Genomic DNA, 114,245 nt, shown 5'->3' on the forward strand with positions numbered 1-114,245 from the left:
ATTTTTAGAATTTTGAGAGTTTCTAGTGTTATCTCTCCCTTTTGTTCTATAACAAGTGCATCACATTTGAAAACAAATCCATGTTCCTTTCTTCAAGTTTCATAATTAAATAGACTTTTTTTTTTTAATACTCATAGACAACTTTTTATTAGGAGCAGAATTATTAAGAACTACTATCAAAAATTTCCAACTATCAGGTAAGGTGCCAAGGAGAATACAAGCCTGCAACTCATCTGTCAATGAAACTTAGATTATTCAATCTATTCATAATATCTTTCAAGTCATTATCTGCTCAGTTATATTATTTTCTGAATAAATTTGTTAATAAGAAAATTTTATTCTGTAAGATTTTTCTCTCATAAAATTTGTTAATTTTATCTAGAAAAAATAGGTATTTATTTCTTGAGATACATGATGGAATACATTATTATCAATTTATTGTCTGATCAAATTAATAATTTTTTTATTCATTTGTTTTCACTCTTTATCTGTTTTGTCACTTGATTTGCCTTCGTATGATTATACAAATCTTTACAAAATAAGATATCCTCTATTTGATTCATACCAGACCAATCCTAAGAACCTCGTTCTAATACCACTTTGTTGATAAAAGATTAGATATGGAGGTATGAATATGTGAAAGCGACAAATATCAAAATATATTTTTTCCTCATTATGTGAATAAGATAAGATATAATTTAATATTAAATATATTATAAAATAATTTAATAGTATATACCAATAAAATTAGTGATAGAATACTAAGCAAATCATGAGATAAATTTTACGTGAAAAAACCCTTCAATGTGAAAAAAAAAAAAATCATAGACAAACTACATCAATCTTGTAATATAAAATAATAGAATTACAACGTCACTCTCTCCATATTTAACTAGAGTATATCAATATCATATAAAAACCACATTTAAATGAGTTTAAAAAAATCAAGAAGAAAAATTGAGTAGAAAAAAAATTCAAAGATATACACCGTATCAATTTAGAGAGCATACACTAGAAAATCATAAGAATTGAATCTTTAATGAAATTTTTTTTTCATCCCCTTTTAGGTTTTTGATCTAACTTATATAAGATTAAGATTAAAATTTTTAATTAACCCTCATCATTCTCACCACCCAACATGTTTCTTAGCAATCAATCAAGCATAATTTTTCTCTTTGGACATATATAAGATATTTAATAGCTCGTGTGGTTGGTGGAGTTTGAGTCGTGTATTATCTTCTTTCATTAGTAATTATTCAAATAATTATCTATATATCTATATCATGGTATTAAAGCATATCATGAGTTTTGATCTTGCATCTATCTTTTTTTTTTCCCAATATTTGATAATAAAAAAATTGTATAATATCCATTCTACATTTGTGTTTTGTGTACTTGTACATAAAAGACTAGACTTTTTCTTTTGCGTTTGGTTTCTTTTGATGGACTTGAAAAGAAATCCAAACCAAATCTCCATGGTCTTCAAGAACAAAGTAAAGAAAAATAGTTGAGTCTTGTATTGGTTTCTTGATCATGAACCACTTGCTATGTGCTTGAGCTCAAGCCTCTTGCTTCAGATCCCTTCATTATCCTCATCCTCTTGCATGAAGAGATGAACATCCTACAGATCACAAGTGGAAAGAGTTTTTAGCCTATGCAGGATACACATATAAAACGGATCAGGAATCCATCCACAAGCTAAAGAGCAACAAAATACTCACTCCCATGGAACATCTCCAACCAACATCCAATCTCCATCTTTATCTTCATATGTGATTGCATAACCAGACTCTTCATGTCCTTCTGCACCACCTATTATAAGCACAGATCAAAGTCTATTCTTTCTCTGTATCTTCTCATAACAAGTACAGAGAGGATGTCTTCCTCCTTACCTAAAGAAAAACATTTGAACATGTCATTCAAGGCCTCCATGAGCTCCTTATAGCCCGTGTAAACCCTAAGATCCACTTTTCTTAGGTAAGGGGCTCCATCCATGCCGACCTTCACGTAGATTCCCGTGTTGTCTTCTGCCTCCATCTTTCTTATCCTGATGCTGTTCATCCTGTAAGATCTCAGAGGTGGCCATCCCACGACCTGTTTCCTGCCATGCCAACCCACAAAGAGATGATCAAACTGAAGAACTTAAACACCTTGGTACCATCTGGCTTAGCTGCTTGCATGGCGAAACTTACTTGGCTACAGGCAAACAGCACTCCTCGTTGGCCCGCTTGTTAGCCCCAGTGGTGCTGGCCGGCGATGGCTTCTCCGGGGCGTCGGTGCCAGGGAGACCAAGTGTCAACTCGGTTGCCTTGAGGTTGTCGAGATCTTCCATGTCTCCCCAAGATAGATCGAGCCACTCCACACGATTTCTGAGTCGTCCTTCTCCGGCGAGGTAAAGCTGAGGAGGAGGAGGAGGAGGAGTGGTTGCGTTATATCGTGATAAGCTGTGTGTAAAAGACAGAGAGAGGAGAGAGAGAGAGAGAGGTTGTCTCTGTCAAGGTAATGGGCAAGTGAGCGGGTCGGGGAGATGGGGAACAGGGTTGAACACAGTGCCGGGAAAGTCCACGACATGGGGACGGAGGTCGGTCGGCCGCCTCTTTGGACGGTCGGGCCGGCTCCACCGAAGACGGGGTCCAGCAGACGGGGGATGCCGCCCATGTGGGTGGCCAAGGGAAGGTGGGCCACGTGATGCCCGGCGCCAACGCGGGTATCGGGGTGGCAGAGAAAGAGAGCGATCTTTCAATAGGGTGGCAGCCTATGACTTGTTTATTTATTGTTATAATAATAGTTATTACTATTTTTATAATAATAATAATAATAATAATTATTATTGTTGTTCTTTCTGTGCCCATGGAGAGATGGATCTTGAAGCTCTGTTCCATATGCTTGGTTTATTTTTATTTTTACAAGGGAGAACTGATGCTTGGTTGGGTACATTTTGTAATTGTGAGCACATTTGGCTCCAATCACATGGAAATACTGTAATTTTAAACAAAATGATAAGTATCATGAGGAAGTATAAACAAGTAATTTTTGGTGTGTGGATACAACTCAATTGCAAGCTATTTATCCTTTGCTAAAAAAAATGAGAACTTAAAAGTAGAGAAAACTAATTGGATGACAAACTATGTTATGTAAATAATAATAATAATAAAAAAGGTTTGGACCATCTTTGGAGTTACAAATAAATCAATGAGTTATGAGTCACTAGAGATTGCACAAACATAATATGTTTTGTGATATAGTTGTCATACTTTTGCTTACAATTGCATCTCAAATTGAAAATTTTGCATGATCCAAGACAAGATCTGACCATAGATTTATACGTTTGTTTACATAAGTACAGTCAAGATCTAATGGCTTGGGACCTACTCAATTATTCTGCATTAGTCAATGAGACACTAGGCCTCCTAATGTTGCAATTGGCACCATTAATTGCCTTTTTCTTGTTCTTGGATCACACAACATCTCAAGGTATTTTATGCAGAACCCAAAGAGGCTACTAGTGTTCAAGTGCTCAATAATTTGTATAATCTTCCTCAAATTGGATTATACTTTCGAAGCAAGAAATCAGTAAACAGATAGAGGCAGTCTCAGTAAACTACTCAATAATACCTGTGGAGCAACTTTAAGTAAACCATAGTCACAAGTTCATTATCTAGGAAAGATTCAATCAGCATGAAGCAAAAAGTTCATGAATCAAAATATTATATTTTGGGGTTAATTTAAATAGATAGTTTCTTAAAAAAATACAGAAAAGATAGAGATTTAAATATATTTCATAGTCTTGTGCAAAAAAAAAATTTGCATGGAAGGAAAGTTAGATGAAAATAGAAAAAGAATATAAATCTTATGATTGTTGTTGTACATGATAGCTTCTTAAAACATTGTTGGACCATTCACTAATATATTTCAAATTTAAGAATGGACATTTTAATACAGTTTTTGATAAATTCAATTACAGAAAACATCTGACGAAGAATTCTTCGAGTAAAAACTTGAAAATAATTGAGAAATGTTCAGTTATTTCTAGAACATTATTCCTGTGAATAAAACCACTACGAGGTGAATAAGGTGGCAAAACGAGTCCAACTGTCCTCCCTCATCTTTAATATCTCAAGCACTGATTGCACTAAGAGATGTAATTACAAGCATGAAAACAGAGCAATCTCAAGTGAATATTTTCTTGTAAAAGTAACAGCAATAAGGCAAAAGAATTCCACAAGCCAACTCATGCAATCAGGTATCAAACAACAAGTTTATGGCAACAAGACAACTGTTACATGAAGATCTAGCTGATAGGATTAGGAGTATTCATATTCCTTTGGAACCCAATGATGACAAGAGATTGGGTCTCTCTAACCTTTGAAGGGCAAGAACATCATCCATTTAAGGATCATAATTTATGATAAGTAATTGTAAGAAGAAAGAAATAGTTTCCAAGACATCGCAACTAAGAAATACTTGCATCAAAGATATTTCACGCCTTTAGATTTGAATATATGTATTAACAAAAATAGGAAATATCTGTATTGTCAAAACATCAGCACCGGTGATGTATAGCACTCGTCAATAACAATACTATACAATACTGAAAGTTTCACATTTTTTTCAAAGCTATACTTGTCTTCCAGAAGACTTCATAATGCAAGGAGGAAGTGGAGCATTGAAACCTGCTGTAATCTGCTCCTCTTGGCCTAACATGAGATGAACTGTCTTCTAGTAGGCTTGAAGATACTTGTATTTATTGTAGCATACTTGTCATGCTACACATGACTTGTTATGATGGCTGCTACACCATGCTATGGGTGGATGTACATTGAGCTCCAACATGTTGCATTTGAAAGTTATTGCTCTCAGGTCCACAACTTGTCTCTCTTATCCATTGTCCACCACACATTTCAATCTCCCAGTTATTACTGGGAACTACTTCCTACTCGTCTTTAAGTTGCTCAAGATTGTCTTCAATATTTGGGCATGTAGGACCCAATGCTCTATCCCAAATTTCCAGTTGTGGAATCTCTTCATTAGTCTCAATCTAATTCATTCAAACATACCTAAAATAGCTGACTTCTAGTCTCCAATATCATACAACCACTAGGTTGTGACTCTTTAGATCACTGGGAGTAGAGAATTTTATTGAAGTACTGCAATAACCTTTAATCCATAAACAAATTCTATTTTCTTCCTAAATTTCCTTAGAATTGTGGCAAAAGCAAATGTCGTGGACTGGAAAAATCGTTTATAGCACACAAGTGCTTGCAAGAAAAAGGCAACATCAATCACTTTTCAATGCCAACTCTAGAAGAATTCATCAAACATGTTAATGCTAGCTCAAGGATTCTTCCTATAGCTTCTCCAAATTGTGGATGGATCAAGTCTACGTGTCCTTTGTTTCTTGGTAATCAACAATAAATGTGATTGGATAGGTATTGTCATTCTCATCCTTATTGATTTTTCGCCTACACATTTCATTGCAACTATAATAATTCCAATTATCAACTGGTTTCATATATGGCATTGTGTTTTGCTATTCAGGAAATTTCTGATGATGTATCATCGCTTATATCTTTTTTTCGTTTGTCTTTCATGAATTGTTCTTGATTGTTCAAAGCAGACCATACCATATAATTTTATTGTCATTTTATATTTTCACCATCGTTGAATATTTTCTTCCTCGGCGTTCTTAAATAATATTTGTTGGTTGATTTCATTCTGCTCCTTGAGAAAAAAATTAAAATTCTCTGCTTGAAATTGTCCACTAGAAATAATCTTTTGGACACTTGATTGTCATGATAAAAGTTGGAATCCTGTTCCATATATGACACTGTGATGTGCTTATTAAGTTATACCTGATGGATAATTATCATTTTTCTGCTCTTATTTAATTGTCTATAATAACTAAAAAAACTATTCTATGTAAACTTCACAATAGTTTTATAATTTTACCTTCCTCCAATATTTTCGTACTGAAGATTGCTTTTAGTTTGTGTCCACCTGTAATATTACATTTTGCTCACAAACAAATTTCTAAAATTGGTTTCCCTTATTTCAGGAGAGATATCTCAGTGGTTAAGGCACAATATGCATAGTCAAAAGGTCAAGAATTTGAGTCCTGTAGGTATTAAGTAGTAAATTTTAAAAAAATGACTTCATTCTAAAAAAATTTGCACTTCTTTTCCTATTCGTTCTTAAGGAAAAGTGATCAAGCTTTGTTCTAATATCAGATGATATAACCCTATTACTTTGATCAGAGGCAAAAGCCATTACCAGGCAAAACATAAGCAAGATATGAGACTTAGTCTTCTGTCCAGATTTTCCAGCAAGCTTTTTCATGGAGAAAAAAAATCCGGAGGCATTTGACATAAAAATGGAATCTTCAAAATGAAATAGATGATTTATAAAGATTACATAACAAGTTTTAGCACCAAAATCCAAGAAGGCAGAAGCCAATAAAAGAAAGAGAGATGAAATCTACGAGCAAGAAATTGGATGAGAAGAGAGAAGCGAGACTTGCACAGGAGAGCCAGAGAGAGAATGACTTCAATTTTTATTCCTTCAACACTAACATTTGCATGTCTATGGAAACTCATATCTATATATGAAACTCAAACAAAAATAGACTCTGTCCTTCACTTTATATGATTTTTTAAAATGTTTTCACTGTTATATTTCCTTCACTGAACACCATCCTGTGGTCCACAACTTAGGTTAAGTGATGATGTGGAATCCCACTCTCAAACATTTGGGCTCTTAATTTACTCCAGATCTTCTAATCTCAACCATGGATCATTTGATCTCATTGAAATAACATAAGAAAAGCTAAAATAACTGCTCCTAAATTGACATTCAATTTATCATTTAGTTGCAGGTTGTAGATACACTTCAGATCCCAACTGCTGACTTAATGACCTTCTAGCTATCAAGGAGTGAAGCATGCGACGGAGGAAGGCATACAATGAATTGTGATAGAATCAGATACAAAGGCATTGATTCAAATTCTTGATAGAAGGGAATAGCTTCCATAGTTTGCTATGGACAGTATCGAGTCTCTTCCTAGTCTTTTTGAATCTTTTGTTGAATATAGAATTTCCCATATTTACACAGAGGGAAATAGAAACGCTAACTAGCTTGCATTGTGTGCCAAAATCAATAGGATTCATCATTTGTGGAGGTGTCATTAGGCTCTAGAATTGTCCTCTTTTTTATGCTCCAAGGAGCATGGTGAATTTTGTACTAGAATGTTAAGTTAATCCAATCCTTTTTGCTTTTTGAAAAAAAAAATTATATCATTCAGTTGCTCCGAGATGAAGATCTGATCCTTTCATGTCATGCAGGCGCATCACCATTATTAGTAGTCAGGTCATTTTCAGAGTAGTGTATTACATATCCATCCTATTGATAAGAGTAAACCACAATGTGCATCTCTCAAATCTTTGTTATTTTGGTACTTGTAAAATTTTCATAAGTAAATAAAATCTCACCTTTGGGTAGATTATATATTCTTCTAGTCGAGCTCCCTACATCTATCTATCTCCCACACTTCTCCTTCACCCTCTCAATCCATTCTTTTTCATAATCTCCACCTCAACTTGTAATCTGCCAAAAACTAAATTCCAAAGTCTCTCCATCGTCCTAAATTGTTGTTGGAAACAATTAGAAGATCCTCCTGGAACATGCTAAGAATGAAAACTATACACCACTTACCATCAATTTTTTTCAGTCCATAGCAATCAAAAAGTGGAGAACTTATTTCAGTACACTTAATATCACAACGATAGGCCATCAAAGATTCATATGTCACAACCAAAAGCAACAAAGTTGGTACGACAACATATTAATCATGAAGAGAAAAGTCACATCTTTTACAGTGGAACAAAACCCGGACCTAGATACGAGTTGGGGTTTCATATAAGTTTGAAAGGGAGGGGCCAGGGGGTAGACCTGGGGACCTCGACGCGGTCCTTGATGCGCTGGATCATCTTCTTCCGTTTACCCCGCGAGTTGCCGAACGACCCCTTGAATCGCTTCCCCCGTTTCGTCTTTTTGTCCCCGCGACCGCACGGCACCACGGAACCAATCGCCGCCGACGCCTCCGAAAACGCAGAAGGCAACATGGAGGAGAATGAGCGCACCGCCGGCTGCTCCGGCAGTAACTGCATCGCCGTCCTCGCCAGCCACCGCATCGCCATTGGAGCCGCCTTCCTGAAGAATCGGGACGGCAGGCGTTTAGAGACGGCGTTCGATAACCCTTCTCTTTCGAGTTAGTGAGCGAACACAAAGCTATGTCGGGTTGGTTTCAGTTGGATTCGCGTTTAAACCGGGCATCATCTTAACAGAAGGAGATCCGATTGGACAACGGGTTGTTATACACCGACGAAGATCCGATTGAATAACGGGTCGAGAGTTAGACCAGGTTCCTACATTCAATCTAGTTGAACAGAGTCAATTTAGACTTGGAATGATATATATATATATATGATGAATAAAAATTAATCTAACAGAATGAATGGCATGTTGTAGGTTATACAATAAAGATGTTTGGGAACTATATTTATTATTATAATTATTTTGCAAAATATTTGGATTATTATTATTATTATACGATTGATAGTTGCCAGAATGTTATGAAATATAAATATATTTACGTCCATGATCAATGTTTGTACCTATTATTCAATATTGAGCATACATGGTTCATGCTCATATGCTCTACTAACCTAGGATTTAGTTTAGGCGAATGAAAGAGATCACCTTCTTAGCGGACAAGCTGAAGTGAGAGAAACTGAAACAGATGATGATATATAGCAACATGATAATTAATTCGGTGAACCTATATTTCAACTAGTCTAAGATGATAATTTTTATTGATGAAAAACATTAATTATTTTATGATAGTCTATATGAGTAGGATCACTTGTCTAATGTTTCTTGAAAGTACTTTTATTTTTATTTTTTTTTATTTGGTGCTTCTACTTCATATAATGCTTGTAATGATACTTATTGTTATTTGACAACCTTGACAGATAGGTAGCCATTCTCTCGTCTCCCCTAGCCTTCTACTTTTTACTATTTTTACTTACCTTTATTTTATACGTCTATCATCTTATGATAATAATAAAATCATCATTTTACTACAAGGTGACGATGATTGTGACAGAGATGGAGGTCATGAGGGCTGTAACCGATAACAAGTATGTAGGAGGAGAAGGAGGACACAAAGGTTGTGACCATAGGAGGAGATCACGAGGGTTGTGACAGAGATGGAAGTCATGAGGACTATGTTAGAGCTAGTCCCAGGAAATTTACCACAAGGTAATTTTGGCAACACAACAAAGACAATAAAACAAAAAAATAAAACCGACAAAAACACCATATTTACGTGGTTCAATCAATTAACTTTGACCTACATCCACGGACGAAAGAGAAGCAAATCACTACTATGAAAAGGGACTATTACAAATGCCTTAGGAAGATGTTCCTATGCCATAAAACACCCGAAAATACTAAACAAGAAAAACCCAAAGTATAAGTCCAAACTATTTAACTAAGTGTGGACTTAAACCAAAGTAAATACTTAGGTTTTCTTGTGGTGCATCTGACTTCAAAGCCCAGGCCCCTATTTATAGTTCCAATAGGAGATAACAAGCCTAATTTTCCCGATGTGGGACTATGGGACTTGCCAAACTAACAAATCTCCACCTTGGCATGTCCCAACAAAACTTGCTCCACCTTCTTCATAACAGCCCCAACGGGCAATCACCAACAATGAACACCAACCAAGTCCAAGCACTGCTTGAACTTGTAAACCGGAAGATGCTTCGTAAACATATCAACTGGATTGTCCTTCGTATGAATTTTATGAACAAGGACTTTTCCCTCAGCAATGATATCCCGAATAAAATGAAACTTCACATCGATGTGTTTTGTCCTCTCATGATACATCTGGTCTTTAGTCAAATGAATAGCACTTTGACTATCACAGTAAATTGTAGTAACACTTTGATGCAGACATAATTCGCTGAACAATCCTCTTAACCATAAAATTTCTTTGATCGCCTCTGTCACTGCCATATATTCTGCCTCTGTAGTAGATAAAGCTACGACAGGTTGTAAGGAAGCTTTCCAACTAACTGCACAACCGCCAACGCAAAATACATAGCCTGTCAAAAATCTTCGTTTATCAAGATCCACAGCATAATCAGAGTCAACGTAACCAACCAAAGTGTCACGATTTTTCCCAAATTCCAAACAAGCATCTGAAGTCCCTTACAAGTATATGAGAATCCACTTCACAGCCTGCCAATGTGATTTACTCGGGCGAGACATATATCTACTAACCACACTGACTGCTTGTGAAATATCTTGACGAGTACAAACCATTGCATACATAATACTGCCGATGGCACTAGAATATAGAACTTTCACTATATATTCTTCCTCTTCAACTGACTATGGTGACTGAGCAGCACATATCCGAAAATGGCTAGCAAGAGGAGTACTAATTGGCTTAGCATTTTTCATGCCAAACCTCTCCAAGACTTTCTTGAGGTAATTTTTCTGAGTCAGAAATAATTTTCCAACTCCTTGATCTCTTTTGATCTCCATGCTAAGAATTTTCTTAGCTGCTCCCAAATCTTTCATTTCAAATTCACTACTCAGCTGCATTTTCAAAGTGTGAATTTCTGACAAATTCTTAGCTGCAATAAGCATGTCATCAACATAAAGCAACAAATACACAAAAGAGCCATCAGTTAACTTCCGGAAGTAAACACAACTATCATACATGCTCCTCGTGTAACCATGACCTAACATAAAAGAGTCAAACCTCTTATACCACTGTCTTGGAGACTGCTTCAATCCATACAAGGATTTCTTTAACAAGCAAACATGGTCTTCCTTACCATCAACTTCAAATCCATGAGGTTGCTCCATATAAATTTGTTCTTCAAGTTCACCATATAAGAAAGTTGTCTTGACATCAAGTTGCTCCAATTCCAAATCATACATGGAAACTAAAGCAAGCAAAACACGAATAGAGCTATGTTTAACAACAGGTGAGAATAAGTCATTAAAATCAACACCATGTACCTGACTATAGCCCTTTGCAACCAATCGTGCTTTGTACCTTGCATCTTCAACCCTTGGAATACCTTCCTTCCTTTTGAAGACCCATTTGCATCCAATAATTTTCTTACCAGAAGGCGACTTCACAAGATCCCAAGTTCTGTTCCGATGGAGAGACTCAATTTCTTCATTCATTGCAATCAACCACTTAGCGGAATTATCACAAGAAACTGCATCTGAGTAGGAAGTAGGCTCACCAACTTCACTTGTCTCTTCTGCAACAGACAAAGCATATGCAACTAAATTTGCATATCTTTGTGGTGGTCGAATTTCTCTCCGTGGTCTATCCTTGGCTATGGAATATTGCTCTTCCTCTGGATCATCTGCGTCAGTAGACTTGGGACCACCTACTAGCATTCTTTGAGTAGAAGAGTTTGACTGAAAATAATCTGAACTACCAATCTCAAGCTCCACCTGCTTTTGCGCACTATCATTTGTACAACTAGTAGAATCCTCTTTGGAAGATAACATAAATAATTCATCAAAAGTAACATCTCTACTGATTATAAATTTTGGGGATTTGAGATCAGAATACCATAATCTGTATCCTTTCACCCCAGAAGCATACCCAAGGAAAATCCACTTTTTAGCCCGAGGCTCTAATTTTCCTTCGTTTACATGCATGTATGTTGGACACCCAAAAATTTTAAAATCAGAATAATCAGCAGGAGTACCTGACCAAACTTCCTCTGGAGTTTTAAACTCAAGTGCTGCAGAAGGAGCACGGTTGACTATAAGTCATAGGTGCCCAACAAGCCAATCACGTGAGTGATGGCACGTGTGACTTGATACAGAATCTTTTTGCTTATTATATTTTGGTGTATATCACTTTATAAATATTGCATAAATGTATACATATATTGTGATGTCCTTGGATTTGTGCAATGGGAATCGGATCGTGATGAGATCACGATAATGAGATCGATTCACCTTTAAACACATATCCTAAATAATCCCGGTCATAGGTTACTCGAGAGGGATATCGTGATAACTGGATAGACTGGTGTGCTGTATACCCGTCCATATGATGGATGCAACTGGTCTCATAGCTGCTTATGTAGGGACACTAGGGATACAATACATGTGCTCATTGGAGAATGAGTTCACTGATTGATCCGCTTATGGAATGCTGGATGGTTGATGATGCCTTATTGTCAGACAGCGATTCCGTAGTCCTAATGGTGTATCTGGTCCTTAGACTTGAGACACCAAGGATGTCCTGTATGAGTGCTCAACTCTTTGATACCAGACTTATAGGTTTGACTGTCCCAGATCTAGTATAGCTAGTCATTGGGAGTGGTAGTCGACCTTACGAGGGCTATTGAGTGTCGATAGAGGATCATCCACTCTCGGCGTCATAAGAGGAATATCTCATGTGTTCTTGCTCAGACAAATCCTTGGCCAGGGTCATTCGGGTTGAGAGAGAAAGAGTTCTCCGGGAGAATCCGATTAGAGCGAGACTCGAGTAGAAACCGTATGGGTCTGACAACACCATGCTCGATATACGGTCTTTGGGATATTAGATGGATGAGGGATTATAGGTACACGGTAACTGAGGACAGACATGTCCAATGGATTGTATTCCCTTGTATCGTCTAGGGACTACGGCGTAGTGGCCTAGTACGTCCGTAGTCGATGAGTCGAGTGAATTATTACAGAGATAATAATTCATTGAGTTAGAAGGAGTTCTGACAGGTATGACTCACGGCCAGCTCGATATTGGGCCTAGAGAGTCACACACATATGGTAGGCATTGCGATGAGTAGAGGTTCGGATATGAGATATCCGACAGAGCCCTTGTCTTATTGGATGCAGATCCAATACCCACTAGGGGAGAACCCATTAGGGTTTGACAGTGGACCTCTATAAATAGGAGGGATTCAGAGCCCCATAGGCTATAGAGCTTTTGCTTGCCTTTCCTATTCTCCTCTCCCTCTCCATCTCAGAGCAGGCCTGGAGTTTTGAGGAGCGTCGTCGTAACCCTGCTGTGTAGATCACCGCTAGAGAGGAGGACGTTTGACCTCCTTCACCCTCTCCTAAGGATCTGCAAGGAAACAGGGATATACGATCTCCCTAGGTAACACAATCTATTCTATACGCAGTTTCATGTTTCGCGGATTTTTGCGTACCAATCTTCGCACGACGACAAACATCTCTTTGGGAATCGGGGATTTTGTTTTTCTTGTTCTTCCGCTGCGCATGTGATGTCGCCCCCATGATTTCCCAACATTGACAACGTAACATGTCATATTAATCGCCTCTGCCCAAAAGTCCTTTGTCAACCCTGCATTTGAGATCATACACCTCGCTCTCTCTAAGAATGTTCTGTTCATACGTTCGGCCACACCATTTTGCTGAGGCGTCATCCTAACAGTGCGATGTCGAACGATTCCTTCATTTTTGCAGAATTCTTCAAAGTCACCTTCACAAAATTTCATGCCATTATTTGTTCGAAACCGCTTAATCTGTTTACCTGTTTGCTTCTCAATCAAAGCCTTCCATTGTTTAAAGGTTAGAAAAACATCGTTTTTATGCTTCAGAAAATAAACCCAAACTTTCTTGGAATAATCGTCAATGAAAGTCAACATATACCTGGCACCACCCTTAGATTAAACATGAGCTGGACCCCAAAGGTCTGAATGAATATAGTCAAGAGTACCTTTCGTTTTGTGAACTGTCGGAGAAGTGAAGCTGACTCTTTTCTGCTTTCCAAAAATGCAGTGTTCACAAAAGTCCAGTGGCCCAGTACTCTGTCCGCAAAGTAGACCTCTTTTGCTCAATATGCTCAAACCTTTTTCGCTCATATGACCCAAACGCATATGCCATAATTTGGTGATGTCAGAATCAGATAATGATGATGACGAAACTGCAACCGAACCTGTGACAGTAGTTCCTTGCAGAATATACAAGCTACCAGACCTACAAACTTTCATAACAACAATAGCACTTCTAGAAACTTTCATAACACCACCTTCAGTTGTGTATTTACACCTAAGGGCCTCTAGGGTGCATAAAGAGATGAGATTCTTTTTTAAATCAGGAACATGTCTAACATTAGTGAGCGTCCTCACAATACCATCATGCATTTTAATTTGGATTGTTCCTCTACCAATAACATCACACGCGACATTATTGCCCATCAAAACAATTCCATCATTACAAGATTCATATGTGGAAAACAAATCCCTATTGGGACACATATGATAAGAACAATCCGAATCTAAAATCCATTCATTTTTAGATCTCGTCCCGTCATCAATAGCAGAGAAAATATTTCCAACATTCTCATTAGTTGCTACACTAACTTCAGCAGATTTAATAGTTTTCTCAACAAAATTTTCCTTTTGCTTTAATTTATTTTTTAATTTAAAGCAATCAGATTTAATGTGCCCCATTTTATGACAATATCTGCATTCCAAATTTCTATGTCTGGATTTAGATCTAGATTTAGATCTACTATTGTCAAATTCTCTTTTATCCATTCTCCCCTTAACAACCAGACCCTCAGCCTGATTCTCTCTACTTTCCCCAGTGATATTCTTGTCTATCTGCTCTTGATACGAAACTGTTTCTTTTCCATAAATCAAAGTATCACGGAAATGCTTAAAAGATTGGGGAAGAGAACACAAGAGTAACAAAGCCTTATCCTCATCATCAATTTTTGCATATATATTCTCCAAATCCATAACCAATGAATCAAACTTATCAAGATGTGAGAGTATAGATGTACCTTCAGTCATCCGAAGCATATATAGATTCTGCTTCAAGTAGAGACGATTCTCCACTGTCCTCTTCATGTACAATGCTTTAAGCTTATCCCATATGCTCTTAGCCGTAGTCTCCGTAGCTACCTCCCGTAAAACCTCGTCAGAGAGATTTAGAATGATGCTTGATCGGGCCTTCTTATCCATACCCGCAAGCTCTTCTTTTGACATATCATCTGGAATGTTTTCGGCTCCCTGTAGTACCAAATCAACTCCGTCTTGAATCAGAATGGCCTCCATCTTGAGTTGTCATATGCCAAAGTTGACATTTTTATCGAATTTCTTGACAACAATATTTGTTATTGTCATTGTTGCCAAAAGATCCTAGAACCAAGCTCTGATACTAGTTTGTTAGAGCTAGCCCCAGAAAATTTACCACAAGGGGATTTGGGATTAGAATATCATAATCTGTATCCTTTCACCCCAGAAGCATACCCAAGGAAAATACATTTTTTAGCTCGAGGCTCTAATTTTTCTTCATTTACATGCATGTATGCTAGACACCCAAAAATTTTTAAATCAGAATAATCAGTAGAGATGTTACTTTTGATGAATTGTTTATGTTATCTTCCAAAGAGGATTCTACTAGTTGTACAAATGATAGTGCGCAGAAGCAGGTGGAGCTTGAGATTGGTAGTTCAGATTCTTTTAAGTCGAACTCTTCTACTCAAAGAATGCCAGTAGGTGGTCCCGAGTCTACTGATGCAGATGATCCAAAGGAAGAGCAATATTCCATAGCCAAGGATAGACCACGGAGAGAAATTTGACCACCACAAAGATATGCAAATTTGGTTGCATATGCTTTGTCTATTGCAGAAGAGACAAGTGAAGTTGGTGAGCCTACTTTCTACTCAGATGCAGTTTCTTATGATAATTCCGCTAAGTGGTTGATTGTAATGAATAAAGAAATTGAGTCTCTCCATCGGAATAGAACTTGGGATCTTGTGAAGTCGCCTTCTGGTAAGAAAATTGTTGGATGCAAATGGGTCTTCAAAAGGAAGGAAGGTATTCCAGGGGTTGAAGATGCAAGGTACAAAGCACGATTGGTTGCAAAGGGCTATAGTCAGGTACATGGTGTTGATTTTAATGACGTATTCTCACCTGTTGTTAAACATAGCTCTATTCGTGTTTTGCTTGCTTTAGTTGCCATGTATGATTTAGAATTGGAGCAACTTGATGTCAAGACAGCTTTCTTACATGGTGAACTTGAAGAACAAATTTATATAGAGCAACCTCATGGATTTGAAGTTGATGGTAAGGAAGACCATGTTTGCTTGTTAAAGAAATCATTGTATGGATTGAAGTAGTCTCCAAGACAGTGGTATAAGAGGTTTGACTCTTTTATGTTAGGTCATGGTTACACGAGGAGCATGTATGATAGTTGTGTTTACTTTCGGAAGTTAACTGATGGCTCTTTTGTGTATTTGTTGCTTTATGTTGATGACATGCTTATTGCAGCTAAGAATTTGTCAGAAATTCACACTTTGAAAATGCAGCTGAGTAGTGAATTTGAAATGAAAGATTTTGGAGCAGCTAAGAAAATTCTTAGCATGGAGATCAAAAGAGATCAAGGAGTTGGAAAATTATTTCTGACTCAAAAAAATTACCTCAAGAAAGTCTTGGAGAGGTTTGGCATGAAAAATGCTAAGCCAGTTAGTACTCCTCTTGCTAGCCATTTTCAGCTATGTGCTGCTAAGTCACCACAGTCAGTTGAAGAGGAAGAATATATGGTAAAAGTTCCATATTCTAGTGTCATCGGCAGTATTATGTATGCAATGGTTTGTACTCGTCCAGATATTTCACAAGCAGTCAGTGTGGTTAGTAGATATATGTCTCACCCGAGTAAATCACATTGGGAGGCTGTGAAGTGGATTCTCAGATACTTGTAAGGGACTTCAGATGCTTGTTTGGAATTTGGGAAAAATTGTGACACTTTGGTTGGTTACGTTGACTCTGATTATGCTGCGGATCTTGATAAACGAAGATCTTTGACAGGCTATGTATTTTATGTTGGCGGTTGTGCAGTTAGTTGGAAAGCTTCCTTATAACCTGTCGTAAATTTATCTACTACAGAGGTAGAATATATGGTAGTGATAGAGGCGATCAAAGAAATTTTATGGTTAAGAGGATTGTTTAGCGAATTATGTCTGCATTAAAGTGTTACTACAATTTACTGTGATAGTTAAAGTGCTATTCATTTGACTAAAGACCAGATGTATCATGAGAGGACAAAACACATCGATGTGAAGTTTAATTTTATTCGAGATATCATTGTTGAGGGAAAAGTTCTTGTTCAGAAAATTCATACGAAGGACAATCCAACTGATTTGTTTACGAAGCCTCTTTCGGTTTACAAGTTCAAGCAGTGCTTGGACTTGGTTGATGTTCATTGTTGGTGATTGCCCGTTGGGGTTGTTATAAAGAAGGTGAAGCAAGTTTTATTGGGACATGCCAAGGTGGAGATTTGTTAGTTTGGCAAGTCCCATAGTCCCACATCGGGAAAATCATGCTTGTTATCTCCTATTGGAACTATAAATAAGGGCCTGGGCTTTGAAGTCAGATGCACCACAAGAAAACCTAAGTATTTATTTTGGGTTTAAGTCCACACTCAGTTAAATAGTTTGGACTTATACTTTGGGTTTTTCTTGTTTAGTATTTTCGGTTGTTTTATGGCCTTCTTCCTAAAGCATTTGTAATTGTCCCTTTTTCATAGTAGTGATTTGCTCCTCTTTCGTCCGTGGATGTAGGTCAAAGTTAATTGACCGAACCACGTAAATCAGGTATTCTTGTCGCTTTTATCTTTTCACTTTATTATCTTTGTTGTGTTGCCAAAATTACCTTGTGGTAAATATCGTGAGGCTAGCTCGTTTGTTAGAGCTAGCCCTAGGAAATTTACCACAAGGTAATTTTGGCAACACAACAAAGACAATAAAATGAAAAAATAAAACCGACAAAAACATCAGATTTACGTGGTTCAGTCAATTAACTTTGACCTACATCCACGGACGAAAGAGGAGCAAATCACTACTATGAAAAGTGACTATTACAAATGCCTTAGGAAGATGTTCCTAGGCAATAAAACACCCGAAAATACTAAACAAGAAAAACCCAAAGTATAAGTCCAAACTATTTAACTGAGTGTGGACTTAAACCAAAGTAAATACTTGGGTTTTCTTGTGGTGCATCTGACTTCAAAGCCCAAGCCCTTATTTATAGTTCTAATAGGAGATAACAAGCCTGATTTTCCCGATGTGGGACTATGAGACTTGTCAAACTAACAAACAATAACGAATAACAAGTATATAGGAGGTGGAGGATATAAGGGCTAACAAGTATATAGGATGAGAAGGATATAAGGGCTATGACGAATGTGATGCAAAGTTGCTTAACGAGGGCCACAGGAGAGAGGCTTTCCATGGTGAAGGTGGTGGTGACGATACTCAAAGGAGCAAAGTGGTGGGTGGATTTGCACCAGTGGCGATCGATATTGGGAGTGGAGTTGGGTGAGAGTAGTGGGCAAGGATTATAGGGAATCACATGGAGTTGAGGTGGACCAAAGTGATGGTGGAGTCAAGGGCTATATGAAGACAACATGAAATGATGATGCATGGGGAGGACGTGATGATTGACGTTGTGGAAGGTGATAAAGCCTCATTGTCATAAATGACCATCGCATGCCCGAAACACCTTTGTCAATGGATTGTTCATCACTTTTCTTTACTTATACATTCATTAGACAATATGTTTTGTCTTATTTTTTAATAATTTTACTTAAAAAATATATGCAAAAACTACTTGTAAAGTGACTGCTCACCGTAATAGGCAAAATTACTCCAAAATGATTCAGTTTTTATGACATAACCTATTTTCTGCATTTTGCGATACAGAGCAAAACGTTGGTCATCTTAATATCTTGAAGCCCCGTGGATGACATAAGATTAGGTAAGAGTTTCGGATAATGTTAAGTGTTGATTAGATTCACAAGTTTACACATAAAGCTTACAAGAACTTGTCAATATGCTCGACACCCGGTGAGCAATTGTTCGTGGACTTATGAATATTCATTTTTCTTCTAAAGTTTTTATTTTTTCTTTATCTTTTTTCTCTCTTGCACATAATGTATTTGTTGAATTACTTATAAAGTTACCATTTTTCATGAGATGTTAGGACTTGTTTATCGCATTTAAGCTAATCAACTTTCTTTTTACAAGTCCTCTAGGCCCTATTTGAGGTTGCCTTTAGGTTGATCCTTTGCAAATGGATAATGTAAGAATAGTTCGTAATTGAGGCAATTCTAGCTAAGTATCAAAACGAGCAAGTAATTTGGATAAATAATAAAAGTTCACAATCTCACCATGGCAAAGCACTATGACTAATTATACAAGACAGGACAAGTCAGGCCATTATCCCAAGCAATCATAGATGGACTGCAAGTACAAACTCATTCTTAAACTATTAGATACACTCAAGATAAGCATGAGGAATTGTAAGTTATAAGTTTTCTATTCTTCATGAACAGAGGAACTGTAATCTACTGCACCAATTAAAAAGGCACAAGAGTCATAGGGAGAGACTTACTATTGCATAAACCCACCTCAATATTCTCGAAGTTAGCTTAGAGGAATTTTATCAAGACTAACGAAGGCTCCTTGGGGTAGAGAATTTATAAGATGAGATAGAATATTAGATTGACAAGGTTAAGTCTTGAGTTCATCAATTGACAGAAGACAACCATGAGTTTGTGCAACACTTATATAATGTTTTAACGGATCTCATGACAAAGATTATCCTGCTAATGAGGGCTCTTCATGTAGGAGGGAACAAGACCCACATTGCTCCATCACAAAACTTGAAGACACCCAAGCAGCATTAATATGATGGTGCTAGGGATATGAAGAAGCTCGAGAACTTTCTATTCAACATTAAGCAATACTTCTGAGCAATGAAGCTTGACTAAGAAGAAACTAGAGTTTTAATAGCAACCACATATCTAAATAGGATGCAAAAGTTTAGTGGATGACTTGATTGGAAGAGATCCAATAAAGTCAGTGCAGGATGGACACATGAAAGGATTTGAAGCAAGAGTTGAGAACTCAGTCTACTTGAGAATACTAAGTTCATGGCATAAAGAAAATTGAGACAACTATGCTAGGGAATTTCTATATAAGACTCTATGAAGCAGTTCTCAACACTGAACATTCAAGATATGTTTAAGAAGGACAAGTTGTTTAGCTTTTTCGATAGCCTAAAGTCATGGACGCAATAGGAATTGCATCAATATAAGGTCATTGATTTGGTTGGGTTAATCATAGTTGCTAAAAGGTCTACTGACTTTGTTTCCTCGAAAGACTTGGAGAAAAAGAAATAATCTTCAAGTAATTGCATGTCTATGGATTCCAAGGGAAGAAGTCCACAATTGAGTAAAATAAGAAGAATTCTTATAAGGGGCTAAGTTCAAAATGCAAAGTCCTGAAGCCCGATGGAGGCTTTTTGTGTGGAGGACCATATATAGTAAGGGAGTGCCTACAAAAACAAATACTCAATATGCTAACAACATCAATCTATCTCCTAAGACCACATAAGGGAAAGATCATCGTAGTTAATTTGAATAAGTTCTGAATCTAGAAATTATGATAAAGACTTGCAAATACCCTAGAGGGGAGTAATGTATTTGTTAAATACATTACAGGGTCAAATGGGGGGAACCTACGAAGACAAAGTAATACAAATTAGGGAGCAACGAGCTAATGTAAGTGGATGTCAAGCTCAATATCCAAACATCTCATGTAATAATAGACACGGGCACTATCACAACTTTATTATCAATCATAGAGTAAGGCGACTAGGGCTAAATTTAAAGAAGAACCCAAATCAAATGAAGGTGGTGAACTTTAGAAGCAAAGCAAATCTTTGGGTTGGCAAAAGAGGTCCCTATCAAAATTGGAAAGTGGATTAGAAGCAAAAACATAATAGTGGTGTCATTAGATGACTTTCAAATGATTATTGGAATAGAGTTCATGCACATAGCCAAGAGAGTGTCATTGCCACTCCTAAACTCTTTATATCTGATTGGAGCCAATAGCCCCTATGTGATTCCAATTTCTCAGGAGAAACCAAAGACTTGTAACAACTATTGACATTACAATTAAAGAAAGGTATGTGAAAAGATAAATTAACTTTTGTGGCTATAGTGAAACTAAAGCTACTTGATATAGAGTTTGCTTAAGAACTTATTGTGATGGCAAATATTTTGAAAGAATTCACGAATATTATGCCACCCGAGTTGCCAAAAACTTTGACTCAATATAGAGATATGGATTATCGCATCGAACTAGAGCCGAGAGAGAAACCTCTAACGAGGTCACTTTACTAGATGACTCTCCTTGAGTTGATAGAGCCAAGAAAGAAGTTGGATGAACTATTAAGTGATGGTCCCATCAATAGTTTTAAAGCATCATTCAAAGCTATAGTTCTCTTCTAGAATAAACAAGATGAGAGCTTTTGATCATGTGTCGATTATCAGGCCTTAAACAAAATAATAATAAAGAATAAATATCTCATCCTGCTTATCGTTGGACTTGTTCACTAAATTGGGTAAGGGAAAGTACTTCTTCAAACTCGACCTTGATGAAGCAAAGACAACTTGTGTAACTAGGTGTAAAGCATTTGAATTCTTAGTGATGCCTTTCAGCTTAACTAATACTTCAGTCATATTTTGCACTCTCATAAATTAACTATCAATAAGTATTTGGACAAGTTCATAGTCATTTACTTAGATGACATTATCATCTACATCCGAACACTCAAAAAGCATATCAAGCACCTTTGAACAATCATCAAGATTCTCAAGGAGAACACTTTATTCGTAAAAAAAGAGAAGTACTACTTTGCTCAAATGAAGATTTTATTCTTGGACACCGAGTTGACAGAGGATTAATTCAAATGGATAAATCGAAAGTGTAGGTTACGGTGGAGAGGTGAACACCAAAGAAGGTACTGGAGTTGAGATCATTTATTAGTTTCATTAACTATTATCAACATTTCATATCGGGGTACTCAAAATATGTAGCTCAATTAACAAAGTTGCTGAAGGAGCAACCTTAGTGGTAGTTCAAAAAATATGAAGTGACATTCTAAAACCTAAAGGTCATTGTGTTAGAGGTATATTGCTCAAATTGATAAATTATGAGAAACCATTCAAAGTCTATACAAATGCTTCTGACTTTGTTATTGGAGGAGTACTTATGCAAGAAGACTACCTAATAGCCTACAAAAGCTATAAGCTCAATGGGATAGAGACACAATATACGAGTAAACGAGAAAATGATGACAACAATTATCCACTATTTATGAGTGTGGCGACACTGTTTTATTAGAATGTGATTTGTGCTAACAACTAATAATATCACACAAAGTTTCTTCCAAACTCAAAAGAAACTCTTTCCAAAGTAAGCCTGATGGTAAAATTTTCTTGCTAAATTTGATATGATAATTGAATACGAGCCCAAAAAGAGCAAATGTGGTGACTGATACCTTGAGCAAAAAAGTCAACTTAGATGAATGTGATATCATTGGAAGATGGAAGCCAAGCAAGTCAATTACATTTCAACTTTCTCTCATGAATCAAAAATAGATTGTACAATGATCCTAGAGCAATAATCTTATTTAATTAATAAAAAAAGATAAGACATGATAATTTTGGGTTCAAGAGAGACTTATCTATACCAAAGAAAATAAAGTTTATATTCCTGGAGTAGACACTTTAAGACATGAGCTCTCAAGGGAGTGTCATAATTCTCTTTGGGCAAGATATCATGAAACTTTGGTTCTCGTGGAGAAGGCCTTGAATTGCTAAAAATGAGGATTGATGTAGAAAAATATGTTCGGATGTACTTTACTTACCAATAAGATAAGGTGAAGTAGTGGAAGCCGATGGATCTTTTAGAGCCATTGCTCATACCAAAAAGACCGTAAGAGAGCATTTCCTTATACTTCATATCAAGTTTGTCGATGATAGAGAAACTTGGATCGATACTCATGGTAGTCAATCAGTTCTCAATGTATACAATATACATTGTTGCACCTTTACACTGCTCAATGATGAGACAAACAAGTTGATGATAAAGAATATAATGAAGTTTTGGAAAGTTCCACACAATATTATTAACGATTGGGATGCATGGTTCTTGTGGCGATTTTGGACTGAGTGGCTTAAATTATTAAGATCCAACTTATACTTCTTTATAAGTTTCCAACCCCAGATAGATAGCCAAAATAAAATGGATAAATTCACTTCTTAAGCAATATCTTTAGTACCACGTGAGTGTCAACCAACAAAATTATGTGAAACTGTTAGACATAGCCCAATCCTCCTACAACTATAGCAAAACTTTGCATCCAATAAGAGCCCCTTTTAGATTATTACATGACAATAATCGTTAGCTTCTCATACTTCAATGATCGATTATACTGAAAGTAGCTCGTCAATATATCACTTTACAAAGCAATGACAATATATTGTCTGGGTATACTTGAAAAAGATGACTAAAAAGATGAAGAAAGTAGACAGATCTAGAAAAAAAACCACAGAAGTTCAAAGTTAACTAGGTGTCACTCTAATTCTTTAGGCATAAGAGATTGATGCACAAATATGAGGGATCCTTCCAAATTATTAGCATGATAGATAATATCTCTTACAAGTTACAATTACTAATATGGCTCAAAATTTATAATATATTATATGACTAAATTAAAAGCCGATCACTTAGATTTACGAGATGCTTCAAAAAATTATTTCAACTCAACTATCACCCACCAAAGCTTCTTATTAAAAACGAGTTGAAGTTATTTTAGCAAATTATAAGATGAAGTTATCTAATAGAGCAAAGCAAATCAAGTACTTGGTGAAGTAGCGAAAACTTCTCATAATAGAAGCTTGCTGAGAGGTCGAAAATGCCTTGCAACATGAAGTAGTCATCAAAGTCTACTAGTAAATATCGAGAGAACATCAATAATTTAGGTGGGGGAGAATGTCATAAACAGTCATCGTGTGCCTACAATACCTTTGTCAATAGATAGTTCGTCACCTTTGTTTACTTATACATTTGTTTCGCAGTATATTTCACTTTGTGTTTTAATTACAAACTATAAGTAGGAATAATTTACATAGCTGTAGAGTAATCGCTCACCAAAATAGGTAAAACTATTCTAAAAGGGCTTAGTTTTTGCATATCATGATCTATTTTTTATAGGTTATGTTACGGAATAAAACAATAACCATGTCAACAGCTTGGAACCTTCTAGATGGCACAGGGCTAGATGAGGGTTTAAGGTAGTGTTGGACATTGATTAGATTCACAAGTTTGCATATAAAGTCTATAGGAACTTTTTAATATGCTTAACGCTCGGTGAACAATCGTTTGTAGACTTACTATTGTTATTATGAAATCCTTATTTTTTTTTGCTCTCACATACCAAGTATTTGTTGTTAAAGCTATCCTCTTTCACTAGATGTATTCGTTTTGTCTATCGTTTATTCAATTAAATTAATCAATTTTTTTTTTATATATCCTTTGAACTTATACAAGATTATTTCTAGATTGACCTTTTGTAGATAAATAATATAAATATACCTTATAATTTAGATAATTCTAGCTAAGTCATGATGGGAGAAAGATGACAAGAGACATTATGACTATTACCTAAAATAGGAGAAAAAAAAATAAAATATGATACCTTTCTAAGGAAACTCAAAAAAGGTTTCTTCCAACAAAATGATATATATATATATATATAATTAATTAATTTTAAAAATATTATTTTAGAAAGAACTCTACGGAGTGCTACTTAGTTTGCGTTCAAATGTGGCCCCATTCCCAGACCCAGAGATCTGATCATTAATCCATCCTGTTTATCATAAATCTACACGATCAAACGCCCACAGAAGCCCCAATTCCTCGATCGTCTCCTCTCGCTTCTCGGCTTCCTGGTACGCAACAAGAAACGGAAAAAGAGCCAAATCGGAAGGGGAACAAACCGAGGGGAGGGCGGTGGCGATGGCGACTGATGTGCCGGAGGGGTCGGTGCGGAACATCTTAGAGCAGGAGACGCTGAAGTGGGTGTTCGTGGGTGGGAAGGGCGGCGTGGGGAAGACGACCTGCAGCTCCATCCTCTCCATCCTCCTCGCGCAGGTCCGCCAGTCCGTCCTCGTCATCTCCACCGACCCCGCTCACAACCTCAGCGACGCGTTCCAGCAGCGCTTCACCAAGATCCCCACCCTCGTCAATGGCTTCTCCAACCTCTATGCCATGGTATTACTAACACTCATTCTCTCTCACGTATCCCATCTCCGATCTGAGCCATCTTTTATCAATCCTATTGCCGATTGTTCCTCTTTTTTCTGCTTTGTGATCGTGGAATTTTAACCAATTCTTCCGTCGACTGCAGGAGGTCGATCCGAAGGTGGAGGGCGACGATTTGTCTGACGAGGGACTCGATGGGTTCCTTTCGGAGCTAACGAATGCGATCCCTGGAGTCGATGAGGCCATGAGCTTCGCTGAAATGCTGAAGTAAGTTTTCTCTCGTTCCATTTGCATTCTCTTTGGAGAGGGCATATAGAAAAAATTACTGTTGATGTGTAATAACATAACTGTTGGGCTGGGCCTCCCTTTATGCTGATGATTTAGCTGATGTTTGTATTACTTGGATTATTATATCAGGTTTAAACCCTTCATCAAATATGCACTAAGTTTTTATTCTTCGCGAGAAATATTACTAAAATGGAGGTTTTTGGTATCCTAGAGCAATCCTTAACTAGGCATTTGTATGGGAGAGATGAAAACAGATCGTTGCTGCGGTATGATATTATCGACATGGTTCGTTAACTAACAAGTCTGGATCTTCCCACAGTATTAACTGTCTGCAATTTGATAAGTTTTAGGAGTTCTCTCAAAATTATAAAAAAAGCTTAAACTTGGATAAAACCAAGTTCTCAGTTATTTAAATACAGTGCATTTACTCTTGATTGTTTAGCTCCTGGATGTTGGTTTAACACTTTGAGATGTCAATTGTTGTCTTAAAGAGTACTGTGAACAACCAAATACGATGCCAATAAACTATACATACATACATACATACATACATACATACATACATATATATAACTTTAGCATGAAACAAAAATTAATTTTTTTACATCAAATATGTTTTTTTTCCTATAGTAATAAATAATTAAAATATTGCTACAGTATAGGGTTATGAGGAAATGTGGGATTATGTTCATTATTGATATAGTGTTTGAATAACACCAAGGTGGAAGAGCATATTTAAAGTATTGATCATTTCTAACTTTTTTCTGTTCTCATCTTAGAACCAAGAAAAATACATATAGATCCTTTAACGTATTTCAATATTTATCTCGTCAATTGAAAATGGCCAACAATTGGAAAGTTCACAAACTGACAAAGTCTTAACAATTCATATTTGTCATAATCCATTAACTTGTGTTACCAAGTCTAAATTGTCAGAAAATCCTAGCAAAAATCTTCTTTCTTGGATGAAGAATGAGCCGACCGACCAAGATTGTCCGACGAGAAGAAAAGGAACTGTGCTAAAACAGAAGATGATTGGGGAGATATGCTTGATTGAAGATGCTTTAAAAGAAAGAAATAAATCTAAATTAAATATCTTGATAATAAGAAAGATCGTCTTTTGAAGCAAAAAAATGAAAGTGAAGATTCTCTAGAGTTGGTAAATGAGATGATTGATTCCTTGTTATAAGAAATAAGAATGCTTTTATTTGTATTTTGTTTTTCATGTACTTGGACGGCTGATATCTTCATTAACTGCTTTATTTTTGTTAGATCTTTTATTGTCTGTGTTCCTTGTCAGATCTTTTGTTTTTTTATCGATCCTATGATGTTATACTGATTTGTGCAGCTATTACTTCAATAAATGTTTGAACTTTGACCGATGATAATTATCAGTTACTGATGTCGTCTTGCCTGTTTAGCAACCTGTTCAATGCTTTTGGATATTGTGTATGCGGCAGCATATTTATGATTCTGAATCCAGAGGCTAGTCATGTTAATTTAATGTTTATTTAGTAATCTCCTTGAGATGCTTGAAACTTCTGTATGACAGTATGTTTATGATTTCTGGATTCTGATGCTTGTCATTAAACATAGTATTTATTTTCTTATCTGGAACTGCTAGTTATCTTACTCCATTTCTACTTTTGAAGACAAAAAGTCCCCTAAAAGCCATCCTTTATTTTTTACTGCAGATTAGTCCAAACAAGTTACCCAGTTATAGTGTTTGATATTTCTGTATCATAGTATATTTTTGATTTCTGAATTCTGATGCTTGTCGTTAAACAAAATATTTAATTTTATATCTGAAACTGCTAGTTATCTTAATTCATTTCTTATTTTGAAGACAAAAAACCGCTAAAACCCATCTTTTATTTTTTACTGCAGATTAGTCCAAACAATGGATTACTCAGTTATAGTGTTTGATACTGCTCCAACTGGTCATACTCTACGATTGTTGCAATTCCCATCAACTTTAGAGAAGGGGCTGGAGAAAGTTATGGCCTTGAAAAACAAATTTGGTGGCATTATGAACCAGGTACTTGCACTATTCTTAGGCAATTCATCTGACTTTATAGTTCTGTAAGTTGTAATGTTGTATAGGGGACTGATTTATGGAACAAAGTTATATCCAGTAATGATGTCCCAAGAAGGCTGCTGAATAGGGCCGATGCAACGAGCAGTCAAAGTTGATTCATTGTCCTCTTGAAGTGGTCTCATATATATATATATATATATATATATATATATATATATGTGTGTGTGTGTGTGTGTGTGTGTGTGTGTGTATTTATTAACTTAGATTGTCTTTAGCTGCTAATTCAATAGCTCGAGCAACATTTTTCTTTTACAATATCTGGTGAAGATCTTGGCTTCACCGTTGGATTGTCTCTCATCTACAACTATGTTTTGATTGTTGAAACAGCATGACCTGTCGACCAACAAAAGTTATGGTCCACCATCCTCATTCTTTATGGAAGTTGTTTTGAGCCTAATGTCGCCATAGAGGATTTGAAGGTGATTGGTTGTACTAGTACTCTTTGGTGTACTCTATTGGATATAAGCTACCTCTGTAGATTCAAAATCTTGTCCAATTCTTTTGGGCTTACAATGAGCAATAAAGATTTTCTGAGACCTTATATGGTCAAGAATGCTGATAGTATAGTGGGATAGTCTGTGGTGGTGTTTGGATCATCGACAATCCCTTGGCTGTATATGTAGTCACTATAGTAGTGACAATGCCTACTTGATTTTCGATATTGACCATTCACTTCAGATGGGTTATCTAGCCAACAAGTGGTCTACATAGATTTTTGATTCCCACAGCAAGGTTGTCCATCGCGAGAAGTTAGCCATGTAGACATATCAGATATGCTGATAGATAATCCACCATGTGATAACTATCATGGTTATAGTCAATTTTCAAGTTATCATAGTAGCTTGCAGCAATAGATGGTGGCATATAGTTGATATCCATTAGTGGTCATGGAAGATGATTGATATAGTCTAGAATGTCGTAGGAATTGGCATAGTGCGTGGAGTAACTTGCTTTACTTCCAAATTATTAAAATGTGTTGCCCTGCATTATTACCAAATCGTAGCTTGCTTTCATTATTTTTGACATGTTGATAGTCTGCTAATGCTTGTCTTGATTGCCAGCTGATGGCCAGCTGCATCTTTCCATAATTGCTGATCTGTTGGTCACATCATGACTGGAAAGGTGTGTGAATATTAAGCAGAAAGTAACTAATAGGACTAAAAAAAAAGGAGGTCATGCTTATGAATGGTAAGCACCATCCACATATAATGTGTTTTTTAGAGGTTTACCGAGAGACAGCTGCCTACATGCTAGCCCAAGCATCAGTGTAGTGCCATTACCTGCTGTGGTTGGTATGTGTATTCCTAGATTTAACTCAGTTTCTTGAACTAAAAGATAGCCTCAAGTAGGCAACTAAGAAGCCTGAGCACAAATTTAATTGTCAAAACTCAGAAGGTTCTAAAGTACTACCATAGTTGCACTAATAGTTTTTCCTCCACGCATTTGATGAGAGAAAAAAAGATGAGGATCAGTTGACAATCAAAAGTGACATCATATTAACCATGTGCTACATTAAATTTGATTTACAACAAATCTGTTAGGTACTTGAGTTTTGGTTTTGGCTTTTGGCAAAACGTTTGAGATAAAGAACTTCCCTTCACTTGTGAATATTGGCATCCTCTTTATTGGAGCTAATCTACAGACTTACTGATAGAACTGGAGTTTCCGTTTTGTAAACAAAGATAAACCTAATAAATGTAAATTAGATGTTCATTGGTTTTCTGGTCTCATTCAAATTGAAAAGGTAAAATACGATTGAAAACAGAGGTCAGTTTTTACATCATAGGTGCTTGCTGAAATCTGGTGTAGCAGTGTCTTACATTTGGTCACCGGTATTGCGTTGATCCTTGTTGTCCATAGTATGGTCTTTGCTTCTAGTGGTTATATAGGTCAGTAGCTATAATATATATCAAGGTTTTTAATTTCGTATCGTACCAGTATACCGAGCTTTGTTCGGTACGGTATGGTATTAGTGTACCGAACGGTACTAAATATATATAAAAAATATAATTAATATATAAAAAAGATATAAATATATATTTTTATATAAAAAAGATAAAAATCAATATATAAAGATATAAAAAGATATAAAGAAGATACAGGGCGTACTGAGCGGTAGCCTCGTGTTAGAACCCTTGCAGATTCTAAACTTGGGATTGATCTCTTTAGGGGATCGGCCTCCTTGGAACTTTATAGGGGTTCCTCCCTCCAAGTTGCTGCTCAAAGGCTGCAGAAAAGATTCATCTATTGCTTAAGAAAAGAGAAGGAATACATGGCTATTTATAGGGCTTCTAAACCCTAACTCCTAATAGGACTCCTACTTAATACTTTTACTTCTAACCAACTCCTAATAGGACTCCTACTCAAGACTCCTATTCCCTTACAACTCCTAATTCTTCTCTAAGAAAAAACCTCCTACGTGAATGCCCCTCTCAATTAGGACTCTCCTAGCTAGAGTCCTAACATTTTTACATGAATGTCCCTCTCAATTAGGACTCTTCAAGCTAGAGTCCTAACAGACCCGCCCTCTTCAAATCAGCCTTGTCCTCGAGGCTGATGATTCATGAATTCTGGGAATTTGATATTCAAGTCGTCATAGTTCTCCCAAGTGGCATCTTCTTTTGGTAGGTTCGCCCACTGTATCAGTACTTCATTAGTGGGTCGTCGTCGTCGAGTCACGATCCGTCGATCAATAATGGCACTTGGCTGGGTCTGGAGTTCTCTTTGGGTAGTCATATTTAGTGGGTGGCTTTGGGCTGTCTCCAAGCACCTGTTTAAAACTTCCGGTTGGCTGTTGGTTTGTGGGTGATATGTCGTACTCCTTTTCAATTTAGTACCCTGCATATAGAATAACTTTGTCCAAAATCTGCCATTGAAGATGCAAGTAGAATTTGTCATAAGCACAATGCGTCCCTTATAGTGTAATTCTTTTGAGTCCCAATTGTAATGAGCCATGGGGCTTGGTGCTTCCTCCAATTTTTTTATAATCTTACTAGTATCTGAATCTTCCTGCCATTCCATCTTAATATCCTCAAGGAAGTCGCTGGTCGGAAGTGAAACGGTCGAAACTTCAACTTGCTCGGGTAGCTGCGAAAGCGCATCTGCAAGAACATTCTCTTTCCCCTTTTTGTAAGTTATTTCAAAATCAAATCCAAGAAGTTTTGTTACCCATTTTTACTGCTCGGGGGAAGATATCTTCTGCTCCAAGAGATATTTTAGGCTTTTATGGTCGGTCTTGATTTGAAAGTATCGCCTGATCAAGTACAATCTCCACCTCGTTGATGCGCGCACAATGGCGAGCATCTCCTTATCATATGTTGACATATTTTGATCGGAGGGAGATAATGCCTTGCTAGTGTATGCGAGTGGTCGACCATCTTGCATGAGAATGGCTCCAATTCTGACTCCAGATGTGTCGGCCTCAATAATGAAGGGTCGGTTGAAATCTGGTAGTGTTAGCACCGGCGTCGTCGTCATGGCTGCCTTAAGTTTGTCGAAGGCAGCGGAGGCTCTGTCCAACCATTGGAAGACATCTTTTTCTAGTAAGGAAGTAAGTGGTGCACTGATCTTTCCATAGTTTTTCACGAACTTGCGGTAGTAGCCTGTTAAACCCAGAAAGCCATGTAGCAATTTTATGTTTCTCGAGGTCGGCCAGTTTTGCATTGCTCCCATTTTGAAGGGGTCCACTGCCACACCTTCCTCTGATATGATATGCCCAAGATATTCCACCTTTTGTTGAAGAAAGCAAAAATTCGTGGTTGTTGTGTGTTCAAAAGGTGGTTTTCCGTATGTCTTCTTCGTATGCTCGTATTTGATGATACCCGGATCAAAGGTCCAGCTTTGTAAAGATTTGTGCTCCCTTTCATCTAGCAATTCATCTACTATTGGAATAAAGTATTTGTCCTTGATGATTATGCCATTGAGAGCTCGGTAATCAACACATATTCGCCTTGTTCCGTCCTTCTTGCGTACAAGTAGCACCGGCGAAGAGTAGAGGTTGCAACTTGGCCGAATAACTCCTGTTTCGAGCATCTCTTTTATAATCCTTTCTATTTCATCCTTCTGGAGATGTGGATACTGATATGGCTGAGCATTTGCTGAAGATTTGCCTGGAAGAATCATTATACAATGATCATGCCGACAGGTAAGAGGTAGGTTGCGCGGTTCGTCAAATATATTTGAAAATTCAGCAAGCAAAGGAAGTAGATTTGGATCTTTAAATTCTGTTGGCTCTCCCTTAGTTTGCTGCTCAAGTTGTACCAAAAAGCCGCTGCATGCTTTATGCAAAACATTCTCCATTTGTTGTGTGCAAATCGTTGTTATGTCGCCCCCACGTTTCCCGTGCAATGTCACCCGTTTCTCTTTACTGTAAAATTTCATAATTAGTTTCATAAAATTCCAAGAAATATCACCTAATATCGTCAACCATTTAATTCTGAGCATGGCCTCATGATCGTTAAGAGGGAGAAGGAAGAAATATGCAATTATCTCTTGGTCCTGCAGCAATAGTTTCTCCTGCAAGCGCCTATGATCACAATTCAAAATCCGTCCGTCGGTGACCTTAACATCAAACCTGCAGCGATTCTCGATAGGTAATGATATCCGAACAGCAAGCTTACTATTTAGGAAGTTAGTAGTACTGCCCGTGTCGATGAGAACAGTGATTGGTTGTTGTTTGAAAAGGCCTCCAATTTTCATCGTTTGCGGGTTTGAGTAGCTAGCTAGTGTATGTACCGTAACTTCGGTCGGTTGTGGCTCTTCTTCTGCATCTTCTTCTTCATGTTCAAGGCTCTCTTTTGGATGTTCAATGACCTCTTCTTCTATCGGTTCAATCATAAGAAGTCCCCCTTTACTACAGCGATGCTCACGGCTCCACGGCTCGTCACAATGCCAACATAACCCCTTCGCATATCGCTCCCGAAGCTCTTCTCCTGTTAACCTCTTTGGTGCAGGGACTTGGTCGATGGTAGGGGGGGCTGAGGGCTTCAATATTACTGGTTGAGGAGCGACCCTAGTCCTCCGAGCTTCATGGTTCAATTGCTCCTCTTGATGTCGTGCGAAAGAGATAGCTGCCATAAGCGTGTACGGTTGTCGCGCTTTTAACTTCTCCTCGGATCTCCGGCTTCAAGCCCTCAATGAATGTCCTCAATAGCTGTTTTTGAGACCAATCATGATTTTGATTAGATAACCTTTCAAACCTGGTTTGGTACTCCTGAATGGTGGAGGTTTGTCGGATCTTTGCCAGTTGTTCGTCAATATTCTCGTAATCGGTTGGTCTGAAGCGGATCATCAGTCCTTCTTTGAATTGTTGCCATGAAAGGACTCCATAAGTATGTTCAAACTGTTTAAACCACTGTATAGCATCCCCTTCAAGATGTATAGCTGCAATTTTCACCATAGATGCATCTGCGATTTTGTGGTGCCGAAAATATCGCTCTGCGCGTGAGATCCAACCAATCGGGTCTCCTTCTTCCCATCTAGGGAAGTCCACTCTCATGCATGGATAGTTGGGGTCGGTCATAGAGCCTCCCCTCCCTTGGAAGTCATCTCTTTGGGCTTGGTGTGATTGGGCAAAGCTCTCTCCTTGATATGATTTCTTCGGGCTTAGTGGTCGGCCCAATCTGAGTTCGGTAAAGAGCATCCGAATCTTATCCTCCATTCGCGCCTCCAAGGCTTCGAATTTAGCATTGATTGCCGCCTTAGATGCCATAGTATATGGCCCAAAATCTATGATGTTAAGATCTCTCTTTTGTTGTTGGGTTAAGGGCATGTATAGGTTGAGAGAAGTGATGGTTGAAAGGGTTGGTGGATTGGTGGATGTAGGCTGCGGTTTAGGCTTGTTTTGTGGCTGTTTTAGGTGCAGTTTGAGGGTGTGGTTTGGCAGAGTTTTAGGGTTGTGGATGAAAGTTTTGGATCTGTGGTAGATGGTAGCAAAGGTTTGACAGAAATCCGTGGAAGTTGCAGCAAGTATGTGCTGTCTTGTAAGAGTAGAATTATCGTCGAAGAAACAACGGTTTCTGGACGTAATTTCCACCAAAAACTTGAGAGAATTGAGGAGGGAATTGATAGCAAAATCACAGTTTATATGACAGCAAGGATATCTAATTTAATCAAGAAAATTTCGGCAGTATAACAGCAAGGAAATTGGTGCAAGTTGTAATTGCAGAATTGTCGTCGAAAAATTTCAGCGGGTTACGATGAAAATTTGCAGCAACATAAAATCGTTTTTAGAGATGAATTTCTTAATAGATCAATCTTAGATGGAAGCCAAGATGATCAATGAAGTGTATAAGAAATTTCATTCAAAAAAGGATTGCAAATAGATGGGTTAAGGCAACGATATGCAGCTGAAATTTTCTGCAGCATAGATTTTCAAGTGCAGCAGATTGGAAATAAAAGATCAGTAGTTTATATTGAGAATTTTTCGATGAAACCAAAGGTAAATCCACTGTTAGGAAGTGTCAAAGATGTCATAAAAAATTTGTAGAAATTTGGATAGAAAAAGCACAGTAGCAAGATCAAACAGATGGTGCTATGCGGCTTGAATTCTGCAATTCAAGTGCAGCAGATTGTTCATAAAAGATCAGTAGTTTAGATTGAGAATTTTTTGATGAAACCAAAGGGAAATCCACTGTTAGGAAGTGTCAAAGATGTCATAAAAATTTCGTAGAAATTTGGATAGAAAAAGCACAGTAGCAAGATCAAACAGATGGTGCTATACGGCTGGAATTTTGCAATGTATCTTTCGTCGTAGAGATGAAAACTTTGTGACGAAAAGTTTATGCAGCAATATAGGAACAATTTTTTTTTTTTTTTGGATTTTCGAATAAGGATAACTAAATTGCAGCAGCAGTAAGGTAGGAAACCAAAACCTGTTGCAATTCACGGGGAGATCAAAGGATGATCCGCGGTGGTGGAGATGATGGCGGAATTCGGTGATGATCTTTTAAGCAATTGTGGTAATTGCTTTGGATGGCTGTGGAAGGGCAGCGAGATGCCAAGAACGCTGCTCTGATACCAGGTGTTAGAACCCTTGCAGATTCTAAACTTGGGGTTGATCTCTTTAGGGGATCGGCCTCCTTGGAACTCTATAGGGGTTCCTCCCTCCAAGTTGCTGCTCAAAGGCTGCAGAAAAGATTCATCTATTGCTTAAGAAAAGAGAAGGAATACATGACTATTTATAGGGCTTCTAAACCCTAACTCCTAATAGGACTCCTACTTAAGACTCTTACTTCTAACCAACTCCTAATAGGACTCCTACTCAAGACTCATATTCCCTTACAACTCCTAATTCTTCTCTAAGAAAAAACCTCCTACATGAATGCCCCTCACAATTAAGACTCTCCTAGCTAGAGTCCTAACAGAATGTCCCTCTCAATTAGGACTCTCCTAGCTAGAGTCCTAACATTTTTACATGAATGTCCCTCTCAATTAGGACTCTTCAAGCTAGAGTCCTAACACCTCGTCATTGTCGCCTCGTCTACGGCCTTCAATGTCAAGGAGGTGGGGAGAAGAAAGACGACATCAGAAAGTTCCCCGTGCGGCGGTAGTGTACGAAGGAGACCGTTTGGAGATGAAGAAGGCCGAGGTCTTCGTCGCCTTCCTTGTGGCCGCCGCTTCCATTGCTCTCGCCGCTGCCTCCCTTGATCCCTGCACCTCCAGCTCCTTCTCCAAAGAGGCACGACTCTCCCCGCCGTTACCGCCTGGATCGGGATCATTGAGGGAGGGCGACGCCGGATCGGGATTGAGAAAGGGCATGGAAGATAAGTTTGCGCCGAGGTTCGACGGGCTCAAGTTCATCGAGACGCTGGTGACAACGCATCGGTGACTTTGTGGTCCTCTTTCTTGACTCTTCTCCCTCTTCCTCGATGCTTCTCCCTCTTCTTCGAATGCCCTCTTCTTCCTCGCCTCGCCTTGGCACAGCCAGGCTGATACCACTCGGTAGCGAACAGTCCATATGTCGGTCATCTAGCGGATCGATACGTACCGCCCATACCAAGCAGTATGGAACGATATTAAAAACCCTGATATATATACGAAATAAGGGCTGCACTTACCCTAATATTTCTTCTCTTTGTGATATTTATTTGAAAATTTTACATATTTATCTTAGCTTTTTCAGCAAGAGAAATTGGAGAAAATATATACCAACTTTCTGTCCATTAAGTTTGAGTTGTCAAAAGACTAGCAAGGCCTAAAATCTGCGTTAGTACAAATTTTTAAAGTGGAATTTCACATAAGAATTACACATTTGTTGGCGAACGAACTCCCAAGTTTCACATAAGAATTATCACAACAAACATTTTTTATATATGATCTTGAAACATGTGCTTATTATTCTTTCATCAAGTACTCTTTCTTATAACTGAATGCTGTGTCCACATTACATGTCTCTATTGAAGTACTAGTTTTTTTTCACCAACTCACGTTGATATTAAATTCTGCTGACAGGCTACTCGTCTTTTCGGTCTTGGTGATGAGTTCAGTACTGATGCTATGCTAGGAAAGCTGGAAGGTATGAAGGATGTGATTGAGCAAGTAAACAGACAATTTAAGGATCCAGTAAGATCACAATCCTTTCAGATGTGCTTATCGGTTGGGTAGCATCAGAAAGTTTTTCTGTTAAATGCTACTTACATGTGAATATTTGATAAACTCTTTTAGGAATTGACTTGCTACTAGCTATTCATATTTTGAATATTTTGAATATTTATTTAACATATGATTTTTCTCAGAGGTGCTTCCTGTTTACTTCTGGTTTTGGGGGGTATGTTCATTCAAAATCATAAGAATTGAGCTTATGGATTTGTGACCTGATCATGGTAGATCCTTAGAGTGTTGGCCATGACAGTAGTAATTGCTCCTGTAATTGTAATAGTTGTTTGGAATTACCTGAGGAAAATAATTATACATACATATATAGTTTGTTTTCCTTTCCAAATTTGTTTCTTTCATTTATTCTTATAATTTTGTTCCTTCTATATGGAGGTGTTGTACAGTAGGTGTTCCTAATCTGATGGCATGCTGTTGATTATATGATTATGATGCCAGGACTTGACAAAATGATCCAAGCTAATGATACAGATAACTGTAAGGATTTAGTTTCTCACATGTTGCTTCTTTCCCTTTGCCTGTGTTCTAGAAATCAGCCTAATTACCTTTAGTTGAAGAAAAGCATCCTACCTCTTCTATTGCAGTGTGCTAATTGATGTCCATTTATGCTGTCACAACTGATTTAACTACTGAACCTCATCAGTGATGCATGTAGAGTCACATCACTCGATGACAGGAACCAAATTCTTGAGGTGATGGGCTTTGATCATCGTATTTTGGTATATAAGTGTATGATACAGTTTCATGTTATAAATGTGATGTTACATGATTTGCTAGATAGGCAACAAGAGGAGAGGTAGATCATGCTAGGAATAGAGAGTCAAGAAGCTGGTAGAAATTTTACTCTAGGGAGAAGAAGATACATACATAACCCAACAAAACACAAGTCTTACTGTTATTATTTTTTTGTCATGATCATGGTACAATCACTCCATCTAGAATATAATTAAAATTTAGATGTAAAATCTTAAAAATAAAACAAATGATTATTTTACATAACCAACTTCATAATTAAACCCTTTGAATTGGATTGCATCAGTTCATTTACATTGCGTAGAGCTTGTTTTTGAGGTGATCTGTGTAAAGTCACATTGGTCTTGATCTTTGTATTTGTTTTGGCTTCATGTTCAACATAGATTTCATTACAAAAGAATATCCTAATTTAACCTCTAAAACCGTACCAATGTTCCATGTCCTAATATAGAGAATGCTTAACGTTTAGAAGAGTAAAGATAGTAGGATGAAAAGGTGGAAGACCTACAGTCGCCTTCAAGGGATAAAAAGAACCAAAAAGGTAGAAAAAGACAGGTAGAATTTTTTTTCTAGGCTTTATAATTTTGTTCTGATCTCACTAGATGCAAGCAAATAAACCCCTCTCTCTCAGATATATGAATCTAATGCTTATAATGGTCAGCTTTCATTATAGTATGTAAGGCTACAGTGTAATGTTATAAAAATAGATGATGTACTAGATAGCTAGTGAAAGAAGGTGGTGGAAAGGGGACTACAGTAAGAGGTGGTTAGAATTTAGAGGTGAATACAAAGGGAGAAGAATATAACTAGATATTTTGTGAATATAACAACATTTGCAAGGTTTTAAACATTGGAATCGAGCATCCTTGAATTGTTATGAAGTGGGTCATATAACTTATGAGAAAAAGCTCGTAGGGTTAGACAAACATAAATAGGGGGATTTTATTGATAAAAAATCAATTAAAACCTTTAGAAGATGAGAAAAATATATACAATTCAAAGAATAGAAAAATCTGAAAATAAATTAAATTAGAAAATTTTAAATTGGATAAGGAAAATACCATTCTATTCAATAACAACAACAAAACCGTAAGTCCCTACTATTTGGGGTTGACTACATAAATCTTTTATCACCGTTGAGATATGAAAAAAGTCATATGTTTAGTTAAGTTTAGTATTTAAATAGTTTAATATTTATTTATAGTTTCTATTAAAGTCTTTTTAGGTTTTCCTCTATCTCTTTTCGTCAAGGATATTAATTTTGAATGAGGTACGGGCGGTACGTATCAGTTCGCCAACAGATCGGTACGCGAACCGCTCGCTATCGGGTAATACCGTCGATTGGGGCTATTTCCTCCTCGTTACCGCCCCAAGTCGGTCGTTAACGGTCGATTTTGACTGTCGTCGCCTGCTACCCGACAGTATGAGCTAAGGGATAAGGAAGAAGAGGGAGAAGAAAAGGGAGAACCTGGAGATTCGGCGCTACTCTCCCTTGACGATCTCGATCCGTTGTCATCCTCTACAGATGAGATGTTGCCTACTCCTCGTCGTCGGCGACGAGGCCTCAGCGTCGTCGGTGACTTCTCCTTATCCGCGCGGGAAGAAGAAGCCTCGGTGGGGAGAAGAAACCGTACCCCACGCGGGGAGAAGAAACGAGGCGACGTCGTCTCCTTTTTTTATTTTTTAACACACACACACACACACACACACACATATATATATATATATATATATCGAAACTCTGGTATGATACGAAATTGCAATCCTTACTTTTCGTACCATTAACATTAATCATTTTACCTCTTTTGACTACCATATCCGAATGTCTCTTATCCGAAGGTCTCCTCTATTGAAGCAATACCTAGTTGTTCAAGAGTAAAGGTATTTTTTTCCTACCTTTCCTAGTAACTCTACACATTCATCTCGATATTCTCATCTCGACTCTATAAAGCATTGGTGGTCTCACAATTGTTTTATAAAATTTTTCTTTTGATCTCAAAGGTATCCGATGATTATATAAGACTTCTAATGCCCTTCATCATTTTAACTATCCTATTTTATTATATAAATAATATCTTCATCGATCTCTCCATCTTGTTAAATAATTAATCCAAGATACCTAAAGCTTTTACTTAAAGAGACTTCTTATCTATTTTTAGAATCATTAAAATTGTATTTGATATATCTAGTTCTTAGTCTTACTTAATCTAAAACCTTTAGTTTCTAAGACTTGCCTTTATAGCTCAAGTTTATAATTAATTCCTCCATAGCTCTCATCAACTAAAATAATATCATCAGCAAATAACATATACCATAGAGGTTTATCATATAAGTAACTAGTAAGTTCATCCATTATCAATGTGAAAAGGTAGGGACTTAATGTAGATCCTTGATATAATCCTATGCTAATAAGAAACTCACTAGACACACTTCCTATAGTTCTAACACTAGTAGCTACATTATTATGCATATCTTTACATCAATATAATTAGTGGATACAGTTTTATTTTCTAAGACCCACTGTAATAAATCTCTCGGAACCCTTTCATAGGCTTTTTCAAAGTCAATAAAAACCATATGTAATTTTTTTTTTCTCCCTATACTTTTTCATTAATCGTCTTAATAAATAAATAACTTTTATGGTAGATCTTTCAAGCATAACATCAAAATAATTTTCAGAGATATTTGTTTCAAGCCTTATCCTACTTTCGATAACTCTTTCTCAAAGTTTCACACTATGACTCATGATTTTAATTCCTCTATAAATTGAATAATTTTGTATGTGATCTTTATTTTTATAAATTGTCACTAAAAAACTCTTTCTGCATTCATTAGTCATCCTTTTAAATCTTTTTTCTTAATCTCATTATCGTTAATGAGTATTCTTTGATCTTCGTCTTTAATTCATTAAATATTACCTAAATCTTTATACTGTCGTTTCCTACCTTTAGCAATTCGATATATATCTTTTTGACTATCTATAGTATCTAATTTAGTTTAAAAAGTATCATAAGCTTTATATATTATCATGCTAACCACTTTTTTAGATTCTTTATATCTTTTAAATTTTTTCTCATTTTTATAATTTTGCTAATATTTAAAACATGAAATTTTAGTAAAAATTACTTTTTAAATTTCATCGTACCACCAGTAACTCTCGTTTACGGTTACACTTCTACCTTTAGTTTCACCAAGAATCTCTTTTATTAAGCTCATAATCTCATTAGCCATCGTAACCCAAATAATATTAATGTTATCCTTATCTAAGTTTTAAGTCGTCTCCCTTTCCATTATATTCTTTAGAGTGTTTGCAGTATCATTTTTAAAATTCCATCGTCTGGTCCTAGTAAAATTTTCTACTATCTTTTTTTTCTTTTCATTTTCTACAGTAAATATCTAAACCATCAATCTATATTGAATTGTCAAACTTTCGTCTGGTATAATTTTACAATTCTTACAAATAACTTTATCTACCTTTTTAGTGAGAAAAAAATTTATTTGACCACAGTTGTAATCACTATTATAAGTAATCAAATATTCATCTCTCTTCTTAAAGTGAATATTTACAATTATAAGATCGTACAAAGTTGCAAAATCCCAAATCATACCATTATCTTTATTTTTCTCCCCATAACCAAAGCTTCCATCCACCCCTTTATATTCATTATATGTTTTCCCTACATGACCATTCAAATGTCCTCTAATTATAAGTTTTTGGGTTATAGGCATTTCTTGAATGATATCATCTAAGCTTTTCCAAAATTCTTTTTTGGTTTGATCCATCAATCTGACTTGAGGGGCATAATACTAATGACATTCAAAACATCTTGTCCTTTTATAAATTTAAAACTATGGTTCTATCTTCAAATTTTTTACATCTATAACATTATTCATAAGATTCTTATCAACAACAATTCTTATACCATTTCTGTGTTTATCTTTTCCATTATATCATATTTTAAATCCAGTACTATCAATCTCTTTAAATTTTTCCCTACTCAGTCTCTTGTAAGCAAAAAATCGTTATTCTTCTTCTAATCGTAATGTCTATCAATTTTAATCCCTTCATTGAAAGTGTTCCTATATTCCAAGTTGCTAACCTAACTTTCTGTTCTTGAACTAACTTTTTTACTCTCATTGGTCCAAAACAATGAGAGAACTCTTGCTTGCTTAGCACCACATCCGGGTGCCGATGTGATGGGCCGTTTTTGGGTGATCTCCTAGCCTACTATTTATAATTTGGACACCTAGGTTAGTGTAGGTGCCTCGCGTCACTTTTAGGTGACGACCTAGCTCTATATTGTAGTCGGTTAAGATCCATGCTCATGAGATCTGACATAGTTTTATGCTGGTTGTTAGTAATCTAATGCAATTCTCCATCTTTTTTGTCCGGGCTTGGGATCGATATTGACGGTGTCATGTGATCATCAGAAAACAATGCTTAAAAAAAGATTTGGAATCTGTACTGTTTTCTTCTCCTGTAATGCCTTTTGCTGACACAGCCAAGTATAAATTAATTTTGCAATGGTTATACACAAGGAAACATCAGAAACAGATAAAAACATATCATTAGAATTCAAGTGTCAGAGACTTACGATAAGGGACTATGACGCAAATCCACCCAATCATCAGACACTTGTCCATTGATGGCAAGGTCAAATAAAAGACCCTAGATGTCAGAGAGATAAGCATCATATCTTTTTTTGTTTCATACACCACTTCTAGATATGTTTTCTTCTCCATCTTCGTTATTCCTGGTCATCTCATCCATCTCTTTTTTATTTTCTTTTCTTTCAGATGTGGCACAGGAAATGGGGTCTTATTGTTTTGCCATTTTATTTTAGTATTGCCAATCTGGATCGGGATTGGCTAATTTTAATAACCTTGATCATTTATCATGCATAAGTTGGCATGGGCTTTTATGTTATCCCAATCAAAACTTTACAGTGTGTTTATTATCATACCGGAGTCTATAGTCCTTTTTATTGGTGTGCCTTATGGTTCTTACAAATACCTTATGGTTCATGTATATATATAGGGCTTGCCTTGTCTTCTTACAAATGCCTCCTAGTTTTATCATGAGATTGACCTTTTTTGTTGTTGTGCTACAGATGCAACGTCTGAGCACAAATGTTCACTGAGATAACTGCTTTCTTGACCTTGTAAACTTTCTATGACAGGATTTGACAACGTTTGTCTGCATTTGCATTCCAGAGTTTCTTTCTCTCTATGAAACAGAGAGGTTGGTGCAAGAACTAACAAAATTTGAGATAGATGCTCATAATATCATTATTAATCAAGTACTTTTTGATGATGAAGGTGCGTAAAATATAACAGCAAGATATATTTGGAAGTGTCATAATGTCCACTTTGGATTTTCTAAAATTTATCCTACTTCAAATCACTCATTTTCATTCTTGTAGCTGTTGAATCCAAATTACTCAAAGCACGGATAAAGATGCAACAAAAATACATTGACCAGTTCTACATGCTTTATGATGATTTCCATATCACCAAATTGCCATTACTGCCAGAGGAGGTAAAAATTTGTGCTAATTGAAAAGACAGCTTTTTAGAATTTACATGGGAATGTGTGTATATATTCCAGTCACTGTGATGTGTGTTTTGTAGGTTTGTGGAGTTCAAGCTCTTAGAAAGTTCTCTCAACACTATGTTTCACCATATAAGCCGGATCTCACCAGGGGCACTCTGGAGGAAGTGCAGATGAGAATATCTACTTTGAAATTACAGCTTGAAGAAGCAAAGTTAGAGCTAGAGACACTGCAAAAGGGCAAACAAGATGCCTGATGGTGCTTCAAAGCTAGTGAGGCTTCAGATGTTGGAATTCTTTTTCCAAGATCAATAAAAAGGTCGAGAAATCTTTCTCAAATCCACTGCAAGCTAATTCCTCCTTGTTAGACTCAGGTAATTCCATCAGAGCCAGCCGAGAATTTTCTCCTCCTCATTTTTCCTTTAGTGGATTTCTCTAATTTCATCGCAGGTGCTTGTTGCCTCGATGGCCTTCAATTTTTTATGAGAACCTTAATTACAATTATCTGCAAATGGTTTGATGTGACCATTGTGATATTTTGGTAAGTTCGTTTTCTGTTTGAACATGGGGGTCTTCCCAGTTGTCAATTGTTTTGGCATCATATCTATTACATTATAGTTTTCTTCTTTCATGACATTATTTGTGCTAGTTCTAGTTTATAATGGGATAAATAGCATGCTGGCTGTGTCAATAACTCAACATTACTATTATTGTTCATATCGTAATGCAAGGGTACATCACCAGTGAACATTCATCCCTGCAAATTACTTCCACGAAGTTTAGGGTTTAGGATTTAGCCTCATTTTCTTCTAATAAGCATGGCTTCTTCTCACTGCCTGAATACGATCCATGTATTGCTGCTGTGTTCACTTGATCACTCTCTTTGTTACCTGCACAAATAAAGTATTCTTCTTAACAAAACAATGAAAGATCATTTGCATAGCTCATGTGTGTTATCTACAACTCACTACACTTGAGATGCTAGCTGAGTTTTGATGATAATGGAAGTAGCTGCAACCTCCTTGTCCAAAATTTCAATATTTCCATATGAAAAAGCAGATTAGCAGAGAAAGAAAGAGATGTGAAAAAGAAATTGAATACACTTTATAGTGATATAGTCACATATCTAACTTAAATCCACTCTTGAGATCCTCCTCTCTTTCCAGTTTTTGACAATCATCAAAAGGTTTTCTTTGCAAGTGAGGAATATTTCAAGTTCAATCATATCTTTAGGGCTACAGAGCAAATACTTAGTATCCAAACGCTTTATCTTTGCTCAAAGGATAAAGCTATACAAAGTCACCGTTCTTTTTCTGAAGCTCAGTGGCAAACCTTTATACATTCAACCTTACGATATAATGCAAATTTCCCAATAAAATTAACGTAGTCGAGGGTTGTGAAAGATAGATATAGAAAGTTATAGATGGAGGGATAAATAAGACAAATGAGAGCCAAAGAAGTATTTGCGAGTAACTAAGTCCTAGTTTGGCATTTAGGAAATCTAAAAGCAATCCAAAGCCACCATCCTCTATATGTACATCTCCTTTTCATTTCCGAAAGGTTCCATCAATGCTTTCCTTATTTAAATAATAATTGTATTTGATTGAAAGATATCTTTATATTCCTTGCATTAGTGAGAAAATTCTAAAACTTTGTTTGGATTGGACATTTATGAATATTTTTTTTGTTATATATTTCACAACTTGTAAATTTAACCTTCAGCTTTGAATGGTCTTTTTATCCTCTATAGTTGGATCCTATATCATAATATTTATATTTAAAAAATTTATATTAGGTTATCTATAGTTTTAAAAGTGAAACAAATAATTTTATTTATCATAATGCCATCAGCTACATTGATGTAACACATAACACGTGGTACTACATATTAGATCAATGTGAAAGTGATGTATAAAAAGATAATTTCAATACCCTTTTTATTTTTATCACATGAGATTTTAAAATTATTATTATTTGATAAAATGATTAAAAACAAAAGGAATATTAAAATTATATTTTTATCCATACCTTTCATGTTAATCGAATATATGGTGTTAATTATTATATTTTTCGTCAATACAGTCAATGGTATTATGATAAATAAGATTATTTATTTTTATTTTTAAAATTATTATAAATTTTTTAAGTATAAAAATTATGATATTAATAGGGTCCAAATACAGAGAATAATAAATAATTAGCTCTCCTCTCGATCTCTTCTCTCTCGATCTCTTCGTCGTTTAGCTGCCTCTCTTCTTGCATCTTTCCTCACTTCTTTTGGCAATTCTTTACCGCCACCATTTCCGTAAGATCATCCTTTAGTCCATTGTTTTTCCTTTGATCAGTCTCCTCCCTATAATTCATCATATCGATCATAAATTTCACTCTTAATTCTCATCATACATATGTATTAATTATATCCTTATTATTATAATTTTTTCTCTTATATTGTCAAATAATTTGTTTTAGGTTGGAGTAATGTAATTAGTCCGCGTGTCATTGAATAATTTTTACTGATTAATTATTTTTTCGAGTATCGCCATGTGTTTGCATCTCTGGACAAAGCATTTATATTTATAATATTGGTTGATGTTATTCTACCAAATTTTTATTTATATTTCTATTTAATATTATCTATTCTTTAATTTTATTTTGGAATATTTTAATATGATATATAATATTTAAAGGATTTTTTAATTAAACATATTATCCAACTAGTGATACACTCATCAAAGGCTCGATTTACAAAAAAGAAAAAAATATGTACTTTTCCACAAAATTCGCCAACGAAAGCCTCCCTAACAGCGTATGAAAGCCCTTTCAGAAGTGCCGTCGCCACTATATTCCATTTGTCCCGCTTCCTCGATCTTCGCTGGTCCTAATAATGGCGAGTATTCTATGAAGTGCGACGGCTTTGGATTCCGGAATTCTTGACGTCAGAAGCCCTTGACCTCTCTCCCCAAAAGAACCACCGAATTCCTCCGGAGATGATTCCGAGGGCACTCGGCTTGAAGACGCCGATCCCTTTCCCCGCTATTCACGCGCGCACGTCTCTCCCCCTTCTTCGCCGACGAACAGCATCGTTACGGTTTTCTTCTTCTTCTTCTTGTTCGTCTTCTGCCCTTAATTATTGGAAGTCCTCCTTTTTTCCCCTTTTTTTTCTTTGTTTTCATGTTGTTGATCTTTGGTTTGACTGCTTTACTTTGTTCCTCCGCTTTTAAGCAGCAAACGATGATAAGATTTTGTTGGGAAGATGCGTTTCGGCAAAGGCGGCCGATTCCTTCGAACCCGATCGAAGCGCTAAAGATGCATTCCGTCCTTCACAGGTTTTCCTTTTTGACATATTTGAATCTCCTCTAAATGTGTATAAAATTACTTGAAACGTTGATTGGTGGCATGCGCTAACTCTCTAGTGCAGTGCTATTCATTTTATTATTTATGAAGTTAGGCCATTGGTTTGGTCTAATTCTCTAATTGGACGGTATTGGTGCTTGGTTTCTTTCAGGAGGTTCGGCAGGATGAAATCAGCATCTTGAAGATTCTAAAGGGAGCGAACTCCATTATCCCTCACGTAGTGCTTGCGAGTACAGTGTTGGCGCTTGTATATCCACCGTCTTTCACATGGTTTACAACCAGGTCATGCATAATATTCCTTTGTGTTCAATGCACATTTCTGATATGGTACCACTTGTCTACTTCCTCTGATTCGAAATTGACAATTTGCTTCATCCACCGGGTGAAGTAATTGAGTAATTGAATACTTAGTTTAGTTGTTCATCATATCGGCCTTGCTTTGATCATCGTTTTTCCAGAGATGGATTGCATGAATAGGCATGGATATATCACGATGTTTTAGCATGTGAAATCCTCACCTAGAGGCTTCTTATCCACTTTAAAGCAGGTTTCTAAGTTGTACGTTAATCATTTGTTATCATGAGCTATTTTACCTAGTGAATTTTCTCTAAGAAATCTAAATAAATGATGCTTTGTCCATGAAATTAATATTTATTAATCTCATGGCTTAAGTAGTGTTCGGCTGATGGATTTCTGACATGGACAAATGGATAAAAATTACAGCTGTGGAAAATTCTGGATAAGCAGATAACATCCTCTCAATTTTGGGATTGTGATTGAGCTTATTGTTGGGCATTTGTACATAGTCATTAGGATCAATATATCTAATTCTCTCTTTAGCATATTGAACCTTTTGTACCTATCGATTTGATTTATGAAGGAAAGAGAAGCTTCAGGTTAGTAACCTATTGTCATTTTTTAACTCCCATCAATTATCTTATAAGTTTGGGAATGACAAATATTACTAATTCTGGTACTTATGCCTGGTTATCTTTTTGAAACGCATTCATCTTATTATGCTCATATTCTTTTGTTAATCATGAAGGTACTATGCACCAGCACTTGGGTTCTTAATGTTTGCCGTTGGTGTAAATTCAAGTCTCAAAGATTTTGTAGAAGCATTCAAGAAACCTGATGCAATTGCTGCTGGATATGTTGGGCAGTTCATTATCAAGCCTCTGCTTGGATACTTATTTGGCAGCATTTCAGTTTCTCTCTTCAATCTCCCTAATTCTTTAGGTGACACAAATAACTCAAATTTCTATTCATGGATTTTGAAGAGCAAAACTTATTGATTCAGTTTATTCTTGACCTAGGTGCTGGGATCATGTTAGTATCATGTGTTAGTGGAGCACAACTTTCAAATTATGCAACCTTTTTGACAGATCCACCAATGGCCCCATTAAGCATTGTCATGACATCATTATCAACTGCCACAGCAGTTTTTGTTACACCAACCTTATCTTTATTGCTCATTGGCCAGAAGTTGCCTGTGGATGTGAAAGGAATGATGTCAAGTATCGTGCAGATTGTAGTTGCACCAATTGCTGCAGGTCTTTTTCTAAACAGGTACCACGCTTAGCTTTCAATTTCTTTTTAGTTTAAAGCTTCTTTTCACATTTGGGATGATTCAGTCATTAGTAGTATAGTGTATCATGCATAATTGTTGCACAAGTCTGAATGGAAGTGACATTATATATCACCAACTGCAACGTATGCATACATGCTAACCAATGTATGACATCATGTGGATATGTATTACAAGCTGTTTTGTGACTAGAAATGAGTGAATAATGAATTAAAACATGTTTTGTATATGTATTACAAGCTGTTTATAAAGAAAACATATCTAGAAGATTCGTAAACAGATATATATTAAATTAAAAATTCAATATTATACTTTAAGTTATGGCTACTACAATTATAAAAATGACTTGAATTTATGGGGGATGGTTTGAGGTCCTCGATATGATCCTATTTCAGATCAATATTGAAATCATAAATGCCCCATGCATAAGACTGCTCTCATGATATCTGATACTGACAAATAATGTATCATTGATGGAACAACATTGTAGCAATCATGACCTTGTCGTCATTAATAATATGAGTGGTAAGAGGCACCCGAGTCCAAAATGGTTGTGGCAAGTATGACTTGACATTTACTGTAGTAGAGCTACGAGTGTCATCTAGTACAAGAGGCCATATGGTACATCCAATTCCGAGAAAAATGATTCACTACCATCATGAAACTGTTGGCCACAAGATGCATGGTGTTAGGAAGGTTGTGAACACGATGAGCTTCTATTGGACTGAAGATCATACAAAATGTTTTACCTCCATATAGTTATCAACTGTCTTTTCTTTGCCCTTATTGTTGTGATCATAAACAAAATGTGGATCTATGTGCATCATCATCTTCATCCTAGGTGGCATGACTGTGCTCCACCCATCCGTGTTTGCATAGCAGGAACATGAGCTTCTCAGTACTGGCCACTATCATCAATGGACACTATTGTCCATGTCACTATCATCTCCGTGGACCTCACAATATGAAGTAGAAGCATCTCTTCTCCCAATTTGTACTCGTTGCTCATTGATTACATCCAGAGAGTCAACTGCATTGAGCAACCTTTTCCCTTGCTATTGTGGCCGGATGACTTACTCTGATGTAGCATGCCACGGGCCATAGAACAATGATTATTTGTAGCTTGGTTGCTTGACCACCTCTTGACACCAGGCCTTGCCCTTCGTCTGTCCCAGTAGTCTCCTCCTGTAAACCTTGTTATTCCTCCTTGCCTCATCCAAAATAGATCATCCAGTTTCTTCACTGTGCATACCCAATCAATCAGATCTGAGTGATCATTATAAAAGTCTTGTTTAAATGGATCTATCTTGAGTTCCTCTCTTCTTGCTTAACTCATGGTAGTGTAGCTTGACACATAGTTATAACTTATAATGAATATAGATAGGTTTCTCCAAGCCTACATAAAAAAGTTGAGTATGAGGTGTTGTATGTAAAGGCTAATGTTGGCCAATTACGTTTGTAGGGTTCGAGTCATGGAAACAGCCTCTTTAAATATTTAAAGGTAATGTTGCGTACGTTGACCCTCCCCAAACCCCACATTGGTGGGAGTCTTGTGCACTCGGTACACCCTTTAGTGACCCTCCGAATGGTAAGTACAACTCAACTATACAAAATAATGGTGTTCTTGCCGAACATACCAAAAGCCTCTCAAAAAAGTCATCCTAAATTAACATATATCAACAATTAATAATCAATTAAACATGACTTAGTTCCATCACCACAAGTTTAATAAGCAAGTTATTGTACTTCATAGATGAAATCAGCTACATAGTTCTCATCTAGTTCCAGTCATATAAGGAAGTTGCAGAGAAATTGCAACAGTTCATCATCATCGGTAAGGTTGTACTGATATTTTGTATGCAGAATTAAGATAATAACCTACCTGATGAACATAACATACTTAAAGTTTTGTATATTTTAAGTTTCTAATTAACTTTATAAAACACAATCTGAATATTCTTATCTATCTTGTGAATATTTTGGGACATCTGATTCTCTCATCTCCAATCAGTGATATGGAGATTGGCTCTAACTGTTTCTTTTTATCCTTGCTTGTGGATTGCTTCATCATATTAGTCTAGTTACAACAACTGTGAATAATCCTTGCTTTTATGTAACTAATTGTTTGGATTTACACCTTAAGCATTGGTCTGGTGGTGATGTACCAATCTCATTTACCAAAGTCTGAGGGTTCGAAACCTCATCCGATATATTTTTTAAAGTGTCAACTAGCTTAGTTGGCAAAGACTTTGACAGCTTATTGTAAGGTTTTGTGCTTGAATTCTGCCTTCTCCACTTACCCTTTGTAAATAAAAGGAAATGTTTCGATTTTAAGATTTTTTATGATTTGTTGACTACTTCCATAACAAATTTCAATATTCAATATCTTTGTTCCTATACTTCTGATTTACCCCTTCTTCATATGTCAACTTTTTGTTCTCCATGCACTAACCTTACTTTATGAATTTTGAAGGTTTCTCCCAAGGATCTGTGCTGCAATTCAGCCTTTTCTGCCCCCATTATCAGTGTTTGTGACAGCTCTCTGTGTCGGTTCTCCTTTGGCAATAAATATGAAGGCAATCATTTCCCCTTTTGGAGTCACGATAGTGCTTCTTTTATTTGCATTCCACGCTTCGGCATTTATATCTGGTTATGGGTTTGCTGGTATCTTATTCCGTAGATCAGCAGATGTCAAAGCACTACAAAGAACCATATCTTTCGAGACAGGTTGCCACATCTGTACACATTATTTTTAGCTTTTGCAAAATTAAATATAGATGTCTAACAGTTTTGCTTATTTCAGGGATGCAAAGCAGTCTTCTAGCCCTTGCACTTGCAAATAAATTCTTCAAAGACCCTCTTGTCGGTGTGCCTCCAGCCATCTCGGTGAGTCATTAGCAGTCGTGCCTTTGGTAACAATGTTTTATTCTACATTTATTTCGATGTGAGGACAAGTGGAGAGCCAACATTTGCCTGTTATTGAGCTCTAAAAGAAGATGTAAAGCAATGGATGGGAAGGGGGAAAAATGAACGGACTGGTTTTCTAATTTCTCTGTTACACCAAAATGTAGGTCGTCTTGATGTCTCTGATGGGTTTCGCTCTGGTGATGATATGGTCCAAGGGGAAGCAACAAGTGCAACCAGTTAAGATATAATGCAGAGTGGAACACAGAACATCGATGAATCTTGTGGACGATTTGACTGAGTATAAGCTGAAAATAAAGATTGTGCGTCTCCCTGCCTGGACATGAATGCGCTATGGAGAGGGATTGTTGGACCATTTTGAAGAGTAATCTTTGATTTGTTCGTTGTTCTAAACGCTTTACATGGAGTTGTGTCGTGGATCCATTTCTTATGAGCTTTAGATCGATGCTACTTGGGAAATTTTACAAAGCATGTCAGAGATGGGCTGCTGCTGGCATAGCCATCGATCTCTCAGTGTAGCGCTGTGGATATATAAGAGTAATGTTCGTGTTTCCCTGTAGTGCCTATTATGATATCTTCCGCTCCAACAAAAGTTTTCTTTTCTTTTTGTTGATTCGCTTTCGATCCAGGTGAGTCGCCGATCGACTCCATGTTTCTCATTATCGTTTTAAAGAACTCTAGGGGTCCGGTTCGCTCCTCCTGATCTTTCATGGTTTTGTTCATCAATGATCTAAACACAATACGTAGATATATCATACTAGAGAATTCATTAATGCTTAATCATCATCTAATATATAACCGTTAGGAAAAACATCTAAGTTATCCATGCTATTTGCTCCTGTGTGGACAAAAGTCTAAGTAGGTCATTCAAGGTTGTCTCCTCGTTGCTGTCCACGTGAATAAAATGTCAAGAGGAGGATGATGAAACAATTATAAGTTGTCCCATCCAAAGCCAAATATAAAATATAATCCTCAATACTACTAAGGAGCTCTTTCCCTTGGAAAAATATATACTAATTAAAGATATCAATCATTAACTTGAGCATAAGAGGGATTAGATCAAGAAACTTCTTTCGACATTAGTCTTAGTGCAAGCAACACCTCGAGAGCTAGACGCTTCACCTCGGAGATACTTCTGACACTTCTATGCCTTCAGGTTTGGACCACGTTTGGTTAACTCAGAAGGAGGGTATGATATTTCAAGAATGTTCGCCCAATAATCCTACCAAGAAATGCTCTAGCGATTAGGCCCTACTTCCGACTCATAACACTTACTCAAAGGGGGCAGTTGGTATCCTTCCCTTATGTAGATGCATCCACTTCAACGTAAACACCAACATGGTACTCGCTTCTGTTCGATGACCGAAGCCTTTCACCCCCAGGGACGACCTTGAGCCACTTGCTTCTCATACCAAGGTATTTCTAAATCTCACTCAATAAATACAGACACTAACAAGCATGATGCAAGCTATTGCCCTGCTCCTACCTCAGTTAAGCTAACAAGCAATGCCACTATCTCAACCGCAATCAATATCTCAATAGCTACTAGCATTGGTGCCTGTCGGGATTCCACCACCCGACGCAGTGTTAGTATCTTAGGATCGCCCAAGGTAAGTGAAATTATTGGCTAAGGAAGCACCCGACTCCCCAATCGTGGAATTCAGTGTACCGTCGCACCACTACTCTGCCCTATTCGAATCTAAGACCTAGTCAGCGAACTCGATGGGTGACCCCTAAAGATCCAACTATGACAAATGGACCAATACTTAGAAAAAATGTGAGATTTCTAGCAATCCTGAGGTAAAAAGTCGGACAACCCCACCTCGGGTCAGTCTTTATTCACTCGGAACATCTAAGATGAGTCAATCTCAACAAACTTTTGTCTCATATCACTGGAGACTATTGATGGCAGTACTGACTTGATAAAGCACATTATCTCTTTCCATGTCCATATGTTGCTATACGGCGCCTTAGACGCCCTAATGTGTCACACCTTCCCGATAACGTTAAAAGGCTTGGCACAAGAATAGTACACTCACTTGAAGTCGCTCTCAGTCGACTCTTTGGCTCAGCTTGCAAAGGAATTCAAGCTCTACTTCCTCGGGAATGTGCACTCGAGGTTATCGATGATAATGCTCCTCGAACTTAGGCAAAAGGAGGAAGAAACACTCTCTGACTTCGTCGCTTGATTCATTAACGAGATCTAAGGCATGCAGGAAGCCCATCCGTCACTTGTAATGTATGTCTTCATGATGGGGCTCAAGCTCTCTCGCTTTTTCTGGTCATTGGTGGAGATGCCACTGATGGCGATGCCCAAGGTGCTCCAAAGGGCTAACTAATCCATTGCCATAAAGGAAATCAAGTGTGAGGAGATGCACAAAAGATTGAGGCGAAAGTGATTACCGTTGATGCGAACTCCGAGGTCACCACGATGAAGAAGAAATAACCAACCCAAGCTGCCTCACCCGATGTTTGAGTCGACTCCCTTGAACATGATTAGAACTGAAGTTTCTTTACAGATAAAGAAAAAGAGCTCTTGAAAGACTATCAATCGATGAAGACATAATTGGAGAGGAGGAACAAATCCAAGTACTGCTGCTTCTACCACAATTATAGCCATGACATGGAGGACTATTGGGAACCTTCGCCCAAACTTCATGGGTCGGTGGAGAGGCAAATCGACGTCATTATCGATGGACCTGCATTGGGAGAAGACATCTCCTTAGGTCGTAAAGCCTATACCCGAGCTATTATTAAAAAGTATCCAAGGTCTGAAAATGACTCAAAAATAGCCTTAAAGGAAGAAGAGACAGAGCTTGCACGTCATGTTTGGGGATGAGTACTGCTCTAAAATGATGATGAGCAAATTCATAGTGGTCGACATCCTTTCAGCATACAATGTGATCACAAGGTGACCCACACTCAATAGGTTGAGAGCAGTGGTGTCAACCTACCACATATTGATGAAATTCTCAATAAGAACTAATATCGAAGAATTGAGAAGCAACCCAAGGGAGTCACACCAGTGCTATCTGACGATAGTCTTCCAACTGAAGAAGGCTCGGCCTAAGGCACCACAAATGGACCCTCATAATTTCTCCAAGTCCCTCCCACATCCAAAGCCGATGGAGTCATTGATTGAGGTCTTGGACAAAGCTCGCTACAATGGGAAGAGGATCTAAAAACTACCACGATGGAGAGATGACATGAAATTTGCCATGATAGAGGAAAAACTTGAACATTGCCACAGCGGGAGGATCCAAAATCCACCACAACAAAGCGAGAACTTAAAATCCACCACGGTGGAGGGAGAACTTGAAGCCTACCATGGCGAGAGGATCTAAAATCTACCATAGTTGAGAGAAGACTTGAAATCCACCATAGCGGAGGAACCAAAATCCATCATGGCAAAGACAGTGCAAAATGTAACAAAGGTATGTGAGTCGGGAGAATCTGACTAGCGCCATGAGAAATCTCCTATGATAGTGCTATTTGAAATGTGCTCGAAATGTGTGAGTCGGGAAAACCGAACCTACACGGACAGAAATCCACCACTAAGGAGATATGAGATAAAATGTGCTTGAGGCATTTGAGTCAGGAAAATATTGTTGGGAAATCTAGGGCAGTGTCACATGCACAGTGGAAGAACATAAAATAAAAATCCAAGAATTTCATGCATAAAAAGTTTTCATCGTTGTGCGAAGATTGGTGTTCAAAAACTCACAAAATAAAAAACTATACATATATAAAAGATATGTTACCTAGGAAGATTGTATATCCCTGAAAAATTATAGATTTGTAGGAGAGGATGAAGAAGGTCAACTATCCTCCTCTCTAGTGGTGATCCACATGGCAGGTGTTGTGAAGACACTCCTCAAATTACTACACAATCCTCCTTTCTATGCGCACTATGCAATCAAGAAGGGGATAAAATATGAAAACCAAACTTGCACGGACAGAAATCCACCACTGAGGAGACATGAGATAAAATGTGCTTGAGGTATTTGAGTCAGGAAAATATTGTTGGGAAATCTAAGGCAGCATCACATGCACAGTAGAAGAACATAAAATAAAAATCCAAGAATTTCATGCATAAAAAGTTTTCATCGTCGTGCAAAGATTGGTGTGCAAAAAGCCGCAAAATCAAAAATTGCACATATGTAAAAGATATGTTACCTAGGAAGATTGTATATCCCTGAAAAATTATAGATTTGTAGGAGAGGATGAAGAAGGTCAACTATCCTCCTCTCTAATGGTGATCCACATGGCAGGCGTTGTGAAGACACTTCTCAAATTGCTATACAATCCTCCTTTCTATGCGCACTATGCAATCAAGAAGAGGTCGACCCTTCTGGCTGTCCACATGCCCTAAACTAGGGCTGTTGGCTGAGGAGGAGAGGGAGAGAAGAGTATAGGAAGTGACAGCTAAAATAGTCTAGCTTGTAGTCCTTTGGTTCATTCCTATTTATAGAGGTCCCTTGTCAATTTAACCATCATAGATTATGCTATATTGGGTACTAGATCTCCATCCAACTACCCAAGCCTCTTGGATTAGTGGATCTCTACCCAATAATCTTTCATTGACTCTTATTGGATCTTATCCATAATATCCAATAATTCAAGTGCTTATTGGATATCCAATAATATAGGGGATCCAACGGATATCTAATATCTGAACCTTTACTCGTTGCAATACCTACCATATGTGTATGACTCCCTAGGCCTAATATCTAGCTGGTCATGAGTCATACCTATTAGAATTCCTTTTGGCTCAGTGAATTATATTGTCTTTATAATGATTCACTCGACTCATCGATTACATATGTATTAAGCCATTACGCAGCGGTCTCTAAATGATACAAGGAAATTTAATATATTGGGTATGTCTATCCTCAGTTATTATGTATCTATAGTCCCTAATCCATCTAATATCCTAGAGACCATATACTGGGTATGGAGCTGTCAGGCCCATACAGAATTTGCTTGAGTCTCACTCTAATCGGATTCTCTTAGAGAACTTTTTCTCTCTCAATCCGAATGACCCTGGCTAGGGATTTACCTGAACAAGAATATATAATATATTCCTTTCATGATACCAAGAGTGAATGATCCTCTATCGACATTTAATTGCTCTCGTAAGGTTGGCTACAACTACCAATGACCGGTTGTGATAAATCTAGAATTTCTAGACCTATAAGTCTGGTATCAAAGAGATGAGTACTCATACAGGACATTTTTGGTGTCTCAAGTCTAAAGACCATATACATTACTAGGACTACGAAATCACTATTCGACAGTAAGGTATCATCAACCATCCAGCATTCCATGAGCGAATCAATTATTAAACTCATTCTCCAATAAGCATCTGCATTGTATCCCTAGTATCCACACACTAGCAACTATGAGACCAACTGTCTTCATCATATATATGAGTATACAACACGATAATCTGTCCGGTTATCTCGATGTCCCTCTTAAGTAACCTATGACGAGAATTATTTATGGTTTATGTTTAAAGGTGAATCAGTCTTGTTATCGTGATCTTATCATGATCTGATTCTCATTGTATAGATCCATGAACATCACCATAATGCAACAGGCAATATGAAGTGAGAAAAATATCAAATAAATAATAAGCAAAAAGAGTGTGTATTGTTTTACACTTGCCATCACTTACGTGATTGACTTGCAAAACACCTATGACTAGTAAATATGACACGCACCATAAGAAATTCATTATAATGGTATAGGGCAAAATGTACCTAAGGCATGTGAATAAAGAAAACCTAACTTGCATTCAGAGAAATCTGCCACGATGGAAGCATAGGCTGAATGTGCTCAAGACACGTTAGTTAAGAAAACTCAACATGCATGAGGTGCTTGAGACATGTGAGTTGAGAAAACTTGACCCACATGAAAAGAAATCTGTCACAACAAAGACAAATGCTAAATATGCTCGAGACATATGAGTTAGGAAAACCCAACACGCGTGAGAAGAAATCCATCACAATGAAGACACAGGTCGAATGTGCCCGAGATGCGTAAGTTAGAAAAACCTGACCCGTATGAAAATAAATTTGCCATAACGGAGACATAAGCAGAATATGCCTAAGACATTTGAGTCAAAAAAACCAGACCCGTGTGTGGAGAAATCCAACATGATAAAAGTACAAAGCAAAATGTGTTCGAGGCATGAGTCAGGAAAATCCGACTTGTGCCACAAGAAATCCGCCATAGCGGTGTAGGCTAAAATGTTGTGGCATGTGACTCAAGGAAACTTGACTTGCACAAAGAGAAATCCATCAAGATGGAAGCATAAGCTAAATGTGCCCCAAGCACATAAGTTGAGAAAACTCGATCTGCATAAGAAAAAATCTATCACAACGGAAGCACATGCCGATTGTACTTGAAACGCATTAGTTAGAAAAACTCGACCCGCTTAAGAAGAAATCTGTCATGATGGAGGCATAGGCTGAATGTTCCTAACATATGTGAGTTAAAATAACCTGACTTGCTTGAGAAGAAATCCACCATGATAGAGGCACAGGTCGAATATGCCTGAGACCTGTGAGTCGGGAAATCCTGACCCGCATAAGAAAAAAATTGTTATAGTAGAGGCATAAGTCGAATGTGCCTGAGATGCGTAAGTCAAGAAAACTCAATCCACGTAAGGAGAAATTTATCAAGGCAGAGTTATAAGGCAAATGTTCCCAAGATGTATGAGTCGAAAAAATTCGACTCGCATGAGAAGAAATCTATCACGATAGAGGTACAGGGCAAAATTTACTTAAGGTGTGTGAGTTGAGAAAATTGGACTTATGTCAAAAGAAACTGATCACGAAGGAAGCCATAAGTCAAAGATGCCTAAGGTGCGCGGATCGAGAAGCTCAACCCCTACCACCCCAAGAGGCTTAGAGGTCCGGAGACTTGACCGCCTCCGCAAGAGGCAAGGAAGTTGGGCCTGTCGACTTCCACCTTTGTCCTTGCCCAAGGCATGGTGGTCGGGAAGCCCAACTTCCACCTCTGCCTAAGACGTGGATATTGAGAAGCCCAAATTCCGCCTCCGCTTAAGGTGTGGAGTTTGGGAAGCCCGACTCCCACCTCCGCTCAAGGTGTGGAGGTTGGGATGCCCGACCTCTACCTCTACTAGAGATGCGAAGGTCGAGAAACCCGACCTCTGTCATCACGCGAAGCATGGAGGTCAAGACGCTTGACCCCTGCATTTGCCAAGGCGAAGAGGTTGGGATGCCCGACCTCCACCTTTACCAAAGGCATGGAGGTCGGGAAGCTTGACCTCCACTGTCACCCGACGCATGGAGGTCGAGACGCCCGACCCCCGCCTTCACCAAAGCCGCGGAGGTTGGGCAACTAGACCTCCATCGTCACACGAGGCATGGAGGTCAAGATGCACAACCCTTGCCTCCGCCCGAGGAGTGGAGGTCGTGACGCCCGACCCTTACCTTCTCCCAAGGCGTGAAGATCAGGACGCTCCACCTCCATTGTCGCATGAGGCGTTAATTAGGAAAACCTGATCCACGAGAGGAGATCTTGAATGCTCTCTTATCATATGAATTAAACTCACACTCTAGGCCCCCCTAACAAGAGTCCTAAATCATGTCTTGGGTGGGAGGGGAACAAATGATAAGGAATACATTAATGGCCAGCACCACATGGAAGCTATTGTAGAACGAAAAAGATCCAAATCACCCCTGCTTGTCTACCCGCGTGGACAAAAGTCCAAGGCAGACCGTTCGGGACTATCTCTCCCTTGCCACCCATGTGAACAAAACATCAAGAGGGAGACATTGAAGCAATTATATGTTGTCCCCTCCTATAAAAGGTAATCTCCAATGCTACGCCAAGGGACTCTCTTTCTGAAAAAAAACCCATACTCATTAAAGACCTAAGTCATTAACTTGAGCAACAAAGAGATCGGGTCAAAAAAACTTCTCTCGACATCGGTCTTAGTGCAAGTGACACATCGAGAGCCCGACGCTTCCATCTCGGAGCCATCTTATAGCCACTTTGAAGTCACGTCAAAATCATCTCAGGGCTACCTTGAAGATACTTCCAATAATCCTATACCTTCTAGTTTGGACCACATTAGATTGACTTATATAATTTTCCCTAACACATCCTAGTGCCATGTCACCACCACTGCAGTGCCCATTTAAACGTCGGATCAGTCCATACTTCATAGTAACCCAAATGGTTCCGATAGAGTCATCAAATGGTAGTGGCTCCTCTGCGACAAATCACAAAGTCACATCATTTAGGTGTCAATCACAACTGTTACCAAAGCTCCAATATTCTAGCTCCCAAGGATCCTGAACCTCTAAATTTTATATTCTATATTATTTTTTCTTCAATTATTAATATAAATATCGAAAGAACTTTCATCGGACACTCTCCCCATGTAGTAGGATTCTACACCGAATTCAATCAGCTCTCGATAACAAAAGCTTTCGTCAAGCCCAAACAGGAACCAAATTGATTCATTTAAAGAGCAACAATCGCATTTCCACCGATTCAAGATCAGATAAATTTCTCACACCTTCGGGAATCAGATTCCAAAACTTTTCCCAGGGCAGCAACAAAACATTGATAACATGAGAAGTAAAGAACATAGAAAGAGCAAACAGTATCACGAAACCAACTACCAAAACAAGAGTTGGTCTTTCCTCTCTAGTAAAGCATGCTCTCAACCATGAAGCTGGTTCTTCAAAGGCTGTACATAACGGTACTTGCACGAGTTCTTAGATCACCTGATGGTGATGTATCGATTTGTGCCATGCTTAGCCCAGTGGTTCTTGAGATCCACTGCCATTGACAAATCATAGCCGTCAGCTGCCAGGCAACTGAGCAACTTCCTAAAAGCACTGCCACTCATCTTCCTTCCTCCCATCCGAGCATGGCGCTTGTTGGGCATGACAGGAAGTGGGTACATGGACAGTGACGAAGTGCAGCAAGAAGACTGCCATCCAAAATCCCCCCACCTATAGCACTGCCGTAACTTCCCAGTGCAGGAGCACACTGGCGCTGGCACACTCAATTCATTAGCAGAGAACTCATCAAAGCACAGATTACAGTTTCTCCATGTATCTGTCATCGTAGGGACCTCATTCAAATCTTTTTTACCTCTGACGATCTCCTGACCCTTCAGCTTGCCATGTTTATTTGCATGTGAGACCAGCATGTTCGAATCATCACCACGACCCTTCTTGCTTTTTCGCGGTGATTTTGATGACATCTTGTGTGGAGTGGCTTGGGTGCTGGTAGTGATCTTCTTAGCCTTCATTTCCTTTTCACTGTAATCAGCTACCATTGAGATTGGATATGCCTCAGTTATGTGCATCTGTCGTATGTGATCATATGGAGCATCTGCCAATTGGGGTGGTGATTCATGAACATCGAGATGTGCGTCTTGATGGCTATGACTTGTCCATAGGGGAGGAGTGCACCAAGAACAACATCCCTGTTCATTATAACCATTATAGCTCTTCTCACGGGCATAGCGAAGGGCAGCAATTGCATTGTCACGCTCCATAATGGCATTGTCCCTCTTGGCAAATGCAGCATCACGTTCCTTCAGAGCCATATCAAGCTCAGCCAAAGCAGCTGTCTTTTCAGAGATGGCCAGCTCACGTTCTTGAATAGCACTATCCCGCTCAGCTATCAAGGCAATGATCTTCAAAGCAGGATGATCCTTCATTTGATTTTGAGGCATTATCTGCTACAGTCTTTGGCAAATATAAGGACCACAACAGATCTATTTAGGGGAAACATTTAAACAATTGTCTCCACTGTCAAAGCTATTCCAGTTAAGAAAAAACAAAATAGATGCTTCTGGTCTAAGAGACAGCATCAGATGATTTAACATGCTGACTTCCAAGAACTTTTACTCCATGATATATATTATACCATAGAGATGACAAAAGAGGAACCTTTATTCAAAAGGATCATAAATCAAGTACAATCTTCACAAACAATTAAGACAAGATAACCACTTTCTGAGAAATTTGACATTCTGTAAAGGCACATACAGCTACAATTATTATCACATGAGTATGAAACTACCTTTGTGTAACTACTAATAGAACAGGTGACAGTGTCTGTTGGTTAACAGCTATAAAATTATTCTCTAAAACCAAGAATATGAACATGTAGATGCTGAATCTGCTAAAATATATCTAAATAACAATAAAAAACACAGTACATTTTTGTAGTCCAGCCAGTCAAGAAACACAGGCCATAGCATCAAGGTATATTCAGGCATAGGTTTAAGAGATCAATGGTACTTTGTCAAAGACACAGATAATGACTCCACAAAAAATCAGGGTTTATAAAGCAGAAAATATGATTTAAATAGGAAACACAATAATGTTTGCTTAAGAGTAACCTTGTGAATGCAATTTCCTATCTTAATCGATGACGGTTGTATTTTTATTTTTTCAGCCTAATTAAGATCAAAATTGTATAGCCACTAACAGGTTCTAACCAGTGAGCAAGAAGATCTAAAAACATGAATTTTTTCTACAAGAATAATTCCCACAATCAGGGTAATGGATTAAACATTTAAACGAAACAATAGACCATTGGATGGATCCCATGTCATCATAATTTATAAGCTTATCATGACATCAAGTCCAGTCTCCTCAAGATTTTCTGAGGTCATAGCAGTCAGAGGATAGTGAAAACCAGAAGAAACCCATATGAAGGTGTCATGGGCTAGTCTCACCAAGCACATTGTTAGCAACCACACAGGAAGGCTTCCCATGTGATACGCAGGATAGACGAACCAACTCCCACAGATCTCAAGCTTAACCATTTCATTGGCCTTGGCCAACCATAAGCACATGCTGCATTTCATGCCCATACAGTGATAGGGAACAAGGAAAGACACATCATGTGGACAAGCATGGCGTCATGCGCATAGGCCATCCGCAAACAAGCTTGAGGCATGGTGAACTGCCTCATAATGACATTAGGCTGCCACATGTTCAGCATGTAGTATCATCCACAGCACAGCCACTAATCATAATATTGGTGGGTTAAGGTGCACTACATTCTAAAGGGCTCTAAAATGAATCAAAATAGTCATTAATCAGACCATGAAAGACTAAATTTGCATCTAGAATGGGATGACGGGATAACATCAATAAAGGACATTGTAATATTCAGTCAGAGGATAAAAGGAAACGTAAAATAAGGTGATTGTTCTGCTTAAAGAGCACAAATAACATTATGTTAAATGAATGCCCAAGTGGGTCTATGACTAGAAGAAAATAGACAAAACATTAGGACAGTACTGGACAATCAGATGCTGAGACATATAAGAAGATAACAAAGTCGGTATAAGTCGATGCGCATATGTTTATCGTTGGTCAACAGTAAACGTAGAAAATCAAGAGAGGTTTTCATCAAGAATAACAAGATTTTAGAGACAGATTATGTAATGCAATTATCAACAACCAGCTGCAGATAACACTATGGCCGGCTCCCAGCAACCTCCGGCTACTGATCACATTCATGCATGTCATTGCCAGGAAACCACAAAGTAGATCTTGATAACAAAACCAATTATTATTTGCTAATTTAAACTTCTTACCTTATTGCGAATTGACCTGAACTGAGCTGGTTTGTGCCTCTTATGTTGCCTATGTCCACCATCAACCATATTCAGATCAAGTTTCAAGATAAAAGCAAAGATGCAGGCACCTGATTAATAATTTAGAAAAATATTATTTAAAGGTAAAAAATTTGAGTCCAACCTCAGTGCTCATTGCCTATCATGACACTAAAAGAGTAGGAAAAAAGGCTTTACAAAATCAGAAGCAGGATAATATGACGGAAAATATACATTAACAAAGCAGGAATATGAAGAAAAATAAACATTACAAGGAACAGTCATCTTTAAATAAGCCCGGTTGGGAGAGCAAGAGCAACTGGTTGAGACAGCGAGAGCAAGAGAGAGAAAGAGATATTAAAATATCACAAAAAAAAAAGATCAGACAAAGCCAAAAACCCTAGTCTGCATGCCAGTTCAACCTTGGATTGGTAGAATGAGATTGATTAAGAACCATGCAATGCAATACTCGCTATATATTGCATCAGGTAGTAGCTTAGTCTATTTATTTCTTCACAAACAAAATTAGTAGAACTACTGCAACACTCTAGATTCAGAAATGTCAAGAAACTAAATTGAAGAGACTCAGCAATAGCACACAAACCTTATATCAAGGAGGGAACAAGCAAATATGGATTAAGAGTTGGTCCATGTTGCCTTTCTAGAGATTGCAGCAGACCTAAGAAAAAGAACCATCTTAACCTCTAGTTAACTAAACCTGAAGAATTAGACTTGCTAAAATGCCAATATTCACTTGAGGTACACCAATGATTGTGTTGGCCCATAACTTCTGTAGCTCTAAATAAGAAAAAGATTAAAAATTGACTACAAAACTGATATTGGGAAGTTGTAATATGTCAAAGATTGTATATAAGCACTCATGAAAGTACTGTGCATTTCTAGAATAACACACAAGGAAGAATCATACTACTACCCTTTCTTAGACTTAAAAAGTTTCTTACTTTCCTGCTCAAGAAAAAAAACTTTTTTTCAACCAGTGTCATGGTTGTTTACAAAAGTAAAGAAGCAAAATATAAACAAGAGTATGGAAAAAATATAGTTCATAGTTTCATCATTTAGGAAACCAGTATTTGATATGTTAAATTTGTGTCTACTTAGGTCGCCTGGATCTGTCATGGTGGCAAAGCTGAAGGCAGCTTACAATTTAGAACAATTAACTTGGGCCTCAATTCGAGGGTCAAAGCAAAACATAATTGCAGCAAAGCTTAAAAAGCATATTAAGCAAGACTTGTGAGCAACAAAGCATCAAAGCAAGCAAACTCAAATGGATATGAAGCAAATAATAATGACATGCTTAAGGAAATACACAGAATAAAATAGAAGACATTCTTCAATTACCATGCCATAATGAAGAAATGGGACTTCTTACCTAAAGCACAGCCAGGTTTGTCTTAGCAGCAAGGTTGAGTCATTTCATCCGAGACAGACCAACTGAAAATAACACCTCTCCATGATAAAGACTTTAGAAAATACTAGCATAATAAAATATCAAATAACCACAGAGTCTCTAAGATTGACAATGATTGCTTCTTAAATAACTCAAAAGTTAATAACTGATCAGCAACCACAACATTTTTAGGCTTCAAACAGCTTCTGATTTGCAGTCTTAAGTTTAAGAAGTGAGTTAGGTTTATGTTGTCATTACCCACTAGCAATCAGGAATATGTACTCTGTAACTAGAGCAATTATAAATAAATATATATGCCTTATCCAAGAGACTGCCCTTTCTCGAACAAGATATAGAGCCACAACCAGAACTTTAACATCTAAATGTCTCATAGCTCCAAGAAGCTTAAAGCTTCCTACCATACAATTTGTAAAAATTAAGATTAGTTCAAGCCACAAGGAATAAATACCATTAAAGTATCCAAGTCATGGAATTAGCAAATGATGGGTGTGTAAACAGAGAAAGAAGCAAACACTACCATGTTAAAATACAAAAGAAAGAATCAAATAGACAAATACTACCATGTTAAAAAACAAATTGGCATCTGACAGCAGTATGGGGCATTTAAGATAATCAAACGGCCGATTGTATAGTTAAGTCAATCTCAATACTTCTTTCAGTGTTTTCATTGCAAGACTTAAAGAAAAGCTCATGGTCCTTTTAATAACCATTAAGTCCCTCATATTTATTCCAACCATCGAGGGTCACATCATAGTTGTTCCCACCATTTCTATACAAGTCCAATTCAGTCTTCTCCCCTTGTAACATCTTCTGAACATAAAGATCATGTCAGCTTTTTATCATATTAATTATTACCAAAATTATAGGCCACATAAAAAGAATCGATAGATGAATGTTGCATTCATGGAGACAAAATTCTGATACATGTGCATATATTTCAGGAAAACAAAAGCATGCTTATCACTATCTGACGTAGTAACAAATTATTACCAAATGCAATCCAATAACTGACGTAGTAACAAAAACAAAATTGTAAAATCCGATGACAGCTGATCTTTAATAACTCAATAACTGACACAGTAACAAAAACCAAACTGTAAAACCCATGACAGCTGATCCTTAATCAAGTGACTCCCACAAACAAAAAACACTGGCATCTAATACCAAAGTCATCACTTTTATATCATTTTTTAACTGAATAGTGTTCAGGATACCAAATGTATATTACCTAAAGTACACACTGAAGGAGAGAAATATCGATATCGTCCTATAAATATCAAGCCAATGACAAATTGTATTATAATCCACACAGATTGATATTATCTTATACATACCAAGCCAACGACACATTGTATCGGGATCCATTAATTGGAACTTCCCCTGTATATTAAACAATGCATAATCAACCAGGCACATTCAAGAACCAACGGAAAGAAGCAAGCCTCACGAATACAACCTCATCAACTGTTAGAGAATCAGGGCAGTTGTTTGGAGTCAATGAGAGTAATCAGGTAAGAGTATAGAAGCAATCCACAAGACTTCGACACTCTCGCATCTAAAATTCATAGCACGAAATAGACAAAAGAGAGCAAATATGAAGGGAACCTATTGAACAATAATTCCAGAGGAACGCATTGTGGTTTTCTGTCTGGCGGCGGTGAGGTGGCTCCGTCGTGGTCGACTCGACGAGCATGCCGCGGCCACCACGGACGCGGTGGAGACTCTGCTAAGCGATTGTGGCGGTGGGAGAAATCAATCAGTGGAGAGAAAATAGAAAAACGAGGAGGTGAATATCGCGATGGAAGTAGAATCGAAGGGGATCTGGGATTCACGGGCTTGGCATGACATGATGAGAGGAGGAGCTTTTAGGCTCCGACACGGGTGCTGAACGAGGGAGGTACAGTAGACGGAGCGACGAAGATGCGAGACGAGAGTCCGACGGAGCGACGGAAAGAGGGTAAGAGACGGGGACGAGGGATTTGGCGAACAGAAGAAACCAAATGGGTTGGGTTTAAGCGCAAGCAGAAAGTGTTGTGGAGTATCCTCTGAAACCGTCCATCTTGCTCAGCTTTTCATCTCAACCGTTGGTTTTGATATTTAAAGTATCCCAACAAGTGGATCTATCTGACCGGATTAGTACCGATTAAATCGATCAAACATATTCGAATTAAAAACAATCATTTATCGATGTTGGCAGATTTTGAGTTAGGAACTGATTGATACAGACTGAAGAATTGGAGCACAGCAAAAGTAGGATAGATGAAAAGATCCGAAGCACACAGTTATGCATAATTTGATGAAAACAGTATCTGTAGATTAAGCAGCGTTTCCAAGCTTAGCTCGAGATTTTTGGTGCTCGTAATGTAAATAAACTCAACCATATCTATAGATTAAGCAAAGCTTTTGCAAGCTTAGACTTCGACATAGTCAAATCAGAAACCCCTGAGAATTACTAAAGAAAACCTTCAAGTAGAAGTTGGTATTCGTAATTTAAATAAACTCACTTGCAATCCAGAGTACATGTTTAAAAAGCTGATAATTGAATTGAGGCCATCTAAGCCATTAATTTATGATCAGTTAAATATCAGGCGATTGAGAATGACCATGTGAAGTTAAAGCTTATGACTCATTTGTTTTTGTCCGCGGCAATTGGAAAGGAAAAACCAGAAGGTAATATCATTGCAAAGTGGCACCTCAAATGATCACTGACAAGGAGAAAATAAAAGGGTAAGTGGAAAAAACTTAAGAGAACGAGTAGGGATTGGATTACCAACTCCTGTGGACCTTGAGCTAAGATTTGTCCTTTTTTGGAATTCCTTAATGCTCATAGTAGAATAGTGGATTGTGTAAAGCAGTGCAGAAACTTTTTCCTTTTGGTTAGATACGAGGAGGATAAAGATCCCATAATGCAACAGTCGAGTCCTGAGAGCAAGATGCCATCAGCTTGCAGTCGGTTGAAAACGTCACCGCATTGCACTACAACGGGTAAGACGACAACAGATAGATCAGAATCAGTTTGGATGAAATTGCAAACAAGTACAAAGTCTGTCCAATCAAAGCCTCTCAAAGTTTGATCTTTCATGGAAGTGACTCGAGAAAAGGCAAAACAATTAGAGTTAAGTGAATCTAAATATATCACATGCTACAATTTACTAAATAAAAGAACTGCAAAAGCAAATCAAATTTTGAAAGAAATTTGAAATCTCAGACTAAATGCACAAGTCAAAATCAAACTCATATGATGGCTGTGAACACAAAGTAAAAAGGGGAAATAAAGGCAACTGCCATTGCAAAACCCATTCTTAAGAATCATCAAAATTTTTGTTCCAATAAGATTGATGAATTTACATTAATTAGTTGTTGACAGGACAGAATCAACTTGTTAGATGACAAAACTTTCAGACAGCCAACTTTTTTTGATAGATTCACTAACTATAAGGTAATCAACAAAATCCATACAGATGACAGACATACAGGTTTGTCTCTTTAACATGATTTATGCAACAAGTTTAGCAAAAAAGAAATAAAATAAATTCTACATAAGTAGTTATGTGTGATTTTCATCTAGTTATAGGTTTTATAAACAACCAAAGAGCACTTTTAAGTTCCTTAGATCTTGTTATCAGTCCTTGGTATAGATCTACACATCATGAAAAGGCATGGAGACCATCAATGTCTTTACTAGCAAATAATTTTTTATTTCATGTAAGAGAACTTTTGGAGATTTTCTATATAGTAGTATTTGCCATTATTGCCTTAAAAAAATGTTGTCAAGATGATTATTTTCCATGGCTATTCTTCACTTAGCAATCAAAAGGGCATAGCATTTAAAGAAACAAGGTTAGTTCTTAGGTTAACTCAGCCACTCGTACCAGTAATCAGAAAATACAAATTTTATCAAGATAATAGTGGTTGAAATGTAATAAAAATGCACGTAATAAAACTATTGTTCAAAATTATGGAAATTAATATTTGTAACAAAAGTTTACAGTCAGCTAACATACCAAACCACTGTGATATTTTAGTATTGCTAGGGCATTTCCTTTCCGATAATTATACACTCGTACTCTGAAACAAAAAAAATTGAGTATATTGTAAGGCAACCATAAATTGCAAATGTACAGTAAATGAAGGAATCCGATCTTCCATATTCAAACAACCAAAAAGATTTAAAATAAAAAAAATGCTATCATTAACTAGAACTTTTCAACATATTCTATAATCAAGTTTCAAAATTAATAGGCAAAAAAACTACAAATTTATGGAGCACAACGTATATACTAGGTACATAAAACTTTAAAATAATCAACTCCATAGTCTGTACCTAAGTTTTATAAAGACAATCTAACATGACCACTTATGACCTTTAGCTAGTTCATCCACTTTCTAGTTAAACTCAAAAAGCTAATACACAATATTTTTTAGTATTAAATACCACTCGAGTTGTACTATATTACAGGAAATACATGCAACTTTAGAAGTGTATATTTCAATAAATGACAACGTTCATGCCCACTAGTTCTTTTCATGATAAACTAACCAATCAAAGAGTGTACCTTCAACCAAGGTTTGTCGTACCGGACTGTACCGCCCGGTACGGCGGTCCGTACCGGTCCGACAGGCCAGCGGTACGCGGACCGCTCCGTACCGTACCGACACTGTAGCAGTGTGCAGTAACACTGTAGCAGTGTACAGTGCTCGATACACGTGAGTGTACCGCTCGGTACACCTGGGTGTACCGAGCGGTATACCGTACCGTACCGTACCGGTACCGAGCCCGGGTCGAAACGTCGGTACGGTACGGTACGGCGAACCTTGCCTTCAACAACCAAGATTGTCGTTGTTGTTTAGCAATACTAGATTAATTTTAAACTACTCTTTAGAATCTCTATGCTGTCTACCACAGGTTGCAATATGGCCAAAACACAACAAGAGCATAAGACAATGAAATGGATGAAGGAAAATGGTATGATAAGAAAGATTACCAAAGTTGACAGGGCTTAAGAAAACCTTTAGAAAATAATTTAAAGCTACCTTAAGAATGATGAACCTACAACAATAAGGAGTATTGACGTCGCAATTGCTTGGATTTCTACCTAATCCAGCACCATACTTGTCCCTGTAATCAAGCTTTATCATCCTACAGGCTGGAAAAATTCCCATGTTTTGTGTCAATAATTAGGCGTCCAGTCGAATAACAGAATATAAACACTGGGAGAGGATGGCAGAAAGAGAAAAAAAAGGGGGAGAGATCATGATATTAGTTTCAATATGTGGCGAAAGGGCTTTGATTCAAGCAGTGTTTGCTAATTACAGGTAGGTAGAATCTCCAAGGTGGCAGCTCGTGAATGGAGATAATTGAGAATTCCACTGATGAAACCAAAAGTGAGATAAAGAGAGCAAAAGGAGCAAAGGAAGTGAAAAACAAGGGAGACATAGCGACATGACTCCTAGAATCAGCAACCATAATTAAAGGTATGCAGGATAGAGTGCATAGAAAGAAGATATTGTGTGGTGTTGGTGTTCGATTTTGGTGGTGGTAATTGGCAATTGCAGGCAAGAGAGAAGGAAGAAGAAAGGAAGAGTAAAATTGCTAAGAAATACAGATTGAAGATGGAGTTGAAGAGAAGTAAAGAAGATGGCAAGGAATGTGGAGTAATAAGGAGAGAAAGACTAAAAACATCAACAGTGTGATGGTATGTAGGTAGGAGAAATGGTGTAAATAATTTAGTTATAAAGGATTCATAAATAAAATGCTGAACTGACAAAACAAATTATTAGAACATTAAAACAAGTCTTTCAATTGTCAACTAGCAAGTCTTGTTCATCATCCATGATTGCAGACTAGTGGCACATAATTCACTCCAGTTTATAAAGAAAAAGGGGAAGAAAATCTGTCTCCTTGTTTTCTTTATCAGTCTTGACAGTCATTCTGTGAGTAACATGCATATTTACAGGTGATATGAATTATATTGACCAATCAACAAATACTGATTTTTTTTTCTAATGTTTGTCCACAGGACACTTAATTTATCGGGATGCCTTAATGTAAAAAAATGGTTATCTTCTAATTGGTTACTAAAGAACTTAGAAAAATGAAAAACAGGATTCTGAAGACAACCTGTGATCCCATCCTGCAGTTGCTGCAATTTTACTGTCTGCTCTTATTGATGTGCCAGCTGTGCCTGGATGATCAACACTTATTTCTTTCCTAATAGTACAAGTACCCTTGACAACAAAAGGAAGCAAAAGAACTGCTGTTAGTATGTGCAGTGTTAATAGCATGCATCATTGGTGACAATAGAAGGAATGTTCAGGTGAGAAGAAGTTTTTCGAACTCAAGTCTGTATGCAAGAGAGAATTCAAAATAAATGATTGAGAGCTCTTTGATTATAATTACTGAGTTGAAAAGGTAAAATTTTATGGTTTTGCTGATAATGTTTTCCAAAGGAACAAAAGATACGCTTTAGAACCAAATGGCAAGAATTGAGAAAATATTATTTATGCTGCATAGAAAATATGGGTGCCAAATTATAATGGCACTTTATTACAAGACAATGTTCACAGATCGGAAAAAGGTTCCCTACAAAAAAGGCAGGACTTAACTCCATCCTTTTTTTTTTGTTTGTGTCCTTCCAAACCAGTATGGTACTGGTATAGCAGGCAGTATATACCAACCTGCACTGCCTATTTCCATTGAATAGTATTGTATTTATATCAAGCTATATGTTTTGGAACCATACTTAGTCCACAGCAACAGTACACTCAAAATACAATATGATGACAAAAAAAACAAAAACAGAAACAAGGGAACCGAGGAATAATCTTAATATAAAAGGCTAGTCAGCAGGTGACCAAGAAGGCCAGTTACAAAATTGTCTGTGGCAACCCCAAAGACATCTTGATGCCATAGGTCCAAAAGCTATCAAAGGGCACTATCCACCAATTAAAAGTATTTTCGCAGAGTCAAGTTCAAAAGGAGGAGATAATTAACCTCACATATAGGGAAAATTTATCACCTAGAATGCAGAAAAAAATAAATAAATAACAAAAAGAACATGATCACAGAGTTATAGACCAAGCATACAACATACTAAAAAACAGTTACGATTGGAGAAGCTCGAACACATTTTGGATTATTTCAACAGTTAGGTACACCACTATCATGTTAACCTTTGCCTTTTTGACCTTTTGTAAGGTATCTCAGTAATGACTACAACTATAAAAGTGCATTACTAAAGTGTGGCAATGCCACCTTACTATATTACCAACTTCATCGGTTGTGGTACTTCATGCCACTTTGAATATAATCATATTCAGCCTCTTATTTTTTTCTACAAAAACATGCCTTGTGGCAGTCAATCAGCACACTATTGTATTGCCCAATTAACACAAGTCAAAAGTTTATCTAGCCATATATCAGCACCTCCAACACATGATATTTTTTTGCAAATGATAAATGATAGGACGGGATTTGATCGTTGGACCTTTTCTATCAAACAGTTAAAATCTTTAGCTGACATTCTCAAGAAAAATTTATTGGATGAGGTATTGAACTCTCAATCTTAGATAAATGAATCTGGTAACACTATCACCATATCAACAAAATCAATATTTTAAGTATACAAATTTGTGTTATGAGATCTTGAACTCTCAATTTTGGCAAGCAGATCTGATACACCACCATCAAATCAATAATTTTGGTACAAGTTTATTGGATGATGCTTCGAACTCTTAATGTTTGATAAATAGATTTGGTACACCATCATCAAACCAATTCTTTAGGTGTATAATCAAATGAGGACTTCATCTCAAACCCTCAACCCTTAGTAAATGATACACCACCACCGGAAAGATAATTTAGAAGCTAAACATTTGAACGCTACACCGTTGGTAAGTGAATCTGATACATCACAACTAAATCAATTCTTTAAGTGTGTCTTGCTAATGATATTGCTATCGTCCAACAATATTCATAATTTAATTAGGTTTTAGAACAAGAAAAAGCCAACACGATTAGAAAAAGAGATGAAAAAATATTAATTTCATGACTAATGCTTTATAATGCATGAAATGAAAACTCATGATTGCAATCCACATCTATACAAATTGATCAAAAAGAAATGTTGCATGCGAATGGACGTAGAAGTAACTTCAAATTAGGGGCATGAAATTATACAGGCAGAAAAAGCTTTGTTAACTGGTAACAGCCTAACAGGAACTTGCCATTTAAGCATATATACCTTTTGATGATCGAGATGGAATAACACTACTTTGTTATCAGCAGCTCCAGATATGCCACCATTGCATAATCCATCAAGTGCAAGGGATAAAACTGCCACAAAAAGGGAAATCAGTAATATTGTTACCAAAAGTTAAATAAATATAGATCTGAATTTTTTAATAGAGATTAAAGGATGACAGATATTGTTTGCAACACTAGAATATGAATTTGCATTGCAATATGATTTCACTTTATACAAGGTTATCAAACCTGCTTCTGAATGAAATTTTACAGAACATAATGGAGTGACAGGCTTTCTTATATCCCACCAAAGCATGCTACCATCTTCATAACTGTCAAAATAAAAATAGAAAAAATTATTAATTATTCTTCTAATTACTATCACAACTAATCCCGAGTAATAGCCAACCTAGGTAAACAACTCGAATATTTTGTTATCTATTGAGTAGCAGAAAGAAATAATCTTAATATAAGAGTTTTAAAGAAATTATATATTTAATCTTAATATATTTAAAACTCTTATATTAAGATTAAATATATAATTCTCCTTGGTAGGTTCCCCTTTCATAATTCTAAATAAAAGCATCTTGAAACTCTAATTATCACCAAATTTTTCAACAGTTATATCTGTATTGTGTCATATGAATAATTTCTGATAATTTGCTGTGCCGGCATACATATCCGTATTGTGTCATATGAATCATTTCTGATAATTTGTTCTCAGTTTACATCGTATATGTGAAGTCTACATGAATTCAAATATTTTTTAGGCATTGAGTAACTCATAATTCTGTGGCCATAATAGATGCAGCTGCTCATTTGATAATCAAAATAAAAACAATTTTTAAATAAAGAAACCTACCCAGATAAAATATTTAAAAATCCCTGTGATTCAGATGATAAAAAAGCTTGGACAGCCATACACATTCCTGCAGATATCCATTAAACAGGTCTCAGCTGAAGGGCAAGATATAGATTATTACTTTGATAACTTTTTTTTCCAAATTACTTTGATAACTTCACAAGAAGAAACATATGCAAGAAAGAAATATATATCAAATTAAATAATCCATGCAACAGAATAATAGAGGACCAAAGTAATCAAGCTGATGTAATCACGCTGCAAAATCATTCACATGCATAGAACAAACAACCAACTCACAATTGAATTATATTATCTGCTACAAGGATTTATATATACTAGACTGACACTAGTTTCAATAACTTACCAAAATGATACAGTATATGTTAGGCAGTATACCAAACCTGTACCACCTTGTATCCATGGAACTCCTTTTCGCCCCAATGTGAACCAGATGCAGACCGCCCTATTTCAGGCAGTCCAATCTGGTCTAATTAAAAAAGTAAATTACAAGGGGATCACAAGCATTCAATCATTTAAATATGATCAATTGCCTCTTTTAGGGACGAACAATTACTTATTCAATAATCCAACCGCTAAAAGCTCCAATCAACCATGAAAATTCATTGATTCATTATTCAATCATTTAATTAACATTGTTTATCCATCTAACCATCCTCATTTTTGCATATCTAACTTCCATACTTCTATGCACCTAACTAAACGATATTGCTAAGCATAAAGCATAGATGATCTTGTGGTTGTCTATAAAACTTCAACTTTTAACCATATGGTAGCTCGTGATCACACTCTAAATACCTCTCTCCACTTCACTCACACTGCTTTTATGCAATATTTTCAATCTCACATACCACAATCTTATTAATATTAAGTCCCATTTAAGAATACCAAAATAATAAGCACGACAAGAGATTTAATAAAGCTTAAAGAATTAACATAATAGGAAAAAGAAATAACAAAACAACCAGCATAAAAACATATAGAGAGAAAATATGGTACCAGTTTGCAGAAAATAGAGCTAAATCAGCTACTTAAGGATGCAAAAAATGCAAGGATGATGATACTAAGGAACTCTTATTCACCCGGACCAGTTGGTACCAGCGTGAACCGGTATGCGGACCCGACCCAGTTTACATAGTTTGGTGTGGTTCAAACATTATATATATATATATATATATATATATATATATATATATATATATATATATATATATATATATATATATATATATATATATATATATATATATATATATATATATATATATATATATATATATATATATAATTTATTTATATATGTATGTATGTATATATATATATACATACATATATATATATATATACATATATATGTGTGTGTGTGTATACTAAATCATGATTCTTTAGACACGAGTCCTCTCCATTGTCTCCTTTTCTTCCTCCTCTCAAACACCACCTTCTCTCTACTGCTGCCTTGGTCTAATAGCCACCTTCTCCTGGCTGCCATCAGCTTCCTCGCCATCCACTGCTTACCTCTTTAATCCTCCTTCTTCCTCGTCGTCTTCGTTCACCTCTTCTTCTTCGTTCCTCTTCCTCCTCTTCTTCCTTCATCCTCTACATACTGGTGTATGGACACCTGGTAAACCAATAGCGGATGGTACATGCTGGTCTGGCCTGGGATCAGTATGGTTGTCAGGTACGAGATTGCATTCCTTGGATAATAATAATACTATAAGTAAAGCTAACATAATATCATGTCAAAGAAATAAATTGTAATGAAAACAGCGTAGGAATATTTAGAGAGGGTACATGATTCCATCTTGTAGGAAATAGAACTAGACTGCCACTTAAGATTACAGCATTTTATGTCAAAGAAAAAATATGGAATAATAATACATCTTGAAGAAAATACCATGACCAGAACAATTTGAAACAAGCACATTTTTTCATCAAAATATCCAGACAAAGATCTATATAGGGTACAAATGTATGCCAGATAATAGAGAATACATAAAGAGGAGCTCTCATGTGGAGGCTGGGACAAATGCAGGATGAAATTGAGGCAATGTCCCACAACTATAGATATTAGAAATTCGAATATTCCACCATCATGGATACTTTAACATAAAGATAGAGCTTACAAAGGAAGAAGCAATGCATACCTCTTCGTTTAATTGGAGGTTCTGTGGAAATAGAGTCAGAAATTTGAGGCAAGCACATCAACCATTGTCCACTATTAAGATCCCATATTTTAACCTATACAAGTCAGTACATATCTTGGTAAGGTGTAATACAATACAAGACATATATATATATATATATATATATATATATATATATATATATATATATATATATATATAATAAATTAGTGCTCTTCATATGCAATCTATTATCTTATTAAAACTTGAAAAAACATGAAAAGGCTCATCAAACGGCTGCAGTAAAAAAAGTACCAAATTGATTATGCCATTACCTGATAAGATTCTTCTCCAGCTACAGCCATCAACATTGATCCTCTAGGTGTATTGAAGCCTACACAAATAAACATTATTAGAGTGAATCAAGAAAATTGAGAATGTTCCTACCAAAGGTGGCAAAACAAGTCATTACAAGTGCTATAAGTGGGAACTTTTAATTTCATATATTTTTGTTCTCTAGTGATTTGACCACCATTATTATCTAAAGATGCATTTTTGTGATAACTATTTCATGAATGAATTTAAATAGTGTATTGAGAAATGTGGCATTTAAGAAGAACTCAACAAAAAATTTTGGAGTCCTGGAAATGTGTAAAAAATAACCAAGTTAATGCACAAATTTCAACAAAATAAAAAAGTCAGAGGGACAAAGCAAAACATAAGTCAACTGAAAAACATAGAGATAAATTTGGCATAAGATAGGTAACTGCCTTTGAAGGGAATTTTAAAAAATTAAATTAGACATTTTTAATCAAACAAACAGAAAAAATTAACACTTGTATTTATACGCTGTATAACACATGAAAAGACTAGTGACAGAAAGAAAATAATGTTTTAACAAGTTATTATGTGTGGTGTCACATATGAAAAGGATTATTGTTGGCATATCACAAATGAAGCCGATATAAAGATTCTCATGATAATTGCTTGTGATGCATTGTTGTTAACCAGAAAAGACAACAGAAAAACACGGAACTCGAACTGCAAGTACTAAGCATTAACTGAAATACAAAATTTTGTTCGACACAGTAAAAGTAAGGCTTTAGTATAAGCAATAATTCTAGCAATGCTTATTGTGTTGATTAATTTATAAAAGGTTGTTTCAACTAAAAAGGTATGTGTAACGGATCGCTTAAGCTCTTTCTTGCTATTTCTGCATACATCACAGGCTAGCATAGTACAAATATTGTTGTGCAGCAACCCACACCTTAACATGCTATGGTAACATGTCCCCATTGAATATCCCAGTTGACTGAACATTATGAATCAACATGAGTGTGTAGGATTTTTACCAGATAGCTAAAAAATAAAAAAGTTGCCACAATCATGTACCAAGGCCTCTGTAAAGTAATTTGATGTCAATATGGACCAACATGCATTACGTGCATCAAGGCCCTTTCAAGTCTTTATTTACAGGCCGATAATGCTTGAGACCTATATACATAAGACGAATGATAATTTTAAGACTAGAATAGCCTCCTTTTTCTTCCCCTCTGGCCGATAGCCATATTGAAATTTGTTTGATCTGTCAAAAACTAACAAGGTCTGGTCAAACAAGGTTTAAAATCCTACTTTTTGTAGTTTGGATTCGATGTTTCTTTCCTTACTCGAAAAAAGACTTCCAGATACTGTTTGGATAAGGAAAAGGACACTATGCAGATGGCACAAACAGGGCATTGCAAAGGTGTCCTGACTGTCCTACCATTATCTGTTTCATGTTTGGTTTCCATGTTTCTTTTTTCTTTTAGACCCTCTTTACTTTCAGTTTAACCTCAAATGATGTGTTATATAACTTGGGAGAAAAAGCCCTGAAAAATATGACATCAACGCAAATATACAAAACCTTCTATTTGTTTTGGAGATGTCTCATCACTATTTACATCAGGAAAATACTGGCCCCCTTCCTCTGAATCAAGAATCTCTCTGTCATTAGTAGAACAAGCAGATTTCCCATCCAATGGGTCAACAGATTTTTGCCCCAATAGTTCTGTGCTTGAAGGGGACTTCACCAATGAAAGTTTGCAGAAGTGATATGTGTTGGTCCTGAATGTAACCAGAGGCTTCCTGCCAATAAAACAGCCTCGCCTAAGATAGCTAATCATTCAATAGTGCATTACATCAACTCCGAAGATTGAAAAAGATAAGATTAAGACATAGGATTTCCTGACCAAGTAAAATCCGACTGGATGAAGACATAAGTCAAATGGAGAATATCAATCACCTGGAGAGACCAGATTCCTCAATCTCCCAGCATTTACATGTCCCATCTCTGCCCTGACTACATCGAATAGAAAGCAGCGCATAAGCCACTCGAACCGACACGGACTCGTACAAAGAAAGAGAAGAAAACACAAACAATGACAGGTACCTCACAACTCTTTCCCCAATAGATGGACTGATAGCAACACAGTAGACGCCTGCAGCTCCGCCATGAGCCCTACATCACTCAAAGCGAATCGAAAACGTATGTCATCAACAAGAGGAGAGAGAGAGAGAGAGAGAGGAGCTATACCAGGTGGAGGAGAGCGTACGGTGCTGCACGGTGTCCCAAATCCGCAGCTCTCCGTCGGCGGCGCTAACAAGGAACATCCGTTTGGGTTAATCACCTTATTCCCTTTCATTCCAAGGCGAATTCAATTGATAGGGATTTTCTATCATGATTACCCAGTGAAGAGAAAGGATCTCGAGGGGTGGAAGGTGGCGTCCATGACGGAAGCGCGGTGACCTCTCAGCACTGCCACCGGGTCGGGCGGAGGCCGGCGTTTCTCGCCATCGCCTCTGCTGCTGACGACGCTCATGGTTTCGCTAGGAGGAGACGGCGAACGACCCCAAGAGGCGACTGAGCGCGACCAAAAGGAGACGCGGAAAGGCAGAAGTGACGACGACCAGATAAAGGCGCTTCCCCCATATGTTCAGTGCCGACCTTGATCATAGTGGTTAGGCAAGGTTAACAATCATTGCCCGATAGTATATCGGGTTTGCTTTAGCATGTACTGAGTCTTAGAAGAAGTCGAGAAAAAAATTTTAAAAAATAAATCAAAAAAATGTCTTGCAAGTCATCTTAGTCATTTGTCTAAATCCATTGAACTAATTACATATTATATAATATTTATAGTTAAACATCTTTAATATTTTTATTTTTAAAATTAAAATTTTATATTATTTTTTATAATTTTAAAAATAAAACATCTAACCTCATTTACCTTGATGTTATTGGCTTTATCGACAAAAGATATACCATGTAACTGTACTTACAGAAATAATATAAAAACGATGCATAAAAAGATAATCTTAATATTTTAATTTATTTTTTTATTATTTTTAATTAAAATTTCTTAGTTAATTATTCTTGTAGTAGTAGACGACGATGTCGTCAAGAACCGTGGGTGATTGTTGTGATGATGGTCAATAAGAATGATATAGTGGTCGATCTTATTAGTATCGATCTAAACATTAATGCTTGAGGTGGAGGCGATTTTGGTGGCAGCAGTGGCGAGTAGATGATGATGGTGGTGGTTCTCACAGATATCCTTGGAGATGGAATAAGAGAAAAAGCAACAACATGAGGTGAGACAAAAAAAGATAAGGAAGAGGACAATGGTTACACCAACGTAAATGGCACGGACTCTTGCGAGGGGAGGAGGAAGAAAAGAAGAGAGATTCACCGTGGGAGATTATGGAAGAGAAGGAAGAGGACAATGATTATGGCTGCATCGAAGCAAAGGCTAGACTTCAACGACTTCTTGCGAGGGAAGAGGAGAAAGATGGAGAACAATAACAAGAGATGCGACAAAAAGAGAGAAGAAAGAGGAAAAGAACGATGCCCACACCAATGGGAAGTGTTGCGGGAGATAGAATCACGTGTTTTAACTTTTAATTAAGGCATAACAAAAAAAATATAACTAAAATATTAAAATTAATTTTTTGCTAATCATTTTCATGTCATTCCTATAAGTAATATATTTTTCATGGATAAAACCGAGATAAATAAAAATTACATATTTCATTTTCATAATTATAAAAATTTTCATATAATTTTTTTAAAATCTAAATACTAGGATACTAAAAAGGTTAATTATAGAAAATAATATATAATTTGCCTGAAACTATATGTAATTGCTTTAGGTAACACTTCAAGCGGTGTATATAAAACCAAGCTGTTTTGAACCAAAAAGAAACATTCTTTCTGGGAGACACAAACATACTCCTTGCAGCATTGAACTTTACGAACAACTTAGTCTAAATCACCCAGATAATGACAAGTCCCAAATGCAAAAGGGCTCTCCGACCTTTCTCATAAATCAGGTAGTATCTGCAATTTAAGACTTAGCACACAAAATGCTTAACTACATGAAATGCCTTGATACCTGTAAAAGAGCCTTTCATATTGTGCAAACGCCAAACGAGATTTTCAAGTTTCTAGTAATTTGTGAGAAACGGCATCACTCAAATGGGTACACCACATTTTATTCTACTGTTTGGAAGACCAAGGTGGAAGTCAAAGCAATCATCTTCTCCAGCAAGCAGTTACAATCGTTGGACCTATGCATAGAGATCAATGCCCCAAAATTTGGCGGGCTGGTTAGTTCTGTACTTCCTGTCAATTCCCTTGATCGTCTCCATGTCCTCATCTGATATGACGAAATCAAACAACTTCAAATTCTCATGCAGCCTATCAATCTTTGAGGTCTTTGGTATAACAACAGTGTTTCTCTGGACGCCCCACCTGAGAACGACCTGCGCTGCTGTCTTGTTATATTTCTCAGCCAAGGTCTGACAAATCCAATAGTAGAGAAAGATCATGTTACTCATACCCAAGAAAAAAATACAAAAATTATTTAAGAGAATTTCAATGCTTAGATAAACTAGAAAGATCAATTCTCCATTCCTAGGGATGATAAATAATTATCCGAAGAGAATAATAATGTCAACATGAACAAGGAAAGATGCTTCACCTTGATGACTGGATCATCGAGACAGGAAATGGTACCAAACCATTCAGCATTAGCAGCAGCACCACCTATAGGAGTATGTGCAGTTACACAGATTCCATGCTTCTGGCAAAATTTGACAAGAGATTCACGTTGGAAATATGGGTGAGTCTCAATTTGGTTCACCGATGGCTTTATTTTGGAGTATGCCAAGCAGTCCCTAGTCAGAAAGATATCATAGTTGCTGCACACAGGTAGCAGCCTAATCAGGGCCACATTTTATATATCATAGAAGCCTAGAAAATTAGAAAAATGCATCATTAACAATTCATGAATATACATGTTCTGTAACATCATGTTGGAAGTTGGCTCATATTAAGGCACATAAAGTTGATCTAACCCTGTTATGTTGCAGTGAATAAAGTTATTGGGAGAAATAGTGCTGGGTTTGTGATACCAAAACCACCTTTGTTCATTGGCATGGACCATGGTAGGTGTTGAATTCTTTGGGACATCTATAAAGAATGAACACAAACATAGGATTCTGGTATGACAAAATACTGATACACTAATATGTCAAAACCTGAAAAAATAGAATACAGTACGGTAGGACACAACAATCAAGAACATTTACTGTACGTAACCCATATATGATAAAGCTTGACATTTATATGCTAGACCCTGACAAAGGTAGCATCCAATACATATGAAATATGAATACAACAAAAACAATCGAAGTACACATATTTTTCTTTATGCTTCAAGGGGAAAAAAGTATACTTTATGATAGATTTGTGGAGGGAAAAGGTTAGATAAAAGATAAAGAGAGGGATGACATACAAAAAAGAAAGAAGAGACAGAAGAGAAGACCTATAGAGGGTCTCCATTGATTATCTTAATTAGGACTTACAATACCTTACTTTATAGACTATTATCCCTTCTCCTACTTCTAAACAAACTTAAACTTCACAGGCTTAAATGGAAAGTTAATCACACTTTCCCATAAAATTCTCTATTATCAAACTCTAGTTCTTAAACTAACTCTGATTATAAGAAAAAGCATAATCTGTCCTACACCTATATTAAAACTTCACAACTCACTTTTGATTCTGAATAGGACTTTCGAGACCATATAACAAAAATACATATATTGTCTTAGACTGATTAGATTTAGATCTACAAGCCCCCATCAGCAAGAAGGATGGCTGTTACTCAACTAGTCTTGACATGTGTTTTAACCTGGAGATAATACTTTTGGAATGACAAAGGAATCATGAATCCACTTCTTCACTAAAGTGGCCCCTCCTATATCTTCAAGTTGGTTCAACTACGATGGTTAGAGATTAGAATAAGCATAATGAAACTCCTGATCAAGATGCTTTTAAGGTGATTCAAAGGTGAGTTCAATCGTGTAATATTGGGATCAAGATTTTTTATCCTTAATCTTCACCAATTGGCCAGCAATGTTGGAGCCTTGTGTTGACCCTAGCAATGGACCTAAAAGTTCAAATTGCTAAAGTACACATCCATAGGCAACGGTTTTGACAAACATCGCAAAATTGTTAAAGTTGGCTCGATAATTGCAATCCTTGATCTGATGCATTTTCCGAAGGAGCTTGCTTTTGTTGTTCCTTCCATATGGTCATTCAGGCACATATAGGGTTGGAGTTGACATCTCTAGGAGTCATCCATATGTCTTCGAAGGTCTCAATGGTTAGTTAGATTAGCCTCCTCTTGCTCTTTGGTAGGCTTCAATCCTTCAATTTGGTATTCTTTTTCAATATCAATTGAAAGTTCAGACACAAATTCCTACTAGGAATGGGACAAAAGGCCAGTCTCAAACCCGCCTCAAACGTAATCTAACTAATATGTCAAAAATCGATGCATAAAAGTTATTTAATCTGGCCTATTCTTATAATTTCATGCTTCATGCTTCTTGTCATCGATAATTGTATATGTCAAAAGATCTTACAAGTTGTATATCAAAAAAAAAAAACACACATATCGTTGCATTGCTAAAAGAACAAGCATTCGTAAATGAAGTACAAAAATCAATACAAATAAAAGAGAAGAAATGCTATATCTTCACCTGATTCCGATGCTCCGAACCAGTCCCATGGAAACAAGATCTTCCATTGCATGCCAAGTGGTCTCAAGTGATATGGTTGTGTCTATGTCTAGCACACCATCTTCACCAAGAGCACTAGCAGTTGTTCCAACCCCTATACACATATATGACTATATTCTGTTAAAGTAGGTCTCAGCATGCTAGTGTTAGAAAAGTATTACTCTGACATAAGGAACTTACCAGTATGTCTCGTAGCCACCGGAAAGTGAACAAGGTAGAGATCAAGATAGTCTAACTGGAGTTTCTTCAAGCTGTCCTTGCAGGCCTCGAGGACATGCCCATGATCCGAATTCCAGAGCTATATAAACAACAGATAGAAAAGAGAAGAGATAAATGAAATACCGTACTGCACCGAGAAGCTACGCATTCAATTAATGATTTATCGACCTTGGTGGTGATGAAAACGTCTTCTCTTTTGACAAGCCCCGTACGAAAAGCTTCCGCAAGCGCTTCGCCAACCTCAGCTTCATTCTGGTAATCAGCTGCACAGAGTGCATGTTAGTTAGGAATCATCTTGGTATCCCAGTAAGCCCATGACTGGGAAAAGGGTGCCTGCGCTTATAGCCAGGATAAGGTAAGGATCGAAGACCGCCAAAAAACATAGCAGAACCCGGCGCCAAGAGCTAGAGACGGGATCATCATCACGATATCAAAAACACAGGGATCCGCCTGTGGGAAGAGAACGCGAAGGCATTACCCGCACAATCGAAGTGGCGGTAGCCGATGGAGATGGCGGAGAGGATGAGATCTCGGATGGATTTCGACTCCATCCGCCACACTCCGAGACCGATGATGGGCATCCGGTACCCGCTACTCAGTGCGATCGCCTCCGCCATTTCTAGCTGCTGCTGTCGCCGACGAGGACGACGATTCTCGTCCCTGCTCTCCGCTTGCTGTTCTCGCTGCCCTACTGATGACAACTTGAAGCGGCCGGCGAGGGAGGGAGGGATGAATGGATAAGAATGAGACACCTTCGCGTATTCAAGACGTTCTAATTACGATAATACCCAACCGAGCCAATTGAGCGCGCCGCGGATTAAGTTTGGGTCTGTCATTGAATGGGTCTATAACAAAACTTCAAATACGTCTCATATTATTGTCTATTAGAAGTTCCAAAAGGTTTACTAATTATTTTTTTGAAATATGATAAAGTTTACAATGTTCGACGTGCTTTTTTACATTTTGATCCATTTTTATCAATATTTTTTGTATCAAGTATTAGAATCTTAATAGATTGGCTTAAATATTGAGGATAGAAAGACTCGTTTCTCTAAAACAACATACCCAACGTTAATTATGCTACTTCTAGATGTAGGGTGTTCTTGTGCTCATGAATATATTTTGCATAGGCAATAAGATGCATCGAACGAGACGGAGAAAGACACAATGCCATCGAGTCTGACCTCGACTATAAAACAAATCAAGAAACGCTATATAACCATGATTAAGCATAATGGGTTAATCAAGAACCTAATATTCACTTCTCTGCCCAAGCTAACTCTATTTCTCCAATCGGGGCTCCACCTCCCTCATAATCTCTACATTCGATTATGAGTTCATTATTGATCGGAGAATCCACCAGGGACAAAGTACATCCTGTTTTAGTCCCTCAGAATCTCCTGGTGTACATTTGTCCTTTCTAGTAGTGTTTAGTTCATGTTCTTGATGAATACTTGATGAACACAACTACTTTGAGTACAGACTCGGCAAGTCACAAGCAAATAATCTCAGCCACTAAATTGAATTATCTTAAACGATTACTAACTTTATTTGACAGAAGTAGCAGCAGCAGCAGCAGCATCAACTCGATAAACAAGCCTTCCGGTAGTCGTTGTATAAGAAGAATGTTATTCACCAGTTCTTGTATGACTGAGTGAGCAAATGGGTAAATGCATACCATTGAACCCAAAGCTCATGCACATGCAGCAAGCTATGCACTTGTCAAGCCTTCTGGTAGTGATTGGGTCTCTGCATGATCTGGGGAAAGAATTCTGCGGCAAGCATAGAGGACTGCTGAGTGGAAACCAGCTGGATTATCTATGAATACAAAATGTCCTGCCTGCATTTCATGAGCCACTATTACTTGAGAATCATCTGTCTGAGAGAAAAAGAAAACCAAGATACATATAGGGAGAGAAAGAGAGACCTGTGGAACCCTTATAATTTCACAAGGAACTTTCATATCCTTCCGTGCTTGCTGTGCCCCTTGATAATTCATCCAATCTTGATAACCATACACGAAGGTAGTAGGGATTTTCCATTCAGAGGCACTGCATTCAATAATAACATGCACATTAGAAGTCGTTCAGTGTGCAATTTAATGATCCAATAACCAAAGTTTCTTTTGTCTACTAATTCCTCACAAAGTAATCACTTAACCAGAAGGAATATATCTACCTTGTAGATTGAATGTATCTAGCAAATCTAGTTCCAGGAGTTAAAAAAACAATATGTCAACTAGCACCTCCTAACCCCTGAGACCTCTTGTTACCTTCCCATTTAAGGTCAGGAAGATTGCTCACTTGCGATCTAAGAGACCAGGGTTCAAGTTTTAGAAATAGTCTATCTGCATATATTGATCTCTCCCAGACACCACATTAGCGGAAGCATCATGCACCCATATACAAACCACTTTGTACGAAACCTAGTAGTCCCAGTCTGACCACCCTTTACCTCCCATTTAAGGTTGGGAAGGTTGCTCATTTGTGATCCTAGAGATCAAGTTTCAGAAATATTCCATCTATGTATATTGATCTTTCTCGGAGCCCACATTGATGGAAGCCTCATGCACCTATGATTTTGTTGTACAAACCACTTTGTAGGAAACCCAGCAGTCCCAGTATGAATATAACAAAGCATCCATAGAAAGAGATTTCTTGCCAAATCTTCTATTCGTGCGGAGTGCATATCCAACAGCCAACGAGAAACAGATTGCAAAAATGGCCATCTAGAATAATGGAACACTTAGATGGAAGTGATCATGTAATACTAACAGAAAGGATGACTACTTATTGGTAACAAAAGTAAAATAGAAGTTCAAACACAGATTAGTCATATGTGATGAGTAATTACTAGTAAATATGAACCGATATCTGGTGTTCCTATCACTATAACTGTCTTAATGCTTCAGGCAAAAAGAAGGGCATGATTTTATTACCCGACAAGCTATAACAGATGAACTTTCAGTATGAGGATGACTGACATGATTATTAGCTCAATTCTTCAGAATGAATCAAGAGCTATGGAGAAAAATCTAAAATGTAATCGACCAATAAAATTACTGCCTGAGATGATTTCCAACATCTCATATAGGTTGATCTTATCCAGAAAAACATGGGTGGGAACTATACCAAAGAGCACTTGGGTCAACTCTTGTTCAAAAGGCTTTTATCCTTTTTCAATCTCCAACTATTCTGAAAATTTCTAAAAGAAAATAAAGACTTGCGATAATTCAAATAAAAAATAAACATAAGATAATTTTTACAATAAAACAATGTAAATACCATATGGGCAATAGAAGTTTAACAGTGCTCACATTCTTAAAATGTTTGAAGCAACTTTGCTATCTGATTTAGTAGAATTAAGCATCCAACACTAACCTTTGCAAAAGAGGCTTCCGTGCAAATGCCCCAAAGGAAAATATGTACTTCAAGCACAATTCACCACTTGCCTTGGCAGCTAACGTATGGTATACATAATCTTCAAGAACAAAAGAAGATTATTTGAACCTAGCTAGCGCAAGGAAACATCAAAATTGAGGATAACTTAGCTTTTGAATTAGCACCTAAATACCTGTTAACAAGCTAGACTCCTCTTCAGTCAGCATATCACCAGTTGAATATGAACCAAATCTTGCACTTGTATATCTCCGCACCAGATCTGGGCCCCAAGGACCTAGCCCTCTGTTTGACAGTGACAAAAATATTGACATGTGAAATTATTTGATGATTATACTTGACTACTCATGGAACATCCTTATGCATCTCATGGTTCTAGTAATCTGACTATTTGCCTGATAGATGCAATAGTTATTTACCAAAATGAACTTCCAGAAAAGATTCAAATAACAATATATAGATGACTCATGCAGTAATAATAGCCACTTATCAAACTAATAGTGACGATTAAAACAAAGAAATATGAATTTTACTTGTCATGATGGCAATACATCTAAGGATTAAAAATCAACTCCCTTCAGGCTCACAAAGAACACAGTGATGTCAACAAACAAATAGCAACAGGTTTCCTATGGCATCAGTACAACAGAGAAACAATCATATAATAGAAAAAAAGAAAAATCAAATAGGAAAAAACAGAAAGTAGAAACCAAATAAGTGACAAAACAACCTACAACCTAAAACTTCTAAAGACTACCTCAATAAACATCGTATACAAGGATTAACCACAAAAAAAATCCTCACCTCCTCTTAAATAACACATACCATTCTAACTCAAACTAAGACAGGTAGGTTATAGAAATGAAAGTTGATGTACTGAAAACTTGGTGTAGTTAACTTGCTCCTAAAAACTGAAGAAACTGTAAGGTATAGTTAGAGGCAAATCTTTATAATCAGAGTGCAACAAAATGTAGAAGAAATGACCACCATAAAGATCACACAAAGATGAAGTAGGCTTTGAAGTTTGAACCAGATGTCAATCATCAATTGTCATGAAAGTCCAATATTATCAGCACAAATTTCCAGAGGCTAAAAGAGACAAAACTGGCAAATCCTTTAATTTTGAAAATTAGAACATGAACCATAGTGTCACCAATGCTTGAGGAATCATTTTTCAAAACAATATCATAGTCTAAGAAAATCTATACAAGTGTGACTTATTATCTAGCATAACTGTGACCATCAATCATCTTATGTGACCACAAATTCGTGAATTTAGGTCACAGCAAAGAATCCATCTATATACATATATGCAAAATCGCAAACCAGTATAATTCAAAGTATTTCCCATGTTTGTAACAGAAAAGAAATTATAATAAGAACACCTGTAAAATATTAATTATATACTACACAATGAATAAAAAAATGCCCTGGAAATGCAAATGTCATAAAACACTATGGTTTGAAAAGCAAATGCACTCCTTTTGACTTTAAAGGACCAAAAAATGCAAGGAATAGGGGATAAAAAAGCATAAAAGACTTTGTTGCACAAGAACAACATATCACCATTGCAAATAGAAAGTTAGAAACTATACCGGATAACTTTTTGAGGAGTCACATTTGATTCCCAAAGATGATTCAGAATAACCCCTTTCCATGTTGCTCTGAGCTTGGTAAGCCATTCTGATTTCTGTTCTGTCTCTGATGAGAAACCAGCAGGACCAACCAAAATCAGGTGTTGCACATGTTCAGGATGCTGTACACAGAGCAAATAAAATGGTCTGTATGAAAGAGAATCTGAAAAGAAGATCAGCTCAATTTAAAGAAAAATTACCTTCAGAGCATATTTTGCTGCAACATATCCTCCAAAAGAATGTCCAAGCAAAATAAACTTGTTGAGATTTTTGGCTTTACGCCATTCCTCAAAAGAATCTATGAACCATGTCTCAGTTTCTGAAAAGTTGGAAGTGGTGATGAAACATTACAGAGACTTCAAATAATTATAAAAAAATAAAAGTAAAAAGAGAAGACAAACTTTTTACAACAATCCATTCATAAACTCACTAAAACTTATTGACTGATAACCCAAAATTTAATTTATTGTCAAACAAAAGTTTTCTAGAGCATCGAATGCAAAAAAAACTGGTAGGGGCCCAAGCAAAAAAGAAATTGAATAGGTTATAAAGAATATCTACAACTACTAGAAGAAGAAAAAGAAATCAACAAAGTTGATCTATTACAATTAATTAAACCATCAAGTCCCACTGTTAGTTGATACGATCTCTCAAATTGCTAATGGGACTATTATGAGTAAGGTCCAAGAGGTGCAGGTATTCTGTGAAATTAAAAGAGGATTAGTCCAAGGAAGTCAAGACTTCAGAAGGTTGAATGTCCACTCTTCTAGAGAATCATGGAAGATGATTGATGCAAAACATGCAAATTTTCATTAAAAACAAATTAACAATCACACTTTTCTGCAAAATAACATAATGAGTTTGTGACACAAGACCTTCAAGAGTTTAAGTTATTTAGATTAATACTTCTAAAATAACATTTGATCAGCCAACTTGTGATTTATTGCTAAACATTTTTAACTTTACTTCAATCAACCTGTTCAAATTTCCCTAATTAAGTGCAACAAACAAAAGAAAGTTACTAGATTCATTATAGCAGAAATGATTACTTAAAAGGCTTGCACCAACCTTCTGTGCTTTTACATGTAAAGTCAGGTCGACTTGATCCACCCCAGCTGCAAAGGAAGGTAAATTATACATGATATTGACATGCACCATAAATATTTTGTAGAAAAACCAAAAAAGAGAAATGAAAACAACAAAAGATTAGCACACATATCTTGCAACAAAAAGGATAATACATGATATAAGCAAAGATAGTTCCATGGAGCTAAACTTTCAGTAAAGATTCTGTTTAAGAGACAAAAGAAAATCCACAAAACATCCAAAAATAGTGTACATTGCACATCAATACAATTCAGCATCAGTCTGCTTATAACTCACGCAGATCGAACCAGGTAAAATCACCCAGTCCACAACCCTATTGATTATTGAAACAATAAATGTCAGCTCGTACCTACCAATACAAGTGGCATTTCACCTTATAATTTTAACAAAGCCTAAAAGAAAAGGAATCATAAAGATGCACTACAACCCATCCAATATTCTCTTCAATCTAATCTTTCTAGAGGCAACAAACAATCCATTATTATGTCTGGCTGTACAAGTATTGGAAATGCTAATGCAATAGTGACATAGCATTAAAGAGTGATTGTAAAATCCAAGGTCTTCAATTTCGAATAAAACCTACCGGGCGGTATTTATTTATTTATATATATAATATGCATATATATATATATATAATATATATAAATCTGCGATGTAGACGTCGCCTGTCTTGTCCACACGTGGGGCGACATCGCCTCGTCGCAGAAAAACGAGGCGACGTCACCCCGCGTGGGGAGAAGAGAGGCGATGTCGTCGAGGCAACGTCGCAGATATATATATATATATACATACATATATATATATACATACATATATATATATACATACATATATATATATACATATATATATACACGCGACGTCGCTTCGCTTGGGGGAGAAGAGAGGCAACATCGCCGATTTTTTTTTTTTCACTTTATATACACACACACACACACACCGAGCGGTATACCGCTCGTTATACAGTACCGTACCATATCGAGCGAATCTCGAAACTCCGGTATGGTACAATATTTCAATCCTTGGTAAAATCACAATTACAAGCAATGGAAAATTAAGGATACAATTAAAAGCCAACATTTTCTTATAGAAAGATGCCTAAAAAATAAGTATCTTCTAAGATAAAGACAAAATGACTCCATTGTAACAGGTTTATAAAGATTGTTAGGTGGAGGATTTATAAAACCAGACGTTTCAGAATAGAAGCAACAAGAATCTATATTGACAAAAGGCTTAAATTCTTCACTTAAGGAAAGAAACAGTACCTAAACATGACCTAGAAACTATAGCCCAGGGGAATGGGTAATAAGAGCTAGTGTCCCAAAATTGAGGAATGTCTAATTTTATGCTATCTAAGTAATATACTTTTTCACAAGGAGCACTTTTGACATTTAGGATACATCAAGTATTGATAGTCTTGAACATTTAAAATTTTAAACCATAAGCTGGCAAAAACTGTTACAATTTCCACTAAGAAGAAAACAAACATTTCTCAAAAATGGAAGTATCAAATAAAAGAAATAACACAGACAATCTACTTTAAATTAGTTGTGATAAACAACAGTACAGATTACCCAAGTTGATCAATGGCGATCACTCGAAAATGAGTAGCAAGAGCATCAAAGTTTCTGAAGAAGAATCCTTGAGAAGCACCATATCCATGTACCATGACAAGGGTGGGAGCATTCTCCTTGCTATCAAATGTAACTGTATTAATAAACCTTGGCTCATCACTAGAAGATCTGAACCACCTAACTTTTGATCCCGGTGGTCCAGGCCCAATATTGACCTGCTCTTGCTCATACCCTGTCCTGAAACAGGCAAAGAATTTCATGTGTAACAAACTGATATTAAAAAAATAAATCTAGAAGAATAACTAAAACAGCCCAACTCATGAAGGAACTCTACAAAGCTATATAAAAAGACTACATAGATTCTAGTCAGCTTATTTTAGAATTATCCCCAAAAACTTGTTACCCTTGCAATTATGGATGGCACCTACATCAATGGATCAATAATATGCAAGATAGTAACTATAAACATGACATTTCAGATGTCTAAAGTGTTAAATGCCAATAATTGGTTGCCTTGAAGATTTTTTTTTTTTTTTCAAGTCCTGTTATCAAAATTTAGACTGCATTAAAACAGGGAAGCTGGTTAAACCAATGATATTATATGGCTATTAGGACTGCTCTTCTAATAATTCAAATCATTTCAGAAGAATATGGTTCTTAGATTGGTAAAACTGAGGCTAAAAAATATAAAGTATGACAAGATACAAGACTTATGATTGTTTTTTGTTAAAAAATAGGTCCTAAGGATGTCAAACTATCAATACTAGAGAAAGGATGATTTAAGAGTTCAGCAACAATACATGCGTAAAGGAAGAAACTTACAGAGTGCTTATTATGAAATGAAGATCAAGAAAAAATAAAGGAATTATTTTTATAAAATTTTAACAAACATTCTATATATGACAGCTTTAGAGAGAAAATAATGGCAAGTTTAGTCATCATAAATTTGTACACAAAATAACGTAAATGAGGTAAAGGGAACTTTAAAGATGAATAAAATGGAAAGTTTGGCACCTAATGCTAACTCTGTTCATTTTTTGAGTTTAGGATATAAAAAGAGAGTTTGAATGAATAGTTCATGCAGCAAAATTTTGAGAATTGAAAGGTTGTGTGATAAATGAAAGAGAAGCTCTTCTGCATACTATACAAAAACAAGAGAGATATCCAAAGTTGTTCAAATCATAGAGGAACAAAGGTAATGAAACATACTTTGTATATAGCTTTCATCGACTTAAAATAACCTATGTAGAGTTCCCAAATATTTGTTGCAGTAGACTTTGATCAAGGTACGCATGCTATTGTCAATAGAGCTAGGTATAGTGAGTCTGCTATATCCATAGAGTTATACCAAGGATCAACTCTAAATCTTATATTTTTATATTGATAAATAGAGAACTTTCTATATACATTCAACATAGACATCATTGGTATATGTCATCTGCATATTATTTTGATTGATAAGAGATTACTTGAGATTAATTCTAAACTTAAATTAATATTAAGATGTACGGGATTCCCAGAAAAAGATAAAATACGAATTGTTTTCTTGAACAAGAATGTGTACCTTGAATAGACAGTAAAATGGGGGTAAATCATTTAAGATAATATCAAAATACTCAAAGGGGACCTTAAGGTGCCCTAGTTAGACGAGGTGACTTGATTCAGACCAGTGTGCTAGAAAGGTAGATTAAGACCAAAGAATACTTTATTAAAACTGGTAGCTCTTAGTTTAACTAGGATTATCGTAGCTCTTATAGTTTAACAAGAAGGATTATCACCCTTCCTAAAGCACAATGGGCCAAAAGATTCATATAGCTAATTCGAAATTGTTGGGACATAAGTCGCAGGAACCATAATTTTCATATTTGCAACATGCCCCCACACTGGTACATTATGTGCCAGCAAAAAATATCAGCATAAGGAGTGGAGTAGCTTAACGTAGGCACTAGAACATTGTAGTGGTATGTTACTAATCTCTTGTAATGTAAAGTACCAATTTGAAGGTGGCATAGGAAACCATGCAATAAGCAACCACACAGTCTGCCATTGACTCAAATGGGGATATGCAACAGTTAAAAAGTAATTCATGCTTATGCCGACCATAATGATTTTCATGGGCACTTCTTTCTGACCCGCATACCCATAGTAGTGTAATAGGGTATAGTCTTACTCTTAGACGATGGTGTAAGTATATCCTTCGCTAATTGCCAGTTAAATACGTGGTTCTCTTGTTAGTAAAGAATTGCAACAACCTGTATCAGAGGCATCACCAGATGGAACCAAACCATTCATTCTGAGTGTATCATTTGTTCTCTATTTTTACCTTGAATAAAATATTCCAAACTTTTACGCCTTACTTGCAAGTAATCGTCACTCAGTCTGATCAATCATCCAGTTCAATTTCCAAAGAGAAGCATAGTCTTTAACATATAAAATAGTTTGGTTCAAACAATCACCGACCAGAAGAATAAACAAGTAAAAAGTTCCATTTATTATCCAATTGTGACCAACACGGTGCATCAGAAAGCAAAATTACACAAAAGGTCTATACTACATAGCCTAAAGATCAAAATTTGACGATCGCTTCAAAAATTGCAAGTCGTAATTGCCGAGGATATTAATGCAAAGAGACACTAATCTATCGTATGGACTAATTCAGATCATAAATTGTTGTATAGTCAAAAACGGAAAGCAATTGACAAATAGGCAAAACATCACAACTTCCGACCCAAAAAAGAGAAAGAGAAGGGGCGGCGGGCGGGAGGGATCGTTTTAGCAGGAGAAAAAAAATGGTTAGGACCAGGGATTTCTTCTACCCAAAAAGAGGAAAACCGGGAGCCAAAGAGGACTCACTTCACAAGAGACAGAAGCCGCTTCTCGGCGGCGATGATGCGGTCGGTGGAAGTCGGGATCCACCGGAGCACCGTCGGCCACGCCCACCTTCTCCATGCCGTCGTGGACGAAGAAGACTCCGCCGAGGCAGTCCTGCCGATCTCCTCAGCCATTCTCGCTACCGCCACGGCCCCCCTGCTCATGCTACCACAACCCCTTCCCTCTCCATCTACTGCCTCGTGCCCTTATATTGATCTACTTGTTCCCAACGTCGACGGAGACCACCAATTACCGACTTTGTTTGAAACTGCAGAAGCACGACGACCACATTAGTTACCTCACGCAACTACCGATCGGGGGAGGCGAGGCAATTGGTGGCCACATGGGCCCATGGGCGGCCACATCACAATCTCGGTTTTCCACCAATCTCATGGTATGACTGGGTAAGTAAGAACTCGCATCCGAAACATTTTGGGAAAGACAGGTGGGAAAAGAAACATGGCTTTGGAAAATACTTTCAGGAGAAAACCTGGCCTCTGATTGGACACAGCAGGAATTGAGAACCGGGTCCCATGTGGGTCCCCACCAGCAATGAGTCAAACCTGGCCTCTCATGGAAACGCTTTTTCTTGTTGCGCAAGCCATTCGGACTGACGAATAAGAATTGAAGACGGATATGCCTTTAATGCATCAGGGAATGCATCACAAGTTGATTTCTTGGGATCGAGATTGACTATTTCAAATCTTAATGAGACGTGAGAAATATTGACTCTTTGGAATTTTACCTGCTCAATTATACGTCTAATCTTCCCAAATCATTTATTGGATTTATTTTTATGAAAAGATTCCCAGATCTTACTATCAAGATTCTATGATTCATGTTCACTTGAGGGAGGAGATGTTTGTAATAATATATAATTTCTTTTCTTTGGGGAAAAAAATGCTCATAAAACATACCATTGGAGAGAATATTTGTATTATGTAAAGAGCCATCACAACTTTTCTTCTAGTTTTACCACATCGGAGATCGAGAATAATTGACGGTCGGATTTGGTCGTATTGGAGATTAATAACACCTGTTGATTCAATCGTATCGAAGAAAAAGAACACGTCATGATTAGATTTTATTATATTAAAAGTTTAAGCTAAATTAGTTGTATAATTATGTATTTTGTCGTTTTCCTCTCATTGGTTGTTGTAACGATCTTTGATTCACTTTGATTATGATGTATTGTCCAATTTTATTTGACTTTTAATGATTCGATATCATTATCTTGATGCCCAATCTTCTTCGTATAATCCCATTATACGCTTCCATATTGTGTCGATAGAACCAATCGAGTAAGCTAAGGGTTAGATAGAGAAAGTGAAATGATTTTTGACCGCTGTGGTGGAGCATCAATCATATCATGATATGTGCCTTCAATTCCGACTTTAGTTTTAGCTCTTGAGATATTGATTTGTTTATCCAACCAAGTTTTTCTTATCTGTCCTATACAACAAATCACTAATTTTAGGAAACTTAAGTGTAAACTATTATCATCTTAATATCATGACATATTAAGATAAATAAAAATATTGATAGAGAAATGTTAGCGGCCAATCATCATTTGACACATATCGCACATGAAAGTTAGCCTAGGAAAAAACGGTCTCAGTTATCCTCCACTTGTTCGCCCTCATGGATAACGATCTAAGAGAGGCGGTTCAACCCTATCTACCTCTTATCGCCCAGATGGACAAAATATCAAAGAGCGATATTGGAATAGTTACAGGTTATCCCCTCTATAAACTAGGTATATAAACTAACCTCCAGTGTCTTGTCAAGGGAGTCTCTTTTCAAGAAAAACTCATATCTTAGAGCAGATCTCGTACTAACTTAAACATCAGAGGAGCTAGATCGAGAAACTTATCCCAACATCGGTCTTAGTGCATACGATGCCTAGAAAGCTCACCCCCCACCTTAGAGCCACCTCGGAGCCACTCAAGAACCACATCGGAGGTACCTGTGCCTTCGGGTTTGGACCACGTCAGGTTGACTCGGATGTGGAAAATGATTTACCTTAATATTCTGGCACTAGAAGGAGGCCTAATGTGGCATGAACATCCACTCGCCAATCCTCTTAATGAACGCTCCAACGAACGCCCACTTACTAATCCTCTCAATAAACGCTCCAACGAGAAGATCGTTTATCCTTGTCAACTATCGTCCTCTCTAGCGATAATCCACATGGTAGACATTGCGAAGATACTCCTCAAATCGCTATACAATCATCATTTCCACTTGCATTACGCAATCAAGAAGGGGGGCCAACCCTTCTTACTATCCATATCTCCCAAACTAGGGCTGTTAGTTAAGCAGGAGAGGGAGAGAGGAGTATAGGAGGTGACAGCTAAAAATGGTTTGACCTATGTCCATTTTAGTTCTCACTTATTTATAGAGGTCATTGTCAACTTAACCCTAATAGATCCTACCCTATTTGGTATTGAATCTCCATCCAACTACCCAAGCCTTTTAGATTAGTGGATCTCTACCCAATAATCTCTCATTGGCTTTTATTGAATCTTATTCATAAGATTCAATAATTCAATAGCTTATTAGATATCTAATAAGATAGGGGCTCTAACATATATCTCATATTCAAACATCTACTCGTCGCAACACCTACCATATGTGTGAGACCCTCTAGGCTTAATATTGAGCTAGTCGTGAGTCATACATATCAAAACTTCTTTCAATTTAGTGAATTATTATCTCTTATAATAATTCACTCGACTCATCGACTACAAACATACTATGTCATTACGTCGTAGTCCCCAAACGATACAAGGGAATACAATCCATTGGATATGTCTGCCCTTAGTTACCGTGTATCTATAATTCCTCATCCATCTAATATTCATCGATAAGTGAACTGAGCACCTGCACTATATCCATAGTGTCCCCATATGAGTAGCTATGAGATCAACTACCTCTATCATATGGACGAGTATATATTACATTAGTCTGTCATATTATCTCAATGTCCCTCTTGAGTAAGCTATGATCGAGATTATTTAGAGTATGTGTTTAAAGGTGAATTAGTCTCATTATCATGATCTCATCACAATTCGATTCTCATTGCACAAATCAATGAACACCACCATATATGCACCAGGTAACAAAGTGAGAAAAAAAATGTCAAATAACTAATAAGTAAAAAGAGTGCGTATCGTGTCGCATGCATCATCACTCATGTGATTGGCTAACAGGGCACCTATGACTAGCACGAACTCGGGATACTTGCTTGTCCTCATCGAGGCATTTATGAACATCACCCATCAAGTGCAAATGCTCACAGGATGCAAGCTATCGCCTCACTCATGCCTCAACTAGCCCAAAAAGTAACACTATAGTCAACACCTCAACTGCCACCAATGTCGACACCCATTGAGATCCCCCTAACCAATATGATGCCAACATCTTATGATCACCCAAGGCCCGTAGAATTACCAACTAAGGGAGCACCCCGCTCCCCAATCATGGAGTTCAACACACCACCACCCTATTCTAGCTAAATTTGAAATCCAGTCAGTGGATTCAATGGATAACTTCCTGAGGGTCTAATTGTCGCAAATGAACTAATGTTTATAAGGATGCAATGGGAGTTCCAATAGTCCAAAGGGGAGAGTCCATCAATCCCACCTCAAATTGGTCCTCATTCACTTATAATATCTAGGAGGAATCAATCCCGATAAACTTTCACCTCCTATCACTAGAGGCTTTTGACAGTAGTATCGACCCGATAAAGCACACTATTACCTTCTGTGCCTATATATCGTTGTATGGTGCCTCATATACCATGATGTGTTGTGCCTTCCTAACAATATTAAGAGGCCCAACATGAGAATGATACATTTGATTGAAGCCACTCTCGATCGACTCTTTTACTTAGCTCGTAAAAGAGTTCGATATCTACTTCCTCGAGAATATATGCCTAAGGAAATTGACAGTGAAGAAGAGACACTTTTCAACTTTGTCACTCGATTCAGTAATAAAATCTTAGGCATACAAGAAGCTCACCCGACACTCATGATTCAAGCCTTTATGACAGTGGTTAGACCCTCTTGTTTTTTTTGTCATTGGTGAAGAGGTTATCGATGATAGTACCAGATGTCCTCCAAAGGGTCAACCAATACATAACTATAGAGGCAATGGTCTTAAACAAGCATAACGAGACACACACGAGGTCACGATAAGAGCAACTACTATAAGTCCCGACCCCGAGGTCACCACGATAAAAAAAATGACTGACCCAACGTAGAACATAAGGTAAAGAAAAAATAACTAATCTGAGCTGCCTCACCTAAGGTCCGAGCTGACTCGCTTGAATATAACTAAAATCGAAGTCTTTTTATGGATAAAAGGAAAAAAACTCTTAAAAGATCCTCAACCAATAAAGACACTATTAGAGAGGAGAAACAAATCTAATTGCTATCACTTTGATAACAATTATGGTCATGACATGGAAGACTATCACTATTTTGAAGGACCAAATTGAAGAACTCATTTATCGGAACACCTCGGGAGGTTTGTCTAAAGGCACTAAAAACCTTTGCCTCAACCTTAGGGGTCGATACAGATATAGATCAACATCTTCATCGGTGGACGTACCTCGGTTGGAGATAGCTCCTCTGGTTATAAAGCCTACGATCGAGCTACCTTTGTAAAGCGCTCAAGGTCTAGAGATGACTCAAAAATAACCTTCAAGGAAGAAGAGGCAGAGTACCTCGACCCTAACCACAATGATGTCTTGGTGGTCTTTGTGATGATAATTAATGCTTGAGTGAAGAGGGTCAAGATTGATATAAGTTCACTAGAGAATCTATCTCCCCTCTCAGGACTACGAGCCCACATCACATTTGGTACTATTACAAAGGCACATACTAAATATGCTAGAGAAACGTGAGTCAGAAAAATATGACTTATATAACAAAAAATCTGCAATGATAGAGGCACAAGCCAAATGTGCCCAAGACGCATTAGTAGGAAAAACCTGACCCGCGTGAGAAGAAATCTACCACGACGGAGGCATAGGGCAAATGTGTTCGAGATGCATGAGTCAATAAAACTCAACCCATGAGGGAAGTAATATGCAATAGTAGAGGAACAAATCAAATATACCTGAGAAGCATGAGACTGTTAGGATCAAGAGCACTAAGAGGGGGGGGTGAATTAGTGCAGCGGATAAAAACGTCAACTTCGTCAAATCTTTCATATGATAAAAACCATTTCCGACGTAAAATCAATTTTGGAAACTTAGCTTGAAATCATACGTAAATGTGTTGAATGCAGTAAGCTATTGAAGGGGTTTGTAGTAAGGTAATAGCAGGAAACAAAATGTAAACCAGAGAAGACGAGAGTTTATAGTGGTTCAGTCAATCATGACCTACATCCACTCCTCTGATTCCTCTTCCGTCGAGGCCACCGGCATCCACTAACGATCTTCCTTTACTAGGCAAAGATCAATCTCCTTCTTACACCCCTCTTCTCCTTTTACCGAGTTTAGGAGACAACCCTTACAAGCACTCACTCTCCTCTCTTAAACAAAATTCTAACACTTAAGCTAGAGGAGGGAAATTCTAGAGATTGCAGTAGCGTTTTCTTTTTTTTAATATCTCTGTGCTTGTGTGTTTTACCTAGGGATGGGATGGGTATTTATAGGCTCCAAACCATTTTGAATTCCAAGCTCAAAACTGTCATCTCCCATAATTCCGGGGTCTGGCGGTTACACCGCCTGATTGGGGCGGTTGCACCGCTTGGCAAAGCTCGGAGACTGAGCCTCTGGGCGGTGCCACCGCTTGTCAGGGGCGGTTGCACTGCTTGGCAGAGCTCAAAGACTGAGCCTCTGGCGGTGCCACCGCCTGACAGGGGCGGTTGCACCGCTTGGCAAAGCTCGGAGACCGAGCTCAGGCGGTTCCACCATCTGTCAGGGGCGGTTACACCGCCTAGTATCGCTCGGAGACTAAGCCCAGGCAGTGCCACCGCCTTCCTGGGGCGGTTGCACTGCCTAGCTTTCCTGGGAGACCCTCTCCTAGGCGGTGCCACCGCTTAGTAGGAATTCTGGTTTGAATGGGTTAATCCATTCGGCCCAATTTGGGTCTATCAAGGGCCCAATTGCCCCCTAGATTAAGTTAATGGGATCACCTCTCATTCCTAACTTAATCTACATGCTAACTACGATAATTCTTAAGACATTTACTACAGCTTGCTCTGGTGCGTCAATCGCTTCTTCCGGTGAACTTCCGACGAATATCCGACGAACCTCCAGCGATGCTCCGACGGACTTCCGGCAAACTCCTGGACTTGTGACAATCCACTTGGCGAGTTCCAACGAGCTTCTTTTGGCAAGCTCCTGGACTTCTTGGATTTGTTCTCGTAGAACCTTCGACGACTGTTCGGACTTCCGTCGAGCTCTCGAACTCCCAACGTGATCATAGTCTTGACTCCAGCGCAACTCCTGCTGCATGTCTTTCTTTCATCGTAGTTAATCCTGCACACTTAAAACAAAACTTCGATCGAGATAATTAATCCTAAGCAATTAACTAAGTTGTCCAGCATGTCATTGGTCCATCGACGCTTTGTCCGATTCTTTGGCGCATCGTCCTCTCCTGCGACCTATTGCCCAATTAGCCAGTTAACTCTGCAACTCCAATATCCTTGGCGCAATACCCGCTCTTCTTGCTCGATGCCCAAGTCCACAGCCCGAAGCCTTCTGTCGATACATCGACCGATCAAGATAAATCTACTATGGCAAAGGCGTATGAGGCGAAAAACTCAATCCACACCAAGATAAATCCACCATGACAAAGGCACAGGGCCAAATGAGCTCGAGGTGTGTGAGTCGGGAAACTCAACCCAGGTCAAGATAAATCTATTATGACAGAGGTGCAATACCAAATAAGCCTATGACATGTGAATCAGGAAAGTCAACCCACACAAGGATAAATCCGACATGATGGAGGCATAGGGTCAAATGAGCCCGAAACATGTGAGTTAGAAAATTCAACCTATATCAAGATAAATTCACCCAGTATAGGGTTGATAAAACCCTAGGACTTTATATAAGAAAATAGATATATATTTCATTGCTTGAGAACAGTTGACATTATATATATATATATAGTAGCAATTCCTAATTTGCTACATCAAAGGATTCCCAAAACTCTAAAACTTCCTACCATAATTAAGAAAAACTAAATAGAAAAATAAAGATTAATATCAAATCCCTAAATTTAAGGACTCATAAAATTAAGGAATCATAATAAGGGCCAAATATATTCGAGGTGTATCAGTGGGGAAACCCAACTCGCGCTAGGATAATCCTGCTATTGCGGAGTCATAGGGTCAAATGTGCTCGAGACGTGTGAGTAAGGAAACTCGACCCATGCCAAGATAAATCCGCTACGATAGCATAGGGCCAAATGTGTTCGAGGCGTGTGAGTCGGGAAACCCAACTCCGCCAAGGTAAACCAACTACGGTGAAAGCATAGGGAGAAATATACTCGAGGTGCGTAAATCAAGGAAAACTGACCCATGCCCACAAAGTCGCCTTCACGCTATAGAGGAACAAGTTGGCGATAGGCCTGTTAGGTGAATTGAACATCGTGCTCATGACCCCTCTAGCGTGAGCCTTGAAGTATGCCTTGGGGGGTGGGGGGACAAATGATAGAGAATATGTTGGCGACCAATCATCATCTGACACTTGTCGCCACGTAAAGGTTGGTGTGGAAAAATAAAGTCTCAATCACCCTCCACATGTCCGCCCCTCGTGGACAATAATCCAAGGGGGTGATTCGATCTTGTCTCCCCCCATCCCCCACGTGGACAAAACGTTAAAGGAGGATGTTGAGGTAGTTGTAAGTTGTTCCTTCTATAAATCACATATAAAAACTAACACCCGATGCCGTGCCAAGGGATTATCTTTTCGAAAAAAACCCATACCCTAAAAGAGATTATCTTTTTGAAAAAAATCTAAACCCAAACTTCTCTTGACATCGATCATAGTGCAAGCAATGCATCGGAAACTCGGTTCCTCACCTCAAAGTCACTTAAGAACCACATCGAATCCTCCTACGCCTTCAAGTTTAGACCATGTCGAATTGATTCGTCGATGATGATTTACCTATGTTAGTATAATGTATCTTTCTAAAACAAACATGATTTTTTTTTAAATTTTTTTATTTATAATTTTTTAAATATATTATTAAATAATAGAAAAATGAAAGCAATTAATCATACACTATAATAAAAAAAAATTGACGATCAAAGTAAATTCTATATTTAATTATAATTATCTAATCTAGATTTTTTTCTAGAGCTTTTTTTAGACCATATGCATTCCCTTGTGTAATACAATATATATTTATATTATTTTATTTACTATTTCAGTAATACAATATATTGTTTTTCAAAGAAGATTAGAGATGGAAACTACCGAGTGATTGAAATGACAGAATAAGATTTCGAGTATTATTCCCTCCCACATGCAGGTGTCCTATGCACGCGGTCCGTAGAGCTTTCCCAATTCCCATCTCGCTAACTCGTCTTCCTTATGTTGAAATAGAACACGCATCTATCATCATCGGAGAACCAACTCATATACCGAGTCGGTTCTCTCGGAGACTTGGTTTCCCAGTTCAAGCTCTTGCTCTCTTTTTCTCTCTCTCTCTCTCTCTCTTGCTCGATCGAGGGTCGCAGCCCTGATCGAGCACCGCCATCTTACGTTATTACCCCGCTCCCGTCCCCTTTTCTTCGCAACCAACCGGTCATCAACCAGAACACCGTAGGCATCAGGTCTGATCTCTCTCCGGTCGTTGTTATTTTCCTTTGCTCTCTTTGTTGTCTGTGTTGGTGGAAGATGGGGGCTCTTGGATTGTGCGACCGCTGTCGGTGAAGATCTGTTGGCTTCATGTGCAAAATATGAGCTATTTCTCTGGTTTTCTGTGCTGCAATTAGGTTTTGATAGATTTTCCTCTCCTGTTTATCTCTTGCTAAATTCTCGTCGAGTTTGTTTTGTGCCGCGGATCAGTAGACATGAATAGCATCTGTGTGGTTTCTGAAATGAATTTATCCATTATCCTCCTGTAAGTTTTCGCCATTGGTGTATGATTTTAATCTTAATGGCATCTCATCAACATTTGGGCGAAGATTAAGATAATTTAAAAAAAGGAGATTACCATTTGCAACCCCTTTTTTGTTATTTATAACCCAATATTAAAAACTTTGAATGTTCCTAAGTTATCCCTTTTGTAAATAGATATATATTCTTGAATTTATAACTTAATTCCAATAAGATCTTTTCACTCCTTGCCTACGATCTCTTTTCTTCCCTTTTTTTCTCTACTTTTTCTCTTCCTCCTCTCAATCGTCCGAGGTGACGTAAAATGATGAAAAAAAAGCAGATGATGAAATTGGATGAACTAAAGATCATCAAAGAGGAGGTGAGAAATAGTCTTTAACGTTTGTTACAATGATTTAATGTTTTCAGGGTTATGTATTTTCTATAAGAGCTCATAAGACACCATCTTCTATGTCAGTTGTATTAATCCAAAAGATATATGTTTTGGGCCTTTGCAAACTATCCAGTAGGATGCATGGGCGGTGGGGAGAGCCGACGACAGTAGGGTGTGTAGGCAGGGGTTGTGGAGAAGGAAACAAAGAAAAAGGGGAGGGTAAAAGCAGAATTAAAAGGGCTGTGAATAGTAAAATATTATTTATTAAAATTTTTAGCGGTTGTGAATAGTAAGGAGGCTCAAAATAGTAAGCTAAAAAAAAAAAACACTTGAGGATCATTGTAATGTAATAGGAAAACTCTAGCGTTACTTGGTTCTGCTACTCCAACTATCTTTACTTTAACCTAAACCAACCTTGTGTGGCATGCTAGATGGAACATCCTTCGAAGGCCATGTAGCTATTTATTCTCCGAACAACCTACAATTGCTATAAACTTTCAATCCTTAGGCCTCCTATTTCTTGCAAATTTTCCGATATTTTCTTAGCTAATTACATAATTGCTAAAAGTGTATTTTTTTTCACTTGGGGTCTTAATATTCTGTAGTGAAGCAGTTTGAAGTAAATATACAATTTATTAAATTTGCAAGCTTTCTAGCTATTTGTTTTTACTCCCATTTAGTTTAGTGTTGATCAGCTCATTGCCCAGCACTTAGTTGCTTTTCCATTAAGCCTATATTGGGTTAAGTTAGATGGTATTATTGAAGGAATATCTCTAATTGAAAAACTCTTCATTGAAAGGGATTTGAATTGTTTTGTAGGGAGAGAACATGGAGAATTTATAGGGTGCATTGGGATTCTAAATACAAGGAAAGGAATGAAGAAGTCAATATGATTTTAGAATTTATTAATTCTTACGATCTCATAACTATTGATACTCACCTCAAAAAAATGATAGATGGACATAATTGTAGTCAACATAATTTTTTCTTTTATACCTAAGGACGATGATATAGATGTATAGGAAATGCAACTGGATGGAAACAAAGAGGTTTGGAATTTGGACAAAGATAATATTAATGCCATCTGGACTTTTAAGACTAGGAGTGTAGCAAAGAAGATTTTTGGAAAATATAATGGTATATGTGCAGCTTTAAGAGAGAGAAACTAGTGGTGTGTAGAAGTTCAAGAGGAATCACTAAAAAGAAAGCATGTTATAAAGAGCATCATAATTGGGAAAAACGAGGATAATTTTATAAGATATATAGTAGTTAAAGAGGAGGCAAATAAAGCTGAAAGTATGACAAAATACAAATGATATTTTTTATTGGTTAATCAGGTATCAAGGATGGGAAAAATTATACTTATTTGAGTACTAAAGTTAGGAAATGGAAGAGTAGAGATTTAAGTAACATTAGATACATTAAAGATGAACAGAAAAATATGCTTATTGATGATAAAGTTATTTTCAAAAATAGATTTGGAGATTAAATGAGTTGTCTAACTAGTTTCCTATGACTATAGGATTATAGCAAGGATCAGCGTAAAGTCTTTATCTTTTCACATCAATAATGAATAAACTTTCTAGTCATATATAGGATAGATGCCATTCATGTATGTTATTTGCTGATACATTGTTTTGGTTATTGAAAGTTAAGCTGGGAGCTAAGCTTAGAAACTAGAAGTTTTCAATTAAGTGGGACCAAAAATGAATGTATGAAATTTAGTTTTACAAATACTAAGAAAATAAATGCAACTGTAATTTGTAATTATGATGCATGGACAATAAATCCCTAAAAGTAAATGTTTTTGGTGTTTTGAATCTATGATTTAATAGGAAGGAGAGGTTCATGTAGACAGTGTTCATAGAATAAAAATTGGATTGTTAAAGTTAAAAGGTGTCATTGTTTTTTGTGATCATTGTGTATCTTTTAGCTTAAAAGGAAAATTTTATAATATAATTGGAAGGTCAACCATGCTTTATGGATTAGATTATTGGGCGGTTAATAGATATGCAGAAAAAAATCAGTGTAGCTGAGATGGGAATGTTAAATTGGGTGTGTAGAAGTACTAGAAAAGATAGATTAAGAAATGCTATTGTTTGAAATCATCTAGAGGATATGATGAAATTGACTTAGCATCATATAGTTGTTCTTACAAGCTGTGAATGTGTTTGTCCTCTGACGCTGTAATAATTTTGACATACTGCCATCGATAGATAAGTACTATGAGTTCATAAAATTCTTCGGTGATTACACTAGGAAATCATGCTTAACTAAATGTCTTATGATTCATATCAAAGATTAAATTTATTCTAATTTTTTACATTCTTGGGATTCAAATTGTTGAGTTTGACTCCTAAACCTCTATGATCATATTGATGTTCTTTATTTCTTTTACACAGTCTGAAGGGCCAAGCACTTGGATCTGGAAGCAAAATGGTATGTAATGTTACCATAATTTGAAAAACTTTTAACTTTACTGGCATTTGTTTTTAGCAAATTCTTTCCTCATTATTTTATATATCACTTGAAATCTTATCAGGCTAGGTCAACTTAGTACCACTATTCATTCTTTCCTTAACACACATACTAGCTGTTCACCCATACATGGAGAACATATAGTAGCTCACACCCTCTTAAGATCGGTATCCTTTCCCATTCAAGTTGCATTCTTTCTTATGGCATAACAGCTAACTCCTTGCTACTTACATACGATGCAGCCTGCCATTATGGGCAACCACTGATAATCTTGATAAAATTTTTGATGCATGCTGATTTACTTGTCTGTTAGACTTGAGTTCAGTAAACTAATCTTTTAGGAGGTTCTTCGTGTCTATTTTTGGTTTTCCAAATCTTTAATACATAGAGGTTGACCACAGATAATCAAGTTCTCATCACTAATTAAAGGATCCCTAAAAAATGTTTGCTCTAGCTCAATAGTCTATATACTCTGCATACTTTTGTGAGGAGAAAAGGTCCTTGCAATTGACTATTGGAAAGCTATGAAGCATAATATTTAAGATGGATTGAGTTTGGGGTCAAGGGCAGCAAACTCAACAGATATTAACTTTTAAATCTTTTTTACCATTTGTTGACAGCCAATAGCTGTTGACATTTGTCCAGATTAAAAAATAAAACAATCCTGTTTTGATTTTTTTAATCTTTTTTTACCTTTTGCTTTTTATTGTTGATTACTTAGTTGTTCTATAATAAATCATTATTTTCTTCTTCTTGTATCAGTTTTTTGGGGGATTTAATTATTATGGTAATTCATTCGAGCAGACTTACCGTTGTTATCCAGCTTCATTCATTGATAAGGTTTGTGATTCTTCTCACTTCAAATTTTACTTATTGAGCTTTTTAGTCAAACCATAATATATAATATATATTATCTTATTCTTGCATAAATTTGTTTTCTTGCTTTGAAAAATTAGGTGTATTTTTTTCCAAAATAGCACCAAGTGTCAAAATAGAAGATATGACTATCTGATGTAGGATTACTCCTCCAGGTAATAGAAATCTTTTTGGGACTATCATAATTGGCGAGCCACTCAACTGTCTGATTGGCCTTGTGCAAAATATGTTAGAAAGAATATCATTTCTAAACTTCAAAACCTGTGAGAGAAAATTGACGCTGAAGGCTCTTAGGTTGAGGCTGAAATTCTATCATCACCTCCTTGTCAATTTGCTAGAATTTAACTAATACTGTTGAACTAAATTCCAAATCTGAAGGGCAGGTGTAGATTCAAAAAATAACTGCAGAAAGCAGTTGAAATACATGCTACATGGTTATCGGAAATTTGAACTCAAGATTACAAATCAAATATAGGTAAATTTCCACAATGATGCTTCCACATGAAAATAGATCTGAGGAACAATAATTATACACCAGCTCAGTTTCCATCGTGGCCACCTTTCCTCTATAATTATGTTTTAGTTTTGCAAGAATTGATTGGCATTTTGAGCTATTGCCAAATTATGAGGATGGTGGTACCAGACCCAATAACTATTATTATTAGGAGCTAAAGGAAGAAAAGTGTCAGCTGTGCATATCATCTAACAGGGACTGAAGTGTACAAATTCTCTCCTTATCACAATTGTTATCAGAGATAATATAAGAGACACTGAAAAATGAGAGAATGAAAATAACATACAAGATCAGCAATTTATGAAAAATGGTATCAAATCTTAATGAATTTTAAAAAGTCAGACACCATTCCAAGTATCTGAACTTCTATTGTTCTTACTGATCTTCCTGAAACTTGTTTAAAAGTTTTAAATATAGTATGAAGAAATGGTTTCCAACTCAAACTGCAACTGATAATTATTTTCTTCATACAATTGATTCAGTTATGATATATTTGCAATTTCTCTTTCATCCCTCTTGTACACTTTTCTGATGCCTATTCTCTTCAAATTAGAGAATACCCCATTGGTGCTCATAAACTTTTTGTTTTGATATTAGGGCAAGGCCATTAAATGTCTTTTCATGGTGAATTATGGACCAAACCTATCTTCTTCTAAAAAGCTACAAAATAAGCTTGCTGTGACAGCTGTTGGTGTCATGGAAATTAGTGCATAAACCATCCTCACGTAAACAATGAGGCAGTTGAAACATAAAGATCGATGCAACACCTGGATATGGGACTTCTCGGGCATCATTGCATCAGCCATGCAAGTTTTGTCAAGTAAACAGTGACAAAATCGATCAAACAAGATCATCATCGGCACCAAGGATTGAAATATTGTACCGTATCGGAGTTTCGACATTCGCTCAGTACAGTACGGTACTGTATATCAAGCGGTATACCGTTCGGTATATATATATATATATATATATATATATATATATATATATAATTCGACAGCGATGTCGCCTCTCTCCTCTCCCTAGGCGGGGCGACATCGTCGAGGTGATGTCGTAGAAAAATGAGGCGACATCGCGTTGCCTTTTTCGGCGATGTTGCCGAGGCGACGCAACATCGCCTTTCCTGCCTGGGGAGAAAGAGGCGACGTCGCATATATATATATATATATATATATTCGGCGATGTCGCTTATTTATATTATATATATATTATAATATTATATATATATATATATATATATATATATATATATTATATATATATAATACCGCTCGGTAATGGGCAGTCCGTGTACTGGTCTCCTGACGGACCGGTATGAGCGGTATTATTCAAAATTGTAATCCTTGATTGGCACCACTTTTTACACCTGAAGATCTATCATTATCTTCTCCGTCACCAACAACCATTATTTTTCCTTCTTTGTACTCTGAAGTGTCTCCTTGGAGCCCTAAGAGCCCCCAAATCAGTCAATATCTTGTTGGAAGTTTCAACCTGCTATAATCACATTATGCAGCTTTAGACTAGCAGTCTGCCCCTTTACAGTCCATCTTAATAGCTAATTAGACGAGGAAAACTTCATCAGATCATCTAAGCAGTGAGACACATACACTTCAAGTTTAGTGAGGTTAGAGGTCATTGTGAACATGAGATCAATTTTTTTGACTCTGGCCATTGATGATCAAAAGAAAGAAAAGATCTTTCGGAACAAGTCCAAAAATTGTGTTTTTGGGTATCAATTTCTTTTTGTTGAAAGAGATCTTGAAAATTATTACATTAACGAGGACTTTGTCTTCTATTGATGAAATTGGCTTTCTTCCTCAACATATGAAGATGGGAAAGAGAATGACAAAGTGAATTTAGGGGATGTGGTCTAGGGACATGATCGATGCCCTTCTTCATAGGGACAAAGTGAATTTATGGGATGGAATTTATAGTGATAACAAAATTCTCAACTCCCTTTTAGTTGAGTTGTGGTAGGAGATTGCTAATTAACTCCTTCCACCATGTGCTGGTATTAAGAGGATTCAAATTTTTTCATTTGTTGTTAAAATTTAGATTTTTTATCAATATATTTAGTTGTTTATTAGGGAGTCTCTAGAGCCCAATTTGGAGTCTTCAGGGTGTTTAAAAGTCCTAATATGATTCTAGAATTTGATGAGATTACCGAAAAAGGAAAGCGTGGTTTTAATTGCTTGAGGCACACCAAGGAATTATTATTTTCTTTTACAGTTCATTTACTGATAGTCGAGTGGCAACCTTTCTTTTTTTTTCATATTATTCTCTTATAGGGTGCTTGTTTTCCTCAACGAGTAGGAGAATACCTTGATAGAAGGGTCATGATACATTTACTGATAAAGATGATAATATTACATCTTTTATTAAGAAAATAAATCAATCTCTTATACGTAAGTTTGACTATTAGAGAAACATACATTTCATGTTAGTAGTAAGGCATTACACTTTAAGTTTTCTAGGTTAGACATTATGAATGTGATATGAATTATTTTGATTTAAGTTTTGATTCCAAATAGTACCTGGAGCTCAGAGAACTCTAGTGTTGTTATTTTGTGAAAACTAAAAAAAATTGTCTATTTTGCTTCCAAGAGCACTTATACTCTGTCTATCTTTGCAGCCACAATTGGAGATAGGTGATAAAAGTAAGCAATTCATTCCTTAATTATCATCATACTTATTTGGAAATTTTCTTGTTTATGCTCTATAACCTCAGTGGCTTGTTTTGCTGTGTTCTCCCAGTTATAATGCCACCTTCTGCTCTTGATCGTCTTGGTAAGATGAATTTTTTAATTGCATTTTGTAGTAGTAGAAAGGTTTGTTTATTTCTTGGACAATTATCAATTTCTAGGTCCTATAATCTTGATGTTTTTATGTCCTTCACAGCTTCTCTACACATTGATTATCCAATGCTATTTGAGCTCCATAATGCTGCGACTGAGCGTGTTTCACACTGTGGTGTTTTGGAGTTCATTGCAGAAGAAGGCATGATATACATGCCATATTGGGTAAGCCATGATGAATATTCTCTTCCAGATGTTTTTTAGTTCATCTTTTAATGCAGGTTCTGAATGATCTTGTGATTACCCTTTTCTTTTTTGGATCATTCAGATGATGCAAAATTTACTTTTACAAGAGGGAGATATTGTCCGTGTCAAAAATGCCACCCTCCCCAAGGGTACATATGTGAAGCTGCAGCCTCACACAAAAGACTTTTTGGATATCTCAAACCCCAAGGCCATGTTAGTGAATCTTTTATCTGCTTTTCATTCTCTGCAAATGAGCACCTTCTATATTGACTTCTGTAATTTCAGATCTGTCTTGATGCATTTGTTTTCTGCATATGTCATTTTCCTGATGTTGCTGGCAATTGCAGCAGAGGGACTAACATTTTCCTTTTGGGTTACTGCAGTTTGGAAACGACATTAAGAAACTTCTCATGTTTAACAACTGGTGACAGTATAATGGTAGCATACAATAACAAGAAATACTACATAGATATTGTGGAAACAAAGCCCTCTTCTGCAATTAGCATTATTGAGACAGACTGTGAGGTTGATTTTGCTCCCCCGCTTGATTATAAAGAGCCTGAACGGCCCCAAACTTCTTTAACAAGAAGCTATGCACGAGAACAAGGTTTTTTTTAATACTTTTCATCTTCTCCTTAAAAGTGTTCTTTTTATCCTCTTGTTAGTTCATGCCAATGTGAAGTCTTAATTTCCCCTTTTTCTGTTTGTCCTATCATTTTCATCTGTTTCTTTTCTCTTTCTTGCAATGTTTGCTGCATTTAGTTGAAATTCATTGTAACTATAATTTATTATTGGCTGCAATCCTGGAGCAAAAAGCTGGGATTTTCTTCAGTGGATTCAAGACAATATATATGGTGCAAATTTAGTAACTTCAAATCAAGAATGACTACAGAAAAAGGTTTTATATCAGATTAAGTGGTGAGTTGCATATGGAGTATCTTTGTCTACAAAGGACAACTTTGAAGGATGAAGTGTATGATAGTTATACTCTATGGATTAAAACATTGCAAAGATAGGAGGGGGTTATATGTAAAGGCTAATAGCGGAAATAAGGAATTTGAAATAGATATTTGGTGTTTCCAATATGTATACAAGAATAAATTAACAAAACCATGCTGAATGTCCTCGTGAGCTTCTAATTATTGAAATGCATTCTTGTTGGTTTGTTCTTTTCCTGTTATCACTTTGACATGCTCTAGATATCTGTTGATCATGTCGTATTTGTTTCTTGAATCAAATGTGAGCACCAATAAGTTGTGATGTTTTATTGCTTGATCTTGAATATACTTCTTTGCTATTAATGCTGGTGTTTCTATGTTCCATGTATAATTGATGGCTATCTTGAAATTTCAGCTCATCACGATCTGCAAAATGAAGCCAAAGTTGAAAAGAAATTTACCCCATTTGTGGGAGTTGGAAGAAGGTTGGATGGAAAGCCTTCTAAGGAGAATACTCCAAGTATTGGTTCCTCTGTTAAGGATAATAAATCCGAAACGATAGATGGTACGAAGCGGTTATCACCGTCCAATTCGGAAGGCAGCTCTTCTCGTCAAGCTAAGGGAAAGCTTATTTTTGGTTCAAATGCAAATCGTACTCCAAAAGAAGAACCAAAGGTAGTTACCCAAAGTTATTGAATTTTGTGTCATTTGATGAGAAAACAAATGCATACTCGTATCTGATATTCCTAAATACTATCTTCCAAGTTTTGGAAACCCGTAGCTGTCTGTATTAGGCAAAATGTTACTATAACAACGTTTTATTTTGGTAATTGGTTCTGTAGCTCTCTTTCCAACTCTATTTTAACTCCTAGTGTGTTTTTCATTGTTTTGTAGGTTGCCCCCAAGGAAGCAAATGAACAACCTGAAAAGAAAGAAGAACCCAAGTTCCAGGCCTTTTCTGGGAAGAAATACTCATTGAAGGGTTAATCAAGCGAAGCTGCTCTATACATTCTCTTAGTATTTAAAAGGTTTTATAAACATATCATACTTTCTTGACAAGTAAAGCACTCCTCTTTGGATCTTCTTAATGTATGATTTTAAGGTTTCACCTGCCATATTCATGTTATTCTCTAGAAGCTGTTTCAGTCGATTGCTTTAATAAATTATCTACTATTATCTCAGTTGTTGTGAACATTCTGTATTTATGGTTTAGATAAGGGGGCCGTTGTCGAGTTAATTATTTTCTTAAGCTTGATGTAATCCTTTGCTAATTTTGTCTAAAGGAGTATCAAGCATGGCATCGAGTTCAATTACTCCTGTATTTCTTATTTCGTGTCTGAAAAAAGTTACTAACATCATCCTCTTCGATAAAAGTATTGATGAAGCATGTTGTAGATCATGATAAACAACATAAATATCGATATGTTGATTGTCTAGATGATTTGTATTCGATAAAATATTCTTAGTCTTTATGGAGGTTGTGTTGATAATTAAACACTTGTAAGTTTACATCTTTTTGCCAATGAATTATAAACCACTCTCTCCTTTTAGTTTCCTAATTTCTTCCACACTTTCTGTAAAAGCCTTTTTTTAAAACTTTAGTTTCCATTCATTCACAGAGACGACATTGTTCTCAAACATCTCGATCAATGTACCAGAGATCCAACACTATTATCTCGATCAGGGACGGACCACCACAAAGATTTCTCGAATCTAAACAATAAATGTTTGTCTGTCGGAGCTTGGAACTTGTCAACATTTTGAAGAAATACTGATGCATGGCCATAATTAATCAAGCCAACGCAAAGTTGGAGTGAAAGATCATCTAGATAAATGCAGTACCTTCAAGTTGAAACAAAAGATAAGATTGAAACTTTGGATTAGGGCCATTACTGACAGGTCTTTTCGTTATGTCATAACATCCTTATTTTCTTTTCATTTGTGACATGCTGGAGGTTAAAAACACTCTTTCATAAATTTATGAAGTACTATTATTTTTCAGTAAATTTAAATAACCTCATTTGGTTCTTTATCAATTTTTCGTTGCATTCATATTGATAGTAGTAATAAAAATTAAAATACGATATCTTATTTTAGTCGTGAGTAGAATTGATGTAATAAAAATAAAAGTACAATAGTGTATGATGAGTCTTGGATTACGTGCGACAATTAACTCGCATCACATGAATCATCCTCCTTTCCTTTCCACTTTCCACCAACAACTAATAAGCGCACATACTAACCAAAGAAAAGAGGACGCCATGAATCATTCTCATTCCACAACTTATTAATCTAATCCTCAACATCATTCCAAAACAGCGACATCTCATCCAAAAACTCGGGCTATTGAATCCGCCCAATAAATTAAAAACACTAGGTAGTTATATTTCCTCTCAAATCCTTTTAGCTATCGTCGCATCAACTTTCTCTTTCTTTTCCCACTCCACTAATATATTTTATGTGGAAAGCCCCGCAAACACTCCTTTCGGTGATCGTTACGTTTCCTCATGCTTATAATGCCAGTATGGACAAGAGGTTGGCAATAAAGCGTTTATAGCTGTTTTGTTCTTACAAGTTTTGATATATCACATCTCTCTCTCTCTCTCTCTCTCTCTCTCTCTCTCTCTCTATATATATATATATATATATATATATATATATATATATATATATCGTGTGCCCACTTTGAGATCAAATAATAAGTGGAATGGGTCTTAGTCCAGCCAATATATGTATGATACATGGTCTTTGGAGGGGAGCAATTGCACGCTAATAAATAAATTGGAGGACCACTTCGATGCTTGACTATATTTAAGAGTCTTCTACATGTTGTCAAGGACACAGTGATGCACCTCTCTTTTAGGTCTGTCTTAAATGCGTTGCTGTTTCTCCCACAACATTGCTCAAGTCTTTTAGGGTATTATCACCAAGTCCTATCTTGAGTTGCGTTGTACCCTAACAAGTCATCATGATAAGGATCTTAGAGAGAGAACACCTTGACCTTTTCTTCTTTTTTTTTCTTTTTAGTTCCTTTTAGGAAGTTTCATTATAGCGAAAGGCATTGGCCTATTTCTTAGCTTTCTTTTATTATTGAGAGTAATATACAAGACGACGTAAACTTGCCACATGTTTACCATCAACTTCATATTGCTGTTCATGAAGCTGCATGACAAAGACAAATTGTAGATGCTTAGGGTATTAGGAATCCCAAAGTCCACCGTTTCAACTTATGGACATCCTAAAGGCACAAAGATAGTTGAGTTTTCCTTAAATGTAAAAGCCATAGAACACTTAGAGATAGTGGTGTTTTGATATTGGAAAAAGATACATTATGAATCCTTACTAATTCAACATCTTAACCTTATAAAGGATAAATAGTTAAAGCGATGATCGATATGTTAAAGTCTCTATTGGTTAGGTTACCTAATATTTTTTATAATTTATCAATGAGATTTGTGATCCTTAACCCTTGATAAATAGGTTTGTTACACTATCATCGTACCGATATCTCGAGTGTGAAATCAACAAACATTCATATATCAAAAAATTTCATGCACTATTATCCTGTATCTCTTCGTGAACATATCGAAAATGGAAAGTATCATCCTTTAGTGAAAGTGAGGATCTTATGATGATATGATAAAGTCTTTATAATTTATCAATGAAATTTGTGATCCTTAACCCTTCATAAATAGGTTTGACACACTACCATCATACTAATATCTCGAGTGTGAAATCAACAAACATTCGTACATCAAAAATTTTCATGCACTATTATCATGTATCTCTTCATGAACATATCGAAAGTATCATCCTTTAGCACAAAAAAAAAAAACAATAACCTGCATTTATTATTAGCGGTGCTAATATACTAAAATCCTAATACACCTTTTAGTATATTAGCTGTGCTTTCGTTATCGATACATAACCTGCATTTATTACCTATGCTATATTGGTTTGAAATTTCCTCCCAACGAAAACAAAATCCCTTTCGTTATCGATGCATATCCTCCATTCGTTGTGCAAAATACCAACAAACATCAAAAGCATAACGTTGGATTGTAGAATACAACCATTTTGAATCCATCAATCGACATCAACCTCCAAGCTTAATACAAAGTGGTCATCGACAAGGATGGGAATGAATCCTTAGTTTCATTAAGCATGTTGGTCCTGCCTATGCCTATTAACATACTCGTTAATTAGATTTTAGATATACGCCATAAAAGATTAAATATTATATAAGTTCATATATTTTTGTAGTCATTAGAATTTGTATAAAAGGTTGGGTGATGAGAATATCTTATGTGTTACTATTTTCATATGAGTTATTGGATTTTTGCATAATAAAGT

At 36.9% G+C, this 114,245-nt stretch overlaps 8 protein-coding genes across 16 annotated transcripts; 3 read left to right on the plus strand and 5 right to left on the minus strand.

The window, feature by feature from the left end:
• Positions 1–1,303: 1,303 nt before the first annotated feature.
• LOC135585134 (auxin-induced protein 22D-like) lies at positions 1,304–2,419 on the minus strand. 2 transcript variants are annotated; one of them, XM_065126717.1, is made up of 4 exons: positions 2,193–2,419; positions 1,893–2,101; positions 1,722–1,803; positions 1,304–1,621 (listed from the first exon to the last, which is right to left on the minus strand). In XM_065126717.1, the coding sequence occupies exons 1-4, from the start codon at positions 2,330–2,332 to the stop codon at positions 1,546–1,548; spliced, it is 507 nt and encodes a 168-aa protein (XP_064982789.1). In that variant the 5' UTR covers positions 2,333–2,419; the 3' UTR covers positions 1,304–1,545. The 2 variants fall into 2 exon arrangements, with proteins under 2 accessions (XP_064982789.1, XP_064982788.1); XM_065126716.1 differs by having other exon boundaries at positions 1,309–1,621; positions 1,722–1,812; positions 2,193–2,416.
• Positions 2,420–24,804: 22,385 nt separating this feature from the next.
• On the plus strand, positions 24,805–43,126 carry LOC103998846 (ATPase GET3A). The gene is made up of 7 exons (XM_009420452.3): positions 24,805–25,201; positions 25,338–25,459; positions 27,368–27,518; positions 36,030–36,140; positions 42,125–42,263; positions 42,368–42,483; positions 42,576–43,126. The coding sequence occupies exons 1-7, from the start codon at positions 24,947–24,949 to the stop codon at positions 42,750–42,752; spliced, it is 1,071 nt and encodes a 356-aa protein (XP_009418727.2). The 5' UTR covers positions 24,805–24,946; the 3' UTR covers positions 42,753–43,126.
• Positions 43,127–45,332: 2,206 nt separating this feature from the next.
• On the plus strand, positions 45,333–50,915 carry LOC135623582 (probable sodium/metabolite cotransporter BASS5, chloroplastic). The gene is made up of 8 exons (XM_065126719.1): positions 45,333–45,603; positions 45,721–45,821; positions 46,001–46,131; positions 46,895–47,088; positions 47,166–47,418; positions 49,911–50,164; positions 50,241–50,323; positions 50,509–50,915. The coding sequence occupies exons 1-8, from the start codon at positions 45,483–45,485 to the stop codon at positions 50,590–50,592; spliced, it is 1,221 nt and encodes a 406-aa protein (XP_064982791.1). The 5' UTR covers positions 45,333–45,482; the 3' UTR covers positions 50,593–50,915.
• Positions 50,916–58,947: 8,032 nt separating this feature from the next.
• On the minus strand, positions 58,948–65,746 carry LOC135585140 (barley B recombinant-like protein D). Of its 6 annotated transcripts, none has more exons than XM_065126723.1 (4): positions 65,023–65,746; positions 63,379–63,440; positions 61,971–62,080; positions 58,948–60,092 (listed from the first exon to the last, which is right to left on the minus strand). In XM_065126723.1, exons 3-4 carry the CDS (start codon positions 62,037–62,039, stop codon positions 59,124–59,126), a joined length of 1,038 nt encoding a protein of 345 aa, XP_064982795.1. In that variant the 5' UTR covers positions 62,040–62,080; positions 63,379–63,440; positions 65,023–65,746; the 3' UTR covers positions 58,948–59,123. The 6 variants fall into 6 exon arrangements, with proteins under 6 accessions (XP_064982795.1, XP_064982797.1, XP_064982796.1 ...); XM_065126725.1 differs by having other exon boundaries at positions 64,752–65,746; XM_065126724.1 differs by adding an exon at positions 62,593–62,667 and having other exon boundaries at positions 63,379–65,746.
• Positions 65,747–65,881: 135 nt separating this feature from the next.
• Positions 65,882–77,669, minus strand: LOC135623583 (protein DECREASED SIZE EXCLUSION LIMIT 1-like). 3 transcript variants are annotated; one of them, XR_010491441.1, is made up of 14 exons: positions 77,393–77,669; positions 77,241–77,303; positions 77,097–77,165; positions 76,950–77,006; positions 76,572–76,792; positions 75,004–75,062; positions 74,690–74,783; positions 72,525–72,591; positions 71,912–71,994; positions 71,661–71,752; positions 69,539–69,645; positions 68,452–68,564; positions 67,422–67,485; positions 65,882–66,393 (listed from the first exon to the last, which is right to left on the minus strand). XR_010491441.1 is itself a non-coding variant. In XM_065126720.1 (13 exons), the coding sequence occupies exons 1-13, from the start codon at positions 77,524–77,526 to the stop codon at positions 66,295–66,297; spliced, it is 1,209 nt and encodes a 402-aa protein (XP_064982792.1). In that variant the 5' UTR covers positions 77,527–77,668; the 3' UTR covers positions 65,882–66,294. The 3 variants fall into 3 exon arrangements, 2 of the variants coding, with proteins under 2 accessions (XP_064982792.1, XP_064982793.1); XM_065126720.1 differs by lacking the exon at positions 68,452–68,564 and having other exon boundaries at positions 77,393–77,668; XM_065126721.1 differs by lacking the exons at positions 68,452–68,564; positions 76,572–76,792 and having other exon boundaries at positions 76,950–77,002.
• Positions 77,670–78,998: 1,329 nt separating this feature from the next.
• On the minus strand, positions 78,999–82,746 carry LOC103998852 (NADP-dependent D-sorbitol-6-phosphate dehydrogenase). The gene is made up of 6 exons (XM_009420457.3): positions 82,485–82,746; positions 82,175–82,269; positions 81,968–82,085; positions 81,749–81,881; positions 79,684–79,903; positions 78,999–79,501 (listed from the first exon to the last, which is right to left on the minus strand). The coding sequence occupies exons 1-6, from the start codon at positions 82,621–82,623 to the stop codon at positions 79,271–79,273; spliced, it is 936 nt and encodes a 311-aa protein (XP_009418732.3). The 5' UTR covers positions 82,624–82,746; the 3' UTR covers positions 78,999–79,270.
• A 452-nt stretch (positions 82,747–83,198) lies between these two features.
• On the minus strand, positions 83,199–92,794 carry LOC135623584 (probable 1-acylglycerol-3-phosphate O-acyltransferase). The gene is made up of 9 exons (XM_065126728.1): positions 92,573–92,794; positions 89,720–89,956; positions 88,107–88,153; positions 87,239–87,357; positions 87,000–87,160; positions 85,580–85,689; positions 85,387–85,486; positions 83,934–84,057; positions 83,199–83,846 (listed from the first exon to the last, which is right to left on the minus strand). Exons 1-9 carry the CDS (start codon positions 92,752–92,754, stop codon positions 83,718–83,720), a joined length of 1,209 nt encoding a protein of 402 aa, XP_064982800.1. The 5' UTR covers positions 92,755–92,794; the 3' UTR covers positions 83,199–83,717.
• An 8,303-nt stretch (positions 92,795–101,097) lies between these two features.
• On the plus strand, positions 101,098–111,073 carry LOC135623586 (uncharacterized). Its single transcript, XM_065126729.1, has 10 exons — positions 101,098–101,386; positions 104,448–104,484; positions 105,286–105,363; positions 108,546–108,570; positions 108,668–108,700; positions 108,812–108,933; positions 109,037–109,167; positions 109,338–109,561; positions 110,308–110,567; positions 110,787–111,073. Exons 2-10 carry the CDS (start codon positions 104,482–104,484, stop codon positions 110,877–110,879), a joined length of 969 nt encoding a protein of 322 aa, XP_064982801.1. The 5' UTR covers positions 101,098–101,386; positions 104,448–104,481; the 3' UTR covers positions 110,880–111,073.
• Positions 111,074–114,245: the final 3,172 nt, after the last annotated feature.

The sequence above is a fragment of the Musa acuminata genome, chromosome BXJ2-9 (assembly GCF_036884655.1).
Source record: "Musa acuminata AAA Group cultivar baxijiao chromosome BXJ2-9, Cavendish_Baxijiao_AAA, whole genome shotgun sequence".
NCBI lineage: Eukaryota > Viridiplantae > Streptophyta > Magnoliopsida > Zingiberales > Musaceae > Musa > Musa acuminata.

Excerpts from the sequence above, each read along its gene's own strand:
- LOC135585134 (XM_065126716.1), bottom strand. The coding sequence starts at position 2,332 with ATGGAAGATCTCGACAACCTCAAGGCAACCGAGTTGACACTTGGTCTC. Across the intron at positions 2,102-2,192 it reads TGCTGTTTGCCTGTAGCCAA|GAAACAGGTCGTGGGATGGC; the intron begins GTAAGTTTCGCC and ends TTGGCATGGCAG. Across the intron at positions 1,813-1,892 it reads GTTCAAATGTTTTTCTTTAG|GTGGTGCAGAAGGACATGAA; the intron begins GTAAGGAGGAAG and ends TGCTTATAATAG.
- LOC103998846 (XM_009420452.3), top strand. The coding sequence starts at position 24,947 with ATGGCGACTGATGTGCCGGAGGGGTCGGTGCGGAACATCTTAGAGCAG. Across the intron at positions 36,141-42,124 it reads ACAGACAATTTAAGGATCCA|GATTTGACAACGTTTGTCTG; the intron begins GTAAGATCACAA and ends TTTCTATGACAG. Across the intron at positions 42,264-42,367 it reads AGTACTTTTTGATGATGAAG|CTGTTGAATCCAAATTACTC; the intron begins GTGCGTAAAATA and ends TCATTCTTGTAG.
- LOC135623582 (XM_065126719.1), top strand. The coding sequence starts at position 45,483 with ATGATTCCGAGGGCACTCGGCTTGAAGACGCCGATCCCTTTCCCCGCT. Across the intron at positions 45,822-46,000 it reads ATGCATTCCGTCCTTCACAG|GAGGTTCGGCAGGATGAAAT; the intron begins GTTTTCCTTTTT and ends GGTTTCTTTCAG. Across the intron at positions 50,165-50,240 it reads AACCATATCTTTCGAGACAG|GGATGCAAAGCAGTCTTCTA; the intron begins GTTGCCACATCT and ends TGCTTATTTCAG.
- LOC135585140 (XM_065126723.1), bottom strand. The coding sequence starts at position 62,039 with ATGGTTGATGGTGGACATAGGCAACATAAGAGGCACAAACCAGCTCAG. Across the intron at positions 60,093-61,970 it reads TCAGGTCAATTCGCAATAAG|ATAATGCCTCAAAATCAAAT; the intron begins GTAAGAAGTTTA and ends AGACTGTAGCAG.
- LOC135623583 (XM_065126720.1), bottom strand. The coding sequence starts at position 77,526 with ATGAGCGTCGTCAGCAGCAGAGGCGATGGCGAGAAACGCCGGCCTCCG. Across the intron at positions 77,007-77,096 it reads ATTGGGGAAAGAGTTGTGAG|TCAGGGCAGAGATGGGACAT; the intron begins GTACCTGTCATT and ends TATTCGATGTAG. Across the intron at positions 69,646-71,660 it reads TCCATCTCGATCATCAAAAG|GGTACTTGTACTATTAGGAA; the intron begins GTATATATGCTT and ends TTTGTTGTCAAG.
- LOC103998852 (XM_009420457.3), bottom strand. The coding sequence starts at position 82,623 with ATGGCGGAGGCGATCGCACTGAGTAGCGGGTACCGGATGCCCATCATC. Across the intron at positions 82,270-82,484 it reads CCGCCACTTCGATTGTGCGG|CTGATTACCAGAATGAAGCT; the intron begins GTAATGCCTTCG and ends CACTCTGTGCAG. Across the intron at positions 82,086-82,174 it reads ACGTTTTCATCACCACCAAG|CTCTGGAATTCGGATCATGG; the intron begins GTCGATAAATCA and ends TTGTTTATATAG.
- LOC135623584 (XM_065126728.1), bottom strand. The coding sequence starts at position 92,754 with ATGAGCAGGGGGGCCGTGGCGGTAGCGAGAATGGCTGAGGAGATCGGC. Across the intron at positions 85,690-86,999 it reads ACTCCTCAAAAAGTTATCCG|AGGGCTAGGTCCTTGGGGCC; the intron begins GTATAGTTTCTA and ends ACTGTCAAACAG. Across the intron at positions 83,847-83,933 it reads AAATTATAAGGGTTCCACAG|GCAGGACATTTTGTATTCAT; the intron begins GTCTCTCTTTCT and ends CATGAAATGCAG.
- LOC135623586 (XM_065126729.1), top strand. Across the intron at positions 105,364-108,545 it reads CAGCTTCATTCATTGATAAG|CCACAATTGGAGATAGGTGA; the intron begins GTTTGTGATTCT and ends CTATCTTTGCAG. Across the intron at positions 109,562-110,307 it reads AAGCTATGCACGAGAACAAG|CTCATCACGATCTGCAAAAT; the intron begins GTTTTTTTTAAT and ends TTGAAATTTCAG.